Source organism: Peromyscus maniculatus, chromosome 22 (genome assembly GCF_049852395.1).
Source record: "Peromyscus maniculatus bairdii isolate BWxNUB_F1_BW_parent chromosome 22, HU_Pman_BW_mat_3.1, whole genome shotgun sequence".
In the NCBI taxonomy this organism is placed as follows: domain Eukaryota; kingdom Metazoa; phylum Chordata; class Mammalia; order Rodentia; family Cricetidae; genus Peromyscus; species Peromyscus maniculatus.
This window is the reverse complement of record NC_134873.1, coordinates 55,852,325-55,996,503: the sequence shown is the minus strand read 5'-3', so window position 1 is coordinate 55,996,503 and position 144,179 is coordinate 55,852,325. Positions and strand designations below refer to the sequence as shown.

At 45.7% G+C, this 144,179-nt stretch overlaps 1 protein-coding gene and 2 long non-coding RNA genes across 4 annotated transcripts; 2 read left to right on the top strand and 1 right to left on the bottom strand.

Annotated features, from left to right (window-relative positions):
- Positions 1-76,811: 76,811 nt before the first annotated feature.
- Positions 76,812-116,073, bottom strand: Socs5 (suppressor of cytokine signaling 5). 2 transcript variants are annotated; one of them, XM_016005042.3, is made up of 2 exons: positions 115,956-116,073; positions 76,812-80,894 (listed from the first exon to the last, which is right to left on the bottom strand). In XM_016005042.3, exon 2 carries the CDS (start codon positions 80,880-80,882, stop codon positions 79,272-79,274), a length of 1,611 nt encoding a protein of 536 aa, XP_015860528.2. In that variant the 5' UTR covers positions 80,883-80,894; positions 115,956-116,073; the 3' UTR covers positions 76,812-79,271. The 2 variants fall into 2 exon arrangements, with proteins under 2 accessions (XP_015860528.2, XP_006986552.2); XM_006986490.4 differs by lacking the exon at positions 115,956-116,073 and adding an exon at positions 115,378-115,735.
- On the top strand, positions 116,050-137,762 carry LOC121825145 (uncharacterized). The gene is made up of 3 exons (XR_013047162.1): positions 116,050-116,181; positions 132,806-136,615; positions 137,142-137,762. It is a non-coding gene; the product is annotated as an uncharacterized LOC121825145 (long non-coding RNA).
- LOC143270173 (uncharacterized) lies at positions 116,310-121,003 on the top strand. Its single transcript, XR_013047163.1, has 2 exons — positions 116,310-116,897; positions 119,201-121,003. It is a non-coding gene; the product is annotated as an uncharacterized LOC143270173 (long non-coding RNA).
- Positions 137,763-144,179: the final 6,417 nt, after the last annotated feature.

Genomic DNA, 144,179 nt, shown 5'->3' with positions numbered 1-144,179 from the left:
ACAGGCCCGGCGGCGGCGGCGGCGGCGGCGGCAGCGGTGGCGGCCGACAGGGACATACAAGCCCGGTGGCAGCTGGTAGAGACATACAGGTCCTATGGTGGCCCGCAGAGGTAGACAGGCCCAGCAGCAGTGACAAGCAGAGGTAGGCAGGCCCGCGGCGGCAGCTGGCAGAGACATACAGTCCTGGCGGTGGCCCTCAGAGGCAGACAGACCCAGCGGCAGCTGACAGGGACATACAGGCCCGGCGGCGGACCGCAGAGGTAGACAGGCCCAGGGACGGAGACAAGCAGACGCAGCTTGGAACAGGGACACCTCTAACCCTAACACCTGGGGAAGAAGCTATCTCCGTGGGTCGGAACCAGAACGAATCTGAACACTCCGTCTGAGGACAACCCAGGGCCCAGCTGCTGATCCTGCGAAACCCAACAACTTGGAGGTGTTGGTGAGACTACCCCGCTCAGCTGAAACCCATCTGGGAGAGGATTCAGATGCCTACAGTTTGAAGTCTGAATAAACAAGATCAGCTGAGGAGTTGACAAATGAACAAAACGTGACCTGGGAACACAGAAGAAGGCGCTACCCAGCCACCAAACCAGATCACCAGAATCATAAGTATATACTTCACCGACTGAAATCAGCTGCCCCTGAAGAAATAGACCAATAGCACCAATTTAACCAAGAACCCCTACTAAACCAAGACTAAAAATTAGAACAAGAGAGGCACTCTCAGACACAGACACCACCTGCACCGCACAGAGGAAAAGATGAGTAGACGCCAGTGCAAAAATACAGGCAACAACATCAAGACCTATATGGCAACATCAGAACCTAGTGATTCTACACCTGCAAGACCTAAACATGCCAAGACAGAAGAAACAGAAAAAATCAATCCTAAAAATGACTTTAAGAAGATGATAGAGGCCCTTAAAGAGGAAATGAAAAACTCCCTTAAAGAGGAAATAAAAACTTCCCTTAAAGAGGAAATGAAAAACTCCATTAAAGAGGAAATAAAAAACTCCCTTAAAGAAATGGAGGAAAAAACGAACAAAAAATGGGAAGAAATCAAATCAAGCCAAGAAAAAGCAATTAAACAGATGAAAGAAACATTCCAAGATCTGAAAAATGAATTTGAGACAATAAAGAAAACACATGCTGAGGGAATGCTGGAAATAGAAATCCTGACTAAACGAACAGGAACTATAGAAACAAGCATAACCAACCGATTGCAAGAGATGGAACAGAGAATCTCTGACACTGAAGACACGATAGAGAAAATAGATTCGTCAGTCAAAGAAAACACTAAAGACAAAAAAGTCGTAACACAAAACGTCCAGGAAATTTGGGACACCATGAAAAGACCAAACCTAAGAATAATAGGGATAGAAGAAGGAGAAGAATAACAACTCAAAGGCACAGAAAATATATTCAACAAAATCATAGAAGAAAACTTTCCTAACTAAAGAAAGAAATACCTATGAAGATACAAGAAGCTTACAGAACACCGAATAGGCTGGATCCAAAAAAAAAGGCCCCTTGCCACATAATAATCAAAACACTAAACACACAGAACAAAGAAAAAATATTAAGAGCCGCAAAGGAAAAAGACCAAGTAACATATAAAGGCAAACCCATCAGAATAATAACTTAATAGAGACTATGAAAGCTAGAAGATCATGGACAAATCTCATGCAGACACTAAGAGACCACGGATGCCAACCCAGACTATTATACCCAGCAAAACTCTCAATCACCATAGGCAGAGTAAACAAAATATTCCAGGATAAAACCAGATTTAATCAATACCCGTCCACAAACCCAGCCCTACAGAAAGCACTAGAAGGGAAAATCCAACCCAAAGAAGCTAAACACATCCATGAAAAATCAAGCAATAGATAATCCCACACCAACATACACCACAGAAGGACAACACAACACAACCACAAAAAATAACAGGAATTAACAATCACTGGTCATTAATATCCATCAATATCAATGGTCTCAACTCACCTATAAAAAGACACAGGCTAACAGAATGGATAAGAAAACAGGACCCTTCTATCTGCTGCATACAAGAAACACACCTTAACTTCAAAGACAGACACTACCTCCGAGTAAAGGGCTGGGAAAAGGCTTTCCAAGCAAATGGACCTAAGAAACAAGCTGGTGTAGCTATCCTAATATCTAATAAAATAGACTTCAAACTAAAATCAATCAAAAGAGATCAGGATGGACATTAAATATTTATCACAGGAAAAATCCACCAAGATGAAGTCTCGATTCTAAACATTTATGCTCCAAATACAAAAGCACCCACATTCATAAAAGAAACACTACTAAAGTTTAAAACGCACATCAAACCCCACACATTAGTAGTGGGAGATTTTAACACACCACTCTCACCAAAAGATAGATCTACCAGACTGAAACTTAACAAAGAAATAAAGGACCTAACAGATGTTATGACTCAAATGGACCTAATAGATAGCTACAGAATATTCCATCCTAACACAAAAGAATATACCTTCTTCTCAGCACCCCATGGAACCTTCTCAAAAATTGACCACATGCTTGGACACAAAACAAATCTCAACAGATACAAAAAAATTGGAATAACCTCCTGTATCTTATCAGACCACCATACCTTAAAGTTAGACCTCAATAACAACAAACATTATAGAAAACCCACAAACTCATGGAAACTGAATAATGCCCACCTGAAACATCAATGGGTCAAGGAAGAAATAAAGACAGAAATTAAAGAGTTCCTAGAATTCAATGAAAATGAAAGTACAACATACCCAAACTTATGGGACACTATGAAAGCAGTGCTAAGAGGAAAACTCATAGCTCTAATGCACACATAAAGAAGATGGAGCAATCCCATACCAATGAATTAACAGCACAACTGAAAGCTCTAGAACAAAAAGAAACAAACTCACCCAGGAGAAATAGACGCCAGGAAATAATTAAATTGAGGGCTGAAATCAACGAAATAGAAAACAAGAGAACAATACAAAAAAATCAATGAAACTAAGAGTTGGTTCTTTGAAAAAATCAACAAGATAGACAAACCCCTAGCCAAATTAACCAAAAGGCAAAGAGAGAGCACCCAAATTCACAAAATCAGAAATGAAAAGGGAGACATAACAACAGACAAGGAGGAAATCCAGAGAATCATCAGATCATACTTCAAAAACCTGTACTCCACAAAAATGGAAAACCAGGAAGAAATGGACAATTTTCTGGATAAATACCACATACCAAAATTAAATCAAGACCAGATAAACCATTTAAATAGACCAATAACCCCTAAAGAAATAGAAACAGTCATCAAAAGTCTCCCAACCAAAAAAAGCCCAGGACCAGATGGTTTCAGTGCAGAATTCTACCAGACTTTCAAAGAAGAACTAATACCAATACTCTTCAAAGTGTTCCACACAATAGAAACAGAAGGAACACTACCAAACTCTTTTTATGAGGCTGCAATTACCCTGATACCCAAACCACACAAAGATGCAACAAAGAAAGAGAACTACAGACCGATCTCCCTCATGAACATTGATGCAAAAATACTCAACAAAATATTGGCAAACCGAATCCAAGAACACATCAAAACAATCATCCATCACGACCAAGTAGGATTCATCCCAGGGATGCAAGGATGGTTCAACATACGAAAATCAGTCAATGTAATACACCATATAAACAAACTGAAAGAAAAAAACCTCATGATCATCTCCTTAGATGCTGAAAAAGCCTTTGACAAAATCCAACACCCGTCATGATAAAGGTCTTAGAAAGATCAGGAATACAAGGAACATTTCTAAACATAATAAAAGCAATTTATAGCAAGCCAACAGCAAACATCAAATTAAATGGAGAGAAACTCAAAGCGATACCACTAAATTCAGGAACAAGACAAGGCTGTCCACTCTCCCCATATTTATTCAATATAGTACTAGAAGTTCTAGCTAGAGCAATAAGACAACAAAAGGAGATCAAAGGGATACAAATTGGCAAGGAAGAAGTCAAACTTTCACTATTTGCAGATGATATGATAGTATACATAAGTGACCCCAAAAACTCTACCAGGGAACTCCTACAGCTGATAAACTCTTTCAGTAAAGTGGCAGGATACAAGATCAACTCAAAAAAAATAGTAGCCCTCCTATACACAAATGATAAAAGGGCTGAGAAAGAAGTCAGAGAAACATCACCCTTTACAATAGCCACAAATAATATAAAATACCTTGGGATAACACTAACTAAACAAGTGAAGGACCTTTTTGATAAGAACTTTAAATCTCTAAAGAAAGAAATTGAAGAAGATATCAGAAAATGGAAGGATCTCCCATGCTCATGGATAGGTAGGATTAACATAGTAAAAATGGCAATCTTACCAAAAGCAATCTACGGATTCAATGCAATCCCCATCAAAATCCCAACACAATTCTTCACAGACTTGGAAAGAAAAATACTCAACTTTATATGGAAAAACAAAAGACCCAGGATAGCTAAAAGAATCCTATATGATAAAGCAACCCTTGGAGGCATCACCATCCCTGACCTCAAACTCTACTATAGAGCTATAGTAATAAAAACAGCTTGGTACTGGTATAAAAACCGACATACGGACCAATGGAATCGAATTGAAGACCCTGACATTAATCCATGCACATATGAACACCTGGTTTTTGACAAAGGAGCCAAAACTATACAATGGAACAAAGAAAGTATCTTCAACAAATGGTGCTGGCATAACTGGATGTCAATATGTAAAAGATTACAAATAGATCCATATCTGTCACCATGCACAAAACTCAAGTCCAAGTGGATCAAAGACCTAAACATAAATCCAGTTACACTAAACTTAATAGAAAAGAAAATAGGAAGCACTCTTGAACGCATTGGCACTGGAGACCATTTCCTAAATAAAACACCAACAGCACAGACCCTGAGCACAACCATTAATAAATGGGACCTCTCGAAACTGAGAAGCTTTTGCAGGGCAAAAGACACAGTCAATAAGACAAAAAGACAGCCAACAGAATGGGAAAAGATCTTCACCAACCCCACATCTGACAGAGGATTGATCTCCACAATATATAAAGAACTCAAGAAACTAGACATCAAAGTACTGAACAGTCCAATTAAAAAATGGGCTAAAGAGCTAAACAGAGAATTCACAAAACAAGAACTACAAATGGCTGAAAGACATTTAAAGAAATGCTCAACATCCTTAATCATCAGAGAAATGCAAATCAAAATGACTTTGAGATACCACCTTACACCTGTTAGAATGGTTAAGATCAAAAACACAAATGACAACCAATGTTGGAGAGGATGTGGAGCAAAGGGAACACTCCTCCACTGTTGGTGGGAATGTAAACTTGTACAACCACTGTGGAAATCAGTATGGCGGTTTCTCAGAAAATTAGGAATCGAACTACCTCAAGACCCAGCCATCCCACTCTTGGGCATATACTCAAGGAATGCTGATTCATACCATAAAGATACATGCTCAGCTATGTTCATAGCAGCACTATTTGTAATAGCCAGAACCTGGAAACAACCTAGATGCCCATCAACGGAAGAATGGATGAAAAAAAATGTGGTACATATACACAATGGTGTACTACTCAGCAGAGAAAAACAATGAAAGCATGAAATTTGCAGGCAAATGGATGGAACTAGAAAAAAATCATCATGAGTGAGGTAACCCAAACCCAGAAAGACAGTAATGGTATGTACTCACTCATAGGTGGATTCTAGATATAAAATAAAGAACAATCAGACCACAACCCATAGAACCATAGAGGCTATATATATAGCATGGAGGTCCCTAGGACGACTGTGGCTTATAATAAATTTCAGTTTTACTCAATTATTGAAAAAAAAATAGCCAAATGAATGGAAACACATGAACTATGAACCAAAGGCTGAGGGGCCCCCAGCTGGATCAGGCCCTCTGAATCGGTGTGACAGTTGATTGGCTTGATCAGTTTGGGAGGCAACTAGGCAGTGGGACCAAGTCCTGTGCTCATTGCATGAGTTGGCTGTTTGAAACCTGGAGCTTATGCAGGGACACTTGGCTCAGTCTGGGAGGAAGGGACTGGACCTGCCTGGACTGAGTCTACCAGGTTGATCGCAGTCCTCAGGGGAGGACTTGTCCTGGAGGAGGTGGGAATGGGGGGTAGCCTGGGGGTAAAGGGAGGGGGTGGGAGGGGGAGAATAGGGGAACCCATGGCTGATATGTAGAACTGAATGGTATTGTAAAATAAAATATATATATAGAAAAAGAAAATAAAGGGTAGCCTCGAGAGGGCCTGGAACCTATTCCAACGGGCCCCGATTGTCTCTGGCCCAGGGTTTTTATAGAGACGCCAAGGGGTGGAGCAAAAGACCTCCTCCCCCAGCACAGCCAAGTGCAGACCATCTCAGACACCTGCACTCAGGCCCATGGTCCTGATCATCCTCTATTCGGACCTGCTGGGTAAAGCCACGAGGAACCCGAGAACGGGCTCCCACATGCACTTGGACACCAAACTCTGCTCCTCTGAAGGGACAGTCAGAGCTCTTAATCCCCGAGGCCTTTCCCAGCCCCACACCCTGACACCCCGCTTCTTCAAGTTACATTTTGTCATGAGCCTTTCTCTCTCTTCTCCTCTTCCTCCTCCTCATCGTCCTCCTCCTCCGTCAACTTCTGCTTTAAAAGTTGCTGTGTGTTCCATTCAGTGGCGAGGGCAAATACAGCTAACCATTTCTCGACTTTAGAGCATGTGTGTCCATCCAACTTCCATCTCCTGTTTTAAAGTAACCCTGCAAAGGATTTGTGTGTGTGCATAAAAGTCTGTCCACAGTTTTGAATTCTTGCCATAATTTCCTGGGGGTAGAATTACTGTGGATGAGAACAAACATCTTTATAGTCTCCAGTCTCTGTCACTGTATTATTTTCCTTGAGTATTGCAAGCACTGATGCAGGTCCTGGCAATGCACGGGGATGGCTATTTCCTCACGCTTTCCTGAGTCCTTGAGAGTCAGTTAAAACACTTCTTTCTGTTTGCATTTTGTTGGTCATTAGCAAGCTGGGGCGTTTTTCTGTGAACCTGTCTACAGATTATAATTTGTTTTATGAAATTCCTTCATCATCCCTGCCCCCATTTAGAAGTAAGCTTTTTGGTTTGGGATTGTCAGTTTGCATAAACTCCTGATATAATACTCCCACCTGAAAACTTTTTAGGGAAGAAATGGAACACAAATGAACAAAGGCAGAGTGTATGTGTGTGCGTGTGTGCACGTCCGTGTGTATGCACACATGTATACACACACACGTATATGTTCTACTTTAAATGTTCTCAATATTTTGCCCTTTTCCATTCTTTGCTTGTTTCGTTTTGACAGGATCTCATGTTGGCCTCAAACTCTCTAGGTAGCTGAGGAAGACCTTGAACTCTTCGGCTTCTGCTGCCTCCATGTCCTGAGTGCTGAGTTATAGGTGTGCACCACCCTGCTCAGTTTGCACAGTCCTGGCTCTCAAACCCAGGGCTTTGCGCATGCTAGGCAAACGCTCCACTCACTGGGCCACATTTCCAGCTCCAGTCATTTGCACACAGAAACTTTGCCTTACTTTGTAGTTACACCTGCTAATCTTCCCTTGTGACTCAATCATCCATTTCTAAGTATAATAAAAGAAATGTACCCTTCCGCTGAATGTCCAAGCCACATTCTCAGTTTGCCTTGACTCTTAAAAGTATGTAACTCTAGCTCATGCAGGATGTCTCTGTAAAAACTGCCCAAGGAAGAGATGGTCCCCAAACCCTTTTCTCTGAGACAGGTTCTCACTGTGTAGCTCAGCTCAAGGTTGCAATCTTCATGTCTCAGGCATGCCTATTATAGGCACGCACCACCACACCTGGGTAAGGAACGGATGATTTCAAGGTGTAAGACTGTCAAAGTCTCAGGTTTCCTTGACCTGGACTCCTTGTTTGCTGTGAGGACTGGACCTAAGCCTGATCACGTTCTTTGGCTCGGAAAGATGCAGCACAGAATTAGAATCTGCATCCTAACCCTCTAGGGCTAGACTTGCTCCCAAGGATGGAAACAGTGGTGGTAAAGGTGGGACTCAGGGTGGGGTTTGAACTCTGGCCGTGTGTGGACTCTCAGCCTCTAGCCGACCTCTGTAAGTGTGTCAAACCATGCCTGACCATTGGTACTGTGAGGATGGTATGAAGTGATGTGAGGGATGTCCTCCATTCGTACCTGCTGTTATGGGTCCCTTGGGGGGCCCTGGGTCAAGCCTGGTGAACAAAGGTAGCTCTGACCCCCCTTCCCTAGAGAGTGGGCAGGCTTCCAAAGCAGTCAACAGTGTAGTGTCTGCTTTACTGAGTGAGAAGGCCGAGGATCAGCAAGGCTGGACACAGGGAGTGGAGCCTGTAAACCATCTCTCTGAACTGAGAGAGATGTTCTCACCCTTCTTAATGCTTCAATCCTTTAATACAATTCCTCACGTTGTGGCGACCCCCACCCATAAAATTATCTCCTTGATAGTTCATAACTGTCACTTCACTACTATTATGAATCATAATGTAAGTATCTGGTATGCCGGATATCTAATATGTGACCCCTGAGAAGGGTTGTTCAACTCCCAAAGGGGTGGCAACCCACAGGTTGAGAACCACTGCCCTAAATTGTCTCTGCATTTGCCCATCACCTCAGCTCTTTAGACTCCTGTGCGTAAAACGCGGCTAGCTCTACTGCTGAAGGGTTATTTGATGATTAAGTGAAAGTCTCTGAAAAGGTCATGGAAAAATCCAGAAGCAAGGTAGAAGGTCTTGGACTGGCCGGCCTGCTCCTCCCTCAGCCAGGGACACAGATGAAGCCTCTGTGCGAGTTCAGAGAGACTCCCACCCCCCATAGTCTGCTCCCCAGGAAAACCACACGGAGACTCTGTAAAGGTCCCTTGTGCCCATGGCTCGCCCATCAGGAAGCCTGGGGCTTGGCTGAGACCTCAGGAAGCAGGGCCTGGGAGGTGGGCCATACCTCAAATGCAGCTGTCCCAGCTTGGAGCGGCTTCTGATGTCTGTGAGAGCTTGGGTGATGAGGAGTCTCAGGTCATTCGGGTCGTGTCCCCCCGTCCCCCCATGGCACAGATGTGGAAGCCCAGGCAGGCAGCCAGTTAGCAGAGAGGCAGCATTTCGGTTGGGGATCCAGGCTCCCAGTCCAGAGCCACCACAGGAGCACCACCCTCTTGGGAAGGATTCTTCTGATCCTTCTGGAAAATTCTTCGCTACCGCTCAGTGTCGGGAGGATTAGAGCATTTGACAAGCGTGGCGCTAAAAGGTGTCTCCACAGTCGGGAGGGCGTTTCCTGGGGCTGCAAAAAGGGAAACGTGTGTGGAGAAGGAGGCTTGGCTGTTTTGGAGCAGCTGGGAGACTATGTGGGCAGCAGCCTCCGGCTGACCCAGGTGGGGGTGGGGGGGCGCGGAGGGGTGGTGGTGGGGGAAGCCATGGGACGCCACCAAGCCCTCCTGACAACTTGGCATTTAAAATAAAGTTACTTTCTCTTCCAGCTTTTCTTTTCTTTTCTCTTTTTCTTTAAACAGAAGCCATCCAGCCCCTGCCAAGGTCTTGAGGAGCCGGTCCTCAATCCTGGCTTCACAGGAGAAGGCCTGAGGTTGCTTCTGCAAACCCCAAAGCAATGACCCGAGAACTTGGCAGAGCGAGGACGGGACAGATGCATGCGTGCATGCATGCATGGGTGCATATGTGTGAGTATGAGCGCGTGCATGTAATGGGTGTGTGTGAGCATCAGTGTTTCTGAACACTTCTCAGTCTTACCGAGAAGCCCTGACAACCTCCATGGTGGAGTAGGTATGCAACTGTGCCCACCACTCTGGTTGTCCAGGCCTCCCTCCCAGGAAGGCTAAAGGGAGGGCATTCACCCTCAGCTCCTCCATATCTCTTCATTAATCTTACTTGCTGTCTTCAGGGCCCTGCCTGGGTCCTCTAAGGAGTCGTTCTGAATATGGAGTGTCTGCTTTCTTCAAAGCCAACCAGTTGGAGGCTTTACTAGGGACCTATGACCCACCTGTGAATTGCTTGTGACTGTGATTATTTCTGTTTTGAGTCTTGTGTGCATCACCTCCCACCCAAGGGGGAAGAACCCTGAGGGCAAGACCTTCCCCTTCCCTTCCCCTGGCCTGCCTGGAGACTTTAGAGACACTTGTAAAGAAGAATTCATTTGCCTCCACCCAGTCACACTCAACACATTTAATTCTGACCCAGCTTTGGAAGATGAGACTGGATTTAAAAAAATACCCATTTTTATGGTGACCATGAAGTCAACGTCTCCTATAAAGTCACAGATGAGTGCAGAAATGGCCTGGGCTTCCTTCCCCAACACACAGTATATGGTGACAGTAGGGATGTCCCCAGAGCAGGCAGGACAAGGCTCAAAGGCTTTGATTTCTCAAAGGATAGGCCATGTCTGAAGGTCCATTTGGTTCTGAGTTCTTGAGGCAAGAGTGTGGTAGACTCGGCTGAGATGTTAAGATAACAGCCGTCAGCTCCCAGAGGCACCGGGACAAAACGTGTGATTAACAGGGAAGTAACGAACACTGTTCTATCTCTTGCAGCCCTTCTAGAGGAAGAAGACACGTTGTTGAGGTGAAGAGGGAAAGTCTGGGAAGAGAGCACACGCACTGTATAGCACGTTCCTCTCACAGGCGTGCAAAGGGCCACGTCTCACACAGGAGCCGGACAGTCTAAGTATCTGCACTGGCTAGAGATGAATAGGAAGGCCACGGGCAGGAGAAAGGCAAGGAGAAAGTTGCTTGTAATTTCACCAAGAGTTAGGTTTGCTCAGAGCCTCAATTCCATCCCGGGCATCAAGGAGAAGGGGTGTGGGGCCAGCAAAGAAACGTTTCCCAAGGGTTGTAGGTGGTCTAGTTTACCTCATTAGACCCGAAAGGATACGAGGATCCGGGGGTAGCATCCTCCATTTACACGTGTGGATGGAGGGGCAAAAATATTAACTTGCCTAGGGTCATAAAACAAGGGGCAAAGCAGAGGTGTGAGCCTAGGCCTGTCTGATCCTCCCTGACACTGTAGGGACATCCCTATGTGTCCCAAAGAGCTAGGCTGGGCTGGCCCTCAGCTGCTGCCACCCAATAGCTCCTGCGTGATTTGGATCACAGAAGGTTCAAGCCAGAAGAGATCAAAGCCTTCATTAACCTCTGCTCCCTAGCAGCTTACCCTGCTCTCAGGAATGGCAGAGGAAGGCGATATGGGCCATGTAGTTGTTTTTGCTCTTCTGGGGGGGCCCACCATCCAGCTCCAAAATAAATTACATACAGAAGCTTATTCTTAATTATAAATGCCCGGCCTTAGCTTGGCTTGTTTCTTGTCATCTTTTCTTAACTTTAAAATATCCCATCTACTTTTTGCCTCTGTGCTTTTTTTCTTGCTTCTATATATCTTACTTTCATTCTTAATCTATGGCTGGCTGTGTGGCTGTGTGGCTGGCTATGTGGCTGTGTGGCTGACTGCCTGACTGTGTGGCTGGCTGACTGGCCCCTAGCATCCTCCTATCCTTGTTCTCTTGCTCTTTCTTCTCTCCTCCCAGAGTTCTCCTTCTATTTATTCTCTCTGCCTACCAGCTCCACCTATCCTTTCTCCTGCCTTGCTCTTGACCACTCAGCTCTTTATTAGACCATGAGGTGTTTTAGACAGGCAAAGTAACACTGCTTCACAGAGTTAAACAAATGCAACATAAAAGAATGCAACATTAAAAAAAATGTTCCACATCATAAACAAATGTAACACATCTTAAAATAATATTCTACATCAGGGCCACTTATTCTGTGGAAGCCAGACCTTGGCTAGAGATTCTGGGCAACCAGAAGACATTGGGATAGTCTCCCTCTGCAAACCTGTAGGGTTCCTTGGACAGCTAATAGGGAAAGATCTTTGAGCAGACTCCACGTGAGGCTCAGCTAGGGGAGAGAAGGCAGGGGCCTGGGCCAATCAGGACCCAGAGGTGGCAGTACACCCCTGAATTATGAGTAGGGCCACAGGCGATTGCTGTGAGCTAGACAGGACAGAGAAGTCTCTGCAGGATTGTCCTGCTCTGGGCTGCTGTACTGCCTGCCACCCACGTGTCTATCTCAACCTGGTTTTGTGCCTCTGGAAAGCCCGCTCCCTCCTCTTGGTCCTCTGTGTAATCACAGGGCTACATGTCCCCAGCCTAGAACTTGTCACCCTGCACGGTAACCCCGCTTGGTGCCCACCTTCCCACTCGAGTGCAAGTTCAGTGCATACCAATTCTCTCTGTCTCCATTTCCCCAGCGGTGGGACTACAGCCTGGCATGGGATGGGCAAGTCTTGAGCTGGACAAGAAGACTGCGTTGTACACAAACAAGAATAGTGTCCAGCGAATGGCACTTCCTCCTCCTCCTCAGGGTCAACAGAGAAGGCAGGTGAGTCAGATGGGTGGAGAGTCAAAGGCCACCTTTGCTACTGCTGAAGACCGGGCTGGGTTGTTAGGTGAGGGGTCCTGTTCTGTAGCCCTAAGGTTCACTCCCCCTGTCAGTTTTTCAGAACTCTTAGGGTGCTGGAGAGAAGGCTCACAAGTTCAGAGCACTTGCTGCATTTGAAGAGGACTGAGGAACAGCCCTCAGCACCCACATCAGGCAGCTCACGATGGCTTTAACTACAGTTCCTGGGATCTGGTGCTCTCTTCTGGCCTCCTTAGGCACTTGCATGTACACACACACACACACACACACACACACACACACACACCAAACACACACACCAAACACACACACACACACCATACCACACATACACACACACACACACACACACCACATACACACACACACACACACACACACTCAGGCCTCTACACATACACATAAAATAGAAAAAGTAAATGAAATCTTTAACTTAAAGTTTTTTTATTTATTTATTTTAGGAGGTAAGATCTTCCTGTGTTGATCAGGCTAGCCTGGTAGGCCTGGGCTAAAGCAACCCTACTGCCTCAGCCTTCCAAGTGGCTGGGACTACAGGCTCACACTAGCATGCACGACCTTCCCTTGTTGTGGATGGCGAGGGGCCTAAGAGGAGTCAGTTGTGGGTGCGGCTGCCTAACCACACAGAGAGAAAAGCGAGGAGGAGCCGCCTTCGCAGTGGCTGTGTGGCTGGGTCTAAGCTCAGAAGGCAAGTGGGACACTCTGGAGGAGTCAGCCAGGGGTGGGGAGGCTGGGATTTGTCTACGGGGCGCTTTTCCTACAGAGCAAAGAGAAGATGGTGTCTTCGAATTTCATTGCCTGTTTGTATTTACCACCCGCCCCACGGGGAAGTCTGGGACCACCCTTCTTTCTCCCTTTTAAGGCCGAGTTTTACTATTTAAAGATAAATGGAGATAAGTGGGTGGAAATGTGGCATCTGGCTCAGAGCCTGGCCTCTCACTGACCCTTGGGCCAGCTGCTTACTTTCAACGTGACTCAGTTTCTTCTCCATGAACTTGGATGTGTTCCCACTGACTGCAGGGGATTCTGCTGTCTTGTGACGTGTGCATGCCTCAAAGTCAGCATGCCATGCGAAACTGCACACCCAAACCCACAGGGCTTACTATGTTCAACAATCTAAGAACACAAAGAAATCACATCAACATTACCAGAGCCATTTCCAGAAAGCTCACAGCTAACGACATGGCCAGGGGAGGAAGATGGAAACCGTTCTCCTAAGATCACAGCAAGGCAAGGATGCTCACTCTCACTTCTCTCCAATTAAATTATAAAACGTAGAGCAAGCTGATTTAAAAACGTGCAAATCATTTGAACACACACTTCTCCAAAGATGATATACAAATAGCCAACACACATATGAAAAGATGATTGCCATCCTTCATCTTTAGAGAAATGCACAGCAGACCATAAGGAGACATCATCTCACACCCCTCTGGATTCCACCATACAAAAAAGAAACAAGAAAATAACCAGTGTGGTGAGGAAGCGGGGGAATTGGAACCCTTGTGTGGTGGGATTGAAAAATGGTGCAATCACTCTGGAAAACAGTTTGGCGGTTCCTTAAGATGTTCAACATACAATTACCATATAACCCAGTAATTCCACTTCTGAGTATATATGCCAAAGAATTTAAGCAGGATTTTTTTTTTTTTAATTTATGTGTTCGTGGTCAGAGCAGCCAGGTTCCTGGCAGCCAGGAGGTGGAAGCCACCCAAGGGTTCGTCAGTGGGAGAACAGAGAAGTGGAATGCAGTGTATACACGGCTCTGTTTGTTTGTGCTGTCATGAAATACCCGAGGCTTGGTATTTACAAAGAACAGGAACTCGGGCTGGATGTGGTGACACAGGCCTCTAAACCCCAGCACCTGGGAGGTGGCGGTGAGAGGATTATGGATTTGAGGCTAGCCTGGGCTACATAGTAAGACCCACACCCATTCACACACCTCAAGCAAATCAAACCAAACAGCAAAAGCACCACCCACAAAGAAAGCATTTCAGAAATTAATTTTTCTCTATTCTGGAACCTGGAAGTCCAAAGTAAGGTCCCCGACAGAGTCTGTTTCTGGTGACGGCTATTCTCTACTTCAGAAATGGCTGTATCGATGTGTTGACAGGACAAAATGAGATAAAAGCATGTTAAAAATAATTCATCGTGACATGTAGAAAAAAAGAGATCAGACCATAATAAAAAGGCAGGTTTTTTTTTTAACATATTTAGTGATGAGAATGCATAAATACTACAATAAATACACTTTTCCTTGAAAAGGCTCTGGAGCTGGTCTGTACGGTGGGAGGGTTGTGCAAAGTCGAGGAAAGGCACCTGCAATCTCAGAGAATAGACCCCCCGTGACTGGCTGGTCTTGCAGTGATCAGAGAAGCCACCACACACGGTGGTTGGCTGATGATCAGTTTCTGGAAATGCCCTTGAAGACTCACCCAGAGGGATGCTTTACTCGGAACCTAAGAATCACTCAGCTCAGTTGCGTCGACAACCCAGACCAACCGTCACAACATACAGGCCAGGTTCCCACAAACTCCTTCAAAAGCCTGATAGACTCTCAGCTCTGCGGAGCCATCTGTTCACAGTTCTGTGGTCTTGTAAAAGCAGCCTTAGGTCAGTCGTGAGTGAACCAGTGCTGTGTGTCCCAGTGAATCTTTATTCACGAAAACTGCCCATCAGCCAGAGGGTTGTAATTTTTCGATCGCTGGCCGAGTGTTTCTCATGTGGAAAGTCACCGGGGAGCTAAGTGAGACTTACTTTATACTCAGATTATTCCCTAATGTATGGATGGGTGGGAACAGAGTCACATTGTCAAAACACGTTGTAAGAGCACAACTGATTGAAGCCCGTTGGCTGTTATGGGGCTGGGGAAGTGAGCTACAGTATGAGTTCTCGAGTCATTGGTACTTCCACAGAAACAGACATTAGAAATCCCTGGCTCTCTTTCACGTTGCTACTGGGAACACTTTAGATCAGTTTGGTAAAGTACTTAGAACACAGTCTGAAATGGTAAGTTTAAAGTCTTCATTCTTTTACAACAGTTTTAGGTTTGCAACAAAATTCGAGGGGCAGGGTGCAGTTCAGAGATGTCCCCAACCCATGCTGTGTACAAACCCTGCTCCAACACCCTCACACATTTGCACACGACCATTAACGAGCCCACACGGCACATCACGGTTGCTCAAAGTCCACAGCCTACCATATGGCTCACTCTTCATGTTGGGTGTCCTATTGTTTTGGACAAAATGTAATGGCAGATGTCAATCTTTATAACATCACACAGAATAGTTTTACCGCCCTAAAAATACTTTGTACCCCTTCCCGGACTCCTGGCCACCACTGATCTTTCCACTATCTCCATAATCTGGCTTTTTTCATATCATACTCTTGCAATCACATGGCATATAGCCTTTGCAAAATGGCGTCTGTCACTTAAGACTCAACACTTTCTGAATTAAAGCAGCCACCATTGCCAAATATAAAAACTATATTTAAAAAAATAGGGGCTGGTGAGAAGGCTCAGTGGGTAAAGGCGATTGCTGTGCAAACCTGGCAACCTGGGTTCGATTCCTGGAACTTATGTAATGTTGGAAAGAGAGCTGACTCCACAAGGTTGTCCTCTGACCTCTACACTGTGTGTACCCACCTCCAACAAACAGCGCACACGTGCACAAACCCCCATAACGAATACAACTTTTTAAAAATGGGATAAAATACACATAATATGAAACATACTATTTCAACTAAAGCACACAGCACAGCATGAGCTTTTGGTATATTTGTAGCATGGTGCTGTCTTCATGACTGTCTAGCTCGGGAATGTTTTCATCACCTGGAGAGGAAGCTCATTCCTTTAAGCAGTCAATCCCCATCCCACCATCCTCCAGCATCTGAAAGATCCTTAGAAAACACACACACACACACACACACACACACACACACACACACACACACACACCACAACACACATACACCATATCACACATACCACACACCACACACACACACACACACACACACACACACACACACACACCACACACATTTAAATGCACAAATACACATGCACACATGCTTTCACATGTCTGAGGTGGAGCTGTGCTTACAGTCAAGAGTATACTGTATTCGCTGTGTGAGTAAGCACAATCTTGGTCATATTTTTAAGGGATTTTTGTGCAGGCTTGGGTGTTACATATGTTTGGTAATGGCCATCTATCAAAAGTGCCTCCCAGAATGCTGTGCTTCAGCAGAGAAATGAATGGTTGAGCCTGTAGAAAGATGGGCAGAGTGGGAAGGCATACATTTGTTATTAATGAGGCGAATAGTCATCATTGGAGGAGGAGTAGCTGCAGCTGGCGTCTTCCAAAGCGACAAGCAAGGGTCCCGTGGGACAGGAAAGGAGGACACAAATAGACGAAGCTGTGTTAGGCTTGGTTCCTGAGACATATTTAAAAAGATGGCCTGTCACACTGAGAGCAAGGCAACCAGAGGCGGGGGAGATTGTGAAATCCCGTGGAATAAACAGTGAGAAATTTCAAACTAATGAAAAGTTGGTGTGACTGGTTTGCACGTCACGTGGGACTGTTTTTTTTTTTTTTTTTTTTTTTGGTTTTTCGAGACAGGGTTTCTCTGTGTAGCTTTGCGCCTTTCCTGGAACTCACTTGGTAGCCCAGGCTGGCCTCGAACTCACAGAGATCCGCCTGCCTCTGCCTCCCGAGTGCTGGGATTAAAGGCGTGCGCCACCACCGCCCGGCTTGGGACTGTTTTTAAAGCATTCTGACTCAGTTTAACAGTGGTATCATCTCTCTCCATGGTGTAAATAACAGTGCATCTGACTGGCGACGGCCCTTAAAATGGTACTACAGTGGAATTATCCAGTTGGGCCATTCCCATTTACTTGTCTGTTTTCCCTCTGGACTATCAATGTTTATTCGTTGTTTTTACCTGGTGATGGTAGCTCTGGCTTATGTAACAAAATACTCAAAATAATAATTGTTGCACCAAGACAGACGTTGATTAGGACTCAGCGTGTGAGAGCAGACACCCCAGAGGGTAGGACAGCTGGGTCACCAGCGTCTTGAGTTTTAGTTCCCTGCCATCACAAACACGGCGTTCACCTTCTGGCCCCAAAAGGCTGCTGGCTGTCGTCATCATGCTAATATGGAGGGAAGCAAAAGAGGGACTCTTTGATGAATCCTTCTTAGAAGTCATAAACGGCACTGTTGATACCCTGCTGGCAAGCACTTATTACAAAGATTCTAGATAGAAAGTACAGGCTTCTGTCTAGACATCAAGTAGCTAACTAAGACCCAAGGGCCCTATTCCTGGGGAAGGCGGGGAGAAAGGATGTTGAGGGAGAAGTGCCATGATTATTAAACTTCATGGCGCCCATTCAAGTGCATTGTGGGACCTAAGAGGGTCTGTTCCTTAAGTGCAATGGAGCTCTCTTGTGGAGAAGAGGTGTGAGCTGTGCTTTGTGAGATAAGCAGGGTTTAAAGTGAGAAGAAAACAAATAGACAAGGGAGGAGGACTGGTGGCATCCACCTGTAACCCCAGAACTGAGGAGACAGAGGCAAAGAATCATGAGTTCAAGGCCAGCCTGGGCCACATAGTGAGACTGAGTCCCAACAACCAAATAGGCAAGGGTATCTGAGGCAGAGGATGACCAAGCCAAGGCCTTGCTGCAGGAGAGTTTTAAGGTAGGCTTGAGACCTGATTAAGTTGTCCAGAGGAAGGGGCCACACAGACAGCTGGCTAGCAGCACTCAGGCTGGGAGGGCCCCCTGTGGTGCTGTGTGGATTTTGGACTTCCTGTTGTGCACACCATGCTTGTCATGAGTATGCGGCGAGGATCCCACGAAATGAAGCAAGAGGAAGTCCTTGTAAACTACGGCACCCCACGTGGTATGTCTGAAAGATGGTTGAGCATCTGCCATCAGAACACAGGCCGAGGGTTGCCATGGGAGGGCATGAAGGGTGTGCTCCTCCAGTCCTCCTGCGGGTGAGCCACCACTTACCTGTCCCCTCGGGTGGGAGGGGGACTTTGGAGAGAACAGGCAAAGCACATTCAAACAAAGGGACAGGAATTTTCAGTGGGACACAACCACATGGAAGACAAGGACAGGTAGAACGGAGGAGGGACGGTTCTGGGTTGTCCTGAGGCCCATTTTTCTCTCCCTTCTCTAGGAAGCACAGAGGCCTGTGCTAGCCTGAGGCCAGTTCAAGGGCCCTGGGCTCACGGGAGTCAACCTGCAAGGTTCCTTGACGCCTGGGTTCGAGCAGAGGGTGTGGGGGAAGTGAAACACACAGCTCACTTGTGGAGCTCTGGGAGAGTGCAGGCCTCCCCCTCCTCCCTCCTCCCTCCATCCCTCTTCCCTCCCTCCATCCCTCCTCCCTCCCTTCCTTCATCCCTCCTCCCTCCATTCCTCCTCCCTTCCTTCCTCCCTCCCTCCCTCCTCCCTCCATTCCTCCTCCCTCCCTCCTCTCTTCCTCCTCCCTCCATCCCTCTATTCCTCCTCCCTCCATCCCTCTATTCCTCCTCCCTTCCTCCCTCTATTCCTCCTTCCTTCCTTCCTCCATCCCTCCTCCCTTCCTCCTCCCTCCCTCCCTCCTCCCTTCCTTCCTCCCTCCATTCCTCCTCTCTCCCTCCCTCTGCTTGGCTGCCTCAGTCTCCCGCAAGTCACTGTTCGGAGTGAAGCCCTGGGCACAGGCTCTGAGCTGTCCTGGGGAACACGGCCGGCCGGGGCCACTTGGCATCAAGTCGGAATTGGTTCCTTCCGCAGAGTGGATAACAGCATTATTCTTTGTAAATAAGGACGGCAAAGACCGAAGCTAGAGCTGAAAAGAAAGGTCACCCGAGGTCAGGTTGTCCAACATGCACAGAATACAGAGAGGAGCAAGCCCTTAACGCCAAGCTACACAGGCAGGCTTGACTTTTGAAGACCTGCTTGTCAGTTGCTGTCTTGAGTCTGACTTGCCTGAGTTTCTCAAGTGTTTCCTCAGTGACACTCCCAACAACCCTGGGGTGGAGGTAAGAGAACTCCTATTTATAAGGTAAGCTGAGGCTGGCGAGTGTCTTGCCCAAGGTCACAGGGCCACTTGAGGTAGAGCTGGAGCTGAGAAAGATCTAGGCTCCCCTTCTCTCTTGTGTAACTTGGCAGCTGGCCTCCACAGCAGGAATGGCATTAACTATGTTAGGCCAAGATGGCTGCTGGCCTTCCCTCCTCCCAGCCCCAGACAACTATTGCTGGATAAGGGGTCACCTCAGGAGCCCTGGTGTGTCTTCCTGGCCCGGCTGGTTCATCCCTGACTAAGACATTCTTTTTCCTGGCAGGAGTTTGGTTTTCCATGGGTCACTCTTTTTAATTTATGTCCTCTTCCCTCACCCTCTGCCCCCAAGCCACCCTCAGTTCCTGACACCTTAGTTTAGCTGGGTGTCGCAGCCACCCGGTCCCCTTCCCAGCAGAGGCTGCAGGCAGCTGCTACACAATGCCATGTGGTCTGGTGTGGGATATGCATAGTTTAGACATGTGAGTTGTCCTTTAGAGACTGCAACATGTGGCTGGCAGAGAGATGGGGGACTCTGGTTCCCCCATGACAGGGAGGTAAGAAAGATGTGTTGACGAGTGGGAAAGACAATGGGCTGGGAGTAAGGACACCGGCAGATTCCCAGCTCCTTCGGGGCTGGTGTTGGGAGATTGTTGCTGGCCCTCAGACGTAAGCCAGCCCCCCTCGTTGACCCAACTCAGGCCCCTGCTCCCAGTACGTCTCTTTAGTAGCAGCAGCAGTAGTAACTAGTCTCTGTCTGTGTCCTCATGTTAGCCCCAGTGAGCACACTCTACCCTTAGAGCACCCTCGTGTTCCCGATGCTTCTCTCTCAGTCGGGAGGCATCGCTGTAAGAGAGAGGGGCAGTCATGAAGTTGTCAATACCACTGAGGCAGGAGGACCCCAAGACAGCAGGGTGTTGAATCATCAACCAGCTGCAAACATGTCAGTCTGGCGTGGTGCCCTGGGAGTGAGTGCACGTGACCAACTGGCTGGACCTCAGTCCTGGGAGGGACACTCTAAGGAGTGGCCAAAGGTAAGAGTCCAGAGACAGGTGACTGCCCTCAGCTACTATACTGATGGCCCCTCAGTTTGCCCAGAAGAGATACAAGTGGAGGGGCCTTCAGTGCCAAGGTGTCAAAGGTTAAAGGGGCTCTGCTTCCCAGAGTCTAAATGCAACTCGGTGTCCTTTAGGGCAAGGCATCCCCCCATGTCCTTCTCTCCAAGAAGCTACTGAACTAGCCAGTCAGTCACCACATGGTATAGGGTATTCGAACGTCATCAGAGAGGAGGCCATGCTCACTCCTGCCCGCTCCATGCTGGGCCCCATTGTAGCTAGAGTTTTCCGCCTTGCCCACAGTCAGGACAAATCTCTGTCACCCGCCAGTCCCACAGCCGCTCAGACCCAACCAAGTAAACACAGAGACTTATATTGCTTACAAACTGTATGGCAGTGGCAGGCTTCTTGCTAACTGTTCTTATAGCTTAAATTAATCCATTTCTATAAATCTATACCTTGCCACGTGGCTCGTGGCTTACCGGTGTCTTCACATGCAGCTTGTCATGGTGGCGGCTGGCAGTGACTCCTTCTGCCTTCCTGTTCTTTCTTTTCTCCTCTCTGTTAGTCCCACCTATACTTCCTGCCTAGCCACTGGCCAATCAGTGTTTTATTTATTGACCAATCAGAGCAACAGATCTGACATACAGACCATCCCACAGCACCCCAACCCCAAGGAGAAGATTCTAGGGGTACAGTGCCACAGGCATCATCATGTACCACCACACTCAGCTCTCCACCCTCCCTCTCCCCTGACTCTCTGTGTATATTTTATTTTTGTTACATAGTTGAGGTAACACGTACATGGCTTTCTTACTTCCCTTACGCCCTTAACATAAGCTGTTCCCATGATACTACAATGCTTCTGGTTTTACAGGCTGCACACATTCCATCAAAACACTCTATCTTTCTGGGTCACTTTCACATGGTGGCTTTTTCTGGGGTTCCCCTAGGCTCCTCTGCTGCCTATGAGATCCCAGGCCGTGATAGCCCTGGTGCCCAAAGCATCCAGAATCACTTTGGGAGACCAAAGGAGATTCCGTCCGGCGTCTGAAGCCAGAATGTAGGAAGCAGGATGGCGTGGGGGATTGTGTATTTTAAAAGCCACCCCACATCTTTAGAAGTCACGTATTTTAAAGCCTCCCTGGCTGTACAGATCCTTCCAGGAACTTAAAACAAGATGCCTCATCTTAAACTAGACAGCGCAATATCTACCTTGCAGAGCCATCGGGGGAGAGACTTTGTGGAGCTCAGGAGAAAGCTAGGGGCAGTGTTTATAACTGAACGGAGTCTTGGCCCTACGGCTTAGGTTGTAGTGTTCTCTTCCCTCCAGGGAGAGCGTCAGAGTCCAGGTCTCCTTGTCCTCCTCGGCTTCAACGCAGAAGGCATGCTCGGCTTTTCAGGCATACATCTGCCGAATGGCACAAAAGGAAAGTCAAGAATGCGTCGAGCGTGACATGCGCAATGTGTACTCAGGACTCTCCGGCAGGGCAAATGACCTAACTGACCACGGAGCCCTGGAGACGGGAGCTTCCAACAGATGTGGAGGACCAACCAATAGGAACCGTCTCCCTAGCCAACCAGGGATGGGGTTAGACTCAGGAAGGGAAAGAGGAAGTTAGACTGTTCTGTAGTTAGCCTGCGGTCGTGGTCCGGTAAAAACTGTTTCTGCTTGCTCATGAGATAAGCACAGAATTTCCGAGTAAATACCTAGAAATTGTGACCACAGTTTTCCACCAGGCCCAAGGCACGATCATTTTTCTAGAGGTTCGTTTTGATTAACATTTCACAAAGCAGTGACCCACGACGGATGGGGTCTTTCAAAGCGGTCCTTCACCATCAAGAGCTTGAGATGCACACCCCGCAGCTGCTCAGTGTGGCATCTTGTGGCACATCTGTGGTGTCGGAGAGACACCCCCCCCCCCTTTTCATCGTTTGGGACTATGACTCTGCAGGAAGAGTCTCGGAAGAATGGGGGGGGGGGATCCAGATGTCCCCAGGAAGACAGGGCTGGGAAAGGCTGAGGAGAAAACGATGGGATGGCATGCTCCTGGAACGTCTCTCTCCCTGCAGACAACCTCTGCATCCCACATGGCATCTGCCTTCAGCCCCCTGCTGTGCTGATGTCCTGTACATTGAGCTCCTGCGGTAGACTGAGTCTGCCCCTAGCTGCTCGGAGGCAAACCAAACGGAGACCTTTTTGTTACGTGCTTCCTCAGATGAACTCATTTGCTTTTCCCTGTGGCCTTGTGAGATGCGCTCTGTTTTTAATCTTCAATCTTAAGACAAGACGGCGTTTCAAAATCAGCCTGTAAGTGGCGGAAGTGGAAGCTGCCTTCCAGACGGCCCATTCCAGGCCTGGGATCCAAACCAGCTTTTGACATCATGGCCCTGCCTTCCAGGGGCTTAAAACCTGGTTGGGTTGGTGAGACCCTGAGTCTTAGCAGTCTGGGAGTCCCGACTGTACACCCAGGAGCTTGGAGAAAGGAAGACGTCTTGGGGCTAGGAAGGCAGCCATCTTGGGCCTGTCCCTCACAGGCCTACTCATTCAGTGTTCTTATTCCTTCCCTCTATGATCCTGGCTCCACTCCCTCCTCCCTGGAGCCCCAGAGGGGTGTCTCTGGCTTCATCCTCATGGTGAGCTTAGAGATATGTATGAGGCCCCTGTCTCCTGGTGCAATAATGACAGGGATAAGTGGCTGTCAGTACCCTGAGCTCCTCAGGCCCTGGTTCCCCTCATCACCTCATAGCCTCTCAGCCTCAAGCTGTCTCCTTAGCCTGGGCTTTTTCTTCCAGAGGACTGTAGAGATCCATTGAAAAATGGCTCTGAGGGGCTCTGCCCGGCCTGGCTTCTTATTGACTCTAGGTCTGTTCAAGTTTTGCTCGGCCTTCGAGGCTGAGCTGAGGCCGACTGCCTCCAGACAGAAGTCCCTGCGCTGGTGTGGACCTGCCACGTGGTGATGGGTCCTAGAGAGCCGTGGCCATGCCAGGCAGCCCTACCATCACGCCACCCCGTCCTAGGCCCAGCCCTATTCCTGACTTTTCTTTAGCCCTTGAAGACTCCCCAAGTCTTTCTACTGGGATCAACAGACTTGCGGGGTGGGGTGGGGTGGGGTGGGTGGGTGTCCCCTTAACTACCCAGAAGATGGCCTGAGGAGAAAGTTCTTGTGATTCTTATTACCCTAGCGAGAAAAAGACATTGAAAAAGGCCAAAAGACCAGGCCAACACCACAGAAGTAGTTAGTGGATTTTAGCGGCATAGTTCACCCTCAAGTTCCAATGTCTGGGTGTTCCCCAGCCTGCCATGCTCTCCCACAGCACCCCAAAGCCAAACAAAGCCCAAACATATGTATCACCCTCATTTCATCTCTTATTTTATTCTTTCATTAATTCCAGAAATTTCATACTAGGATATATTGTTCATGGGTCCTATCCCTGTGTGGACTTCACTTTTTTTTATTTTTCCTGTCTCCAGGTCCCTGTTCTCCTGGCATCTGAGTCCTCCCAGGGTCTTTTCAGAGCTGTCTGTCCCCAGCAGCCTCTCAAAGCCCCCTCCGTGAGCTCGGTGGAGAGAGCTCCAGCCAGGGCTGCCGGAGCAGACCCTACACCCTGCATATGTCCTTGGGATCCTGGATCAGGAGGGCAGGGCTGTGTTCTTGGCAGGACAAACAGTCCCGGTTCTGAAGGCCCCAGAGGCCAGGACAGAGTTTTAAATAGTCAGCGACAGGCCGATTGTGTTGTCAGCGTTGACTGAATCAGGTTTAATTGTTGGTTGGTGCTGAAATGATGAATGAATGAGAGGAGGCTTTAAATAGGAACCCGACGTGTTTCAGCCTCACCCCGGGTGGGAACTCAGAGTGCCTGTGTCTCCTGTTCAAAGAGGCCCCCGGAGGCAGAGGCCGTGGAGGGCTGCCAGGCCCAGCTCCACCTGCTTCGGAGGGGCGGGTCTGGAGTTCCCGGACAGAGATCCAAGGAGGGCCTGATGAGGGTTAGGGAAGACGAGAGCTCGATGATATAATAATCCATGGACCAATCCATCTATCCATCTGTCATTTTTCTCACTGAGCCTGCCTGTCACAGGCCCCATGGTGGCCCACCTGCTGCTCTCCTGGCTCCACGTGGTCCCCTGTTCATCACAAGAAAGCACGTTTATATAATCGGAGTCCAAACTCAAATGTCTTGGCTCTGTTCCCAAACTAGCTGTCACCAGGCTCCCAGGCTCCCTTTGCCGGCCAACCTGAGGGATGGCCTATCTGACCCAGGGAAGGCCGGGGGAGGAGAGGAGATGGCCAGGAGAACACACGCACTGCGCCAAAGAAGAGCCTGGGTTGCTAACGGCTTCTTGAGCTCCTCCTCAGCCTCACAGCCTGCTGGGATTGTTCAAGGGAAGGTCCTAGAGGGAAAGACAGGAAGCTTTGAAGGGCAGGCAGCGGCCTTCACTGGGTGCTCCTGGCTGAAGCAGGGGCCACCTTCTCAGCCGGTTCCTCACTTCACTCCCAGCCCTCGTCAGCCACAGCTCTTGTGGGTGAGTGGTGCCTTCCACACCCACCCTTGCTCTATACATCTTTGAGATGTGTGCCTGTCCTCGGCCATCTCTTGACTTTTGCCACAAACCCGCATGTTGGCGGGGGAGGCCTACGTCACTCTTTTTAGATGATTGATGACGTGAAGCTTGCAGCAGACCCTAGGGACCCGCCATGGCACAAAGATGAAAGGTTTTTCTGTCTGATGTAGGGGTGCCTTCCGAAATGGTGCTGGTTGAGTCCGCTAAGATAAACCGGCCCTAGAGTGAGAGGAGAAAAGGCCCAGGACTCAAGACGTGAGATGTCCAGAAGGCCAGGGGGAGGTTGGAGCGGTGGACCCCGGGTTCAGAGCACTTGCTGTTCTTGCAGATGACCGGGGTTCGGTTCCCAGCACCCACACCGCGACTCACAACCCATCCAACGCCCTCTTCTGACCTTTGTGAGAACTGCATGTGTGTGGTGCACAGATACAAACGGGCAAAATACTCCCACATACAAAATATAAATAAATAAACCTTCTTAAAAAACAAAAACAGGCCAGGGGTGGGCGGGCGGCTAAGTTTAACTGGCACTCTGGATGACGGAGGAGGATAGACCAGGGCCGTGGGGTTCTCGGGAGCAGAGGAGGAAGGATGCTACCCGGTGAACAAAGGATGTCTTCAGGACAGAGGGGAACTGCAGCAGGCCTTTGTGGGCAAGCTGTCCGCTCCGTGGTCCCTTTTCCTTTGAGTTTAGTGGGGGACCAGGGAAGAGACCACGACAGCTCCAACTCCCCGGGAGCAACTCTCCCTCACAGTTGAGGGGGAGTCTCTCTCAATGCTCTAGAAGGGAAAAAAAAGGGACAAAGAGGCAGAAGTCAAAGAGGCCCCAGCTCTTTAGTTAAAAGTCCTTGGTGTGTTGCGCCGGGCGGTGGTAGCACACGCCTTTAATCCCAGCACTCGGGAGGCAGAGGCAGGCGGATCTCTGTGAGTTCGAGGCCAGCCTGGGCTACCAAGTGAGTTCCAGGAAAGGCGCAAAGCTACACAGAGAAACCCTGTCTCGAAAAACCAAAAAAAAAAAAAAAGTCCTTGGTGTGTCAAAATTCTGTGCTTTGGAGTGTTTTCTGAGCCTCGACATTATCTTTAGTATTTTGGGGTTTTTTTGTTTTGTTTTGTTTTGCTTTGCTTTTTAATTGTTTTCGTATGTTTGTTTGCTTGTGTTTTTGTTGTTTGCTTGTTTGGTTTTTATTTTTATTTTTTTGTTTTTTGTACCCAGGAGCTGAGGTACAGAATTGAGGCTTTTGAAGAGAGAAAAAGACAATCATGCCAACCCTGGTGAACGGGTGGGAGGATTAGGAGACAGGATCCTGTCCAGCTAACTAGGGTAGAGGCGCTGCGCTGTGGGGTACGGCGCCTTCCCCAGTCTGTCATCACCTGCTCCCCCAAACCCAGGAAGCTGGTATTGCCGGAACACCCACTTTTGATGAAGGAAGCAGCTGTAGTAATGCCCAAGAGAAGAGAAGCCAAGGCTTGGAGAGACTCACAGAGATATAACAGAGGACGAGACTATGAAAGTCGCCACTGACTGGCAGTGGGTAAATGGTTCTAGACATCCTTTTTTTCTGATCCTTAACCACCCAACACAATAGAAGTAATCCTTCCCCTTTGATGGAAGCCCAAAAGGACTAAGAAATGTGCTCACACATCCCACGGCTAGGAAGTGAGAGGCAAGGCTGGTCTCCCACACCCCACTGGTCCTGGGCTTGGAATAGGGATGCCTGAGGGTCACCTGGGGCCATTTTCTCATCTCTAAAGGATAGTCATGTCCAAGAGTGGACATAGGGATTTCTTCTCTCTGCCTGAAGCTAGGTTTAGGACTTGGGTGATTCATGGGTAAAAATGACAAGAGGGTAAATATTAGCTCAACCCCCCAGAAGCATTGCACACAAGCTTTCCTTAGATTTCAGGACCAGAGACAGGCTCAGACAAAGTCTGGATGAACTTCCAGCCTAAGTGCCTCGGAAGAAAGTCCTGTGACTGGGGACAGGCAGGGCCTCCACTCAGACCACGGGTTCTACCAGTGACCCGCCCCCTTTGTGACTTTGATTGACTGCTTATCCTCTCGGGGTCATCACGTCCATGTTTGTCAACATGGGAGAGCCAGACTTTTGGGTGAGATGGCTGTGAGGACCCTGAGCTATGAAGTGGGGTGCAAAAGTACTCCTGCAGTGGTATTCCGTGATGTGGACAGACTCCAAGTCCCAGCCAGTGGGGGCATGGACCAGGGGACACTGGCTACCCCTTGCAGCTCAGTGTGACTTGACTCGCCACACAGGCTTCAGCCACACAGGCTTCAGGCCCCGGCTTGCTGCGGCGTTTGCCAGATACACAGGTGGGAATCTGCCAGCGTCAGGGAGGAGATGGGCGGAGAGCTATCCTGTGGGGTTGACTACAGCTCCTGGTATCACTTGGACTTCTTTTTGGAGGTGAGCCCCGAGAGAGGAGAGGTGACTCTCATGATCTGTCTGACGGCAAGCTCTTATCTCTTTTCCTTCTCAGGGCTCCGCACACAGCTGTGAGGGTGCCGTGTATGTGCTTGGGAGAGTAACGGGAACCGACAGTGGCGGGGGCCACATTCTCCAGCCCTCTTCCCACAGAGGCATCCAGAGCCTCTCTGCGGTGCCAAAATAAACTTGCATCGTTTCCAAATGTACAAGAGGCCTCAAGTGAAGTGGTGTTTGCCAAACTCTAAAAGGAAGGAAGACTGAGGGAGGGGAAGGGGGAGTGTGGACCAAGAGAACTCCAGAGAAGCTGTTGGAGTCCATAGAGGTTTCCTAGTGAGCTCTGAGCTTGCTTTACACAGCAGGGCTGCATAAGGGTATGGATTGACCATGTGTGTGGTTACCAGGTGTCTGGAATGGTCTGCACTTGGCTGTGCTGGGGGCAGTCTTTCGCTCCACCCCTTGGCATTTCTATAAAAGTCCTTTAGTAGAGACAGAAGGGGCTGGTGGGTTTTGACCCAGGCCCTCCCGAGGCTCCCTGTGTTTCTATCTAAATATTTTTCACTTCTCCCTGCTCAAGAGTACCCTGGGGGGAAAAGTGGGGGCAGGTCCCCCACAATAAGCAAATCCTAGAGGACACTGGGAAAACCCAGGCCTTGAGGGGACAAAGAAGGGACCATCACCCCCTTTCATTGAGCAACAGTTACCTTCTTAGTACTTTGTTGCATGGAGCACATATATGATGACTTTGATTCAAAGTCTGAATCTGCTATTCATTTGCTGTGTGGCCTGGGCAGACCAGGAACCTCTCTGAGTTTCTGAAGTGGAATCCTAACTGCCGTGTGTAGAATGGTTGTCTTGAAGGCTAAGTCAGGTGATGCGGTAAAGGACTTAGCATAGTGTAGGCACAGGAATGCACTCAGCATGTTTTATTTATTATGTGGTTGGTAATAATTATAACATTAAAAGAAACCTTCTGAACAATACTGAGAGGCAGTTATTGTCATATATAAACATTACAGTAAAGCTTTGGAAAGTGAGGGTCAAGAGAGATGAAGGAAGGACCCATTCTAAGTGCAGGTTCTGAGACCTATCCCTACAGAACCTCCTCTGAGACAGGGGTCTGAGAGGGCTTCCTGGTTCAGATGCCAAATGGCCCTAAGACTGGGAAATGAGAACGCATCAGAGGCCACGGGCCTCTCCCTAGAGCCTGTAGGTTTGGACATGATCTATTTGGACCTGGCTGACCACCAAAGCCTTAGGCTCCTATTGCCAGCTCCAGGCTCCCTTGTCTCCAGATCATCTGTCTGAGTAAGCATCTGCAGCTTGGGCCCCACTGCGACATCTGCAAAGTTGGACCCCAGGCCCTGCACAGCTGGCCTCCCTTCCCCCGTACAGATGGCTGATGGAGCTGAGTCAGAGAGGCCGGGCATAGACTCCTGGCTCAGTCACTCACTAGCTGGGTGACTTGTGATGAGCTCCCCGTCTTCCCTGAGCCTCGGTTTTCTTGTGTGCACCACAGGAGCCTTGCATCCAGCGTCCTGAACTCCTGCAGGACTTCGTGCAGACAACACACACAGCAGCCAGTGTCTGGAGGCGTCGGCTCCCCTCCTTCCCTTCCCCATCTGGAGATGGGCGCCGCTGGCTCTCCCACATGGTCTCAACCACGGGACCGTGCATCCTGGGCAGGAGCCTATTTTTCATTCTGATATGTATTTTCTGCATGTCATCCCTAATGAAAGACGAATAACTCATGTGTTTGTTTCATTAAATGCTGCCCCCACGAAAGTGTGGGCTTGCGCGAGCTCCAGAGACTGTCAACTGGAAGACATCTCAGAATTCCTCGTAAATCACACAGTTTCATCCCACTGCCAAGCCTTGTCAGCTTTCTCTGCCTTGAACAAAGGGGGAGGAGGTGATGCTGGCCTTAGGTGGAGTCTGACCTGCTGGCTAGCCTAGGTTCTGCTAACTAACTCCGGACAAGAGCAAACTCCAAGCTTTGGGGTCCACTGCTAAGACTGGGTGGCATGTGGGTCCTGCAGGATTTCTTTCCTTCTCCGGTTTTAAAATTCTGAATCTTCATCTTTCCTTCCCCTGTGCCTCCCTCTCCCTCATCCCAGCCTCCCCATCCTGTAGACAGTCTTCTTCCCAGTCTCTCCCCCCTGCCCTCCCACAGTGCTATCTCTTCCGTCAATCAGGTCAAATCAGCCCCGACTGTGGAGAAAACAAAACAAAGCACATCTTTGCATTCCTGGTAGGCAACAGTCTTCCAGTGCCCCTGATTGCAAAAACAGCCCTTCTTTGAGGGTGGAAGGAAGGGCAGCCAAAGATCTGTGGTTCTGTCTTGGGGTTCAGGAAGGGTCAGGGCAAGCTTTGTTGGTGGAGCTGTGGAGAGATACATTTAGAAGTCGGAGGACAGTCTCTTCCCTGGCTGTGACTTTCGAAAGGGCTCCAGGACAGCTTGAGAGCGTCTGGGTCAGCCAGAGGAACAGAGAGGTCTGTGGGTGGTGGGAGACGTATGAGTGCCGAGCACACGGAGGAGGATCTCTGAGGGTGAAGGTCTAGGAGGGAACTCGGCCTCCTGGAAACCAGTTAGAGCTGGTTTCTAGTGGTGGGAAGGGCTGGAGAGCTAAAATGTCTCAGTTCCTTTACCATCAGGTCATCTAGCTGACTGAGGCTGAGAGCCAGAGACAGAGGAGCAGAAAGGTTGTTGAGAACAAGGATTGAAACGGAGAGGGATTAAGAGCAATTGGTAAGGACAAGGATGGAGGGACTGAGGAGACAGGAAAGAAGAAAGGGGGAAAGATGGGGCAAGACAAAGGAGAGGGAGGAGGAGAGGGGGAGGAGAGGGGGAGGAGAGGGGGGAGGAGAGGGGGGAGGAGAGGGGAAGGAGAGGAGGGAAGGAGGGGGGAAGGAATCAGGAAGGAGAGACAGGAAGTATGGGGAGTGGGGAGGAGAAGGGTAAGTAGAGGGGAAGGAGAGGGGGGAGAGGGGAGAAGGGGAAGGGAGAGAAGGAGGTGGGGGAAGGAAAGGGAGAAGAAAAAAGAAAGAGGGAGCCTAGTAACGCCTTTAATCCCAGCACTGGACAGGACAAGTCAATCCTGGTCTACAGAATTCATTCCAAGGCAGCCAGGGTTACACAGACAAACCTTGTCTTGGGGTGGGGTCGGGGGAGAAGAGTAAGGGTCTAATGCTGCCCTAGTTCTGCTTACCAAAAGCGGCCCACTAGGCACTCGCATTCCTCACCCGACTCCACGCCAGCGAGTCAGGCTTCTTACCCATTTAAAGTTTGAAAATAGGTTGAGATCGTTTCAGCCCCAAGACCTCTAATCATTCGCTTTACCGGATAAAACTGCGAACATGGGCATCGGCACTGGGCGCCTTAACCTGGCGTTTGGTTCATCCTCAATGGCAGTGGTCCAGCGCACCATCCTCGGGCTGCAGAGACTTCCCAGCATCCACACTACTGGGCCCTTGGGGTGCATGATGCTCATTGCTCTATGGGCTCCCCAGAGAATGTGGATTCAGAATTTGCCATCACACACTACTCAAAGAACGAAAGGAAAATCAGAACTCTGGAACTTTTCAAAGATGTGTCAGGCCCCAGGTGGTTGGCAGGTCCCTGTAGCATGATTAGATGTGGACATGACAGGACTTAAAATACAGAATGGGTTACTTTTCCCATGACGTCATTCAATATGCTGTAGTCTTGGGATGTGCTGAATCTATACAGAGACTTGGAGAAGCTCTCCTCTTTACAATACCATCAGAATACAGGTAGGTGTACTATGTTCGTGGATACATACTACATGGAATACACTACACCCCAATATTTCTAAGAGTATCTTTTAATGGCCACTCTTGAAATCTAATCATTTTATAGACATGCAAGATAAGTTTGGGCACATACTTAACTTTTGTTACAAATATAAATGATCACTTTATAAAATTTTCTTTTTCTCAATGCTTATTGGCAAATATACATATTGATTATATATCAATGGAAATGTATTTTTTTACATGTTACTTTTATACCCAACAATCTTGCTAAACTCGAGCTAATAATATTTGTACATGTTTAGATTTTTCTATCCATAGAACGATATTATCTATATATACTTACAGTTTATTTTCTGAACTCTTAAGATGTATTTTCTTTCTTTAATGGAATGAGTTGGACAATACAGACAAGAGTGGTGAGATTAACTGCCCTTGTTTGCTCTCTAAGCCAAAGGCAGGGATTTGACAAGATGATCCCTGGAGTCCTTCCTGGTACCAAGTCCTTGTTTTGCCTCACGTCCATCTTTCTGTCTAAGGCAGCTGCTCTTAGCTTTATAGATTTTTGTCCTGGTCCAGGATAAGGATCGTAGTTTATATGCAGTCTTTTGATAGTTTCTTGTTTGCAGCCTAGATGTGGAAGACGCTGAGGTCTGATTGATTGATTATTTTGTAACATTTTATACTGGCTGAGTCATTTCCTTCCCAAACTCTCAGACCATTTCTAGCTCACACTTTGGCGCATGACTAAGCTTCCCGAGAACTGTGATACCCGAAAGTGGCTCTGATGCCCCCCTTTTACTACACCGCTCTTTGGACTCCCTCAGGGTGGGAGAGATGAACAGCAGCTCTTCCTCTGTATCCTAACCTGCCCGAAAGACATAGTGCCAAGGGTGTCCAGGCTACATTCAGGTTTCAGAACACCAGCTCTGGCACCACCAGGCTTGCCAACATTTGCCTTCCTTCGGCAGAGAAATGCTGTTCTAACAGAGTTTTCTTGAGAGCTGATGTGACAGCCAGCCAGCGGAAGGATGTCTGGAGCGTTGAAGACAGTACTCATATTGTTTAGCGTTCCCTCCAAGAGGACCATAGAAGAGGTTTATCCTGGAATTCACAATCAGCACAACTGGACACTCTTATTGAACCTCTCTGCATGGAGTTACACTTCCTGGGGGGATTATTAGATAATCCATTGCCTTTAAATATTACTATTCTGGGTTTTGTTGTTCATGGAAGCAATGTTTGGGTCACAGAGTTTTGGAAAGCAAGCCATTGTCAAGAAAAAAAATAAGGACTTATTTTATAAATGAATCTCATTTAACACATGGAGTGTGAGGCCTGGCTGAGGAGATCTTGAGATAACTATGGGGAAGCCTGAGCTTTCTGTTATTGTGATCTGTGGGAAGAGGAAAGGGAGAGACCAGCCAGATCAGGCCTGGGTTCTTTTCTCTCACTTCCCTGGTCAACTCCACCACACTCTCCCAGTATGCCAGGGCACAGGCTGGCAAGTTGGGAGTTTGTGAAGAACACAGAAGTATGAATGTGACAGTGGGTATCTCAGTTAGACCCATAGGTGTGCGGGGTCCACTGGCAGCCAATGACTTCAGGGAGCCAGCTTCACCTGTCACTCAGAAGACAGTAAGGATTCAGGATGCACAGGAGAACCCACACTGCTTCCCCCAGCTGCTGGGAAAACTTAACACCGAATCATTTGCCATGCTGGGATTTGCCAAGGGATATTCAAAGGGCTGAGATTTACCTGCGTCATCCAAGCCACTCAGGAACCATGATCTTAATTGCCAAAGCAGACCGGAAGTTAGGCAAGTTGGGTAGCAGGAGTTCTCCCCACGCCTCTACCCCAGAAAGAATAGATAAGCTGCAAGGAAAAAAATCTGAAAGCACAGTCCCCCATAATCATGTGGTACAGAATGTGAGTGCCCCCCACCCTGCATACTCCATGAACCCTGATCTCACTGTGGCATCTCTTTAGCCGGAGATCTAGTGATAAGTCTCCCAGAGAGGGTGTGATAGGCCTGAGTTTGCGGCCCAGGCTTCACTGCAAGGTTGGGGACCCCAGGTACTTTGACATTTGTGAGCCTCTTTTCTCCCCCCAAATTAAATACCATTTTGTTGGCATAAAGACTGGTCCATTTGGCCGGCCAGTGGTAGCGCATGCCTTTAATCCCAGCACTCGGGAGGCAGAGGCAAGCGGATCTCTGTGAGTTCGAGGCCAGCCTGGTCTACAAATCAAGTTCCAGGACGGGCTCCAAAGCTACACAGAGAAACCTTGTCTCAAAAAAACAAAAAAAGACTGGTCCATTAATATATGATATTGATGCATCTGTCTTAAACCTAACTGTTCTCGTTAACTTCTAGTTCTAAAGGAAATTTGTAGATATTTTCATGCTCTCTAAGATAAGATAGTACCTAGGGACCCGAGTGACCTGCCCTTTCCTCAGCTCCGTCCACACCTCCTCGCTCCTATTGCCCTCTTCTGTAAACTGGAATTACTGGACAGAAGGCCTTTGGCATGTGATGATAACTAATACAGGTTTCCTTTCTTCATTCCCATGGCTTGGCTTTTCAATTTTTAACTCAGTGATCTTGCTTCATATGTGGTTTTCATTGTGAGTCACCTTTAAAATTCTCTTTGGAAGTAGGTGGGGTATAAATTATAAAGAAGAATTCCTTTTTACTTCCTCAGCATTTAGCACAATGCCTGGCTTTGTGTTCTCAACCCTTGTTTGTTGACTGTGCCGGTAAATGGCTGCCTCCCCTTCCAACCTCCACCCACCACCGTGTCCCACCAGGCCAGGCAGAGTCTGGGAGTATGACCCTTCCTTTCTTCCTCCTCTCTCTTCTCCCCCCGGAGAATTCTCAGTTCCTGGGGCCCGGGCTCTTCTGGCTGTCAGTGTGAGGAGGACTCACTGTCAGACAGGCTGGATGCGCAACCTGTGACTCTGGGCCACCAGGGAGGGAGTCGGGGCTCAGTGTGAGCGAGATCTACTCAGTAAGCAGGGGGACAGAACGTGGGTCCCCTGACTCACCATGGCCAAGCGAAGGGTGCTAAGCCCCTGTGAGTTCAGCCTCCAGAGGCCAGACTGGATTTCTTGCCACAGCTTAAGTCAAGGCCTATCTCCATCCCTGGAGGTGTGTGCTCAGCTTTGCCTGTGCCAGTCAGGCCCCGCCATTCACTGCGCTGGAAGCTTGTGTTGGAGGGGGGGTCTCAGAAGCAAGGGTGGGGAGCAGAGGCACAGAGAGGGAACTGGGAGTTTCCTTCATTATCCAGCCCTTTGAACGTTTGTTACCCACCAGGCCCTGGGATCTTAAGATTGCACCAGAGCCTTCGAGTTAGAGCGGGTGGGGGTCGGGGGGCTGGCATTGGCTGCTGGTCAGCGCGTGTGTAAAACCGCAGATTTGCACGGAGGTGTTCACGAATTTCACCCTCCAGGGCTGCCTGCTGGGAAGCAGCAGTGTGGAAAAAAAAAACATCTTCCCACTTACTCAAGAGAAGGCAAAACAAAAGTGGCCCCATGGTGGGGCAGAATCTGCAATTTAAAAAGGGAAGCGTGTGCAAGCCTATTTAAGTCCTATTACACCACCGCCTCCGTTCTCCACCCCTAGCCCACCCCCTCAATCTGTCGCATTCAGGGATCGGGAGCTCTGAGTCTTGGAATGAATTAAGCAGATTCAATGACATGTCAGGGTTGGGAGGAGGAGGAGGAGGAGAGAAGGTGGGCGAAGAAGATGGAGGGATAAATTAAAAACACAAGCAGGTGTTGGAAGTCGATTCACGAATCTCCCGGAGAGGAGATGAGGTCAGCCAGAGGCCTGGAACGGTCCAGTTGGAACAATCATGTTAATAATGGGGCACGTTTATTGAAAGCCTCTGGGGCCAGACACTGTTCTAAGCCTTTTACGTAGATTAACATATTTAATCTCCCAGCTGCCCACTGGGGCAGCTTCTGTTGTGAACTCCAGATTATTGGTGAGAGAACCTCTCTCTGGGCTCAGAGAAGGGAAGTGATTTCACCAGAGGTACCACTGCCAAGGTCCAGCCCCTCACCGGGAGCCTCTGCTCATCCCGTGGCCTCTGTATCTGGACCTGGCACCCCGTGGGACATTCGAGGAAAGGTGGACTGTGAGCTATCGCTGTGGTTGGGAGGGGGGGTGGTTAAGGGAAAGGGTAGGGAGCAGGAGTGGGGGAGTTTGAACCCTGGCTCACTATTCCTAATTCTGTGACCTCGGACAACCTCTTTGGCTTTCCTGTGTCTCCGTGCTCTTAAAACTGAGGCCTGAGGGTGGTGACAATGACCTGGCTGGAAGGATTTGTGTAATTCTTTGTCTTGTCAGACCCACGGACAACACCAACCTTCGAAGTCACAACGGGCTTCATAGGTGAGGTTTCGCTTCCCCCACCACCTAGGTTTTCTAGATACCCTGGGTACTCACCCTAGCTCTCCCTGGGGCTTCCACTCTTAGTACCCTCCACTGAGGGAGGTTGCCTATGCCACACAATAGGAACCATAGAGAGATGGCATTGCTAAGAACAGGTGACCCTGTCTTCAAACCAAAGAGCATATTAGAGCTAGGTGTGGTGCACACCTTTAATTCTGGCACTCAGGAGGCAGAGGCAGGCAGATCTCTGTGAGTTTGAGGCCAGCCTGGTCTATAGAACAAGTTTCAGACCAGCATGGCTACATAGTGAGATGCTGTCACAAAACAAATTAAAAAAAATTAAAAAGAGCATATTGGGAAATTAGACCAAGTATGGAACACTCTGGGTGTGGACTGTTTGCAACAGGCCATAGAATGCTAGAGGACATGAGCTAGCCTCTGCCTCCAAGTGGAAACATCTGGCTGGGGGCAGTAGATTCCTTTGTATATAAACCAAGAGGGTTCTTCCCAAGGGATGTTGCAATGTGTACTCTGTTATGGACTATTAGTTTAAGATGTGTTATATTTAATATCTGGAATATTTGCTTAATGATGCAAAGATGTGTTGTATTCTTTTATGTTGCATTTGTTCAACTCTGTGAAGCTGTGTTACTTTGCCTGTCTAAAACACCTGATGGTCTGATAAAGGGTTTAACAGCCAATAGCTAGGTAGGAGAGAGAAATAGGTGGGGCTAGAGGGCAGAGAATAAATAGGAGGAGAAATCTAGGGAAGAGAGGCAAGAGTGAGAAAAGGAGGAGAGGAGAACACCAGGGACCAGCCACCCAGCCACACAGCCAGTCACAGAGTAAGAAGGAAAGAAAGGCATATAGAATAAAGAAAGGTAAAAGCCCAGAGGCAAAAGATAGTTAAAGAGAAACAGGATAACTTAAGTTAGAAAAGCTGGCTAGAAACAAGCCAAGCTAAGGCCTGGCATTTATAAGAACAAGTCTCAGTGTGTTTATTTGGAAGCTGGGTGGCAGGCCCCCAAAGAGTAAAACAAACAAAACCAACAAACAGCAGAGTGGCAGGTGAGCTGGGACTGAGAGCAGGCAGAGGCAGAGAAAATGGTGAGGGGGCCAAAGAGTGTTGAGGATACCAAACCAAAGGGATGCCACTCAGCCACCTCGGGGACTTTAGGTATCACCCTTCACCTTCAGTGGGCCCTCCAGGTCTTAGCCTAGCATGAATGGTCTTTACCCCCTTTTCTCCTTTTAGTGGAGGGTGACTTGTGGCCACAAGTGAGGTCCAGGCAGACCCCAGAGCTGTTCTGGGCTGAGCTAACTGAAGCCTGTGTGTGCAGGGCTCATTCTGTGGGCTGCCACCAAAGGTGCCCATGCCAAAAGCTCTTTAGAGATGTGTTTGTGTGCCTGGTTTTGTCCCACCTGTCACAGAAGAGGCACGGTGACCATCTGTTAGACTCCTACTCCCACCCCTCTGTTCATTTTTAGCCACAGATTTTCACAGTTTGCCTTACTTATTTAAATCTGCTATTGGGGAGGACACGTGGACTGCTAAGTAAAGCTCTCGCCCATTGAAACCTGTTCTATCCATACTCTGTAGCTGGCTGTGGTCCCACAAGACACTCTCAAGCCTGGGCGTCCCTTAAGCAGGCTAGAGTTAGGAATGGGTCCTACCTGGACTGCTTGGAGCTTATAGCAATTTTCTTTCCCCAAGAGTAACAATGTGACCAGTTTCTGGACCTGTATTGTGGGGAATGGGACTTCTGCTGTGACCCAGGGACAGTACCACATGTTGTTGACATTTGATACTCTTGATTTATGGTGTGCAGCAGGCCACTGGTTCATTCATTTAGCACCTACTATATGCCTGGTACCTATGATACCTCAGGGTGAACACTTCTGTAGAGAAAGACAGATCAGAAAGCCAAGGACCAACTGTGTTAGCTGTTATGGAAAGCATACACTACAACAGAAAGGAGACGGTAAGGATGAGAGCCCCTGGAGGGTGACACAAAACTGGGACCTGGGAGAGGAAAGATGGAGGGAAGATTATGGAGAGGAGTCTTACATATCTGGTGAGTGAGAGAAACCTGGCCCTGGGCCTCATTCTCCTCTCTGCCTAGAGGACTTCCCAAACTTCCTTCTCTGCTTTTGTGACTCCTTGGGAAAGGCCAAGCTCTGGGCACTGCCTATCACCAGCATCATCTGGAGTGCTTGGCCTGCCTGCCTACCCAGTCATTTATCTGGCCAAAGTCTCAGAGGCATTCCAGACCCTCCTGAGATACACTTGTGCTGTGGAATATTAGCTGAAGACGTGTTACATTTGTTTATGCTGTGGAACATTTGTTTAATGATGCAAAGATGTGTTGCAGTCTTTCATGTTGCATTTGTTTAACTCTGTGAAGCTGGGTTACTGTGCTGACTAAAACACCTGACTGGTCTAATAAAGAGCTGAACGGCCAAAAGCGAGGTAGGAGAAAGGACAGGCGGGGCTGGCAGGCAGAGAATAAATAGGAGGAGAAATCTGGAAAGAGAGATGAGGAGTGAGGAAAGGAGAGGAGGACATCAGGGGCCAGCCACCCAGCTACACAGCGAGCTGCAGAGTAAGAAGTAAGGAAGGTACACAGAAATAGAGAAAGATAAAAGCCCAGAGGCAAGCTGGGTGGGGGTGTTGGCGGCAGTGGCAGTGGCGTACGCCTTTGATCCCAGCACTTGGGAGGCAGAGCCAGGTGGATCTCTGTGAGTTCGAGACCAGCCTGGTCTATAGAGCGAGATCCAGGACAGGCACTAAAGCAACACAGAGAAACCCTGTCTCGAAAACAAAACAAAACGAAGCCCAGAGGCAAAAGGTAGACAGGAAAATTTAAGTTAAGAAAAGCTGGCTAGAAATAAGTCAAGCTAAGGCCAAGCATTAATAAGAAAGAATAAGCCTCTGTGAGATTATTTGGGACCTGGGTGTTGGGTCCCCCCCAAAAAAAACAAAGAATAAAGAGAAACAAAACAAAACAAAACAAAAACAAGCCAGGTGGTGGTGGTGGTGGCGGCGGCGGCGGCGGCGGCGGCGGCGGCGGCGGCGGCGGCGGCGGCGGCGGCAGCAGCAGCAGCAGCAGCAGCAGCAGCAGCAGCAGCAGCAGCGGCGCACGCCTTTAATCCCAGCACTCTGGAGGCAGAGGCAGGTGGATCTCTGTGAGTTCGAGGCCAGCCTGGTCTACAGAGAGAGTTCCAGGAACGGCACAAAGCTACACAGAGAAACCCTGTCTTGAAAAACCAAAACAAACAAACAAACAAAAAACCCTCACAAAAACAAAAATAAAACAACTACTTGCTTCTACCTTGCCCCACAAACCCCACCCCAGTATCAGAGCTCATGGCTTACTTCCATCTCTGGCCTTCTTGCTGGAGCCTGGTCACTTTGTCTCTGTCAAAGCCAAAGAGCCACTCACTGCCTGCCACACCTCAGCCTCCATCCCACAGTAAGGGATGCCCCGCCCATCCTTCCTCTTTGCTTCCTGGTAACAAGTGGCAACCATTTTCAGGACTTCCCTCTCCCATCCCTCCCCTCCTTCCTCTCCCGCTCTGTTGGTGATGTTCCACTATATGATCATTGCTGTGGTTTGAATGTGAAATGTCCCCCACAGGCTCATGTGTCTGAACACTAGGTCACCAGCTGGTGGCGCTGTTTTGAAAGCTTGGTTAGGAGACAGAGCCCTCGCTGGAGAAAGCAGGTCACTGGGGTGGGTCTTGAGATTTTATGACCCAGCCCCACTTTTTTGTCAGCTCTGCATCCTCCACAGAGATGTGAGGATCCCAACTCTACACAGTTGCACTTATGGGGCCAGGCACCATGTTTTCTGCTCCACAATGGACTATATCTCCTCAACTTCTAAGGCAAAATAAAGCTTTTCTCACCAGAGTCGCTTCACATCAGATATTTGTTCACAACAAAAAAAGAAAGGAAACTGGTATACTATTTGTTAATGTGTGTGTGTGTGTGTGTGTGTGTGTGTGTGTGTGTGTGTGTGAAAAATGGGTTTCACCACGTTGCCCTGAAACTTATGACCCTCCTGCCCATCCTTCTCAGTAATGTGTGGCTATTTGCTAACCTGTTACTTTAAGCAAAGTCTCCCAGGAGCTAAAGAAGAGTGCATTGCCAAAGCATTGTTGATTGAATTCCTCATGAGCCCCAGGAATAAAGAACAGCATTTAGTCAGGATCTCTTTAAAAGCTCTGTCCCATTTCATGTTTATGCCACTCTTTAAGATTAAGTGGTGATCTCTAGCATGGGTAGGAATGCAGAAAAAGGTTATCTTCTATCACACACAGATTAGTGGCAGTTTTCAGATGCAATCTTTCCTCATAGCCCAGAGTTCTCTGTCAACATGGGGTCAGAAAGACCACATTTCTCAAGCACTATGTTTTATGATGCCAGCTGAGTATACATTCCTGTATTTACATCCCCTGTAAATGTTCATCTTAAGATATGAGATAGCATCTAGGCATGGTGTCTCAGTGCCTGTCATCACAGCCCTTGGGAAGCTGAGGCAGGAGGATTGCTGTGAGATGAGGCCAAAAATAGTTTCAGGCTACTCTGGGACATAGGAGTGAAAGTGTTTGTAGTGGGTGGGGGAGGTAGAGGTTGGGAGAGGAGGAAGGAAATGGAAGGGAGAGGAGGAAGAGGAGGTCCTCTAGCCTCTAGCCACTTATTTGAGAAGCATTTATTAAACCCCTACTAGATACTGAACTTAGCACCTCAGGAAACACCCAAGATTCAAAGTCATTGCTTCATTGTACTCCTAAATATTGAGGGGAAAGGACCCAGAGTAGCAGTGAGTGGAGAATGGAGCTCAGTATGGGACCACATGCAGCTAGGTGAGGGCAGATGCCCTGGGTAGGGCAGGCTTAGTGCAGAAAGGCCCTTAGAGAAAAGGCTGCTGAAGCCACTCCCGCAGGGGAGGATGGGTGAGGACTGAGGGCAGCAAGGGGAAGGTGCAGAGGAAGCAGGCAGCCTGGAGCGGGGAGCTGCCTCTGAGGACAGGTGACAGCTAGAGGTGATCTTCCTGGAAGCCATGCCCACAAGCCAAGTGTTTCTCGTCCTCATTTGTCAGCAGCAGTTTCAAGGGGCTCAAACTCCATCTCTCCAAATGGCGGGTGCCTCATCCCAGAGGGCCCTACATGGGGCTGGCCTTGTTTTTCCGACTTAGTTAAGTTCAGGTCAGTTCAACTCAGCTCAGTCTCACTCTTCATATGACCCCTCTGAAGGGAGCAGCCCTGTGTGACTCCAGCTGCAGTAGATAAAGCTAGGACAATGGGTAAGGCACACAGAGCTTTCTATTTCCTTTCGATCACAAGCGTCACCATTGTGTCCATATACCTCATCCCAGATGCTCAGAAAGAGAACCAAAACAGGTCACTAAGAGAGAAACCCATCACACAGGGCAGGCCACAGAGAGAGAGAAACCCATCACACAGGGCAGGCCACTGAGTGAGAAACCCATCACACAGGGCAGGCCACAGAGAGAGAAACCCATCACACAGGGCAGGCCACTGAGTGAGAAACCCATCACACAGGGCAGGCCACAGAGAGAGAGAAACCCATCACACAGGGCAGTCTGCTGAGTGAGAAACCCATCACACAGGGCAGACCACTGAGTGAGAAACCCATCACACAGGGCAGGCCACTGAGTGAGAAACCCATCACACAGGGCAGGCCACTGAGTGAGAAACCCATCACACAGGGCAGGCCACTGAGAGAGAAACCCATCACACAGGGCAGGCCACTGAGAGAGAAACCCATCACACAGGGCATCTGTGTGTGAGAAGACAAAAGAATGGGGACAGTTCTTACAGCCTGTGAGAAACCAACAAGTACAATGCGGTAGATGGAACAGTAACCACAGAGTGAGCTCCAGCTGGGTGAGCCCTGCCTGGGTGAGCATCCACTTGGCATTAAATGGCCTTTCTGGACTTAATATCTCATCTCATTGCAGGTACCTCCATATCTCTGTTCTAGAGACAAGAATACTGGATCTCAGGGATAAGGATAGCTACCCAATGTCACAGTGGTCAAACACAATGCGCATAGCTAAACAACTCTCCAATATTCATCTATTTGAAAACCATTTGCAGAGTGTCTCCTACGTGCCAGGAGCTGTTCTAGGCACTGAGAACATGCACAGCTACAAACACATGGACAAAGAGCTCTGCCTTGTTCACAGAATCCCAGCTGCCACGGATGCTGGTGTGATTATGCCCAGATGGAAAAGAGAGGCCCAAAGACCCTGAGTGACATGCTCTTGGTCACTGAGAAAATCAACAGAACCAGGTGTCCTGACCCTTGACCTCCTTGTTATTCCTCACAGCTTTGGAAGCAAACCTTTCCTAGGCAGTCAAAAGACCCTTTCATTTTCTGGGTTCCCTACACAGCCCTCCCCATCTCTTTGGAGGACTTTTTTCTTGCTTGGTAGGACCCTAGTTCATGAACTCCTGGATGCAGAGCTTCTAGAGAGGTGTGCTCTGAGCCATGGATCTTCATTTTGGGGAAACATGTAAATGCCCAGCACTGATTTTTTTTTTTTTTAATGCATGGTATTTATGAGGGCTTTTCCCCTGGGGCTGCCCCATGTTCTGAAATGTGAACATGGCAAGCAGGATGGATACATTTTTAGCACAGTAAGTATAACCAGATGTGGGGGTGGGGCTGAAGAAACACAGCATGCTTTTGTAAGGGCTACAGAGCCGGAGAGCTGGCCTGTTTCTCTCCTCTCTAGGGAAATGAATTTATGACGGGCAAAATCCTCCAGACTAAGGTCTGCCTTGGATAAGGATGCCAGCTCCGTGATCCTCTGCCAAACCTGGGGGCCTGGTCCTACCATCCACCCAGCCCTCAGTAACAGCAGTAATCAGGTGTTTGACACAATCCTCTCATCTCACTCCAATCGAACCCATGGAACTCGCCCATGAGGAGGGAGCAGAGCCTGGGTTTGGCCCGAGCCTCACAGGTGAATAGTGGGTATGGCTGAGATGAAGCAGCAGGGTTGGGCTGAAAGCCTATTTCCCTTCTGCTCCACATCTCTCTAGATTAGGCTCCATGTCCCAGGGGTCCAACAAGGCTGAGAAGCTCCACCCTAGGCAACTATGTGAAATCCCTCCTGATATTTCTATAGCAGTTAGCGAGAAGAGTTCAAAATAGTGCTCATCCCTGAGTTTAAAACCAATGGAGAAGGAAGATGCAGCTGTATCCAGGGAAGCTGGGAAAGACACATGTCAACAGTCAAGCTTGATGGATTCCAAATAAATAAGAGGCAAATACTTCCAGGGCTCCAGATGGTGGCCTAGAAAGCTTTCAGGCTGGAAGATTTTAAGAGATACCCAAAAGATGGTGGGATTTGGAGAGACAGAGGCACAAGAGAAACACACTAGGCTAGGAGTGTGAAGTGGCAGGATTGCAGAGGGAAAGCAAAGTGGTAGGCTTTGGGGCAGATGAGCAAGAACATTTACTTGGCACCTATTTTTTCTTTTCCAAGACAGAGGTTCTCTGTGTAGCTTTGGAGCCTGTCCTGGAACTCACTCTGTAGACCAGGCTGGCCTCGAACTCAAAGAGATCTGCCTGCCTCTGCCTCCCTGGTGCTAAGATTAAAAGCATGTGCCACCACTGCCCCACCATTTTGTGTATTGTGAATGGTACCAAGGGACTTGAACATACATTTATTTAAATCAACTACATTTTATTTTTAGTTTACTTATAAGAAATACATAGACATTTTAGTGCACAGGTTAATGAGTTTTGATCAATGTACATATCTTTGATGAATGTAAACACTTCCATTACCACAATCACTGTATACATTTACACCATCCCCAAGAGCACCCTCAATATTCTGTCTGTGGTCAGCAGCTTCACCCATTCAACCAATCGCTAATTTCTATCACTAAAGATTAGGTTTGCTTTTTCTAGATTTCACATCAACAGAACTGATGACCTTGGCTCAGCCTGTGTTACTCCAGGCATCAGTAGCTGGTTCTTATATTACCAGGTACATTTCATGGTCAGGTCGTATGGCATTTGCTTAGCCTCTCACCTACCGATGAGCGTCTGAATTGCTTCCACCTTGAGCTGATGGTGGATAAATTTCCATGCTCATTTGTGTACATGCTACAGTGTAGTCATGTTTTCATTTCTCCTGGATGAACACATAGAAGTAGAATTTCTGAGCAGATGAGTGTAGGCTAACCTTTATAATAAATGAATTGTTTTCCAAAGTCGATTCATCATGTTGCATTTCTACCAGCAGTAATTCAAACGGTCCCACCTACGTGTCAACACTTGGTATTGTCAGTCTTTTAAATGTCAGCAGTTCTGGTGAGTCTGCAGTAATAGCTCACCATGGCTTGAATCTGCATTTTCCTGGTGGTTGCTGGTGTTATGTATCATCTCGTGCTTATTTGCCATTTGTATGTCTTTTATGAAATGTCTGAATTAATTTAGCATATTTGTCCTTTTTTGGGGGTGCTGGAACACCTTGCTTTTCACCCCTCAACTGTGCCATTTTAAGAGCAGAAAAAGTTGCTTTTTATGAAACCCAATGTTTTACTTAAAGTTGTAAAGATTTTCTCCTATATTTTAGTTGAGCTTTTTTAAGATTTTAGCATTTATATTCAGGTCTATAAATATTCCAGTTTCCCGGAACTGGAGTTATAGGTGACTGTAAGGTGCCAGACATGGGTGCTGGGTCCTCTGAAGGAACACTGAGTATACACTGAGCGTACACTCAACTCCTGAGCCTTCTCCAGATCTTTGTATTGTGATGCTTTAAATACGTCTTCCTGTTTTCAAGATGTTCGATTATATTGTATTTAGTAACAGGTATTTGGGATCATGACATTTCCGAGGCGGCACCACCATTTTAGTGTTGTTATCTCATTTCTCTTATCTTTCAGGAACTTTAATTTTGTAGGCATTGGACACTTTGGTATTGTTCCGGATGGCACCGTGACTCTGATAGATGCCCCGCCCCCACTGAGGTTGGGTCTCACCATATAGCCTTGGCTTTCCTGGAGCTTGTTTTACAGACAAGGCTGTCCTGGCACTCACTGAGAGCCCCATGCCACACCCTCCTGCGTGCTGAAATTAAAGGCCTGCGCCATCAATGTCCAGCTCCATTTTCTATTTCTGCCCTTCAATGCTTTCTACTGCCATATCTTCAAGTCAACCCTTCTCCCATAGCGTCACATCTGCTACTAACCATCCACAGTATCCAGTCGATTTTTCTTCTTGTATTTCCCATTTCTCGAGGTTCCTTTGGTTCTTTTTTCTATCTTCCTTTTCCTCCTCATTATGTTCATGCTTTTCTTTAACTCCTTGAATTTATTTATAATAGCTATGTTAAAGCTCTGTGTGCTGATTTTATTTTCATGACTATTTATTATTTATTATTACCGGCTGACGTTTCTCCTTGTCACTCAGTTTCTGAGTCCTTATAAGTCTAGTTATTGTATTGGGCGCTGTGCATTGTGGGTTTTCTTTTATGCCGTGCCTTTTTTCTTTTTCTCTTTCTTTCTTTTTTGAGACAGTGTCTTGGCTGTCCTGGAAGTTGCTATGTAGACCAGGCTGGCCTCGAACTCAGAGATCCACCTGCCTCTTCCTCCTGAGCACTGATATTAATGTTGTGTGCCACCATCGCCTGGCCCAGGCCATGCTTATGTTCCTTTAAAGAGCCTTCATTCTATTGTATCTGCTGGAAATCAAATGTCTTAGTCCTTTGTGACCAGGAGGAACTGTTCAGCTTATATCTCCCTGATAAATCCTTCTTATTCTCATGGAATTTTATCTGTTCATGTTCTGTTGACTGTTCAAAAACAAACTCAAGAGGAATGTCTAGGAAGATGATGGAAGCTTTCTCAGTATAGCTTTCTCCTCGATACAAACTCAGTTGCTTCAGATTGCCTGAGTTCATGGCTGAGTTCAGATTTCTGTCTCTTCAACTCAGAGAGACCACTGTGCAGTTTACAATTCTCTCCCCCTGCAATGTAGTCCCAGAAATTGCCTTAAATTAGAACATTTGAGGTAACTATATGACTTTGTCTTATAGTTTTGATTTTAATTACCCTAAGTAATCACATGGTTAAAAAACTTTGTTCCCTACTGGGTGCTGGTGGCACATACCTTTAATCCCAGCACTCAGGAGGCAGAGCCAGGCAGATTTCTGTGAGGCTAGCCTGGTCTACAGAATGAGATCCAGGACAGGCACCAAAACTACACAGAGAAACCCTGTCTTGAAAACAAAACAAACAAACAAACAAAACTTTGGTCCCAGAGCTGGAGAGATGGCTCATTGATTAAGCTCACTAATTACACTTCCAGAGGACCCAGGTTTGATTCCCAGCACCTCTGTGGCAGCTCACAACTGTCTGTGATTCCCGTACTAGGGGACCCAACAACCTCACAAAGACATATGTGAAAGCAAAAACATCAATTCATATAAAATAAAAAATAAAACCTTGGTTTTGGTTGGTGGATGCTCTAGGAGGCGGGGTGGAGTCTGAGGTGGAGCCTAGTTGGCGCAAACAGGTCACGGGGCCATGCTTTTGAAAAATGTATTTTGTCCCGGCCTCCTCTGTCTTGTTCTTTCCATTTCCCTCTTCGTTTCCTTCTCTCTCTAGTTGGAGAGAAGGTGAAATATTCCAGAGAGGTGTGCAAAATTCTGAGCAGGGTACAGAATGTGTCATCTGGGGCCCTGATTGAGGAAACAGTAATACTGTGGTTTGGGTGTGGATTGTCCCCACCCAAATTCATGTTGAAATGTTACTGCAATAGGAAGATGCTGGGAACTGGGGCCTTTAAGAAATATATTGTGCCAGAGGCTCTACCCTTATGAATGAATTAATGTCTTCCTTGAGACATAGTGTTAGCTCACAGTGTCTCAGTCAGGGTTTCTATTGCTACAGTGAAACACCAAGACCAAAAAGCAAGCCAGGGAGGGAAGGGTTTATTTGGCTTACACTTCCACACGGCTGTCATCACCAATGGAATTCAGGACAGGAACTCACACAGGGCAGGAACCTGATGCAGAGGCCATGGAGAGGTGCTGCTTACTGACTTGCTTCCCTTGCTAGCTCAGCCTGCTTTCTTATAGAACCCAGGACCAGAGATACCACCACCCACCATGTTCTAGGCCCTCCCCACTGATCACTAATTAAGAAAATGCCTTACAGCTGGATCTCATGGGGGCATTCTCTCAACTGAGGCCCCTTCCTCCCTGATGACTCTAGCCTCTGTCAAGTTGACACAGACCAGCTGGTGACACACAGGAATGAGTTCGTTGAGTGTGGGTCATCCCAATACAAGCCTGATGTCTCCTCTCTCTGTCTGTATACCTGCTCTTTCTTCTGTGTGTGCCCACTCACACCCATGTACAAGTTCCTGCTGTCTGGTGGGCATGTGCCTATCAGTGCATCCATAAGGATTTGCTAGAGGAGGCTGCCCAGCCTGAACATTTCTGCCTCCATACTGCTCTTCTTCATAAATTATCCAGCCTCAGGGATTTTGTTAAGATAATGGAAAATGAACTAAGAAAGTAACTACAACTATTAAGGGAATGCATTATAAAAGAACCTGTATTCTCTGGAAATGGCATCCTCTTCTAAGATGCACGTTCCAGGATGGGCACTCAGCTTCTCACCTGGTGTGGCCCCTGGAGGTAGGAACACTGGTTGTTTTTGGTTGGGTTGTGACTTCCACGCCAGGATCTTCCGATATGGACCTGAAGCGTGATTGGCAGCTCATTGGAAAAGGAGCTGCAGGCTGCCAGTCCTGTGGCTTTAGTTCACCTCTTTCCCTTCCTGGTGAAGCAGAGGTGACTGGTCAGCAGAGACTAAGCCAGCACAGGTGACTGAGGAGGTACAAACTCAAAAGATGGAAAGAGTTTCACGCCATGGCTGAGAACCTGGCTTCCCTGCTCCAGAAATGCATCCAAATGCCCACCCTTGGGACCTATGACACATTCCATTTGGGGTTTTTAAAAAGTCCTCATTTTATATGTTAGCTCATTATGAGGGTACATTCTCAATACCCACACTTCTGCGTCCCCAGACTCCATCAACCATAGATGGAATACATGGGGTTGGGCACCATATCCATTTCTTTCTCTAATTGTTATTTCTCTAAACAATATAATGGCTTACACAGCCTTGTTATTTCTTAAAGTATTTAGGAAAGCTAGAGATGATTTAAAGTATATGGGGAGGATGTATGTAAGTTTTATGTAAACATGCCATGCTGTGTAAGAGATGAGCATCTATGGATTTCAGTATGCAAAGGTGTGAGGTCCTGCAACCATTTTACCATGGATGTCCAAGGGTGACTGTATTTAATAGAAATGAAATCTGTATCTGTTCTTCCTTATGACCCAGGTTAGACATGGGATACTTAAGCCTACAGACCTCCACCGGGGCAGTGGCAAGGTCTCTTAGGCCAGGAGCCGAGGTGTAAACAAAACTAAGGATGTATTAAAAAAAAGCTGTTTGGAAACCTGCTATTTTATTTATTAAACATATCACACAAAAGAGATTTTGAATGGAAGTACCCTCCATGGGTGGATACTACTGTTAGAATTCCTAGCCACTCCCCAGCTACATGACTATACATGGCTGTCCAGTAGCCAGGCAAGATGCTTAGTCATCCTAGGGCCTTACATCCTACGTAATCCATGCACCGTGTGATCATGTAATCTGCAAGCAGTGTGGTCATGTAATCTATGCACATGCGTGGCGTAGCTACATAAGCCCATATGCGCATGTGCAGGGGTGGGGTGGGGGTGGGCTATAAAAGCACTATCATTCCACAGGCCTATGCACACCCCTTCTGTTCCCTTCCCTTTATAAGCTCTTATAGTGGGCTTTGTTGTGCCTCATGGCAAACAGTGCCACTTAATAAACAACAAACATTGGGCCGCTTAGTAAACAACAACTACTTTTCCAAGAACTCATAGATTTTAAAATGGAAATCCCATTGCCAGTTGTGGGATACCTCCCTATGACTGTTGGTTAGGGAGGTCCCAGAAGTCACCCCTCCCGTAACCCCCCCTCCCTACCCCCTGGCGTGAACCGCATGGCGACCATTGCTGCTTGACCAAGTTCCAGTATTTCAACACTGCAGACCACACTTCTCCAGTACCCTTTTACTTTCATTTTTAATGATTCTCGATATTAATGCCTCTCCCTTTGGGAAATTTTGTGTGGGCTTTGGTGAAGGATGAAGATGTGTACAATGGTGGCCTCTTTAACAAAATAATTCTTTGGAAAAAAATCCCCACCACCACGGAACCAGGAATTCCACTGTGTCCTCCTAATTACACCAAGAACTGCAAAGTTAGAGATATTTACTTGATCCCAAGGATGATATGCCTACAATTCAGATCCAGAGCCTGAGGCCAGTAAGGGCAAGAATTCAGTTAATAAATATAGAGAAATCAGAATGGTATGGTATAATGGGAAAACAGTAAGGTATCAGGACCTTCCCTTTTAGGAGCATTATGAGGAAACAGGCCCACATAGTAAGACTAAGAAACTGTGTCTGCTCCCTAGAAGTCCTTTTCCCAAAGTCAGGCATTTGGATAAGGGTCTCCATTCCCTTAGGAGCTTGAGGAAAGTTCCTGCTTGATAAAGCAGTTATTCTTATCCCTTCTTATCCCTAGCAAGTGGGGCTTATGGCCCTTCCATTAACATATAACTGATACATATTGTCAAGGTCAAGGCTAGCTTCCTCAGTCCTGATCTCAAGCCTCATTTCCAGCTCACATGCCCCTTGTCTCCCATTTAATCCTATGTGCAACTATACAGTATAAAAGGTGTAATCTTTTCTCAGTTCAAAGGTGCTGGCAGCCATCCCAATTCACCCTCAGATCTTGTCCTATTCCCCCTCCACACACACACAGTCCACACATCCTCTTTGGGACCCAAACCCCCATTGAAGCAGGGGACACACACACACACACACACACACACACACACACACACACACACACACACACACACACACAGACTATTGTCATTACTTCTGGTTGCCTCCCAGAATTTTGTTTTGTTCTTTCAAGACAGAGAGTTCTCTGCATAGCCCTGGTTGTTCTGGAGTTCACTTTGTAGACCAGGTTGGCCTGGAACTCAGAGCTCTACCTTCCTCTGCCTCCTGAATGTTGGGATTAAAGGAGTGTACCACAACTCCTGGCTTTGCCTACTAGAATTTTATGGTAAGACCTAAAATCACCGCACATTTTGGTCACAGGGCATGAAGAGATCAAGCTGGAACTGATCTGGAAGGCTCCTCCATCCTGGCTGGCTTTCATAGTGCCAGAAGATGATGAGCAGGCTGCTAGAAGAAAGAAATTATCAATGGTTTTACCCAGCTCTGACTTCTGTGAACTATAATAGCAATGCCAGGTAAGACACGTCCTCTGGTGTAATAGTGGTCTGCCTGTTATGGGAATAACTAACGGCATTCTGATTGGACTTGAAGCCTGCTACACAGGAGGGAATGCATGCCTGCTTATGCAGACCTGTTTGCTGGCATTCTGGCCCACTCCTTGGGTACCTACCCTGAGTGTTATTTATTAATTGGTGCAATGTGATTCATTAAGCGGTGCCGTTTACCGTGCAAGAAAAGCCACAAGGTACAACAAAACCCACTATAAGAGTTTATTAAGGGAAGGGAACAGAAGGGGGTGCTTAGGCATACAGGAAGATCAATCAGGAAGAGAGAGGGGGGATAGATGGAACCCACTTTTTATAGGTTCCCCCTGCACATGCGCATATGGGCTTACATAGCTATGCCATGCATGCATATAGATTGCGTGATCACGCTGCATGCAAATGATGTGATCATGCAGCACGCGGATTACGTAGGACATTAGACTTTGGGATGACTAAGCCTCTTGTTTGGCTACTGGACAGCGCATGTACCTGGGGGATTGGCTAGGAATTCTAACACTGCATCCTGATATAAATTCTCCTTTAAGGAAAAATCCCTCCCTTCTTCTTCCTCTTCCTCACCATGAGGCATGTACACCTCTGCTTTCCCTCTTTCTCCCCCTCTCTCCCTCTCCCTCTCTTTCCCTCTCTCTCTCTCTATTATAATAAACTCTCCCTGTGGATGCAGTGTCTGCATGGTATGAGTGACTTTCCACACGCTGCAGCCCCCTGCCACGTCTGCATGGCATGTCTCCCTCACCCACCAGGGCACCTTGGCCCAACCTGCCAAGGCTTCCTGTGCACTGTAGCATTACACTGTTCAAGAGCCCTCGGCTGAGGAGGAATAATAGGCCCCAGTATGGAACATACTATGATTATTTCGCTAAGTAGTCATGTCATCAAACTGCCTTCTAAATACTCAAGCTTATATATCCATAGGTTAGTGCTGCCTTCATACTTCATCAAGGAAGCTTCTTATTATGGTAGGCAATGGTTAATGCAGAAACCCATAGCTGACCAAAATGCCTAGACTAAATGATGGTGGAGTGCTCACTACTCAATAGGACATCCACATCGTTCTATCAGAAGCTTTGCCTCAGCCCCGTCTCCCTCTCCAAACCCTGCCCCTCAGAAAGCCTGCCAAGTGACGGCTCCTCCCCTAGCTGCTCAAGACAGCACCTACAGGGTATTTAAGCTCCAGTCCATAGACCTACCAAATGATTTCTCCTCTTCCCCAGAGATCACCTGGGAATGCTTTGCTCAGATTAAACCTGGTTTTATTAATTCAGCTTGATTTGGCTTATTGCATCAAAGGAGAAACCCATTACCAGGATTCAAAATCCTTCTCCACCTATCACCCCCTCCAGAGCTCAGAGAACATGGAGGAAGAGGGGGAGAAAGAAGATAAGAGCCAAAGAATGGAGAGATGTGCAACCAAAAGTGTCTTGTGGGCATGACATAACCATTGCATTTCTGAACTTATGGCAGCAGTGGCTACCTGAACAAGACCTGCGTAAGATTGGATCCACCAAGAGTTTGCCATAGATGGGAGAAGGACCATAAGGCCCACCCATCCCTAAGGGAGTAGTGGCAGTTAATGGTTACTGGGGGCTGGGTATCCTTTTCTTCAGTGGTGTAGACATTGGTCAGTTGCGGATGCTTCAGTAAATAACCTCCCATTCACAGGTGTGCCAGAAGCTAATTATAAATTCAGTGGGTCACAAACAAACAAGAGGACATGAAAGTGGAGGAGAGGGGCTTGTGGGGGAGAAGGTTTCAGCGGGAGAGAGGAAAGAGGGGGATGGGGTGGAAATGGGGGGCTGGGGTAGATAGATTCCCTTGATAGCATAAAGGTTTCCTACAGGCAAGAAGTGAGCTGTGTGGATGCAACGTGACCTGCTGCCCAAGGTCCTGCCGTAGGGACTTCTCTGCCGCGATGGACTGCAACCTGAACAGCAAGCCAGAGTAAACTTAAACTGCTTTTACCAGGGTACTTTACCACGGCTATAGGGAAGGGAGGCACACCAGGGACCAATGCACTTTTCTCTTCAGTGAGAGGCCTTGGGCCCCCTTTGAGGTTCGGAGACTCCCCACGTGTGAGGCAGGCTCCATCCTGCCAGGGGCTGAGCACCAGGAACTGCCTGGGAAAAGGGTTGGGAGTTTGAAGAGTCGCTGCTTCCAGCGTACAGCCAATCTTGCCAGGAAAGCATGGAGCAGTTCCCTGGTGGGTAACCACCCCTAGGAAGTACGGTTTGCAAAAGGCTCAGATCCAGGCCACCAGACTGCCGGAGGGCATCTGAATGCCGCCAGACCCACACCTGATATAGACAAGGAGCAGGCCACCTCACCCATGGTCACAGAGTCATGAGGAGACCACACTTTATTACTGCTTCCGTCATAGGAACACAAAGTGACACATGCTTTCCACATTCTCAGTCACATCTGGAGGCCTTGGGAGGCAAAAGAAAAAAAAAAAAGAGCAAGCACAAAATTGGTCACTAGTCTAACCTTTTAGAGATTTGGAGGGGTTGGGGATTTAGCTCCAGTGGTAGAGTGCTTGCCTAGCAAGCACAAGGCCCTGGGTTCGATCCTTAGCTCTGGAAAAAAGAGGGAGAGAGAGAGATATTCAGGTAGACTATGATTCTGTATTTCTTAATATTACAATTTTAAATGAGTTGAATAAGCATAATACCTTAAATATATACAGTATAACAAAATTGACCTTAAATTTGTTATTAACAAATCAAAATCCATGCCAATGTAAAGTATTTTGAGATTAACAGTTGTTTTTTAGATTAAAGTAGATTCAATAATCTACACTTTTATTCTATCATTTATATATCCCCTTTTCTTTTTAGAATGAGATTCCTGAATCTAATCTCTTTTGTTCAGATTTTTTTCTGACCATTATTCATAACAACTTGTAACCACCTCCCTAAAAAAAAATCACAAATATCCATAATTTATTTTGGGGAATGTGGGCATAATTCTCTAGACTACTTCCTGCTGATTAGGGCACTGGAAATCTTTTGGGGATCCAAAGAAAATTTAGGATTATGGTCAAGTCCTGATTGAAGTAGTCTGTGAGGCTGGATCATCTCAGCCAGCAGCCTTGAAGACTTTCTGGATGCAGAACTAAGAGGAAAATGCAATAGAGGTACTCTGAAACACTGGATCAACTGGGCCATATGTTCCCAGTGGAGATTTTTCAGGGGGTCTTGTTTGATCAAACCCTATTGGCCTGGAAACAATCCAAAGGTTCTCATCTTCTGTGGAAACAAAAGCAGAACCTCTTTTCCAAAGCAACATATCCTTAGACCCAAATTTTGAAGTCAAGATACCTTTAAATATATATATGTTGGTTTAACTTAGCAGCCCCACAATCAAATGCCTCTCTGCAGTTAAAAAAAAAACAAAAACAAAAACAAAATCCCAAAGACAACATAGTAATATATAGTATCCAGACTCTCTGTGTATTTTCCATCTTTATGTGGCTTTTTAAAAAATTACTCTTTTTCTTTTTAAGGACTTTCTCTACCTTTTTTTCTTCTCTCTCTCAAGTCTATGTATATTTTTAAACACACTGTAACCTGTTTAGAGGTTGTCCCCACTGCATCTGAATCTGTTTTATTATGTATCTGTAATCATTTTCTGACCATTGCTTTAAGCTGCTAAGACCCAAGCAGCAAGATGCCAGCTCACCACCCAAGGAACAACATGCCAGCAGACTGGTAACACCACAGCCATGTGACAAAACATAGATTAATAGAAATGGGTTAATTTATTATGAAAGAGCTAGCTAGCAAGTAGCCTGAGCCATAGACCAAATAGTTTGTAATTAACAGAAGCCTCTGTGTGTTTACTTGGGACAGAGCAGCTAAGGGACACAGGAGAACCTCCACCTACATGGTACACATACACACACACACACACACACACACACACACACACACACACGTATTTGGGCAAAATACTTACACACATAAAGTAAAAACAAATCTTAAAAAAAAAAATCCTACAAGCCAATCTTATTTTTACTTTATACAGTCAAATCATAAAGCTGAGGGAAAAATGCCTAGATTAATACTGTTTCTGGAACTCTATTCCTTTCTAATGATTTGGATTTAATTTTGCTATCTTCCTTCTTTCTGAAAAAGAAGTCTTTGGATTTTATGACACTAGGGATTGAACTGAGGGCTTTGCACATGTTAGGCAAACCTTCTAGCCTCTAGTCTCTCCCCAGCTTTTAGCGCTTCCTTCTGCAGGCCTGCTAGTGACAGACTTTCCTAGTTTTCTTTCATTTGAAAACGTCTTTATTTTGCATCCATCCTTAAAAGTTTTTTTTTTTTTACAGACTTAGAATTCTGTATTGACATATTTATTATTTTTAGCAATATATTTAAAAGTTCTATCCCATGCTCTCCAGGCCATGTATATCTGAGGAGGCAGCCATGAGAAGACATTGTACGTTTCCCTGCATGTTATGTGCTGGGTTTTTTTCCCCTGCTACTTTTGCCAGGTCTGTCCTAACATTTGTCATTTTGTGATCTGTATGCTATATACTCTAAGACATCCCACTTATTAATTCAAAGTTAATACTCTGAATCTGTATATTTATACTGTATAGATTATTTCTGAATCTCACAAATCTATAGATTTGAAGGGTTATGATAGGTCTCCTTTGAGAAATTCCCAGCTACAGTTTCCTCAGCTTTTTTTCTTTCTCGTTTCCTTCTGGAACTTCAGTCATACTTATCTTAGATTGCTTAATATACCTCAGAGGCTCTGCTCTTCTTTCAGTTAAAACAAAGTCTCTGTTCATTGTATTGGTTTATTTCTATGGATCTGTCTTCAAGGCTCCTTATTTTTTCTTCTGTCATTTCCATTCTGATGTTAGACTTAACCGGTATAATTTTTTAAACTCTCAATACTTTACAGTATCTTTTGTTGTTGTTGTTTCTATTGATTAGCTGAAATTTCCTGTCTTCATTCACTGCAAGCACATGTAGCTTGATTTTTTCGCCTTTGCCCACAGTCAAGACAAACCTCTGTCACCCGCCAGTCCCACAGCCGCTCAGACCCAACCAAGTAAACACAGACACTTATATTGCTTTCAAACCGCATGGCCGTGGCAGGCCTCCTGCCAACTGTCCTTATCTTAAATTAACCATTTCCTTTTATCTTAAATTAGTCCATTTCCATACATCTATACCTTGCCATGTGGCTAGTGGCTTACTGGCGTCTTCACATGCTGCTGGTCATGGCGGGGGCTGCAGCCTCTCTGGTCATTGCGGCTGCTGCAGCGTCTCCTTCTGCCTTTCTGTCCTTTTATCCTGCCTAGCCACGGCCGATCAGGTTTTATTTATTAACCAATCAGAGCAACTTGACATACAGACCATCCCCCAGCACAGCCAAGTGCAGACCATCTCAAACACCTGCACTCAGGCCCATGGTCCTAATCATCCTCTATACGGACCTGCTGGGTAATGCCACAAAGAACCTGAGAATGGGCTCCCACAGGACCTACAGAACATCCCACAGCACTTCCCCTTTCTTTTTTTTTTTAAAGGAAGGTTTTAACTTTTACACATCTCCAAAGTCAGCTTGGTATATTTGGGAATTTGGGCGTAGCTTCTCTTAACTACTTCCTGCTGGAGGGGGGCGCTGTATCTTATGGGGATGCAAAGAAAATTTTAGGATCATGGAGTAGTCCGTGAGACTGTATCGTCTGAGCCAGTTGCCTTGAAACGATTCTGGATGTTGGATCATCTGGGCCATGGTGTCATCGGAGACCTTTCAGGTGGTCTTGGCTGGTCAAACCTGATGTGTCTTAATCTGGAACAAATCCATAGCCTCTGGCTTTCTGTAGAGACAAAAGCAGAGTCTCCTTTCCAAAGTAACACATCCTTATATTCAAATTTTAAAGTCAAGATATCTTTAATATATACATATTGGTTTAACTCAACATCTTTTACGATCAAATGTTTTTCTGCAGTTAAAAATCCCAAAGACAATATAATCCAAACTCTCTGTGTGATATCCATCTTTACATGGCTTATTTTTTATATTTTATTGCAAACTTATTGCTTTAAACTGTAGCCTTCTAAGCCTGAAACGGCTCTGTGGCTGCTGGCTCCGCCCCCTTCAATTTCCCAACTTGGCGGTGGTACGTTTTCCACCAGCTCTGGGAGCCATCAAGTCTCAGAAATAGTGGGTCTACACTTTTATCCAAGCAGCGTGTAGCCCAGAAACCTCTTTTTTTTTTTTTTTTTTGTACTAGCAAAGGCTAAATCCACCACGCAGCTTAATGTTCCATTTGCAGAGGCCTCATTTCCGCCTTACTGCAGGTTAAGCACACACACCAGGAACCCGCCAGTAACTCAAACCGGCGGCTGCCGCTCATTTGAGAGAGAGAATTTAGGAACTGTGGGGCGTTTACCGACGTCACCGTTCCTGGAGAACTTACCGACGTCACCGCTCCGTGTGTTGAGTTCTGAATCCTCTTTACCACCACGCGAGGATTCTTCTCAGATCACACTTTATTGGAGCGCCTCTTGGTTAAGGGACTTTGTCTTTAGTATTTTTTTTTTTTTCATAACACCGGCCTTTATCCCTGTTCATTTGTCCTTTTTCTTTAGTCCCTTTTTTTTTTTTTTTTCTTCCCTTTTTTTCTTTAACCCTTTTTTTCTTTAGCCCCAAGTTCGGGCGCCAAATGTAGCTTGATTTTTTCGCCTTTGCCCACAGTCAAGACAAACCTCTGTCACCCGCCAGTCCCACAGCCGCTCAGACCCAACCAAGTAAACACAGACACTTATATTGCTTTCAAACCGCATGGCCGTGGCAGGCCTCCTGCCAACTGTCCTTATCTTAAATTAACCATTTCCTTTTATCTTAAATTAGTCCATTTCCATACATCTATACCTTGCCATGTGGCTAGTGGCTTACTAATGTAGCTTGATTTTTTCGCCTTTGCCCACAGTCAAGACAAACCTCTGTCACCCGCCAGTCCCACAGCCGCTCAGACCCAACCAAGTAAACACAGACACTTATATTGCTTTCAAACCGCATGGCCGTGGCAGGCCTCCTGCCAACTGTCCTTATCTTAAATTAACCATTTCCTTTTATCTTAAATTAGTCCATTTCCATACATCTATACCTTGCCATGTGGCTAGTGGCTTACTGGCGTCTTCACATGCTGCTGGTCATGGCGGGGGCTGCAGCCTCTCTGGTCATTGCGGCTGCTGCAGCGTCTCCTTCTGCCTTTCTGTCCTTTTATCCTGCCTAGCCACGGCCGATCAGGTTTTATTTATTAACCAATCAGAGCAACTTGACATACAGACCATCCCCCAGCACAGCCAAGTGCAGACCATCTCAAACACCTGCACTCAGGCCCATGGTCCTAATCATCCTCTATACGGACCTGCTGGGTAACGCCACAAAGAACCTGAGAATGGGCTCCCACAGGACCTACAGAACATCCCACAGCAAGCACATTTTAAAATTTTCAATGAAGGTATTTTGCATAATCACTATTTAAAAATCTTCTGCTAATTCTCCATGTGGCTCCCAGCTTCGATCTCAGTTGACACACTTCTCTTTTGGAGTGCGTTCCATGTTCTTAGTTGTGTCATATCCTAGACACCTGAATGTTAAATGACAGAGATTTGGGATTCTGATGAATTGCATCACTTCCCCCTGAAGGGTATTGTGTTCTCTCTCCCCCTTCTTTTCTTTTTTTTCCCTCCCAGAACTGGGAGTTGAACCCAAGGTTTTGTGCATGCCACATAAGTACTCTACTAACTCACCCAGATCCTGAGCTCTTCTCTTTCATTAAAAATAACCCACCTTTCTCCTTTGCCTTTCTTTAGTGCAGGCAAATATTTTGTAGAATTCACTTCAGACCATTTGTCCTTAGCTGGGCTACTTTGAGTTTGTTTTGCAATGTGGAATTTAGGAACCAGGAGAGAGAGGAAGGTTGAATTTGAGCTTCTTCTTCTTCTTCTTCTTCTTCTTCTTCTTCTTCTTCTTCTTCTTCTTCTTCTTCTTCTTCTTCTTCTTCTTCTTCTTCTTCTTCTCCTCCTCCTCCTCCTCCTCCTCCTCCTCCTCCTCCTCCTCCTCCTTCTTCTTCTTCTTCTTTCCTCCTCCTCCTCCTCTTTCTCTTCCCCTCTTCTTTTTCAAGACAAGGTTTCTCTGTGTAACAGCCATAGTTGTTCTGGAACTCACTCTGTAGACCAGGCTGGCCTCGAACTCAAAGAGATCCACCTGCCTCTGCCTCTGCCTCTTGAGTGCTGGGATAAAAGGCGTGCACCAGGCGACCATTCTCTTCTAACCCCATGTCATCTGTATTTCTAGTCCATGTGAAAGGCTGCAGATGGGTCTTACCTTTGATAACAGAGGGGAAGGAAACTCCACCAACAGCCTCGCACTGGCACTAACACCCCGGCACTGCTGCCCTTTCCAGCACCGAGCTCAGAACACAGCTGATCTCCAGAAAAGAGCCAAAGTGCCCTCTCTCTCTCTCTCTCTCTCTCTCTCTCTCTCTCTCTCTCTCTCTCTCTCTCTCTCTCTTGGTTTTTCGAGACAGGGTTTCTCTGCATAGCTTTGCACCTTTCCTGGAGCTCACTTGGTAGCCCAGGCTGGCCTCAAACTCACAGAGATCCGCCTGGCTCTGCCTCCCGAGTGCTGGGATTAAAGGTGTGCGCCACCACCGCCAAGGAATCAGATTCAATCAAGGCAGGCTGTGAGCAGCTGGTCCCCACACACCATGACAGGAAGGCTTCTGGACCTGCCTCTCCCTCCAATACATTTCTTCCTCCTCTCCTGAAATGGACCAGAGTAGGTGGAAAACAAGGGTTTAGCCGCACCTGGTCAAGGGCTCTGTTCATTAACATGGCAGCTTTAGTGTTTCCCTATTGGGTGCCGGGAAATGATTGGCATATGGTTTGTTTGGCCATTACTCATTGTTGGGGATGACGTGACTAAAGCGAGGAGGGTTGGGGAGAGGACGGGGAAGCCCATTACTCAATTTTCTACATTCAACACCGATTGAGCCCTACTGTGTGCTAGGCACAGTGAGGACACAGGTGATTCCCAGGGACATAAAAGACCGCTCTTGCTTTTTAGGCATTCACAGGGAAGGGTCTGCTATGAAAACATGAATTGATTATAAGGGAAAGCTACAATGGAGATGTGTACAGAGTACTGAGAAACTCAAAGTTGGTGCGGAGCTGGCAGGGAAAAGAACAGGAAGGGGAAAAACCGGCCCGGAGGAGGGCACAGATGTGGTGAGCGCAAAGCAGGGTGAGCAGCCCGTGGAGGTGGATGGCAGCCAGCACACAGGCTGGAGCTGAGGGACTGGGCACGGAAGGCAGGCACTGTGGGATCTCGGAGTGGTTGGAGTGCCGTGTCTGGGTGGAGGGTGGCTACCAGAAAGATGGTTGGACCACAGCGGCCTCTACGGCCTGAGGTGTCTGGGCTGTGTGGGAGCCTGTGGATCAGGCGCCGATAGAGGAGGTGAGAGGGGAGGGTCGGCCTAGGTAGCCTGGGCAGGGCATAGAAAAGGGAGGAGGTATGGAGAAAGCTGGAGGCAGCCTCCAAGTGGAGACTTCTAGCCGGGGCCAGCCATCCACCCGGGCATAGACTGAACTCGTGTTTCTTCTCCCGATGGGTTGTTTGAAGATGTTGTTTTACATTGAAAAAAAACCTCATTAAAAAAAATTAAATAACCATTTAGTCAGCTGTTCAGAACTCCCAATTACCGCAGGCAGACATGGTGCTGGAGAGGTAGCTGTGAGTTCAACATCTGGATGCACAGCAGCAGGGAGGGAGGGATGGAGGGAGAGGGAGAGGGAGAGAGGGAGAGGGAGAGAGGGAGAGAGGGAGAGAGGGAGAGAGAGAGAGAGACTAGGCCTGACTGGAGCATTTGAAACCCCCAAGTCCACCCCCAGTGACACAATTCCTCCAAGAAGCCACACCCACTCCAACAAGGCCACACCTCCTAATCCTTGTCAAGCCGCACCTCTCCCCAAAGACAAAGAATTAGGAGCCTGTGGGGGCCACTCTTATTCAAACCACCACATTGGGAGCAATTCCTACTCAAACCCCCACAGCTGGATTCTCTAGAAGGGATGGCTGCTTATGCAGAATTTGGGATGCAAACTATTGTTAGTGCTGGACGCTAGGAAAAGGAAGAGAGAAAAGGAGAAGGCTGAAGAGCCGAATCTCAACAAAACTACAGGTTACCCTGGTCCTGCAGCCAACATCTGGGCATCCCGTCTCCTGCCTCTGTTACAGAATGTGCCCTGGTACAAACATGGCCTGGAGCAAGGCAGCCCGCCGCATGAGGGGAGGGGGGACGTTACGATGGGAGGATGTTCGGAATACTGAGAGAGCCCACAGCAAGTGGGGAGGTGTCAGAGAGAACCGGAAGTGAGTGACAGGGCCTGGAAGGCAGATGGGTGGGCATGCCCAGCAAGGAGGCTCTTTGCAAAGAGGCCACCCTTTGAAGGAGCTCACAGCTGGAGGCTGGTTGCCGACTGGGCTTCCGGTAGGCCAGGCGGGAGGCAAGCAGATTCTGGGAAGGGGACCTGGATGGTGCAGTCCATATTTACCACAGACAACTGTACCCCAGTGTTCTTGGTCATCTTTATTTTGACAACCTCTTTGGCCAAGCCTCTGTTTCTCTTGGCTCATGTTCCGGCCTCCTTGTTAAATAAACAAAGGGCAGTTTGAAGGTGCGGCATTGAAGAAGAAAGGGACCATTCAGGTCCTTTCCCTTCACCTCTCCAGCAGGCGACCTCCAGTCCTGCGTGGCCTGTGGAAACCGCTGATCCCTGTTGTAGCGCCCCCCACCCCCACTCTGCCTCCGCACATCTTTCAAGTGTTTTTAAAGTCTCGTCACAGCCAAGCGAAAATCGGAAGAACAAAACCCAAACCCCTTCATGTATTCTATTTGCTCTCCCTGGAGTCCATGCACAAGCGTTTGATTTCATCTGAGGCAATGTTTAAACTTTTAAAAACTCTTTTGTTTCATGCAATGGAGTCTTCAGCGGCAGTTTTAGGAACACGCTCTTTCTGTATTCTCTGAGGGGTCTGGATAGTATTGGGCATGTAACATGTACTCATGGATTTTGGTACTCAATCAAATGCAGCTTCTTTGAGAAGGAATGTTCCACATGCAATAAAATTACAACCATATATAAACACTTCTCGCTGCTGCGGTTTCCTCTTTGAAGGAAAAACGAGCGACCATGAGGTGATCTGGGGGAGCCGCATATGGGAATCCAACTTCATTCATCTGTAAGACAGGCGGAAGGGCTTTATTTGTAGCTTGTCAGTGAGAACTGAAGGGGCTTCCAGAGTCACACTGAAAAGGTGCAAGGACTTAATGGACCCGAGTTAGGATCTATGGCTCTCAAACTATTAACCCTCAGAGCCACCAAGTCTCTTACGTCATTCAAAGCATTAGCAAGCCCTGCAATCTAATTTTAGGTTTGACAAGGTGCATCAAATAAAGCAAAGGTGCTATCCCTCCCCGGTGGCATGCTTCATATAAGTGAAACTCACTGGAAATGGAGCGCTCCATAGACGAGTGATTTATCAAGTGCGGCCCGGGGACTCTGGGGGCGCCAGGAGCCTCTCGGGAGGTCTGGGAGGTTGACGCTCTTTTATAATAACTCGGAGGCTTTTGTCACCCTCCCTCTCTCACGAGTGGAGTTTTCCAGAGGCTATGCGGACTGGGCTGACATCATTACAGTGGCAGGAAATGGAACGTGGCCCATTGGGTTTCCTACAATTTTAAAACAATTATTATTTTTACCCGGGCAGTGGTGGCACACGCCTTTAATCCCAGCACTCAGGAGGCAGAGGCAGGTGGGTCTCAGTGAGTTCAAGGCCAGCCTGGTCTACAGAGCAAGTTCCAGGACAGGCTTCAAAGCTACACAGAGAAACCCTGTCTCAATATATATATATATAATTTTTAAATTGTGCATATATGTGTGATTGTGTGGGTATGGGCAGTATGTGTGGGGGTGCCTGTGGAGGTCGGAAGAGGGCAGTGGATCCCTTGCAGCTAGAGTAAGACGCTGGTGTGAGCCACCCCACATGGGTGCTGAGAATTGAGCTACAGAAGAGCAGTACAAACTCAATCAGTGAACCATGTCTCCAGCCCTAATCCTATTATTTTTTAAGGTGGTGCACTGAGAGGTCACTCAGTTTGGCTTTAGTATTTTGAGTTTTTTCTTGGTACCTTTCCCTTTGCCCCTCTATAATTTCTGTACTTCTGACACTGTTCCAAAGTTGTTTGGCATTTATTTGGAAGCCTAACAACAACAACAAAACATACTTTTTTTTATTTTAAAAAATGTTTTGAAGTTTTTTTTCCAAAATTAAACAAAGTGTAAAATTATCTAAACTTACTACCCTAAGAGTCTATTCATATGAAGCAGTAAGAAAAATTATTGCATATTTAACCACAGGAGATAAGACTAATTTTCTCAAGTCACACCTGGAGCATCTAAGTTTGAGTCGATGGAGACAAAGAACTAAAATAGAACCCTTGACTCATGGAAGAGGGCGTCATCGTTGTGGAGAAAGCAATCTTGCACTCCTCTTCAAGGACACTACCACCACATCGAGTCAACACAACAATTCCAATGTCATTTTGGAACTGATCAGAGTTTGAAGGAAAAGGAATATATCAAATGTAGATAGGGTGAGCTCTTTAAAAGCCAAAGCTAGCTCCCTGTTTTCAAACTGGAAGTGGAAAGGATCTGACATGGCGTTATCATACAGTGCTGGCTAGTAAGGCACATGCATGGTAAGGCACATGCATGGTAAGGCACATGCATGGTAAGGAGAACCCGTGTCTTGCCTAGCTGACATTGGTGCATGCTGGCTTCATGAAAAGCTAGGTGAAAGACACCATTGCCAATTCCCTCAAGTGTGATAACATGGAATCTCAGATTTCCATTAAACACAAAGACTAAGTTTGTATGTCAGTCCCAGATTTGCTCCTGTACCTTAAAAATAACTAACTGGGGCTGGAGAGGTGGCTCAGCAGTTAGGTCGAGCAGTTAAGAACAGTGTATTCTGCCAGAGGACCAAGTTCAGATCCCAGCACCCATGGCAGGCCACTCACAACCTCGTGTAATTCCAGTTCCAGGGTATTCAGTGCCTGCACACACACACACACACACACACACACACACACACACACACACACTTAAAAAAGATTAAAAAAATAAACTAATTGGCTGGATGTGGTGCCACAGGCTTTTAATTCTAGCATTTGGAAGGCAGAGACAGGTAGATCTCTGAGTCTGAGGCCAGCCTAGTCTACAGAGTGAATGCCAGGACAGCCAGGGATAGAGTTTGGTTTCCAGCATCCAAGTCAGGTGGTTCACAAACACCTGTAACTCCAGCTTCTGGGGATCTGCTGCCCTCTTATGGCCTCTGAGGGCACTTACACACATATGTGAACATTTATACACACACGTACACACACACAATGTCTTTTTAAAAGTGTCATTGATAATACAATAAAAATTACTTCATTAAATTTCAACTCTTGAGTACACCTCATTTTATTATTTTAGAACAATGTAGATTCTTATATATTTATCAAATCTTCTTAGTTGTTATTCAGTGTCTTTATTTTTTTAGGTTATTTGTTTGCAAAAGGATCTTACTATGTAGCCTGAGACTACCTGTGTATACAGGCTGGCCTCAAACTCATAGAGCTCCACCTGCCTCCTGAGTGCTTGGATCAAATGTGTGATACCACAGCTGGCCTCATTTTAACATGTGCAGAGCTCACATAAAGCACCCATTGATCCTGAACTACTATGGATGACTCCAAGAAACACTTATGGGGGCGTGCAGGTTGCAAGCTAAATTAACCACTTTTTATTGGAGCATCATTTTTATCTGGAAGAATTGGTGTAGAACTATGGCCAATTACTGAGTATATGGCTTTTTTTTCTTAATAATGACACATAAGGAGAACAACTGGTAATATTGGTGGATAATGACAAAAATTTCATGTTTTTAAGCAAAAAAAAAAAAAGAATTTTTGGAAACTGTCCTCCAAAATTATAAGTGTCTCAATATTTAAAATCAGTGGTGCTGTTATCAAATGGGACTTTTTACATTGTCTACTGAAAAGGAGCATGAATTAGGAAGTACCACTTCGCTCAGAGAACCAGTAGCTTTCAAGGGAGAGATGTATGCAAGGCGGATCCCAAGACAAATCACTGGCTTCTACCGTCATGCACTCTAATAGTTCCTTGACAGGGCTTCAGATCTGACTTGCAACCAACCCTTAAGAAACAACCCGTAGCCAAATTTTGTTCTAGCATCAACAGAGCATTTCCATAACTATTTGAGAAGTCTATTAAAATACTCCTCTCCTTTTCCAACTGCATATCTGCAGGGAGCCAAGTTTTCTTCATATTTTTTAAGCAAGGCAAAACATTGGAGCAGATTGAACCCAGAGACAGATAAGAATTTCCAGCTGTCCTCCATTAAGGCAGATGCTCGGGAGACGGGAAGACAGCGCTGCTCTTCTCACAGCGGTTTGCCTTAAAGACGTCTTCCCTCCCTCAGAGGTGATCTGGGGCGCGTTGTTTTGGAAAAGAATTAGCACATGTATTTTCAGTTTTACGTTTTCATTTCTAATACAGTAAATATTGGTAGATAAATCTTCAAGCTTGGGGGGAGCAATCAGTTATATTATAGACTACCCTGGGGTTTTTGGACGGAAGTATTTAAGAAGTGATGTCCTGGATGGCTGGGAACCTGTGAATGTTGGGAAATGGGTTCAAGTGACCTGACGTAGGGGCATCCCCTAGAGGAGAAAAGGAATTCTACCTAATTTCATGAAGAGACAAGAAGAAAGACACAGGAGAAAAGGCCACACGGCTGTCAGCCCTGACTCCTCTTGGTTCAATGGGAGGGGACCAGGCTGAGGTTTGGCTGGGATTTGGACCACGTCCTTCCTTAGAGAAATCACTTAATTGGACACAGCAACTGTCCAGTAAGCATGGAGAGGTGCTTTCCTAAGAAGTAAGGTTAGGAGGTCCCAAGTGAGTATTAAAAACAACAACATTTAATACATCTAACCAAAAATTTCAAACTGTGTGTTTGGAGCCATTAGATTTTATTCTTTCATCCCAAAGCAGAATAAAATAACCATAGGATTAAAAAACCACCTGAGGTTTTACATCATAAAGATCTAAAGCCGCCCAGAGGACAGATCAATGACAAGACGAAGGAGTTGCTGTCTGTCACCCATTCCTTCCCTTAAGGCAGTAGTTCTCAATCTGTGGGTCGCAACCCCTTTGGGGGTTGAATGACCCTTTCACAGGGGTCACCTAACACCATCAGAAAACACAGATATTTACATTACGATTCATAATAGTAGCAAAGTCACAGTTGTGAAGTAGCAATGAAAATCACTATGTGGTTGGGGGTCACCATGACCTGAGGAACTGTATTAAAGGGTCACAGCATTAGGAAGGCTGAGGACCGCTGCCTTAAGGTTTCTGGTTTATACACGTGAACTCAGCATTAGCTAGTGCCTCTTCTCTCTCCTCTTCTTCCCCTCTTCTCCCCCTTTCTTACCTCTTTTGTCCCAGTCTGGTTTTGAACACACTGTGCAGCTGAAGATGGCCTTGAATTTCTGGACCTCCTGCCTCCATTTCCCTAGTTCTGGGATTAATGCTGTGTGCCATCGTGCCCAGCTTATTCAAGGCTGGGAATCAAATCCAGGGCTTTATGCACGCTGGGTCAGCACTCTACCAATCCGCTTATGCCCCAAGCCCGGCATCAGCTTTCTTGAATTGGGAGAAGGATGGTGTGGTTTACGGTGGGATTGAATTTGGTCTCTAAGGAGGCCGAGTGGAGTGGGTTGGAGTTCCTTATTCACCTTGACTGGAGCTGAAAGAAGTGTGTGCCTTGCACTGATCTGGAGAAGTGTGTGCCTCAGAGCTCAGAGAGGACAGAACCGGAAGGACTACAAGCATTGCCACACCTCTACTAGGATGTGCAAATGTGAATTTCCAACCCTGGTTCTATTGATCTCCAAACAAATTCTTTTACTTGGTGGAAAATGAAAACATTTTATGAGCATTAAATAAATTGATGAGTGGGATTATGGTGTACTTTATCTGTTTCCTACTAATTTTCTAAGCGAAAACTTTGATAAATTTTCCCAGTGAAGATCGGAGATAATGTTTCAACATTCTGACTATGTCCTTCTGTGAAACTCCATATTAAACAAACAGTCCATAGAACTACAGGCTCAATTTACCTTTTAGTGAAGCTTGGTTAGGCGCTCTGGATTCCAGTATTGTCTTTCCACCAATGGACTGATATGTGTAGATGGGCAGAAGAACACAGAAAACGGTACCATGGGCCAGGTACCGTGCTATGCACATCTCCAAGACTACCTGGTCTATTAGGTCCACACCCCACTGTTGAGCAGGCATGAGAAATCAAGCCCATTAGAAGTAGGAAACTGACAGGTGAACAGTGGCTGAGCTGGGTCACATCTCATTCAATCTGATGATAATCACACAGCTGCGGAATAATGTTGAGACCTCTGGGAGAAAACGGTTCTTTCCTACCACAATAATTAAGGATTACGGTGGGTAGCTCATGGGTAGAGCCCTAGCCTCAGAGGCACAAGGCCTGGCTTTGATCCCCAGCACCACAAATTTCCAAAAGTAAATTGCTCCGACAGACTAGCTGCCATTTAATTATACAGTGTCCTCTTTGGCCGTGTCAGAGAATTCTAAAACCCAGTGATAGCGCTTTGTCTCTCCCCAGCTGAGATAACTTCCAAATACGGATCTGTGGGGTGAGCATCACTTGATTAACGACAGGAAGAAACAAAGGTCAAGAAAGTTGTAAGACCATGTCAGTGGCAAGCCCCAACCTAAATCCCAGTCCCTAACCACCACCCTATCCCACCTCCCTAGGATCTCATAAACACAGGGATCATTGCTGGTTCAAGGGCGCTGTTTTTCATTAACAATTAAAGGACACTCAGTACCATATGACTTAGGATCTGAGGTTTCAGTTAGAGCTACCCTACCTACATAAGGCCATTGCTTTAGGGCTCTCCAGTATCGTTTGCATGAGCCTTATCCTTGGATTTCTTCATTCTCCATAAAGCCACCAAGTTCCTTGTTTCCTGTGTCTTTTTCAAAGCTACCAGGATGGGCAACTTCCTGCTCACACTGCAAGAGAGCACAGTGCCCTTTCCCACATTCCAGTCACTGAATCACATCACTCCGTAATGAAGGGTAATTTGCACTTGTCCAGCAGAGGCCAAATTCAATGAATTATTGAGACTGTAATCACAAACCACTTAAAACCACACTGTTCTCTAAGTATTTCTCCATTTCCAAAATACCACTCATGTTTCACTGAAGTCCTATGTTGTTTTAAGGTGTTAGTATGGAAGAAATTATTTCCATATTTTGTGTGTTAAATACACAGGCACACATATGCAGAGTCTGTTTTTTATTATTATTATTATTTTAATCTATGTATATGTGTGTGAGTGTGTACAAGTGCTTGTGTAGGTCAACAGTGTCAGAGCCTCTTGGAGCTGAGCTACAGACGGGTGTCAGCTACCTGATGTGGGTGCTGGGAATTGAACTCAGGTCCTCTGGAAGAGCAGTACATGCTCTTAACCACTGAGCCATCTCTCCAGCCCACAGATGCTTGTTTTTGTGTATTGGAATTCATAAGTTATCTGCAGAATTTTGAAAAAAGAATAACATGCATGCTTAAAAATAATCTCTTAACTTATGAAAGAGGAATATTATTTGGATACAGATGTACAAAAATTAGACTGAGGAAGCCACAGGCAGAGAAAGGAAACAGCAGGGATTGGTCCATTTGCTTGCAGAGTCCACAAGACCCCACACTCTGGACATTCGGGCAGAAAACACAACTGTGTTCTTCACATGAAACCAACGTCCAAGTGACTTCCAAAATTCCCATACAGCAACTGTGATGGTTGTGGTTGGTATTAGCTGTCACCTTAAGAGGATCTGGAGCCATCTGGAAGGTGGGCCCCTGCGCTTACCTTTGAGGGATTACCTTGATTACTGTAGGGACTATCCGATCTGTGGGCAGGAACATGCCCTGGGTAGGAACCCTGGACCGTAGGAAATCAGAAAGTGAGCTGAGCAATGGAGTGCGTCCACTGTGTTCTTCCGGCTGCAGGTGCGATGACCCCGCTTCCTCCATTTCCCTGCCACAGCAGAGTGTGTACATTCAACTGTGAATTCAAACCCCTCCTTCTGCCGGGTGGTGATGGCGCACGCCTTTAATCCCAGCACTCGGGAGGCAGAGGCAGGTGGATCTCTGTGAGTTCGAGGCCAGCCTGGTCTCCAAAGCGAGTTCCAGGAAAGGGCAAAGCTACACAGAGAAACCCTGTCTTGAAAAACCAAAAAAACCAAACCAAAAAAAAAAAAAAAACAAAACCCCTTCCTTCCTAAGCGGCTTCTGCCAGGTCATTTTATCACAGACACAGGAAAAGAAATTAAGGATCATCTGATTTCAAGGGAAAAATCTTACTCTGGCTTAAAAAAAAAAAATCTAGTTGTAATTTTCCTACCTCCAGCGGTCGATTTCATCTCTCAGTGCAGGCTTTCCTGCAGGAATCATTTGAGAGTTCTGTGTTTGCTTAACAGCTGTCGTAAGTTCAGAGTGGATGACTCAAATATACTGACACAGGTAACAATTTCACCCAACACGTGCACACACGAAGGTGGGTGCGATGGCCTGTAATCCCAGCACTCTGGAAGACCCGGAGTTCTGGGTCAGTCTGGATACCTCGCCTCTAAATAAATAAGCAAACAAACACATAGTTGCAGTCATGGTTGAGATGAATAGACAACAACAAATCAATAGTACATGATGTGAATGGATGAGGGGGAAGCAAATTTTTTGGAAGTTGCTTGCATGCACTTCCTGTTTTTATTTTTGTTAGCTAATATTATTCCCTTCTTGGGTCTCTGAGGGAGTTGAAGATTAGTTAGTTATGGTTGAAGATTAGTTAGTTATAGTTGAAAATTAATTAGGATAGAAAGTGCATTAGATAGATACATCTTGGATTTACCAAAATAGGATAGATAATGGAATTATTTTCTCTGATTTGTCAAATACCTATTTAGGTATTTATTACTTGTATATATTGTATATAGTTATTGTACTTTTGTATATAGTTTTTCTTTTGTTAGTTATAACCTTTTGCTTTTTTTTCTTTTTATTAAAATAGAAAAGGGGAAATGTGGTGGTATTCTAATTGTACTGAAATGTGGTTTTGATTGTATGTTAATAAATAAAGTTGCCCGGGGGTCAGAGCTATTAGAGCCATAGACAGAGTGTGGCGGTGGTGGCACACGCCTTTAATCCCATAGATCTCTGTGTGTTCAGGGATACAGCCAGCATTGGAGACATATGCCTTTAAGACCTAGGGGGCTGTACATTCAGACAGTGATGAGGCAGTCACGTGTTTGGGTTTACAACCAATGAGAAGGCAGAATGACTGGAATAATAATCTGGTTCCTCTTCTGCTTCTAAACCTTTTCTGTGAAAGGCAGAACAGCAAATACAGGGAAAACATGACTGATCGAAACGGGTGAAGCATGACGAGGCCACTGTATGTTGGATCCAGATTCTTTCCCCAGAGAACTAACTCTCCAAATAAAGTATCCGATGACTAAATCATCAGGACAGCTGAAGAAGATAAAGAGTATACCTGTGGCCAGAGAAGCCACTGTCATCCAAAGGGGGATGGGCTGCTCAAGCGGTAGACCAATGAACTTGACATGGTCCTGGGCAACAATCTGGGTCGGCTCACCAACGGTAGAGGGCATGGAAGAAAGTGGGAGTCTTTAGGACCCATCCTGGGGTCACTAGGAACAATTTATGCTAGATTAACCTGACCTTGTTTCACAGATAAAAAACAAAAAACGCTAAGTGGGAAAATTATGGAAACATAGGGGGCAATTTAGATTTTAAAAAGGATACATAATAAGATTTCCATGACTTTTTTCAAGGTAGGATGGCAAAATCAATACCAGTGGATTTTAATTCATTTGTTTAGAATATTAAATATCTGTTCTGTAATGGGCACCCTTCTAGGCACTGAGGATAAAAAAAAATAGCAAACGAGATAGACATGGTCTTGCTTCTCAGGAGAGAAAGTCACTACTCCAAAGCCCAAATAAGGCACTGGCGAGCTTTTTGTCATGAATACTACGAAGAAAACAAAGACAGAGCAGAGATAACAATGGAGGAATATCTCCTTCAGTGGGCGTGTCCAGACCTCTGAAGAATTCTGAGGGATGACAAGACTCTACTTCTGAGAAAGAGCGGGGAGATGAGTTTCAGGAGGGGACAGGAGGGGCAGGTCCTTGGGGTAGGAAGGTCCTGGAGTGCTGTCACTTGGAAGACCGAGGTAACAGGGCAGCAGTAACAGGGAGAGCAGGCCCAGATAAACGGGGAGAAGTTGGAAGGGGCACTCCAAACCACAACATGGAGAGTGTGAGTGAAGACTGTCATGGCTTGCCCTTTTGACATGTTTCTTGATGGTTTAGAATCTTTTATCTGTTATTTAAAAAAAAAAAATCTATTGTTGGGCTGGAGAGACGGCTTGGAGGTTAAGAGCACTGGCTGCTCTTCCCGAGGTCCTGAGTTCAGTTCCCAGCACCTGCACGGTGGCTCTCAACCATCTGTAATGAGATCTGGTGCCCTCTTCTGGCCTGCAGGCAAAACACTGGTATACGTAATAAATAAATACATCTTTTGAAAAATCTATTGTCATCTTGGGATACAATAGAAGAGGACAAAGGGGAGAAATACTAAATTTGAATTTAAAAATTAAAAAAACCTCCAAAGTTTGTAACAAAGAAGAGTTTGGCCTCTGGCCTAGACTCACGTTTGAAGCCTGTCTCTGGCATTCCTGCAGGGACCTTGGACAAGGTACTTAGCTCCTCTAAACGAGGTATGAAAGACAAGGAGAGGATTAGACACAGGTAACTCAGATAAACCTTGTGTGTCCCACGAGGATCTGCCTCTCTGTCAGGTTATAGATGGTTCACTGGGCCTGAAACTCAGTAGCTTCCCTGCTTGGTCTTTCCTGGAACACTGCCAGCTTCCAAGAGAATTGGTTCTAGATCAAACCTAGGTTCTCCTTCTTATTTTGATCATATTACTAATAAGTGATACTCTCAGATTATCTGATAACCCAAAAGATCGATAAGTTTAGGACAGCCAAATTCTAGAAAGTAATTTGAGACTTGTAGCTTTCTTATCAGGAAAGAAATTGCTAGAAGCTGAGACGGTATTTCGATGGCATGATTTATGAATTCCCAATGTTAGAATTAGTAAGCCAAATGTTTCTTTACTCTTCGGGTGTTACTAAAAATTCAATGGTCTCAATTATACTTAAGGGCACAAAATGTTTGTAAGATAATAAAACTAAAAGTATTACAGTTCAACTGTCTCAAAAACAACTTAGTTTTAAGACAAGTACAAGCAAAATAATTTATCCTGTAGAGAGAGTCAGGATAAAGGTTCCGTTTAAGTGCATAATTGCACCCATTCCACAAAGATGGAGAAATTCAACATAATGACAAATTTACATTGTTAAATGACAAAAACAGACTGCCTGGTAACCATGCACCAGCCACCAAGCAGCTTCCTGGACCAGGTCTACTACAGCTCCCGGGAATTCTGCTCCAGGGCCCAACCTTACACAGGCTCCTGAAGCAAGTGGGACCTTGGCATCCCTATGCCACCCGGGAAGTTCCTACATCAGCCCCAGGGGGAAAGGGACATCTCTACCCCACCAAGACTTAGTCCTTCCCTGGCACTGGAAACACCTCTACTGAAAGAAGAGGAATTTGAACAAAAAGATAAAAAGTCCTTTCCTAACACTGGAAACACCTCTACTGAAAGAAGAGGAATTTGAACAAAAAGACAAACGGTCAACCAACAAACTACTCTAGATCGGAAAATCCATGTCCAGAAACAAGGACAACATGAAAAAAAGCAAGACTTAGTGCCTCCAAAAGTGACTAATCCCATAATAATGGCATCATCTTGACTCCACTCAGGGCAATTTGTTTTTCCTTGTCACAAGTCTTCAGTTTGTAACTACTTTTTAGCTCATGCATTCCCTCAGTTTTCATCATACTTAGCCATATCCTACTCTCTGTGAGGTGACATTCCTCATCTTTTCACATCTTATTTCCAAAGGCCCCTCCATAACTAGACAGTAGAATCATTGAATGACTTGCCCATGACCTAACAATGACATAAAACCTAAGACTTAGGGCTGGAGAGATGGCCCAGTGGTTATGAGCACTGGCTGCTCTTCCAGAGGACCTGAGTTCAATTCCCAGCACCCACATGGTGGCTCATAGCTAATCTGTAACTCCAGTCCTGGGGAATCCAGTGCTCTTCTCGTTTCCAAAGACATACATGCAGGCAAGACACCCTGCATACAATACACATACAATAAAACAAAACCAAAAACCAATCCTAACCCCCACAGAAGATGCTGATGTGCAGCGTGCTCTGGAGAGCGGCTCGGGGTCTAATTGTTCATCTTCTATTTGTCATGTCACATGTACTTTATTAACTTCGCCTTTTGGTCATTAAAAACACCAGGAAGCCATGGATGGGAGTCTAACACGTGGATGTTGTGGTTATCTCTGAAAGATTATAAAAATAGGAAGGGTACAGCTGTTCGTAACCTTTCAGATTTGTTGTTGTTTTACTTTCTTTGAGACAAGATCACACTATGTAGTCCTGGCTGGTCTGAAACTCTCTATGCAGACCAGGCTAGCCTCAAACTCACAGAGATCAATCACAGGCTTGCCCCTGCCTCCCAAGTGCTGGGACTAAAGGTAAGCGCCATGCCCGGCTTGTTCAGACTTACATAAGCTTGTATTTATACTGTAAAAATTTGTGGCAGATACATAAGCAAACCTGACATGGGGTTAAAACCAATGCAAGTCTTGACTGTACTTTTTTTTTTTTTTTTTTTGGTTTTTCGAGATAGGGTTTCTCTGTGTAGCTTTGCGCCTTTCCTGGGACTCACTTGGTAGCCCAGGCTGGCCTCGAACTCACCGAGATCTGCCTGCCTCTGCCTCCTGAGTGCTGGGATTAAAGGCATGCGTCACCACCGCCCGGCTTGACTGTACTTTTTGAAAACAGACTCTATTGAAGGTATATGGTTTTAAAGGGGGGGAAAAAAACCCAAAACCCAATAAACTGATACCTTTTATCAAGAAACGAAGATGTTTCTGTAATTACTTCCCACAGAGAAACGCTTCATCCCATGGAAAATCCCTGTTGCACCTTGCCCTATGTCCTAGATAACTATCTCCCCGGTGTTTTTATGGTTTTCCCTAAACTACATTCAAGTAACCAACTGTGCATGCAGTCTCCACTGGGATCATAGGAATCTCAAGACTGTATACGGCCAAGGCAAGATGTGATCCCTGCCCAATTTGTTCCGGCTTTCCTCAAGTCTCAGCCAATGGTGTCTTCATCCTTGTCCCTATCAAAATCTGAGTCACTTCCTTTTTCAGATTGTCTGCTGACTTGCCATGGAGCACTGGCAAGCCTTGAACTCATCAAAATCCTCCTGCCTCCACCTCTCAAGAGCTGGGATGACAGGAATGTGCCACCACGGCCTGCTTCTCTTCTGCACATTCAACCATCACCAAATTTGGTCAGTTTTGCCACCAAAAATACACCCAGACCCTGACTTGTAGCCACGATCACCAACCCTCCCAGGCTCCCAGTCAAACCTAGTAATAACGGTCTCATCTTGCTCCAGGGCCTGTTCTCCATCCACCAAAGCAATGGAATGCAGACCATGGTGCTCCCCTACCCAGGATCCATCACATCCGGAGAAAACCTAAATTCCTCATTCTAAGTATATAGTCCTAAACAGGCATCTTGCCAACTTCATGTCTTACATTTTCCCAGCCACTTTGTGGGTACCTTCTGTGCATATAAACTCACTCCGGCTTTGGGGATATGGGCTTTGTCTTCTAGGTGCTTTTTTAGTCTTGGTTTTTTGTTTTTCCCCCATCAGTCAACGTTACTAATCCTATAAACGCCAGCACTCTGCTCTCACCGTCCGCCTTATCTTGCTCGGTTTCTGAGATCACCTCTTCACTGCCTTCCCTGCTAACAAGTAGTAAGCCCGAAGGCAGGAGTTTTATCGTGTATTCTGATGCTTACCCATTACGATGACTGGTACATGAGCCTTTGGTGAACACTGATGGATGCAAGGCTCAAGTATGTAGTCAATATTCTCAGGCATGAATACAACTGCCTCAGCTGGTGCAAACCTTTGTCATGGTAGACACCCCCACGCGGCCTGCCACCTATCAACCGCCTCCCACAAAAATCTCCCTCAAGACTCCTTGGGACATACCTCTTGAATTCTATCATCCACGGCAGCTGCTGTAATATGATAGGAGAAAACCCAGGTCTCTTATATATATTGGTGATATCCCCATCCCTCTCCCCATTCCCAGTTCTCTGGTACTGAACGGTTTCCCTTCTCCTGCTCGTCAGCCCTGTGTGCACATTTTTACTGTTTTTGATGGAGTAAGTGGATGAGCCTGTGTGACTGGTCTTAGGTGAACACACTCTTGGGAGATGGATCTGCTCTGGGTCTTAGGCTTCTGATTCACTCCTAGGCTTAGCCTATCAAAAAGCCAATTTTTGCTATTTGCTATGAAAGATTTAGGGCCAGCCTTAATTAAAACAAAAACAAAAAACATATTACTAGGCTAGTTACAGTGCCAGGAAGCAGAGCGGCCTTGAGATGAGAATGAACAGCAATCAGATCAAAACGTTGAAGAAGTTTCAACTTTGGATTCTGTCAAGCTGAAGCTTGAAGTTTAAGTATCAGTTTTTACCCAGCCACCATCAGCCTTATAAAAATGTCTAAGCAAATTAGGAATCGAACTACCTCAAGACCCAGCCATCCCACTCTTGGGCATCTACCCAAGGAATGCTGATTTATACCATAAAGATACATGCTCAGCTATGTTCATAGCAGCACTATTTGTAATAGTCAGAACCTGGAAACAACCTAGATGCCCATCAACGGAAGAATGGATGAAAAAAATGTGGTACATATACACAATGGAGTACTACTCAGCAGAGAAAAACAATGAAAGCATGAAATTTGCAGGCAAATGGATGGAACTAGAAAAAAATCATCCTGAGTGAGGTAACCCAAACCCAGAAAGACAGTTATGGTATGTACTCACTCATTGGTGGATTCTAGATATAAAATAAAGAACAATCAGACCACAACCCATAGAACCATAGAGGCTATATATATATCATGGAGGTCCCTAGGACGACTGTGGCATATAATAAATTTCAGTTTTACTCAATTATTGAAAAAAAAAATAGCCAAATGAATGGAAACACATGAACTATGAACCAAAGGCTGAGGGGCTCCCAGCTGGATCAGGCCCTCTGAATAGGTCAGACAGTTGATTGGCTTGATCAGTTTGGGAGGCATCTAGGCAGTGGGACCAAGTCCTGTGCTCATTCCATGAGTTGGCTGTTTGAAACCAGGAACTTATGCAGGGACACTTGGCTCAGTCTGGGAGGAAGGGACTGGACCTCCCTGGACTGAGTCTACCAAGTTGATCACAGTCCTCGGGGGAGGACTTGTCCTGGAGGAGGTGGGAATGGAGGGTGGGCTGGGGGTAAGGGGAGGACGTGGGAGGGGGGAGAATAGGGGAACCCATGGCTGATATGTAGAACTGAATGATATTGTAAAATAAAAAATATATATAAAAAAAAATGTCTAAGCATGTAGGAACAGACTGGTTTGTGGAGGATGATGTCTTGGACTCGATATTTTATCTAAGAATATAAACGTAATTTGACTTATAGTTGTATTTAAAGCAACTATTTCTTGAAAAAAGTTGTGTGTGTTTTTTTTTAACTGCTTCAAGCCAGAAAATAAAATACTGGTAAGTTCTCTCTCTCTGTAAAGCCATTGTATTATAGATAAGACAACAGAGCCAGAGTCAACCTTTAGGGGCCGATAACAGAATCTGAATGGTACCACCCTCCTCAGTATCTACAGAATAAAAGATCTTAAACGGGACAGCAGTATCATTGTTTAAAAAATCACCACCCGTCAGTGAATAAACATGCATATGTGTAATGCATATTATAGTGTATGTAAGTATGTATAATGCATATACGAACAAAATGAGGAACGGAGAGAGGAGGGTGGGAGGGAGGGAAAAGTGAATGAAAGAATGAGGCCACGAACCAAGCATCCCCCTCAACGTAATTATGTCACCGCAATGGAATTATGTCCACCCCCTTGATGTAAAAATGAGCTGCAACTTCTGAAGCATTTCTTGGTTTGGAATAAAATGCACCACCCCAAAATTATAAAACACAAATTTAGTCAAAAGGCTATGACAGGACTCAGAAAAACACACAAGGAAGAAAGACTTCGGTGCACTTTCATGCTGGTGATTTTTCTTTTTTTAAATGTAAGCTGCTAATATTTTAACAAAAAAAAAAAGAACCCCAAAGTTGCATATTTATATTGTACACAAACTGAAACATTAAGTGCCTTTTAGCACAGTGTACACATGCTCACAAAACTCAAGTTACACACTTAAAACAATCTGCATAATAACACAGGAAAAGTTCTGAAATACATAAAAGCATTAATATTTTCTATAAAACTATAGTGAGAACATCAATTTGCTACAAGCATATAAAAACATCAAGTGCTTTCTGGGAGTTTCAAGTTCTCTTCACAGCATCACTTGCTCACCAACGTCCTCCTCCAGTACTCAGTATGGACTTTTGCCTTAAGAGGTTGGTTTACTTTGCAGGTACATTAGAAGCTCAAGAAAACAGACCCAACAATTATGCAATAGAATTACGTCATAACAACTTAATTGCACATTATGCTTTGAAAGTAGGTTTGGATGAAGTTCTCAACCACTTTGGTATATGTTCCTCAGGGACTTCTACTACAAATAACAGAAAATCTAAGTTCCTTCAATCCCCGTTCTGCATTAAAATGGACAAGTCTTTGGTTAAAGGTCCACATTTTGGGCATTTATCATCAATTAAAATGGTCCCCAAACCGCTAAGTGGTGCTGTGTCCTGGTTCACAGACGTCACATAACCTGTTTCTGATGCAGCTGGATGCTTTGATGTTCATCTGCTAGGTTACGGCCTGCGTCAGTCTTTTGCTACCAACAGAGAAATCACCAGCGTTTCACTTCTGAGTTTTCTGTCGTAAACTGTACACCAATTTGCAGTTAACTACAGACACTCCCACAGAAGGTGATTAAGATTAGAGAGCTAGAGAGCATTCAATTTAGATTTAGCTTATCCTGACAGGTCAGTATTAGGTTGTAGGTGAATCTGCATTAACTACAGTAAGTTGCCAGATAATGCTTATTTAAAAACCCCAAACCATTCCACGTACAAGAGAAACTGTGGCAAATGTATAAAACAGCAGATATACAAGGCGAACACCAAACATACTTTATTAGCACGAAAAAGCAGCCAGAACAAGGCACAGCAAGCAGAAGCAGACGTTAGCAGTCAACGGGTTAGTGTTGCATACAAATATAGCGTTTCTTTTCAGTAGCCTGGCAATAGCCAGGGGGTTGTAAAATAACCTCTGCAGCAGCTGGCGTGGACCCAGGAGCGCTCACCAGCGGGCACAGAGCACAGTGACAGACAACAAGAATGGACTTGGCTACTGTAGTGCAAATGTCTAGGACGGAGCCGAGAACTCAGTCCGACACTGAGGAGGCAACACTAGACTCTGACGGTACTTCCCGAAGCGGTCACTCAAGTTGTATTACGTACTAGTCTAAGTGACAAGAAGGTGCCAAGGAACGTTATTTACAGACATCATGGTTGTACAGTACCTTTAAATCTGCAATGTAGGTTTTCTGTGAAGAATTAACTGCACTAAAATGCTATAAACTGTACTTAAGTAATTCGGCTATGAGCTTACAACAAAGAGATAAATACTGCTGTCCAAATGACTAATTAGAGTTTAACATAACTCAACATCAGCAACCAGTGTAGTCACTATTATCTGATGTGTCTGGGCATCTTCTGGTCTCATTTCCCTCTGGGTTCACAAACTCAAGGGCACAGGAGAAGATCCAATTCTGATGAAACAATGTGTGGACTGCACATGTCAACTTAGGAAAACAATCCCACTTGAACTCCAACTGCGCCTGTCTGCAGTCACAGCGCTCATCCCAGATGAGTACTGAGGACTTTGAAACACACTCTATTACTAACTCTAAGTCTGAAGTTTTAAGAACTATCCTAGAGACCTTGGCTTACTTCCGAGTCTCCTTCTCTGGGGAGAAAAGGAGACTGACCATAGACCACATCGACAATGCACAATGCCCCGTGGCCAGAAAAGTTGCGTTTTTGTTTTGTTTTGTTTTTTTTTCTCGAAAAGGAAGGCAGTCTTTTCTTATTTGTTTTGGACTTTCAAAGCTTGATTTATAGTTAACTACAAACATTACTACTTTTGGAAGGTTATAGAAAAATTCTTAGAAAAAATAATTTCAAACATTAGTCACACTGTTGAAATACCCATCCAATATTAATAATTTGTTCTTCAGTAAGAAATAGAATTCTTCATAGCAAACGCCCCAGAGCTGCCTCACTCCGGCGTCACTGCCGTCTCAAAGCACACTGCTCACTAACTAGCTGTGTCCCCCGACCCTGGACACCCGCAAACCCTCTGTTGTTTCTCGGCACCTGCCTGTGCACCGGAAGAGCCCACTGGAGAGAGGCTAAAGACTAGGCTCACATTCCGGGTGGAAAACCCTAGCAGCCGACTCTGTGCCTCCCATGGGTGTATACTGTCGGACGCACAGGAGAGCAGCCCCTGGGAATGCCCCTCGGGGACAGGGGTTACTTGGCCTTGACTGGTTCTCGCTCTAACCAGCGGACCCTGACCTTCTGTTTATAGTGATACTCTTTGAGAAAGTCCTGTAACACTGACGGCAGAGGGAGCCCACCGATCCCGTCATACGTGGTGCACCTGCAGATCACCGCCCGGCAGATGTACTGCAGGCTGAAAGGAAAAGTCCTGTTCAGTGAGATCGTAAGCAACGGTTCAAAAAACATGCAGGAGCTGGGGTCTTTGTAATGCTCCAGGAGGCCCGTGACGGTGGAGGAGTGGAACACACAGGGGTCATGGGCATCGAAGCTGAAGTTGTGGTTCCACTGCTCGATCCGGGCGTGCAGCGATCTGTTGTAGCGGCGGAAGCTCACAGAGAAGAGGTAGTCCTCCTGCGCAGAGTCCCTGAGCAAAAACGTGCCTTCCGGTTTCCCTTCCAGAAGGGCTTCTGCTTCGTAGCGGTCCATCACGCCCCAGTAGCAGGGATTGCCTGTGATCTGAAGCAAGTCCGGCACGAGGCAGTGTATGTAATCGATCTGCGTGTGAACCTTCCAAGCCCCCTGTCTGCTCACGTGCGAGTGGCTGTCCCCGGACACCTGGCGCTGCTTCTGCCTCCGCGACTGCAGACACAGGGTGGTGGAGTCCTCCTCCGGGTCACACGTCGGCGGTGGGGCTGCAGCCCCATCCCCGCTCAGTTCCGTCATCCCCGGGGCTAGCTTTGGTCCCAGTTTACACAGGGGGTTAACCTGCGCGGTGGCTTCGAAGGTGTGTATTTGTGCATTGGGAGGGGGGTCCACGCCCTCCTCGATACTGAGCCGCCTCCTCTCTCGGAGCCTATCCTCTTCGTCTTCTGTAGACACCAGTGAGGGATCAAACGTGTCGAAGAACGCCGAATGTGGGCTCACGGGAGCTGTGTGCTGCTTAATCAAATGCCACTTCTGGGCTAGATCCGAGCCAGCAGGAAAAGGGCATTTCTCCAGCATTAATTCAGAAAGATGAATTTTTCTCTTATTGGAAAAGAGAGGCTTTGACTGCTTGCTGTAAGTTCTCATGGGGAAACACAAACCCACAGTGTCCTGGAGCCTCTGCCTCAGAGAGCGGCTGCCGACCGCCCTGCTGGAAACGCTGTCCATGTCGTGCACCGAGCTGACCCCATAGCGCCGCTCTCGCCTCTGCAGGCCGCTTCGAGTTCTACCAAACTTCTTCTCAGTATCCAGTGAACTCTGGGTCTTCGTGGAACAGGAATGTTTCTTCTTCCCTCCCCACGGGGCATGTCGCGAATAGGAGTCTCTTCGAGCAAGCCTGGCTCCCGGGGTGGCGCACAAGTCGCTGTCCTTCTCAATGCTTATTTCAACCACCTGAGGGATCTCGGCGGCGCAGTTTTGGTTTCGTCTTGCAAAGCTCTTTGAAGGGCTTAGTCCCAGCTGTAAGGCAACGTTTTCTCTCAAGGGACTGCTCTGCTGCTGGGGAGCGGCCTCGCCCAGGCTGATGCTTTTCTCTTGGACAGACAGACACCTGCTGGAGCTCATGTCCACATTCTCACCGCGGCTTCCTCCTTCATGGTTGAACAGAGCCTGGCACCTGTGTTTCAAGTTGTTCCACATCTTCCCCACTTTATCCATTGATTAGAAGAGCTAAGGAAACAAAGGGAAAGAGAAAAACAAGTTAGTCTGCGAGGCCTGTGCAGCTGGAAACTGCAGAAACTCAGGCAAGAACTGGCCTTACACGGCCCAGAGGCTCCACAGCCACTCTGGGCAGCCGAGTCCACACTTTCATTTCCTTTCAGAGAGAAGTCCAGTTAACTGAAAGGAAGTAAGCTATCTCAAACTACGCCTGCTTTTTCCCAGGCAACAGCTGAATTCCGTTATGACTCTGGATTGCATCTCTTCACCTGAAGTAACTAGACATCTCAGGTATTTAAAGGGAAAATAGGTACTTAATTTCAAAAGTTGTAATAACCAGGTTTTGGTTATTAAGGTTATTAACTAGGTTTATTAAGGTGCTCGCTGCCAACCTTGCTGGTATGAGGTCAGTTCTCTGGCCCTACACGGTGGAAAGGACAGAGTCCTGCAAGTTGTTTTCTGACGTTACACACTCACTTATGAACACACATCCAATGTAATCTAAAGGTTACTTTTTAAAATTAAGTTTTAATAATCAAGATCGCATTTGTGTAAACCCTTAAAATTAGTTCAAAACATTTCAACAGTAATTTCCCCAATATTTCTTGCTAACCCTCCCTTGGTTTCTACAAGTAACAGGCTCATCTCTTGGTAAAGCCCCATCTTGTGTCCCCACTCCACAACGTATCCATTTTATCCAGGCTTCCAAGGAAGCAGTTTGAGCAGGAAGGAGAAGGTGAAGGAGGAGAGAAGAATACTTTCCGCTTGAAGGCAAGGGCGTCTTTAACCCCCTAGTGCTCGTGGTGGACGAGGAAAATCAACAGGAATGGAAAAGGCTGCGACACGGTAGCCCCAGCAAGACAGAGGCGCGAGCCAGACATCTGCCAGCTGTTTTCACCCACCCCCAAATAAAAACCACTTAAAAAGACAGTTTATGGTACTCCCCAAAACCAGCGAAGACTCCGACAGACAGCCCTCACTGCAGGGTCAGAGCTGCTAGAGGACACGGAAAACCCACTTAAACCACCTTAAATCACATCAGAGAACTTCCATCACACGCTGTCCGTTCTGTCATTTAATAAACAGTCTTTTAACCTTCCCGCACTCATCAACTTGGTAAGCACTATTCCTCACAATCATCATGAATACTGGGGACCAGCTTTAGGTGTGTTCTGTGATTGTGCCGAGTCAGCAATGCTGACACGCTCATGTGAATTCTTTTGATCATCAACACTTGTTTTTAAAAAGGAAACATGTTACTATTGCATGCACATGTTGGTGTGCACAGTTGCAAGCATGCCATGTCGGGCAGGGGGAGGTGAGGGAACTCTGGGGAGCTGGTTCCCTGCTGGTATGGGTTCTGACAACCCTTGTAAGCAAGCACCCTGATGGGCAGCCGAGCCATCTCATCAGCTTGTGTTTCCTAGAGTTCAGGGACAATGGTCATTTCTTAAGTTCCTTAGGCATCTCCCTGGTCACTTCTTACAGACCAGGCTTCTGGATCAACAATGTTCTTCACCCAACAGCAACACCAGCATGGGAATGTGCATCTACCCAAAAGGTGCTTTCTGAGGACTCCATAGTAAAGGACATGGTGAGCCCGAAGGATGCGCACGCACAGGGAAGCCAGTGTCTACTGGGTGGGGTTCGAAGCCCTCAACACTAACACAGCTGTGCTTGGCTGTCTCCTCGCTGTTCATCTTCTGTTAAATTAACACTTCAGCTCTTTTCTCCCAAGGCCTGTTCCACACAGACTAACTCCTGCCCCGTTCCTGGTGACTACGGTCTTTGTAGGTGTGCTTTTCCAACATCTCAGCCCCACCCTCGTTCCTTCCTTCTTTAAGCATTTAAAAACCTCTGCTCAACTCACAGCTTCAAGTTCAAGTTCTGTTAGAAGGCTCTTTGGTTTGAGATTCATTATGTAGCCTAGGCTAGCTCTGAACCTGTGGCAATCCTGCCAAAACCTTCCAAGCAGTAGGGTTACGGGAGTGGGCCACCTCGCCCTGCTCTAAAAGGTTTTAAAGCAAGAAACATCACCATTAGCCACATTCTTCTAGTCATGCCCATCCCCAGAAATTCAAGAAAATTACTAAGTTCTTAATGAGCCGTTTCTGTAGGTATTTTTCTGTTTCTGGATAACATGTTTGTAGTGTTACTAATTCGTCTCTCAGTACTGGAGATTATCTGATGACTGTAAATTGAAGATGGTGGGTTTTGATCTTCAGATCACGGTATCAATGTACATTTTCCCTTAACCTTCTTTCCACGAAAGAGCTAAAGCCCATTTTCTGGTTAAATTAACATTGACTGTTTTCACTCTGACCACACGAATGTTGTCCAGAGGCCAGCCATTTCCCTTCTTACACCACTGCTTCTCTTCCCTGTCTTCTTGGTATCTGAGTGTTCAACAGATCGTCAGCAACCCTCGGTGAAGACCGACAACGGCCGGCAGTGCCATCCTGTGACTCTCTTTTTTTTTTTTTTTTTTTTCTGAGACAGGGTTTCTCTGTGTAGCTTTGCGCTTTTCCTGGATCTTGCTCTGTAGACCAGGCTGACCTCGAACTCACAAAGATCCACCTGCCTCTGCCTCCCAAGTGCTGGGATTAAAGGTGTGAGCGCCACCGCCTGGCGTGACTCTCCTTTTTTATGTTATTCCGGCAATTTATTTCTCTTCTATCATAAACTATCCTATTTCATTCTTGTTTTTTTTTTCCTCTTCCAGAATAAAATCCTGGCTTAGAAATAATTTATTCTGGCAAGTGTGGGAGCATCACCCCACTATTTTCCAGTTTCAAGCGTAGCCCTTGAAAACTAACACTACCAATTTCTCGTCTTCTCTATGTGACCTGTGTTTACTTTCTGAAAATAACCTAACTGATTCTCTTCCCAGTGCAGGACCTCCACGTTCCCCGTGCTGAGTCTTCTGATGCCCACCGCCCTCTCCTTTCCTTTCAATAGAATACACTCAACTAGACTTCCTTTTCTACTCGGACAGACTTGACTTTGGTTCCCAACTTCTGTGGTAGAGGTGGAGTCATCCTGAACAAATGTGGCCTGTGACCTGTTTTTGTAGGGACGTGCTCTAAAGATGACTTAATTTTTTAAAATTTATTTTTATGTGTAGGGTTTGTGCGCGCGTGTGTGTCTCCACATGTACATCTGTGTATTATACATGTGCCTGGTGCCCATGGAGGCTAGAAGATGGCGTTACTGGGACTGACATGAGCCACCATGTGGGTATTGGGAATTAGGCCTGGGTCCTCTGGAAGAGCAGTCAGTGCTTGTAACCACTGAGCCAACTCTCAAGTTCCCAGTTTTAAATTTTTAAAGGGATTTAAAAAACAAAACAAACAAACAAAAAAAAAAAACCAGGTTGGACATAGTGGTGGATCTCTTTATTCCCAGCACTCAGGAGGCAGAGGCAGGCAGGGGGATCTCTGAGTTCAAGGCCAGTCAGGGCCTATATTGAAAGACCTTTTGGGGTTGGGGTAGACAGGCAAGACATGGACCAAAACCAAAGCCCCACAAAGAACACTTCACAGGAATTATATGTAACATACAAAACCAAAATTTTCTTTCCGGTCCTTTTCAGAAAGTTGACTGTGCCCTAGCTAGACTGTAGAGTTTTGAGATAACAAAGAGGTGCCATCTAAACACAAAAGGAGTTGTCACACTCAAGAAACTCCCAAGTCCAACTTTTTTCTGAGTTTACAGATTCTGTTGCTCTCTGAAGACGTTTTCCTATCAAACAAATTATACATGAAGAAGTGACCATCTTACAAAACAACCAAACCTAAACCCACACATCTCACGCAGCTGCTCATAAGCTCCATGAACCATTAGGACATGCAGAACACATCTACACCATCAGGGAACACAGGGGTTGTTTGACCACTGTTCCTGGGGAGACCCACAATCCACACCTACCGTCGACCCCAGAAAGGAACTGCATGACAAGAGGTAGTACAGACACCACCAAGTCCATCTTGTGAACCCTGAGCAGACTGGGGTCACTTACAGGTCAGGAATGACTCAAAGGCATGTGATGTAAATCTGCAGCTCTAAAGTGAACGGTATCCCCTGTACAAGTGTTACAGAAATGAGGAGAAAGGTATCCCAGCAGTCAGGAGCCAAGGAATACCACAGTCACACTGCACGACAAACTACACACCAGCAACCTATTGGGAAAGACACAGAGGATGGCTGCCTCTGCTTGGGCCAGATGCTGCAGAGCCAGATGCTGCAGAGAACTGAATGGGAGGCGGTCTTATATAGGGTTTCTTGGGGGCAGGGTTTTCCAGAGATTTCAAGCTCAGGGACTGGTGGATTTTCAAAGCCAGGAACTGGGCTCAGGCATTTTTACCCTACAGGCAAGGCATTACTTACAGGGGCAGGAATGACTCAAAGACAGCTGTGTCACCAAGGCCAACCCCAGCATGGGTGACAGCTCACAAAGCTGGAAACATAGCTTGACAGGCTGGAGAGTGGGGAGGATCCTTTCCAGGTACCTCTCAGTTAGTCTAAACTTCTTCCAGGCAGCTCGTCTGACCTCAGTCGTCTCTGCAGCTCGACTCCACTCATCTGAGCAGAAGTGGGAGTGTGTGGGTAGGGCCTAGAGAATCTGGTCAGTTTCAGGGACTTCCTGGAGCTATGCTTAGCTGTTTACCTTCCTGCTTAAGGAGATTGCTGCAGAGGTGGGATGTTTTAATATTGGAGGAAACCGGGGCAACATTCTACCCTTCCTTCCGTTCTTACACTCTTTCTGCTCCCTTTTCAGCAATGATCCCAGAGCCTTGGAGAGGGTGACTACAGATGTCCACCTACGGCAAAGAAATAGGTCACCATGTCACAGTGGCAGTCACCTGTTCTCAGGAGCTTCACACTGCTTATGAATTGAGCTGATCTATGGACGTAAACACGTTTGGAAGACAGTTCAGACAGTTTGATAGGCATATCACACCCATCTAAAAAGTCACAGAAGTTGCTTCCCCGTTGGGACCTCTGACTCCCTAGCTATAGGTCTGTTCGGGCTCCCAGTGCCAGGCTCGACTCCTGCTTGTGGGGCAGGCCCTAAGTCCAATCCGAAGGCTGTTGTTCTTATCCACAGAGCCAAGCCACTAGTACACACGGAGGCACATTCTGCCGGGCATTTTGGTGTTACAGCATGATGGGTCCGGAGCCACGCGGGAATGTTTGTGGCAATTCTCCACCGTTAGCCTGCATGGCCCCCTTTGGCACTCTGAAAAACAGCCAGCAGCGTGGGAGTTTCCAGTCCAGTCCCAGCTTCATTTCTCCATGTCCTACAGCCAAAGCGTGCTCACGTAGGGTCTTCAGCAATGCGGTCTTACCGTCCAGTTCTGGTATACAACCAACAGCAGTAGCTATAAAGGCTTGTGGGGTCTTGGGCTTCCTTGGCCAACATCACAGGAAGGTAGGCCACCCCTGGCATAGGGTTTCCATTCAATAAGCTTATGGCCTCCAGCAATGCTCTTCTCCACCCATGTAGTGTACCTTTTGGATGTTTTTCTCTCCCTTCGATTAACCGAGTCCCAGGAGGATGGTAAAGCGGGCAGAAGTACCAGTGCGCCTGGGTGTCTCTCTGATGGCTTTCCAAATCTCAGCACTCAGAGACCAGCATTCCGTCATCTACATAACCAAGTCTTTTCCAGAGGATAGGCAACATCCGGAACCACCATCTCATAAAAACGGTGGAGTTCCAAAGAGGAGCTTGGTGAAGCACTCTGACATTCTTTCTTGCCTGGTCTCAGCAAGGGAAACAGATACTAAAGTCCTAAACAAGCAACATGGAAACATCCATTTGGATCAACTGCTTCCTCCACAGATGAAGGCACAAAGCATGGACAGGGGGAGCTAACTTAATTAGTTCCCTGTAACCCTTGGTCAGTCTCTGGGAGCCATTGTGTTTCCGTATCCTGGAGCCCCTCCAAGGAGCCTCCTATTTCTCCATACCTAATGAACTCCCCTACTCCGGCAAAGGGGAACGTGGTCTTCTTTCCCCTGCTGGCTCCTGGGTCGGGCGGCCGGGCTCTGGTTTGGTACTGTGGATGCAGCTGTGGCGTTTGCCTCCTCATTCACCACACCTGGCCGTTGGGGGAGGAGATCCTGATTGGGCAAACCATGTCCACCCTAGCAGAAGCTCCCCGCTCAGTCTGGGGGGATAATTATCTACCTGGGACAGACTTGGTCATCTTCACCTGTACTGTTCTAGCATGGATGTCTCCTCAGGCTTCAAGGCCCTCCAGAAGCCCCCGAGCAGCACACAACTTGGCCGTCTATAACTTTTTCCTTAGGAAATCTTGTCACCTTTGTCTCCGAGGAACCCCGACAGACCTCCTCCTCTGCTTTACCGCTTTCTTCTCTGTTTCTTTCTTTCTTTTTGTTTGTTCAAGACTGTGTAGCTCTGTCTGTCCTGGAACTCACTCTGTAGACCAGGCTGGCCTCGAACTCAGAGATCCGCCTGCCTCTGCCTCCTGAGTGCTGGAATTAAAGGCGTGCGCCACCACTGTCAGGCAACCATTATTTTTTTAATCACCTCTAGGTTTTCTTAATAAACGAACACTGTCTACACACTGGTCTAAGTTACTGGCATCTGTCAAATCCGCTCCTTTTTATAAAGATCTTCCTCCGCTGAAGGGCTCAGCAAGGCCATTAAAGCTCCACACCAGCTGCTCCAACCAACTTCTCTTTAACTCCTCTGTGAACACAGTTCTATCTGGCCCAGTGAACTGGGGTTCAAACACAGCTTCCTCTATTCCCAGTTCCCTCAGAAGTGTCTGCCTCCTCCACGGTCCCTCCCCCTGCTATTTGTAGGACCTCAGAGGGAGAGAAGCAAGTGGCCCTAATGGCCTTGGTGAGCCATCCCATCAGGGGCTGACTGCCTCATACAGTCTCAGCCTTTCTTAAGAGACGGTAGTGACATTACTCAGTTTTTCTGTCTCCTGCAGTCAAGCTGGTGCCATCTGCTCCCAAGGTTCCACAGCCTCACAAGCCAGGCTGACAGGCTCTTTCTCTGCTTGTTTAAGTCTTCCCTGGCTCCAGCAGCTCAGGTGCCGAGTATTTCCTGACCACCCTAGTTTCTTGCACAGGACCATGGGTGAGGAAGGTCCCCATCTGCACGCTGGATCAGATTTTTCCCTTCTTCTACTGAAGGCTGGATTCGAGGGCTCTCTATCACTTTTACCACCTCTCATCCTCCCGTTCATCTACGTTGCTTGTCAAACCAGAGGCTACATGGAGGACGCGGCAGCATCTCCTTGTTACAATTGCTCCTCTGCACAAACAAGCTCCTGCTTGGCCGCCATCTTGGCCTCTGATGCGTTTTAACGACACACAAGAGAGGCAGGCAACCCTTTGCTGATGCTTAATGACAATCTTGACCTTCATGCTGGAATCTCAAAGACTGTGAGATTCCCTCTAAACTTTTAACTGTTTTCAGGGCAACTCCATATTCACATGGTGGCCCTGCTCACCAAGCAGGCATGCCACTCCACACCACACGATGAAGACTGCCATCCTGGGAGGGACAGTCCTAATGCTGGCGGCTCAGCCTCAGTTGCTACCCAGAGCAAGAACCGCGCGACTGCTGTGGCACAAACATGCCATCAGAAAAGGACAGCCCTATCAGAATGGCCTCCAGGGCTGCTCCCGCTCGGGCTGCTCAGTCTCGGTAGCGCGCCCTGTCACACACAGCCAGGCTATGTGCTCACCCCTCTCCAACTCATCTTTGGGCCTGCCTGGGAGGACGCCAATCATGTTGTATGACAAAATTTTTCTTGAGAAGACCCAGCACATGTCTACTCACCCCAGATACCACGACAGACCAAAGGACAGATATCACCAAAGTCCATCTTGGTGAACCATGACTGGGGTCACTTAAGGAACAGAAATGACTCAAAGACAGCTGCATCACCAAGGCCCACCCCAGCACAGACAGCTAACAAACCTGGGAACCTGGAGCCCACTGCACAGCCTACAGACAGCTCAACATGGAGAGTGTGCTTTCCAGGCGCTGACCTCGTCAGGCAACTCAGCTGGGTTCTGCCTCTTCTAGGCAGCTGGCCAGGCCTCACAGTCCTCTTGCGGCCTGGCTCCACTCATGAAGAGGATCTTCAGCTTTTATTGCTTACTACTGCTGACTCTGGCGGAGCAGGGCCTAGGGAATCTGGTCAGTTTCAGGGACTTCCGGAAGCTCTTGAGTTTTTTCCTTCCTGTTTAAGGAGCTTCCTGCAGGATGGGATGTTACAATGTCAGAGGAAACTTACACAAGAAGATGAGAGCTTCCAGCACCAAAGCCCCGGAGGTTCCACAGACGAACATGCCAAGTCAGGTCTCTTAATATGGAGACTCTCCAGACTGCACTGTGACAAAACTCTATTCCACAGACGGTCTTTGGGGAAGACAGTGGGGCCTACTTTGTTTAAGTTTAAAAATTCTGACAGTGATTGATAGTTGAGGCAAAAATTAAGAATGCATTTCAAATATCTTAATGTTACATTTGAGTTTCTGTCGCTAACTTTTTGGAAATGTACTTAGTTTAGAGCAGAAATCTTTTGAGATATACATTACAACTCTTTTACTTTGTGGTTTCATACAGTTATATAGGGTCAAAAGAAGCACTAAATGTCAAGTGTATCTACTTCTAGAATGAAAGTGCACATCTATTACAATCTTTCTTAGCTATTCAAAACAATTCTCTATATAGTTATTACGTTCCTCAAGGAGTAAAAATTTGAAATTGGTTTCATAATGCATTTGTAAGTTAAATGGCATTTGTTGAAAACTATTTAATAGAATAATAAATTAGAATTAAGGAAAATCAGGTCGAATTCCATTACTACAAGAATTCACATTGAAGAAGCTAACTAGTACAAAGGCTCTCTACACCCAGCCGTACCTATTACCCACTTTCTAGAAAACAGAGGAACTGAAGTAGTTTCCAGGAGTGCACTGCAGTGCGACCGACCACCCCAGGTGTTCTGAGAAATAGATTCAGCAAGTTGTGAGACAACGCATGGCACCATGGGAGGAAAGACTCGGCCGGAGCCGACTCAGCTCAGCAACCCCCCCCCCCCCCCCCAGCACACGTGAAGCACTTCCACGACAGGAAGGAAAGTAGGTCTAGTGGACGGATCAAAGTCTTTCTGGCAAGCCGGTACAGGAGACGGACAGTTTTTCTGCTATTCTTCAGGCATTTCAGGGTTTGGAAAATGATACTACCATGTTAATACGACCATTAGGGCTGACCCACAAGTCTAGGGATGCATGGCAGTCATATTTTTAAACATCTTGGAAGAATCTGAGAACTATATAAAAAACATGTATTTTTAATTACCTAAACACTATGTGTGACTTTGTTATCTGTTGTTATCCATTAGATGGCTATTTATCATTAGTGCTAACATTAGGCTGAAACACATGCAATAGATCTATATAAAAGTTGTTTTACGAGTTTAAATGATCATATAATTCAACCTCCCAAGTTACACTACTACAATGTACACAATGTAACAATAAAGGGATGTATGTGAACTCAAAAAAACTGTGAGTTATACTGTCAGTTATAATGGGTTCCAGACCTGCTGATGCCACTTATATTAAATGACAGGATTTAATTAATGCTGATCAACATAATGGAATGTGGGAAGATTGGAAGCCTAAGTAGAATGATTTTTGGAATACTCAATGAAAATAGTTGAATGAATTGAAAAATCATGTAGCAAAGACCTATAAAGAGCCTAAATTTAGAACGTATCAAGAGAGTTAAAAAACTTAAAAACTCAAACTGGCTTCTGGTATGTTCAGATAGAGTTCTCTAAGATGGAAGGTAGGGACCCGCCAAGAGATACTCTCATCTCAACCTAGGACCAGCTCCCTTAACCAAAAGCTGACAACCCTGTAATTACATTTGCTAAAAATCAGAGCTAGATTTTAATGTGTGAATCATCTGATTAAAATCTACAGACAGCTGGTCCGGACTGTGTCGGATAAGAGCCGCGCCTCAGCAAACATTAGGTCTCAATGATGGCAACATTAAATAATACAGTCTTAACCATCACAGCAAGACAGCCTGTCTGCAGTCAGTGACTAGGAACTCCTGGGGAGGTGGTCCTCAGAATTTTGTCCTGAAGAATGAAAAGGAATGAATTAGGACAAAGAGAATACATAAATGTTTTGATAGAGCAGAGGAGGGAGCATGAACAACGGCGGCTCAAGTCAGCACAGCCTAGGAGGTAAGGCAGGGGGTGCTGAGAGGAAGCGGCAGAGAAGCAGGCTTTGGAGTCCATGCTACAGGAGCACAGGACTAGGCTGGGGCCCACTGAAGACGAATGCAAGTACGAGCTCAATTAATAGCTGACGGGGTGGCGCACACCTTTGATCCCGGCACTTAGGAGGCAGAGGCAGGTGGATCTCTATGATTAGTTCGAGGCCAGCCTGGTCTACAGAACAAGTTCCAGGACAGCCAGGACTACACAGAGAAACCCTATCTCAAATGACAACAAAACCCCAAACCCAAACAAACAAAAAGCTCAGTTAACAACAGAGATGGAGGTGAGATGTTCAGAAGTCAAATCTATAAGGACTGAGGATGCAGAATGAGGAACTGGAAGTGGGCAAGACAACTTGGGCAGGTTTCTAGCTTGGGCAAATGGGTGATAGAGATGCTTTTTCTGAGAAAGGACATGTAAGGCAGAAGTGTGTCAGCAAGTCAGGGTTTGGAGAAAGATAATCAATTTAACTTTTGAAATGCTGTGATTAAGATTATCATACCAACATGTAAGTGAACTCATTAGTCCACACATATATCCATATAACCGAATACTATATTACAGGAGGGAAACAACTTCTATCAATATACAAAGATCTCCACAACAGACAAAGAACAGATCAATACACACATTACAAATACATTTATCTTTCAAATAGTCTCCAAAATGTATTGTTTAAACATACATATATAACAAAAAGATAAAAACCAAGAACATGTTAGTCAAGTCAGGACAGCAGCTGCCTACTGGAGGGAATATACAGAATTAAGAGAGCCACCCTGGAGGCTTCTAAAGCACTGGATAAATTTCCCTTTCTTAGTCTGGGTAATGGGATCATCGTTTTTTTTTCTTATTAACTATTCTTTGGATAGCCCTTAAAATTTATAATTTGCCTTATATATATTATGTAATAATTTAAAAATTACATAGGCCTTTTTTTTTTTTAAACACAATAAAACAACCAGATATCAAATAAGAAACTAGACCAGCCTGGGCTAAACAGAAGACCTTGTCTCAAAACAAACCATCTGTTAAACAGTACACTCTGTTTTGGTACACTTTTCTATATGACCAGCTAAGTGACAGCAAATGCTCTTTTTAACTTGGTAATCAGTCCTCCCATGGCTCCTCCAAACCCGGCAATGTGGGGTTGGAATGAGGCAGAGACACGGGATGGGGAGAAGTGCCTGCTGCCTGACGCGAGACTCAGTTCAGGCCCCCAGGACCCACATACACTCCAGTGCAGTGCTGCATGTCTACAGCCTCAGGGCAGGAGGGACGACAGAGACAAGGAGAGCTGGGGCAGGGGACCCCTGGCCAGCTAGTCAGCAACGTGTGAGCTCCAGGTCCAGGGAGAGACTCATCTCCAAGAAAAGCGTGGGTCATGAGAGGAGAACACCTGGCACGGGCTTCTGGCCCCCACACTTGTCTCCGATGATTCTACCAGCAGGAGCTCTAACATTCAAATGTGACAGAGGCGGCAATCACACACTTAACCAGAAGCCCCTGGCTCACGAGTCAATGTTCTCACAACACGAATCCAGAGCAAACAGTGTTATTCACAGCCCTACGATGGATGCGCTGGTTTCATGGTATTTTCTTCCTGGTAATGCTGGGGAGGGTTGTTAGACCCAAGCCTTTTACACAGTAGGAAAGTATTCTCAGTGAGATAATGTCCCAGCTTTGAATGTTCTGGTTTCCAGTCTCCATCGACTATGAAAGCCTGCAAGACACCTGTAGTGTTCTGTAACTAATGATTTACACTAAGCTCACTATTGCTAAGAATGTGTTCGCTATCACATGCCCAATTTAAAGAAATGATACCTAAGAAGTTCTTGTATTTCTCCATGCAGGAAAAGGGAGAGAGAAGGGGGGAGGGAGGGAGGCAGAGAGATTAAGAGTCCCAGTGTTACATAATAATACTCCTCAGCTACAGAAGGACAATTCGAGGTCTTTTTTCTGATTAAACAACTATTGTTTTACATTTTTCATTTCTGAAATCATATCCCCAATTCTAACTTGCAGTGGCACGTGGTAGGAAGCTCTAGGCCCGCCACACACCCTACTCTTAGGCCAGACCAGCACTCTGCTTCTTGATCTGGCGGCGGAATGGAAAAGGTGCAGGCTGGAAAGAGTTAAAACACTTAGGGGCTGGGAGGAGCTGCCCTCTGGCCTGACCACCTCACACTGCAGAATCGAAGTGGGCTTTTGGCATGACGTAATACTTACATCACGGGTGTGCCGTGACGATCAGAACACATACACATGAAGCCTTGTGCTCCTGAGGACACACAGCAGAGGCTTGGCCATGCTACAACACTGCCTATCTTCAGGGCTTTGCTTTTTTCCCTTTTAAAAACCCATTTCCCTTTGAGTCTTCTGGGTCACACCACAAACCTAAGTATCTTCCTATGTCTAATACCTGCCAGACTGAGATTTCTATCAATCATTCAAGCTTCTATATTTTTCCTAGGAAAGAGTGTTGAGACTTCAATGTTCCTTAGCAGTTGGAGCTACACACAGCTCATCTACAATATAAACTATGGATGGCTAATCTGTACAGTCCTGGACAAGGTCCAGCAACATAATACTTGCTCCTTTGAGTTTCAAAATTCCTTTTGAGTCTATAAAAACTGCTATAGTTTAAATTGTACTCTACGATACTGTACATTTAGAAACCATAAGATCCTAATTTCACTCTCTATGGAAAAGTGTCTTGTGTGATATATAACCAACATATCGGTCACTGAAATGTTTCTTATCTGCCAGCATCCCTGGCAGATCCTAAGCTCTAACACAAGTAACACATGCTTTAGATTCAGCCGGACCCAGTGTCGTGTTCAAGCATTCATTAGCTGGGTGAGATGTCTCAACCCTGCCATCTAAAAATAGGAACCATTACCACCTCTCTTATGAGGACAACAGGCTGCAAGGCAAGTACAGCTCCGGGCTCTACCGTGGCAGCTCCTGGGGCGCAACCAATGGAAGAGGAGCTGCCTGTGTTGGTGACAGAAGCAGAAGGCAAGGCTGAGTACACCCAGGGAGACTGCTGGCGAGGTACTCCTGCCTGCTTCCATCTGCAGGGAGGAAGCAAGGCCTGTCCCTGAGCACTGGACCCACGTGTGACTAGGAGAACCATCTGCCCACTCTGTAAGGCCGTTCGTCCCAGGGCAGAAGACACCAAGACCACTTCACATCTCTCTTCACACCAAAAGGCAGTTGAGCAAGAAGCTGGCTGAACAAAGCAAGTGACTTTCCCCCGAAGAAGTTAGGGTATCTTACTCCAGCCAAGTGTCTAATCCGGGGAACTTCCTGATAACTCACAAAGACTACTGTGGAGTAAATGTGTTCCGATTGTCTCCTTCCTTCCTAATGCCAGTGACCCAAAGTGCCCAAAGCAACACCACAAGACACATCTAAGAACTCAAGTGCTTCTAAGAACACTGTCCTTTTTATCTAAAATTGCTTAGCATACGTTTACCACTCATTTACATACTTAAGGATAACACTCTTCTAGCCCAATTTTAGTTCCAAAGAGAAATAACTAGCTTCAAATAATTTGACAGCTTGCAATAAATCAAAGGAAGAAACCAATCGGGTAGTTTCTTTTCTTACTTATTTACAGGTGATCTAGCTGCTCTCCCACCTAAGAAAAAAGAAAATGTAAATACCTTCAACTTAGTCTTTTTTTCAGAGAGCTGACTGAGAAAGGTACTGGAAAGGGTGAAAGCAAATCAGATGTTTTAGATTCACTTAGTAAGTGCAGAGAAACACACTAGCTAAAATTAAGATATAAATCCCAAGTTAAATATCTTACTTACTTTATCCATCACCTTGCAGTAATTTTACTCTGAAACAAGTGTAGATGTAACCAATCGTCTTATTAAAATAAGAAACACAGAGCCAATGTAAAAGAGAAAGCCGAGAGGTCAGAGCTCAGAGATAAAATATTACCTCCTGCAGTGCTCCTAACTTTCCCGAGAGAGAGCTACTTCCTGTTTGTCTGTGTTTAAATAGTCTTTCTGTTCTGCCTTCTCATTGGTTCTAAACCCAACCACATGACTGCCTCATCACTGCCTGTAAGTACCGCCCTCCCTCCAGGTCTTAAAGGCGTATGTCTCCAATACTGGCTGTATCCCTGAACACACAGAAATCTACCTAGCTCTTCTAACCACCACGCTCTTGCTATGGCTCTAATAGCTCTGACCCCCCGGCAACTTTATTTATTAACATAAAATTAAAATCGCATTTCAGTACAAATAAAATATCACCATAAACAAGCCCATCAAAAACCTCCAGTGTGTTAACAGACTTGAAACAAAATCTGACCCATCAAATGCCAAGAAACAACTAAAAATCTTTTTTTTTTTTTCAAGACTATGTAGATCTTGCCATGGTGATGAGGCTGGTCTTGAAATCAAGGTCCACCAGCCTCTCCTCCAAGTGTTGGGGCTAAAACCATGCACCACCATACCAAATTTGAATCCCTTTTGATGACTAATGTTTTCTTCTAGCTCTCTAGTGTGGAAATGTGTGTGTTCACAGTTGTTCCTAAGCATCTCTGGCAAGCCCTCATCTTGTCTCTGCAAGTGTTTCTCTCTTTAGTCATGGTCTGTAGTTTCTAGACCTAGGTTCAGAAAGATTCTTCATGACATGTGCCAGAAGTCTCATGTATTTTGTAAATACGTAAAAGCATAATGAAGAAAATAGAAATGACCTATTATTCCACAACGACAAAACAGATGTTTGGGGTAAAGCAGAGAGAAGCAGCTACTGGGTTTGTGAGTTTTCCGGCAAACCCGTGCTACAGGGTACTTCTCCCTCGGTTTTAGGAAGTCCCATTCCCTTGAGAGAGCTAGCTCAGAAGACTAGCTCATCAGATGAGAGCTATTCCTGAGCAAGCAGGAGGAACTAAGAACCAGGGGGGCTGTGGTAATCACACACATGCAGGCAAAACATTCACGCACTTAATACGAATGTAAAGAGAGTCGGAATGTGTCCAGTTCCTCCTTTTCAAAAATTTCTACTACTAGCAGAAGGCCTGAGTGGAAGTCCTTAGTTTAAATTCCTCTTCCCATTGTTTCTTAAATTTCTGAAATCTTTTTATATTTAGATATTAGAACTCTGACCAATTAATTACAGTAGATATCCAAATACTGGTCTGTCAACTATCTACCATCCTTTCTGGAAGTGTATGGTAATAAAATGTCAAGGGACAAGTTTTCTCAAAACCCAAGTAGTATCAAATTGTTGTGGAGGAACAGTGAGAAGTCAAAGGATTAGAACAACATAATCTGCCATTTAAAAGAGTGGTAACAAGCTGAGCATGCCAGTACATCCCTGCACTTCCAGACTCAAGAGGCCAAGGCATCAGATCAACTGCTACATGGGAAGATTTTGCTTTAAAAAAATAAAATTAAAAATGTAAAAGTTATAGTTGTAAACATCGGAGATGGAACACATCTCAAAGTGATGGGAAAACCCACTGAACCAAAATGCATTAGAAAGAAACCAAAGAAAATCATGAGCAGAGGCTCGGTGAAGCTGGGGTGTTGGCCAACACCTGTAATTCCAGCACTCCAGGGCTGAGGACCAACTTAGGAGGAATGTAAAGTTTGAGACAAGACTGGATAAACAATGAGACTTCACCAAACAAACAAACAAAACAAAAATCCTACCCAAAACCACCCAAAACAAAACAAAACCCTCAGTGACTGGATTAGTTCTTTTTTCCTGTTGCTGTGACAAACTGTGTGACCAAGGCAATTTGCAGAACAAAGAGTTTATTTAGGCTGACAGTTCCAGGGGGTAAGACTCCACCATGGCAGACAGTCATAGCGGCAGGTAAGACTCCACCATGGCAGACAATCATGGCAGCAGGCAGCAGCAAAAGAGTTAGGAGCTGGGATCTTGAACTGACAACAAACTCTAAAGGGCTAGAGTCTTTAAACTCTAAAAGCCTGCCTTGAGTGACACAGTCCCTCCAAAGGCCACCTTTCCTTAGCCACCCAACAGTGCCATCCGTTGGGGACCAGGTGTCCAAATGCTCACACAAACCACCAGTGACATCAACACAACACATACCCCGAGGAGAACTGTAAGGTGGAAGTAGAACAAAACACTGTCAGCATATGGCAGAGAGTTAAAATAATCAGATGTATACTCGATAAATATGAAGTAAGGTCATTATAGAGGAAATCATTACAGATGTCAATTGAAATGTGATGCAAGATCTTTACCTACCAACCCGGCAAGTTCTTGTTTCTTTGCCTTTTTAAATTAATTTTCATGTGTGTGGGGTGTGTGTGTGTGTGTGTGTGTGTGTGTGTGTGTGGTGGTGGTGGTGGTGGTGGTGGTGGTGGTGGTAGTGAGCATGTGGAGGCCAGAGGACAACTTATGGGAGTCAGTTCTCTGCTTCCACCATGTGCGTCCTGACACTTGAGCTCAGACCGTTAGACCTGGCAACAAGTGCCCTTATCCACTGGGCAACCTTGATGGTTTTTAATAGAACTATTTAGTAAGAATATAGGAATTTTGCATTTTCTCATGAGAATTTAAATCCACATAGCATTTTGTATCATATAAATATATTAGAACTTCAAAACCATGCAGAACTTTTTCACTCACAGCTTCACAAACTTAACTTTATTCTAAAAAACTAATCAGATAAGGATTTAAGATTTACACACACAGAGCATGAGCAGAGCACTGGAAGACTGTGGTGATATATTGTGTACCCTAATAAATGTGCCTGGGGATCAGAGCACAGAGCCAGCCTCTACATTAGATACAGGGGTCAGGCAGTGGTGGCACACACCCTTAATGCCAGCACTTGAGATCTCAGGCCTTTGCTTGGGAAGAACACACACCTTTAATCCCAGGAAGTTATATGGCAGTGCAGAGAAAGGTATATAAGGCGTGAGGAGACAGGAACTCTCTCTTTAGTCTGAGGATTTCGTAGACCTAGAACTAGTGGCTGCTGTTCTGCTTCTCTGGTCTTTCAGCTTTCACCTTGGTATCTGGCTCTGGGTATTTTTTATTAAAAGACCATCTGTTGGGTGGCAGTGGCACACACCTTTAATGCCAGCACTCTGGAGGCAGAGCCAGGCAGATCTCTGTGAGTTTGAGGCCAGCCTGGTCTACAGAGCAAGATCCAGGACAGGCACTAAAACTACACAGAGAAACCCTGTCTTGAAAAACCAAAATAAACAAACAAACAAACAAATAATGTTTTTTTTTTTTTTTTTTTTTTTTTTTTAAAAAGAAGACCATCTAAGATTCGAACAACGGAGTGTGTAATTGGTTCTGTTGTGAGGTACTTTCTTGGACTAGAATGCCTGTTTCAGAATCATTGATTATCCCGGAAATGTTCATGATATTAAAAGAAAATTAAAAATAGTTCATCTAAGTTGATTTCAGTACCGAAAGCACCTATATACAAACATTTAAAAATCATTCCTGTGCATGTGAGCACATGTATGATGTGTGCGTGTGCAGGTGCATGTGGTGGTCATAGGGCAACTTGTGGCAACTTTTCTCTTTTTCCCCAAACGTGGATTCCCGGCTTGTGCAACAAGCACTTTTCCTGGCTGAACCCCTTTGCTGGCCCACAGATCTACTCAACTAAACCGAACTTACTGAGAGCGCCTGGAGGGACCACTCAGCAGCTGAGAGCACTTGCTGTCCACGCAGGACCCAGATTCCTTCCCAGCACCTATCTGGGAGCTCACAAGTGTCTCTAACTCCAGTTCTGGGGGATCCAATGCCTTCCGACCTCCAGGCACCAGGAATACATGTGGCATACACACAAATATGCAGGCAAAACATTTATGTACATGAAATAAAAATAAATTTAAAATATTTTTAAACTTATAGACAAGGAATACCACTGTGAAGATCTCTGCATTGTTATTGATTATTGTAATTTCATTTTTTCTTTCAAAAATTTCTAAACATTTGATTCAATGTGTATTAATTTTCAAGTTGGAAAAAAGTGTATTTAAAACAGAAGTAGATCTTGGTAAATACCAACCTTACTTCATATTATCAACCCACAGTTATATGTAAAATGAAAAATAACTAAAAGAAGCATTAAAAAAACTTCCCAGAAAAGGGGGGACAAGTGAGTTAAGGAGAGAGACCTCCCTGAGTAAGCTGGATGGATATGGGAAATGCACTTGTAGGTCACACTTACAATTATTCTTCAAGCCGGGCGGTGGTGGCACACCCCTTTAATCCCAGCACTCGGGAGGCAGAGGCAGGCGGATCTCTGTGAGTTCGAGGCCAGCCTGGGCTACCAAGTGAATCCAGGAAAGGCGCAAAGCTACACAGGGAAACCCTGTCTCGGAAAAACAAAACAATTATTTTTCAGTCTGCCAGCAACTGAAAATCCATTCAGTTCCAATATGGCTGCTCTTCAACACACATCAAGCTCACATTATCTAAACTAACAATTCCCCAAAGTGGGATGCCACCGCCTCGTTTTTACTGAGTTTTGTAAAAACATTCCTTAGGAGAATTTTATTTTCCCTCCACTCAGCACCATTTATATGACCTGCTGGTCTCCCCAGCCTCTCATGACGCAGACCCCTCCTCTGAGAACAGTCAACAGATGCAGCACCTAAGCCCAATATTCACATACTGCCATCTACGATGTCAGTTCACAAAACCTAACTTCTTATTCTGGAGCTCCTCCCTCCACCACTCAATTTTATTTTCACACCCACATCATGTTCTGCTGTCTCTGTTGATTTTTCAAAAAGAATTTACAATTAATACCACAATTCATTCTTGTCTTTTCAGAGAATTTCAGGGACATCAAAATCATCTCCACAGGAAAAATATTCCAAAGAGGAAGGACACTCATATTCTTTTTAGTAACCTCAAACACCTAGGTGAGGTGTAGAAATTTATACCCAAGTTTTAAACGGAAAACACAAAAGGGCTTCCGTGCCAAGGGCTTCGGCTCTGGCCGTGGCTCAGGCTTCTGAACTGTAACTCATATCTGTGGGGTGGCTGCTGAGCTGTGACGCAATTCTGTCAAACTGACCGACGGGAAGCCTCTACCGTATGCATCTGAGCTCACCAGCCCAGTGCTGGAAGCTGGACCAGACTGGTTCGTAAGGGAAAATGATTGCTCTTCTGCACTACATACCTACCAGAAAGAGGCCCTGAACCAGAATTTTCTAGGCATAAGGCAAACCACTGACAATCAAATTTCCAATAATTACTGTCAATAATCTTCCATCTGAAAGCAAAGGAATGAAGTTAATTTAATTTTCTTACCTGCCAGAAAAAAATTATTCTCTTTAATGCCAGAGAAATTTCTATAAACGCAAACCCGTGAAGCTACAGCTGCCGTTTCCCTTCTCAGTGTCTACTCAAGGCAAACACTGTACTTCCAGTGAACAGGAATGCACAGACTGCATCCTGTACGGTCAGACCTAACCCGCCAAGCCCTTAGATGAACTTGTCTTCCTGTGAAATGCCCTGCTGGACTCCCCCATTCCACCCTGTATTCACCATTCAGACGGGACCCTGGGTAACCGTCATCACAATTTCAACTTGACCTTCCTGTGTACTTCAGAAATTGTTACTGGGAGACACAGTAGAAACTTCTGGCAAAGGAAGTTCTTAATGCACATGATGGTTTTCTCTCCACTGCCCTTACCTTCACTGTGCATTAAATGTTTCCTTTTGAAAAAGTATCCTAAGGAGATGGTTGGAGGTAATCAAGATTCTTGACAAATACTAACAGAGCGATCTCTCAGAGAAAAACCACCTGTGCAAAGTAGTGTCACGGGCCTTCACTCTAGGAGATGTTCACCAAAATCCAGCACTATTAGCATCCTATAACACAGGTGCCAGCAATATCTGTAGTTAAAGCGAGAACAGCTTTAAGCCTCAGGCGGAACCTTCTAAGTGGAAGAAAACAACCTTCTTTTAAAAGTTAACAATTTCATGTATGTAAACAGTGTGTCCTGATCATACCCATCTCCCAACTCCCCACCTCCACTTGCCCTGGACACCTGACACATCCTTCAGAAACCAAATCCTCTCAACAATTCCTGACTAGCAGCCAATGCAAAGCAGGACAGCATCACTTTAACTACTTTATTTAGCTCTCACAACAATCAGAGGAGATGAGAGGCCTAATGATGCAGACCTATAGTCCTAGCTACTTGGGAAGCTGAGGCAGGAGGATCACAAGTTCAAGATCTATTGCCTGGGCAATAGAATGAGTTCAAGGCCAGCCTAGGCAATTAAGTGAGAGCCTGTCTCAAAGTAAAATAAGGGCTGGGAATAGCCCATGGTAATGCATTTCCACATTGGCCCAAGGAGACAAGTTTAATCTCAGGACCATAAAACCAAATGAAAATCTACACAGCAGCTGGTTATTATCAGGGTTTTGATGAGGAAATTGAGGCTCAAGATACTAAACGGTGTGCCTACAATACAGCCCTTTACAAAGTCTACCAATAAATACAGGCAAATGAGCCACTGTCTCCAACCTTGAGGACAAGAACAAGCTGTGATGGCTGGCGGACCCAGATCATAATAGAGGTGTAGGCTACTAGACCATTTCCCCAGGCACAGTGAGTTTCTGGATCTGCAACTGCTAAAGAGACTACATTCGAGAGCACTCACACTCAAGTCGTTTCCGAACGAGTGGATAAATGGTGCCACCCTAGAGTCTACTGTTCAACTACATTCTTGTCTCTCTCAACATTGTCTCCATCTAAGAGGTTCTATGCATAGCAAATATATGAATCGGAGCCACTAAAGGGACTTTGTGAAGAATTTCCAGGTCCAGATGCCCAAGATGCTGGGGACAGTCTCAGTATCACCTACTCAGGACTAAAAAGCAAATGCAGCTCAGTGAGAAGGGCTTGCCTGGCCCAGTGTGAAGGGTCCTAGACAAAATCTCCAGCACCAGAAACAAAATAGAGAAACCAAAAGGAAAATTAGGGAGGCCCACGCAGGATGAAACCAAGTCCAAGATCGGCCTGGGCTTTGCTAATCACCCAAGGAAAAGATGAGATGAACTACACTCCGTTCCCAGGTACTGGGGTTAAAGGGACTGGCTAGACCTCCTGTATGACAAGCCTAAGTCAGGCCCTACAGATGGCCCCAGTTGACGGCGGCTCAATTTAGGGTTTTCTGACTTTACAAAGTCAAATGATGGTTTCCCATTCAGCAGAATCTCTACTTGAAGTCTTGTCTTTTCTCGGGTTTAGCTACACACAGGGATATTCTTCCCATGTCAAAAGTGAAGACAGAAGATCTGGCCTGCTCATTATGAGTTCTAGAAGTGTCTTCCTGCTAGAAACACTAACAAAAGAACACTTTTGAGACTAGGAAACAGGTGATAGGAAACAATCCCTGAGAGGAGGAAAATGAGTCAGGTTCTTAGGAAAATGCTTAGGACTACATCAGCTGACTCCTGGAATCTCAATACAGGAGGGAACCCAACGGCCAGTCTGCCTGACCTGAGGCGCCAAGGCTCAAGGGTTTGTGGTACCCGGGCAGAGCACACAGGGCAGAGAACAAAAGAAGACTGTGAGGAGAGTGGAGAAACAGGGACTTGAAAGTAAAAATACTACAAATTTCTTGAAAATACTTCCGCAAAAAAGTACACAGTACTGCTCAAGAACTCAAGGAACCAAATAAACAGAGATAGACAGCATGGCTGCAGAGGACCCGGAAAACTAACATAAAAGAAAATACCAATAAAATGAAAGACACCATCAGGAACAAGCAAGCCACAGACTGCGAGAAAAAGCTAAAATTTAGTAAACAGACAATGGGCTGTCTTGAACAAAGGGAAATATGTTCACGACAGAGTACTCAGTTACCAATAATTGCTACAAAAGAGAAGTTCACAGCACAATGAGCTACCCCCCATCACTGGATCACAGTGAGGAGGGACGATGCACAGACTCTCCGTCTGCGGGTGAGAGGGTGTGTCAGCCAGTTTTATGTCCCTGTAACCTAGGAGAAGAAACACCTTAAGGCAGTGGTTCTCAACTTGTGGACTGCAACCCCTTAAGAACACCGGAAAACACAGATACTTACATTACAATTTATAATGGTAGCAAAATTACAGTTAGGAAGTAGGAACCAAATAGTTTTATGGTTGGGGGTCACCACAATGAGGAACTGTATTCAAGTTCGCAGTGTTAGGAAGGCTGAGAAGCACTGCCTTTAAGGAGACACATTTATTTTAGATCACAGTCTCATCCCACCATGGCCAGGAGGACGTGGCTAACGTCATCAGAAGCCACCTGGCCGAGAAGAATGCCTGCACCTGGTAGTGACCCCTACATTCAGGGTGGGGCAACCTTACACAGTTCCCAGGAGATGAGTCTTCTAATCTAATGTGTGTGTGGGGGGGGTCTTTCTTGATGCAATCAGGCTGACGGGAAGCCAACCATCACAGACTGTCAAGTGGGAACTCCACCTCAGAAACTATCTCCAGCAATTCCACTTGTAGGTATTCCCTGAGAGAAAGGAGAACTCGGCGCTTTACTCACAACAGTCCAAAGCTGGGAACCACCCTGTCCACAACAAATCATATGTAATCCGAGCTTGCAGCTGAAAAGAAACACACACAAAAAACGACCCTCCCTGTAACGCAGGAAAACCTCCAAACATCGCCCTGATCAAAAGTACAAGAGGATGCGCTCTGCACTGCGTCTCTCTCACGTCTACGACCAACGACGACGACAGAAGTAGTCTTCTTCTTTCTCGATGTACACGTGGTGTGCACGTATGAGCACCTGGGCATGGTGTCACGTGTGAAGTCAGGTATTGACCAGGCATCACCCTCTACGGTGCTTCACCTTTTTTTGAGTCAGGGTCTGTGGCTGGACCTGAAGCTTGCCCTTCCATCCAGACTGGCTGGTCATCAAGCCCCTGGGACCTACTGTGGGGTTACAGACACATGCAGTCACACCTGGCTTTCACATAGATGCTAGGGACCCAAATTCAGGTCCTCATACTTATTCAGCAAGATCTTTATACTGAGCTACCCTACACAGCTTTCAAAATCATCTTACGGTGGGATAAAAAAATCAGAACATTGATTGCAGGTATGGAGAAAAGAGAACACAAGATTGAAAAGCACAGGGATCCTTTTGGACTGGTGGAAATTGTGAATTATATGATGTATCAATTGTCAAAAGTACAGAACTGGAGGTTATGCCATGGGAGGTAGAGGCAGGGGACCAAAGCCAGGCCGGTACATGAGACAGGTAAGAAGTAAAGAAGGAGGGGTACTTAGCATGTTTGTATCTACTGCATGTATATTTGTCTCTGGTTCTTAGTTGTTTAAAGGAACACAACGACCCAAAGCTGTGATTCTTACTGCCTGTCCACCCTTTAGAGCGGTCCTCTGGGAACTCTGGACTGAAGGCCATGCGTACCAGAGTCACTTAACTTACCACACCAGAGTTTTGAAACCCATAACACTCTCAAGTCCAGGAACTTTTAAGAATCGCTGTTACAGCGGTCCATAATAACAAAATGAAGGCGATACACGGCATTTAGATTGTACATAGAGAACTGGTGCTGTCTAGACTACAAACAGGCATCACAAACAGAATAAACATCACTGCTATTTTAGTGCTAAATTGTTCTTTATACGTTATCATCTCTGTTCGTGTTCAGTTTTCTACTAAATTGCTCCTGGAAGTTCCAACTGCAAAGTTTAGTTTTCAGTCACTGACCTAGTCTAGTTTCTCACTAACCCCAATTCAAACTGCTTTAGTTTGGAACAGAATGCTCTCCAGTCAGGAGCATCACAGGAAAACCCACAGAAACCACTAGCCTGGCTCATGGGGACCAACTCCCAGGGAGCCTGCAAGGGATCGACCTAGGCCCTCGGCATACATGGGACAGCTGTGGAGCTTGGTCCATGTGTGGGACTCGGGTACTTCAACTGGCTCTTGGGAACCTAATCCCCATGCTGGAGTGCCTTGCCCAGCCTGAACCCAGGGGCAGGGGCTTGTTTTTATGGCAGCTTGATATATCATGCTTTGCTGAAGCCATGGGAGGCCTGCCCCTTTCTGAGTGATTATGGAGGAAGGGTGGGCTGGGGGGAGGGCGGGAAAGAGGAGAGGGCGGGAGTGGGAGGCTGTAGTCTTGGGATGTGTTAGAAACAATGTCCCCCAAAGGCCCAGTGTTAAAGGGCTGATCTCCAGATGGCATTATTAGGAGAGGTGACTCTAGGGGAAGGTTCTTAGCTCACCAAGGGCATGCTCTCAAAGGGGATTATGAGATTCTGGTCTCTTTCTCTTTTTTGCTTTCTGGTCAAAAGATAGGCAGGTTCACTCGGCCACTCACTTCCACCACGATGCGTCCCATCACTACAAGCTCTAGGCAATGGGCCGCCCAATCACACACTGGACTTCCCAGCACTGAGACAGAAAAGCCTTTCGTCTTCCTAACCAAGTAATTTAGGTGCTGTGTCACAGTGACAGAAGACCGTCTGCAATCACCGACTCCTCCGGCTCCTTCGCTTTCCTCCTTAGCGCTCTTTCTAGGCCCGTGTCCCCTCTTTCCCAGCGTCTTTCCTTCCGCTCCACAGTCTCATCTACTTCCTTCCAAGCCAAACCCAAGTTCCTCTTTTCCACCAAACTCAATCACCACCGGATTCTTCGCACATTCCTCTCAGGGCTTGAAGACCTTGCTTCGAACAGATGTACTTACTTTACTGAAAGCGGGCATCTCAACCTTACTGTTCCCTAGCTGGGAGGACCATCCCCTGAGGGAGAGCTGCGAACTGCCAGCACTCTTCCAGCCTTCCTCTCAGGGCCTTACGCACTGACGGCTGGAGGGCCAGGGAGAAAGAGAAAATCACGGTGGCTCAGGGATGCTCTGTACTAGACTTGAAAAAAGCCTTCCCGCCTCCATGTCTGTTCAGAGGACCCGACAGCCCAAGGCAACAAAGATTCTGAAAGGGAGCGGATTCTTGGCCAGTGGCACACACCTTTAATCCCAGCACTTGGGAGACAGAAGCAGGCGGATCCCTGTGATTTTGAGGCCAGGCTGGTCTGCAGTGAGTTCCAGGAAGCCAAGGCTACAGCGAGTAAGGGTTTGGGTGGCAGTATAGGCAAGAATTTTTTTAATGTTTATACTTTTGTTTTCATGACTTTCTACTCTGAATGTATTATCATTTAGAAACTATGCTCATCTGCATACTTCATGATTTTCAACAATGAACTCTATGCCGCCTCCCAGCTGTGTATGTCCCATGGTCAGGCTCTTGATCTAGACCTGTATTTGAACTGACATCTTTAACTGTGTACATGCAAACTCAACATTCCCCTCTCTGGACTTCATATCTGAACTCTACTGCCAGGCCTGCCTATCCTCAACTTTTACCACCTGCAGGACCAACCCAAGGCCCGAGACTGAACCCAGCTGTCCTTTCCAGTCTACCACAAATTCCTTGATTCCCACTATCAGTCTCGGCCTTATTTAAATGGCATCCTGGATTGTGATCTCCCAGTGAGAAGTCACACGGGAATGCCTCATTCGCTCGTTCATCTTGTCATATGAAATAATTACTTAGAGTAAGGTCTCCAGGCTTCTTCCCTCCAGAATATTCTATTCATTAGCTCTATGGCCATTTTTCTAAAATGCCAACCAGTGCTACTCTCCTATGTATACAGCCTATGTATAAAAATTCAAACCACTCTAACCTGGCACCTGGGGCTCCTCTTCATTTGTTCTCACTCTACCTTGGATCTAGTCTATTCTTCATTTTTCTTTTATACTCAAACTTTACCCTCCCCTTAAGCACACTCTGCCCTTTCATTTTTAATAATACAGATTAGACAACAACCCAGCCCAGCTTATTTTATGAGCTCCCTTATACTATTAAAGCCATTAGCTACCCTTGTGCAGAAACGAGTGAAGAACAATCAGACAATATAGCCAATTCTCAATTAGTTATTTTCACATCCGTATTAACACTATCTGCATAAACTAAAAAGAAAGACACTTCAACTATAGGCTGAGTTCTTCCTTATATAAGAGCAAATTCTGTTACAATTGGTAACTTCTTGATTTGTGACTTTCAATGAGCACTTAATTTAACTCTGTTCACATCTGTCTCCTGCTGGACTGGGGTTTTGTCTGTTTGTTTGTTTGTTTGTTTTTGTTTTTTCCAAGACAGGGTTTCTCTGTGTAGCTCTGGCTGTGTCCTGGAACTCACTCTGTAGACCAGACTGGCCTCGAACTCAAGAGCTCTACCTGCTGAGTGCTGGGACTGTGGTCTTTGCCCGCCCCCACCCCACCTCCAGTGTGTCTTCTACGCTGGTTTCTCCTGCCTGTCTTCCTTCACAAGAGTGTTTCTTTATCCACCACTCTCACGTGCACGACACTTCAAAGTGACACAAGACTTTCCCAGACACTTACTTGCTCACTGTAAAGTCACTTCCACATTCCACACGTAACAGTACAAATGTGCGCATATAAAATTTAATGTAATGAGCCGGGCGGTGGTGGCGCACGCCTTTAATCCCAGCACTCGGGAGGCAGAGCCAGGCGGATCTCTGTGAGTTCGAGGCCAGCCTGGGCTACCAAGTGAGCTCCAGGAAAGGCGCAAAGCTACGCAGAGAAACCCTGTCTCGAAAAACCAAAAAAAAAAAAAAAAAAAAAAATTTAATGTAATGTAACCCATGTACAGGGGCTGGAGAGATGGCTCAGGCGGTAAGAGCATTGACTGCTCTTCCAGAGGACCTGGGTTCAATTCCCAGCACCTACGTGACAGCTCATAACTCTTTAACTCCAAGATCTGATACCTTCATACAGACATTCATGCAGGCAAAACATCAATGCAAATGAAATAAAAATGAATAAATTATATTAAAAACTATGTATAGTGAGAGCTGTCCTGGTACTTTCTTGTGTTCTATCTCAGCGTTGAGACCATTCTGAGGCTCAATGATTCATCTAACTTGCTGCAACCCCCCACCACCCCGGCAATGATCCACCTGCTCTGCTCAAGCCTTCCTTTAGTCCAGGCCAACTTCAGCCCACCCCAATTCGACCCTAACGTTTGCCCCTCACTACTCCCTACTCCAGTGAGCCACATCATGGACACTACCTTGGTGCCTTTCCTAGTAAACATTTTCCTTGCTAAGGACCATTCATGATTCAGAATTAAAGTCAACCAAAGAACTAGTTTATGGGTAGCCAAAACCAACCTACCAATTTCAAAGGGCAAACTACACAGCAAAACATCCCTAGTTTTTCTTGAAAAGGTGTTTTCTTTTTTAAAAAAAATTTAAATTTAATTTTATTTTATGTGCATTTTTTATTTATGTGTTTTGCCTGCATGTCTGTCTGTCTGTGCACTATGTGTGTCCCTGGTGCTCATGGAATACAGAAGAGGGCATCAGATTCCCTATGACTGGAGTTATAAATGGTTTATGATCTGTCATATGTGTTCTGGAAATCAAACCCATGTCCTCTGGAAGAGCAGTCAGTGAGCTTAACCACTGGGTCATCTCTCCACCCCACTTTTCCTTCTGTTCAAAGTTTTACTAAAGCTATGTAGCAGTCAGGCTGGAGTCAAATTTGTGATGCTCTTGTCTCAGCCTCTGAATGTTAGGATTATAGGCCTGTCCTACCAAGCTCCTAAAAATACAAAAGAAGGGAGTCTGAGGCAAAAAGATCTCTTAAGTTCAAGGCAACACTAGGCTACATAGAGTCAGGACAACCTGAAGCTAGAGTCACACACACACACACAAACACAGAGAGAGAGAGAGAGAGGGAGGGAGGGAGGGAGGGAGGGAGGGAGGGAGGGAGGAGGGGGAGAGGGAGAGAGAGGGAGGGAATATAATTTAAACACGGTCTACAAATCCTTTCAAAGTATTTATATACACTCCTTAGGCAAGGAGTTAAAAGTACTTCATAAGAGATGTTTTTAATATTCTGAGATATGTGCAGGATTAACGATCAAAAGGCTAGAGCCCTGGTCCCAAATCCACCACATAATAGCTGTCTTGGGAAAGTCACTCCGTGTCCTTGAGTCAGTTCATCTGGATAAACTGGATAATGCCACCTACCTTTCGGACTTGTTGGCAAATGAAACGAAAGAACGGCTGTAAAACACCAGGTAAAAACGGGAACCTTTTGATAATTACTGTTTATTATTATTAATTATGCACAATACCACTTTTGTTTGCAGAACCATGCCCAACAACTCTCAATATATTCTTGGACTTTCTGGCCCAACAGCAGCTATAATAAATGCCTTCAAGGAAGCCATCGATGCAACTTCTGGATCCCCTTCCTGGGTCACAGGTCAGGTCCTAAAAGTAGAATTTGGAGTATCTTCCTGCAAATGTATTATCTCTATGCTACCTGAAAACGCATCCAGGGATGTTCCTGAAACTTCTCCTGCTGGCTTGTCCTAACTACCTGGAACAGCACATGGCATCAGCTACAAATCTGGCAACTTTCACTACAGTCTTTTAAATTACTTTAAAAAATATAAAATCAAACTGGTCCTTGTACTGATCAAAATGAAGGGTAAGAGTTAGACTGCAGTCTCATGTAAACATGAGATGTCCTATTTAATGTTTAGATAGCCTTTAGATCTAAAACAATCAAAGATCAGTTTCCCTGGGGATCAGTTCCCAGGCTCTCCCATACAGAATGCAAAATAGCATAATATTTGCATATAATCTATATACATCCTCCCATTCCCTCCCCCTTTTTTTAAAGGCAGGGTTTCATATGGCTTGGGCTGGCTTTGACCTCCATATAGCTGAGGATGACCTTGAACTTGCTATCCTCCTACTTCTGCCAGGTTTATAGATATACTACTGCACCCTGTTTATGCAGTGCTGGGGATCCAGCACTTTGTGTGCATGCTAAGCAAGCACGTAACAAACTGAGCTCCATTCCCAGCTGCTCTATAATACTAATAAAGGTAAAAGTAATGTGACTAGTTGTTACACTATTGTTAGAGAGGAGATGACAGGAAGAACAGCCCATACATAGTCATTACAGATACACTTTCTCCCGCTCCGTCACATTTTCAACTCAAGCTTGACGTACAGATGAAGAACCTGGGGCTTAGCAGGGCAAACTACAGGCACAAGACAGTGGCAGAGGAGGGCCATGTGATTGATGTTTACATAGTGCCCTATAGAACAGCAACAGAGGGCTTGGGGAGGTGGTGGCAAGAAGCCCTGGGAGGCTGCCCTGCCGCAGAGCAAGGCACTTAATAACAGGTTGTGTTGTTAGGAAGGTGCTGAATTGGTGATACCCTGTGGCAATCTGTCTGAGTGAGGTGTAGTCCTCTAATCTCTCTTCCTGATAAGATCTTTCCTAGATCCTCCTCTAAGGAGATAAGGGAGGCTCGGAGAAGACTCGCTTGCATCACTGTTTACTAGTGTAGATTTCTTTTAGAGACAGAAATTTCTTCTACAAAAAGACAGCTCCTTAAAACTATTCCAGTGTCAACAGTTTTTCTAAATATGCCAAAGAATTATATTTTAGGGTGGCATATTTTGGTTCTCCACAGTGTTAAAACACATATATGAACGTGTGGAAATGGAACAGTGTCATTATGGTCTCTTTCAAATCAATTATTTCAATTGTTCACCTACACATCAAGGCAGGCAACTAATTTTCCTTTAAACTACCCAAGTAAAATTTACCCAATATTAACACAGCCAACAATTCGGCCTAATTACCCTTCCAGTTCTTCTGCTCTAACCAGATGCAAAAGCCCCTTTCTCTTCAAAAAATAAGATAGTTGGCCAATGCAGATCAGGAATTTATTATGTTGTATACTATCTCTTGCATTCTCTAACATCTACACTGTGGCTAAGAAGGCATTATGTCTACTCAGCCCATGTACCCTGAATAATGGACCATTCTCAATGTCACACAATTTTTAATATTTGCTAACACACATATTCTCTCCAATACCTTAATGACAGTGTATGTGAATATGTAATAGACCCAAAGAAAACCTGTTTTGTTTCTACAGATTCCCAAAAGATGTCATGAATCCAACAAGTGTTCTTTTAGACTGTGATAACATCATATGTCTATAATAATCAAAAGATCAGAAGTTGGTCAATTTTCAAACATTAAAATCCTATCAAAGTGAAAGACAACTATAACCCTAGAAACATTTGATGGTTCCAGGTGACTCTGAGGTGACTTCAGTGATTCTGGGCCTGCTGATGATAGATAATAAATGTCACCATCTAGAACATGTTAAACCACATGGCCATATAGTAGTGGGGCCTGAGACACAGCAAAGTAAAAGAACTCTACATCTTAAAGCTGGAATTACACAAACTTATCACTAAAACCTAGCGGTGTGATGAGTAAAGCTCTAAAACCAATTCAGTTGATAAGGCCAGAGAGATGGCTCAGCAGTTACCGGCCCTTGTGGTGCCAAGCCTGGAGGCTGGGGTTCGCTTCGCAGGACCTACACAGTAGGAGAGAAGTGACTCCTACAATTGTCCTCTGATCCCATGCCGGCCACGGCAAGCACATGCTCACACACATAAGCACAGTAAATAAGGAAAATGTTGATGAGGAATTAACTTACAGACAACAGAATTCAATGATTTTATCATGGTGCCATTAGCACAAAATAGTTGCAATCAATAATGGACCTTATAAACTTGATTTCCTTATCTAAACTCACTTAGAAAGCTCTAGAACTCAGTATTTTCTTCAGAATACCTGCAAAGCAGCATCAACACCTTTTTGTTCCAGAATAATGAACTGGAATGAGGGTTTCTTGGAGACACTGGAGAACGGGAATTTTCTTTCCCAGACCCAATGTTTGGTATTGGAGTCTAATTAATTAAAAAAAAATAGCAATAGATAAGCAAGAGGAATGACATACAAATTTATAACTTGCATGTGTGGGGGCCACACAAAAGATGAGGCTCAAAAGAGGGCCAGAACTGCATGTGTAACTAACTCACTAGTGGAGTGTTGGCTTGGCTTGCCTGGGACTCTTGATTACCAGTCAGCTCCGAGTTTATAATTTTGAATGACATAAAAGGACAGGGGCTTGAGAAACAAGGGATGAAGATAATAGGTTATGGGAGGATGAAATGCACTTCAGAACAAAGACTGTCTCCTACAGATAAAAGTATCTCAAATAAGAGCCTCAAAAGACCATGTGACATCCTCCGAGTACGTGACACCATGTGGTAATTTGGAAGGAGGTGAGGGGATCATCCATTCTCCCCTAGATCCAGCCATGGCAGATAAAGAAGTCTTAAGGAAGCCTTAGAACTTCATTTCACTAATAGGCTTTCTTTACAGATAGATACATTTCTCCCACATACAAGGACAGCTTTTCAGAGCCACTCTCTATGTGCCCTGCCAGTCAGAAGAGCCATCTGGAAACGTGCCAAAAGAGCACACTTTGGGATAGCACTTTTTAAATGTCCCCCACCATTCAGAGAAACGTACACATTAACTTGATATGCAGATCCAATTAACGTCCAAGGTAAGCCAAGACAGAACAAAAACCATAAGCTTGCCATTTCCACTCAATGTCCATTAAGGCAAATAATTATTTGTGTATTTATCTAGGATTTTTTTTTTAAGCCTAGAAGAATGTACTAACAGCAAGGGGGAAAAAAAGAGCATACATCCTCATTAAACCTAATGAAACACAGAAAATAATGTGTAATATTTATTGTGCCCTTTCTATGTGCTAGGCACAGTTAATCTTCACCAATATGTCATAAGGTAGGTACTCCTTTTTCCTCCCCCCACCCCCAGCTAGGATTTTACCATGTAGCTCTGGCTGGCCTCGAACTGTGCATCCGTAGCCCTGGCTGGCCCTTCCTCGTGCCTACCCTGCCCCAACCTCCCAACGCTCCGATTATTGATTACTAGCGCACCACACCCAACCAGGGCCGCTTCTTCATGGTAAGTGGCTGGAATACAACTCCTGTCTCTGTTACAACTAGAGCATAAACTGTACTTTCACAATTATGTGATTCTACTTCCTTTTAAAGGAATTAAAATCCACTTTAACATAAGAAAAGCCCCACACTTAGAAAATAATTTTCACACAGTTCACTTAAAAATACAAAAACCCTTTTGAATTCTAAGTCTAAATTAATTTTAGCACAAAAACAGAACGCTAGCTTAACCTAAGCTGCTCATTTAATATTTTAATCTAGATGACAGTTTTGTCTCTTTGCAATGAGGAGATGATTAGCATTTTCACTAATAATGCAGCACACTGTTTTTAACTTTTAATAAAAGCTTGTGCAGTTTTGCATCATTTCATGTATAAAATAGTCAAAAGTTCTCTATCAAAGGACCAATATCACAAATAAGCCAAAATTATTTACAGTTGGCACTAAAAGGCTTTAGAAATAAACAATATGGATGTGATAAAGTGGGGAAATAACCCAAGACCACTCCAGAGTCAGGCCCACCAATCCTGGCGCCGTTCAAACGCTCTCGGCCTTGGTTTCCTAATCTACAACATAATCATCTCCACCTTCTACTCTTCCAGCTCTAGAAGAAATGACTCATCGGCCTCTCCTCTCCAAGCCTCTCATTCTCATCTTGTGTAAGTTATTACCATTACTTCACAGCCAGTGAATTGTTTCGCTTTAGGCCCACAACAGGAGGAAACAGCCCACTCCAGACAAGGTGAAAAAGGAAAGCGTTCCCCACTACTGGTCTGCCATACATGATTCTCAAGGTGAACGATGCAGAAGCCATTATAATGTCAAAAGGTGTTAGGTTTCAATATTTTAAGCTGCTGTTTTGTATGCCAGTACATTCTCCCTCAGGACAAATAGTAAAATTCAAGGACAATAAGGAGAAAAATATGTAATTATTCAAGCACTTAGAAGGCCAATTAAAAACATTAGCACCCTTTTGCAGAAATGTTTGAATCACCTGGCAAGGTATGCTCCAGAATTTTCCCCCCTGAATTTTAAGTACTCCCTAATCAAATGAGTTTTCATTTTGTAAACCATAGAGGACTCAACAAATGTATGAAAAGGGTAATATAGATGTGACTTATAAAAAAAGACTGAAGAGCAGCCATGCAGTTCTCAGCTCCACTCCTTTCAATGGAAATGAAAAAGGCAACATCCCTGCAGGACGGCCACAAAGGTGAACTCTGGACAACAGCCATTGCCTCACGCTTGTGCGTCTCGCTTCCGTCTCTAAGCCTGTCTTAAAAACGGACTATGAATACGAGACAATACATTAAGACTAAAGTACGCATCTGACCAAGATTCCCAACTGTGAGAACACTCCGATTTTAGCACTGCTTTCTAATACCAGCATCCTTCTTATTTCAATACTTAAAGAAAAGCCATTTTAAACTTCTCTAGAACATGTAGTTCAATTTTACACGGTCCTGTAAAGAAGCAGTAAAAAGCAAGTATGACTTAATGACTCTTCTAGCATAAACGTCAGAAAATCACAACTGTACGGTCCAGCCTAACGTTAACTTTGAAAGAAGCAAGGCTCCAGTGCAGACGCAGAAGCTGCTACAAGCGTTTTAAAGGTGCAGTTTTAGGAATGTCCAGGGAAACTGCTAACTGCCAAAAACCCGTCAAATAGACACATATAATTTAAAATAAAGGATCACCGACAAAGTCCAGCAGCAAGCCGCCTTTTGCTTGGAACGCCAAAATGTCAAAACCTCGTGACTGACTTCCCAAGCCTTCAAAGTTGAGAAGGAAACCAAGATGTACTTACGCCCGTTTCTTAGCATCCTTCTGTCAATGCAACTCCCTCTCCACAAAGTCACTCCGCTTCAGCCACTCGGATGCCCAAACCCCAGCACCAAAGAGCCATTTATTAAGAGCCCAAGAAATGTGAAGCGGGGTCTTCTTCGCGGCCACCTCCGCATCCTGTACTAACCACCCCAGGTTAAGCCCGGGGAGATGCTCCAGTCTTTTCCCGCATCCTCGCTCCCCGGCTCCTTCTTTCATCTCGCGGTAGACCTTTTTACCGTCGACCTTGAGGACCCTCAGGTCGGAGCTCCGGAGCCCTAGGTGAACCGGCTGGTACCCTCTTCTCTTGCAGTGGGGTGCCCGACGACCTCCCCCACCCAGTCCCGACCCACCAAGACCCCCGATGACGAATGCCCTCCAACCAGCCCCAGACGACCCCTTCTACCCTTTAGGTGCCCTGACTCCAACCGAAAAGCAATGCCTCCGAAAACGTACCGAGAGCCTCCTGCGCGCAAGCTCCCACTACGCGCGGTACCGTGCGCAGGGGCTCAATGCCCCGGCTTGTCTTCCTCTTCCCGGTCGATCCATCCCGGCCCAAGGGCCGTGCCGCCTGCGCCGAGGTGCGGAGGCGCCCGCCCGGGGAGGACTGCGCCGGGCGCGGGGACCCGGGCAAGGAGAGGCGGCCGCTGGCGGGCGCTGGGCGACCGCGGGGGGACACTCAGCGGCCGGGGCGCACGGGGCGGCCTCATCCAGGGCACCTGCGGCCGGGCAGGACGAGCCGGGGCAGCGCAGTCCGCGACAGGGCGAGCCCGACGCCCGACCGCTCGCTCGCCCGGTCCCCGTCCTCCACGGCTCCTGCCCAGCCGGCGCAGCCTCGCTTCCTCCGGACGGAGCCCGGGGACCCCCAGCTCGGCCGGATGCCCCCGCCAGCCCCCACCCCTTCCCGGCCGCCTCCCCCTCGTCACCCTCTCCCCTCCCCCCGCCCCCCAACCCCCCACCGGAATGGAAAATACCTCCCGGGGCGGAGGGGGGGGGGCGCGGGCGGGGCCACGCCTCTCTGAAGGGCAGCCTACCGTGACCAATGGCAGGCGGGGCTCTGGAGGGGCGGGATTCCCGGCGGCCAATCCAGAGGCGGGTAGGTGAAGGCCCGGGGAGGGAGGTTGGGAACGGGCGGCGAGGGGAGGCCGGCGAGTCAAGGAGGTCCGGCCGCGCGGGTGCGCGCCGTGCGCGGCTGCCATTTTGGAGTCGGGCAGCTGCGACAGCGGCCGGGTTCGGCCGAAAAAGGGAGGAGCCAGTCAGGTGGGAGAGAGGCTGTCACGTGGGCGCGGTGGGCGGGGCCGAGCCGGCTAGGGCTGGAGGGGAGGAGGGGGCGAGGCCGGCGAGTCTCGGAGGCTGGGGGGGGGGGGGGGAGGGTCACGTGGCCGCGCCCGGGGCTCGCGGTGGGCGCCAGGGTGGAAGGTCGACCCGGAGGTTCGCGGGTAGGGAGGGAGCTTTTGTTGGTTTGGGCTCCGCCGGGGGGAGACCGAGGAGGCAGATGCTGAATGGAGGTTCCGGAGTGAGTGCCGGGTAGGAAAAATGTGAATGAGTCTCCCCGGCGCCCCTGCAGCATGGAGCCATCCGAGTCACTGAATTCCAATATTCACGGGAACCGGGCACCTCATTGAAGTCAGCTCTTCCCAGGCAGGCTCTCAGCTGCCACGGAGATGACTCATACGCGCGGGGGAGGGGCCTTGTAGCTCCCTCCTCTTGCCGGTACCTTATGTGGATCGCCCCCGCTATGGGAAGGGCTGCAAGGACAGACGAGTGTATCTGGGAGATGGTGATGCCCGCGAAGACGCCTCAGCTGGCCCTTTTAGAAACTCGGTCACCATTCATAAACGAACCGACCACTTAACTCTTAAACATACCTAGGATCGCTTTCCGGTGCGCTTCCCGTGGACCTCATTGATTCAAACGCAGTCTGTTCTCCCTGCGAATCTACTGGAAGTGGTCCTTACGTTAGTGACAAACGCAAGGTCAGGTTCAAGGGTCACTTTTTAGTCCTGTTGGTTTGAAACTGTCTCCCTATAGCCTAGGCTGCCTTGGAACTCACTGTGTTGCTCAGGCTGGCCACTCTTGAGTGGTGTTCGTACCAGCCTGCTCTATATTGGGATTAGTGACCACTTTTAGTCTTCCATGTCTTGCCGAGGAGACTGAAGACTACATCTTTCTTGAAGGCTTTTCTTAGATTCTTTCAAACCCCCCCCCCCACCTTTCTTCACATTGTACACCTCAGATAGTCCTTTTCAGTTATTTTTAATGTCTGTCTGTCCTTTATTGACTCCTTGAAAGCCCCAGGGCCTGACCCTCGGCCCTCTTCCCTGGAAGGCACACTTTCCTACTGCATACCAGTTGTAACCATTCAGATAGAATCAACAGTTGAATGGATGGCCTTGGGGGTCCAGATCTGCATACGTAAGGGGCTTTTAGACACTTGTCTATTGGAGTAATATACCCACATTGGAGCTCATACCTCCTGAAGTTCACAAAGCCTGCTCCTCTTTTCCTCGTATTGTTTTATAGTACCACATTAACTCCTCCCCTGAGCTCCTGTTCAGCCTCCCTCTATCTGCTATAGTCTGGATCTGCAATGTTCTCCACCGGCCTATGAGTTATTCTTGGTCCCTGGCTTACAAAGATGATGGACATCTTTAAAAGACAGAGAGGCTAGTGGGAAGCTTTAGGTCATTGGGAGGTGTGCCCCCACAGTGCATTGTGAGACACCCCCCCCCATCTCTGTTTCACTTCCTGTCCATGATGTGAGGAGCTTTATTTTGCAGTGCATCCCCCCTCATTGTCAAGTTTAGCTTCAGCTGTCAGCCTGACACGCAGCAAAGTTACCTGAGGGGGATCTCAAATGGAGGACTGCCTTGGTCGGATTGGCTCATGGCCATTTTCTTGATTGATCATGACGTAGGAAGGCCCAGCCAATGTCTGTGGTGAATTCCCTGGGCGGTGAGCCTAGGCTGTATAAGAAAGGCAGCTAACTGAATGTGAGCCTCAGAGCAAGCCAGTAAGCAGCTTTCCTTTGCCGTTCCTGCTTCGATTCCTCCTCAGATCCCTGCCCCAGCTTCCCTTGATGATGAGCTGTAAGAACCAATAAACCCTTTCCTCCCTGAGCTGCTTCGGCTCATGCTGTTTTTCACAGCAGCAGCAACAACAACAAAAGGAGAGCATGCCCAGAGGTGCTTGCCCTTCACCCCACAAAAGGTCTGTAAAGAATAAGCCTACCAGATCAGGACTGGAACTTCCAAACTGAACCAGCCAGAATGCACTTGTTCCCTTCAGGAGTTGTGCTGTGGGATGTTCTGTATGGCAAATGCGTTGCTCTGATTGGTTAATAAATAAAACACTAATTGGCCAGTAGCCAGGCAGGAAGTATAGACTGGACAAGGAGAGAGGAGAATTCTGGGAAGAGAGACGCTACCAGCCACCATCATGACAAGTGAGACGTAAGGTACCGGTAAGCCACGAGCCATGTGGCAACTTATAGATGAATAGAAATGGGTTAATTTAAGATAGAAGAACTAGATAACAAGAGGTCTGCTGCGGCCATACAGTTTGTAAGCAATATAAATCTCTGTGTGTTTACTCGGTTGGGTCTGAGCGGCTGCAGGACTGGCAGGTGAGAGAGATTTGTCCTGACCGTGGGCCAGGCAGGACTGGAGAAAACTCCAGCTACAGAGTTGATGCTGTAGTGACACACAGCTGCCCGACTCACGGATGCTTCTCATGGTGTTACTTTGACTGTTCACTAAATGCCCTCTCTCCAGTCACTTCCTCGCTTGCGCCATTTAATAGTTAGGCCAGTATTTAGTGAGCATTTTAGTATTAGCTCAAGATTTAGTGGTCAACAAGACTGACAAGCTTGCTGAATGAGGCAAGGCAAACAGTATAGAGTAAATTGATGATAACTCGGGAAGCTGGGGGAGATACGCATTACAAAAACTCCAAGAAGGGAGGCCTAGCAGAACCTCCTGGGGTTGCTGACCAGCTCTTCAGGGCAGTTGCCCGGCCTGTCTCTTGCTTCCCTTCTTCTCTTCAGAGGGGACTGCCGTGGTCCTTTCACCTGGTCTTGCTTTCATTCATCTTTCATTTTCATTCATGAGAGTTTGTCCTATTTTCTATTACTGCTGCCTAAATGAAAGTCCTCTGCATAGACCAGTCAGATGGGGCACTTGAGGGTTTTTGTTTGTTTGTTTTGGAGGCTGGTGGTTTTGTTTTTGTTGTTGTAGTTTGTTGTTTTTGTTTTTTTTTGAAATGGGGTCTTACTCCGTAGCCCTGAAACTCATGGTCATCCTCTCGTGTCACCCCGAGTGCTGAGATTACAGGTGTGTCCAGCAGGAATAATGTTATACGCCTTTGTGCCTTGGCTCAGAATAGGTGCTCACAAGAAGAGTGTTAAGTGATCTGATGAGTCCCCTGATGCTTGAATCAGGCCACCACAGAAGCAACCCTAGCCCAAATCAGAAGGCAAGGTCAGCGACCTCACCTAATTGAGGGTGGTAGAAGTGATGAGCTAAGAGACAGGCTTATGAAAGGTATCACCTGGTTTGGTACCTTCTGGGCCTGGGACTCTATGATGTGGTACCCCACATGGGACAGCATTTGCTTCATAAATACTGCTTTCCTTGGCAGTGCTAAGTACATGTGGAGGATGTTAAAGTACTCTTTGTTTCACATGATGAGCCTCCAACCCAAAGAACTCTGGGTGAGTTGCCAGGATAGGGCCTGCAGGAGGCTGCAGCTACCACTTCACTTGGTATTTCCAGGCCCTTGGGTATTGCACCCCAACAGGGAACAAGCTGTTGCCAGTTCCGTCATAGTCTTTGTAATTAAATCCAAGTCTGGCAGAGGGCAGTGCATAATTATGAAGTATTATTATGGTTTTTATCATTATTAGGCACCCAGCTGCCCATCCCAGGAAACCACAGTAGTAAAACACTGAGAACCAAGCTCCTCTCCCAGCTGGCATGAATAAATACCAGGTGTATTGGCACCGAGTTTTGCAGCTCCACATCCATCAAGATGAGACCTTCTGTCCCCTCCTTTTGGCAAGATACAATTTCAAATGAATGGGAAAAGGAAATGCAAAGACCTTTGCCACCACCTCTGAATCAAATTCATTTTTTTCCCATCTCCTGAGAACAGTTTCTCCTCATCTACATATTTATTGCATAAATCTTTTCCAACTTCATCCTTGACCTGCACACTTCCTAAACATCATTCTACAATGTCTCCGGAATTTGTGAGGGTGCGTGCAACGAACACAAAGAAGGAATGCTCAGAAGGCATGGCCTCGTGTTTATTGAGCTCCTACTCAGTGCTGGGCTTGGCATTTCCACTTAGGTTAGCTGACTCCATCTACAGCACCCTCCAAGGTAGGTTTCGTTTCCCCTACTTTCTTCAAGGTCACAAAGACTTAGTAAAGGACAGAACCGAGATCCCCAAACAAACGCAAGAAGTTGGTGATTATCCAAAGTGACTTGTCCATACTGGTAGCTGAATGGAAGTATCGTATTTCACCTCTTTCTATCAACTTAAAAATGGTTTCCTGTACAAAGTGGGTTTTAAGTCGAGCACGGAAAGGACAGTTCGGAAGTGATGTTGAGGGAACAGTGCCAAATGAAGACACTGTATTGGCCATCAGCCTAAAATCAATCAATAAGAAAAGATTTTTGTGTTACTCAGAGATGAGTCATGTTCTGTTCTTCAAGTCCCTTCCCTGTCTCAGCTGCTCCAAAGTGGGAAAGTCAACGGGATGACACTGGGCTGGGAGAGTGTGAGCAGGGATGAGTAGGGATTGAATTCTGCCAGTGTCGAGTTCCCCACATGGCTAGTGAACCAGCACATCCAGCCGTGGCTTCGGAAGCAGCTAGAACTAGGGCAGACTACTGCACATTTTCGTGACTGATATGTGCACAGCAGTTTCCTGGGTTGTTTTTCTCTAAGTCAATTGTTGAACAGTTTTTAAAGAATTTATTCAGTGCTCACTATATTTTGTAAGGAATTATACTTCTGCTATCTTTAGCGCTTTTTGTGGGGATTTAAAGTTCAATAAAATACACTCATTTTAAATATACTAGTTTGTTCTGTTTTGAAATACATACATTCCTTTGGAACCACCACCATTATCAAGAAATGGAGCATTTTCATCACCCTCTGAAAAGGCTCCCAGGCCTGTTTGCAGCCGGAATTTTAACTCAACATCATCTATACGTATAGGTTCTGGGGCTCAAACCCAGGGCCCTGCCCATACTAGGCATGTGCTGGGGATGCCCCTCGCCTCCTTCCCTCCAACTGTATTCAAATGGCTTCTAGCTTGCTTTCAAAGTCTAGATTTCCATTTCCACACTGGCTTCATCTACCTTCCCGGATGTTACAAACAGGTCCTCAAAGCAAACCAAAAAAATGGCAAAAGCTTTAGCTTAAATACAACAAAACTCCCTCTCCTGCTGCTGTTTCCCTTCCAGATTAGTTTGATTGTTGAGGTAATTGTCATCTTTCAAGTCATATTCTCCGTGTGTGTGTGTGTGTGTGTGTGTGTGTGTGTGTGTGTGTGTGTGTAGAATCTTTCTCCTCCCTGTCTTCCACCACCCAGAGTCAGTAGGAGAATCTCGCGTACACAGACGTTCTGACTAGCCCCCCCCCCTTCCTACGGTCCTCACTGTTGTCTCATTTGCACAATCGCACAGAGCCCTTAACTTCTTTCTTCATGCTCCAATTCGTCCAGCAATCTGCCATTGTCGCTTTCTTTCGAAAACCCAGATCTGTCTATTTCAATCCCCTTTCCCAGGCTGCCCAACAGCCTGTAAAATAGCACTGAATATTTTTTGCCATGTTGCCCCTTCTGGACTTTCCTGCTTCTCTCTCTATATATTTACATTTTTTTTTCTGTTTGTCACTGCATTTTTACCCCGAATTATGCCTCCTTGACTTGAAAACTTTTTTACAGCCCCATTTAAAGGACCTTCCCTGGGTGAAGCCTTTGTGGACGGACCTCTGCCCCTCTAGGGGAGACGTCCCCTCTAGCATGTGCTCTTTCCCAGAATGCTGCACCCACCTTTATGCTGCTGGTGCAAGAGAACCGGAAAGCTTCAGCAGAAAGCCTTGGTGGGAAATCTTGATGCTCATTGGCTGGGCTCTCCTGCAAGTTAGAAAACATCTCCCAATCTTGCTCCTTTCTCTTAGAGAATGGCCGTGACAACAACTGTAGCTCGAAGCTGTCTCCTGATGGATTTTGAGCAGTGCACCAACATCTAGACGTTTTTCTGTCCTTTTCCCCTAGTTGTTCTGTGCCTGCCTGTTCTGTAGACTGACGTATGGCAGAATTTAGTTTTTAGAGGAGTGTTTTTCCATTTGTTACCTCAGTTAACTCTCTCCCCCAGTTTTCTGTACTGTTTCTTCACAAGCCAAGCATGATGGTCTCTTCCCTTTTTATAATTATTTATTGGTTTTATAATTAAGTAGTCACATAAAAAGTTCTCAGAACAAACACAATAAATATTTGTGATATTTGTTTTAGAAAGCTTTATTTACTCAACAGCTTTTTAAAGCCATTATCTGCCAGACCTGTTCTAGGCACTTGAACATACAAAGACGAACAAGAAAATCTGTAACATTTACATCAGAGGTGTGCTAGGGGGCCGGGGCGGGGCAACAAATACAAACCGTGAAAGATTCTAATCTGTGTAGTTAAAAGGTGCTACAAATAGCTCAGGACACTGATGAAACTGGAGTGGTCTGGATAAGCCTCCCTGAGGAAACAGCATTCCGTCAGAAGAAAGCACACAAAATCTAGGTGGGAGAACATTTCAATCCAAGGCAAAGACACTGACCCCCTCCACGGCAGGAGCAGAAACCTAAAGAGAACAAGGGAGAAGCCTGCGTGTTGGGATTACAGAGAAGCAGATGAGGCCAGATCCTGTGAGGCTTGGAGGGCCACAGTGAAGCGTTTACATCTCGCTCTAAATGTCACCGTAATCCTTGGAAGGATTTTGAGCAGGGATATGATATGATAAGACTTATTTGCTTGTTTGTTTTCTAGATCACTTTTAAGTGATTATAGGGAATATATTCTCAGGACAGTGGGGCAAAGGATCAGAAGGCAGACCAGTTGCTTTGGTCCAGGCTACAGGTGATGACCATCTGGATTAGGCTGGCAGTGATGGAGATGACATGGAAGAGAATATTTCAAGATATTTTTCCAGGTAGAACTGAACAGTTTCACTGATGGATTTAGGGATGGCAAGGGGAACCTGTCAGGTCTAAGTAATTTGGTGTGTGAAAATGAAGTCTATTGAGTACCAACCAATTCTGTGGCAGGCTCTGAGATTATAAAACATGAATAAGACACAGCCCTTGCCCAAAAAAAAAAAAATTCACCATGGGAAAGAAAACATTGTAGTCTAGTCACATCCGTGGAGTGTTCAGGCATGAGTTGTCCGCAGATTTTTGTGATGCCATCAGGAAGGGTCCCTGGCACAGTCCAGTGAAGTGGCCAAGAGTCCTGTCTTCTGGAGAAGATAGAGATCAAAGTCTCAGCATTTACAATTATAGGCAGCAAGTCACATTTTAAGGAGAATGTTGCCTTCACTTATTTCTGCGTTTTTGCTTTTTTTTGAAATTGCTTTCACTGTGTCGCCCGAGCTGCCCTGAACTCCCAATCCTTCATCAGCTTCCTGAGTGTAGTGCTTACGAGTCGGTACGTAATCATTGAAAACGGCATGGTCCACACGGATATAAAACCCATCCAGGAAACTGGAGGTATTGGAAAGAGCAGAATGTACAGCTATGGGGAAGGAGAACCAGTATGGTATAGATGTCTCCTGCAGCTGCCTGCTTGAGCCCCACCAACAATATACCTTGGATCATTGATTTGGGATTTTTTTTATTAATAGCGACTATAACTTTTATGAAATTACCTTATACCTCCTGAATGATTTCTCTTAAACTTTATTTTTTATTTCTTTTTAGTGTAGATTTATGATTGATCAACCAATATTCTCATGTGTCATGAATCAAAACAAAATAAAGAGGTATAGAGTGGTCTCGTTCCTAGCCATCCCTGTTTACTCAGTTCTCATTCACCATTATGAGTAAAGATAATGATTTAGGTTGGTCCTCTGTGTATTTCCCGTGTTTCTTCAAATACAAGCACTTCTTGTATATATTTTCTCTTCTCCTCCATGAAAAGAGACAGGTTGCCTTCCTTATCTACACACTGCTTTTCCCTCCAGCATTATAACTTGGTGGTTTTGCCGCCCAGTTCGACCAGAGCTTCCTCATTCTTTGAAACAAGTGTATAGTACAGGATATGCCACAGTTTATTGAACCCTTTCCTTACCCATGAACACTTGCGTTGTTTCCAGTCTTTGATGTTTATTACAAACAATTCTGCAGTAAATAATCTGGCATGAATATTGGCAGGAATGGCCTTCAGATCAATTCTCAGAAGTTTCTCAGACTGTAATAAACTTTAATAAAAAAATTCTGAAGGAACATTCTAAAATGGTATGACTGGACTGCCAAATTAGAACCTCAGCTTTCCAAGGAAAACTTTGACGTTCCATTGAGAGTGCTTCCTCATTCTTGGCCTGTAAATGTCATGTTCGTATTTTTTCTAATAAGGAAAATTTAAAATATTTCAACTGCCTTTCCTGCAGCAAACAATAGTTAGAATGATGCTTTCAAAAAAGAAGAAGAATCTGAAGAGAATACGATGTTCTGAAGTGACTGAATTGTAAGCTCTAGAGCATCTACTTTTTTTTTAATTCATCATGCACTGCATTTCTGAAATGCAGTGTCAGATAGGGATGCTGGCTTTGGAACTGAAGACTTGTGAAATGGATCCTGATCCAAACAGTGTTAGTGCCTCCCTCGCCCGGGGTCAAATAGCCTTTGACGGTTTTTATTGACAATGCTTCTTATTTCCTCATAGCTGAGACTCTCTTCTCCCGAGAAAATGTCTACTTAAACATTCTCTTCACCTTTGGCTAGTACATGGCCCCCACCACCTGCCAAGACTTGGGTGCTAGCCTCAGGATATATTCAGAATCCCTTCTTAAGTGAAAATGATATTGGATGAAAGTCTTTGTCTTCCTGGTGTCTGAATGTCTGTAGAGAACACCACTCTACTGACTACTCTTATTTTATTTGGGGGGACTATGGTACTTTATTCTCAGCCTTGAGAACAGTGATGTCCCAACCCTAGCCCCCATCTCCTTTCAGCAGGAGTGAAGAATATGGTGTGAACCATAGAATATTTACTATTCCCTTGGGTACAGTGAGCAATTCTAGACATTCTAAACTGAGTCCCCATTGAAACTGGAGTAACTTGGACACATGCAGGAAAAGCTAGCCTAAGAATGGAACTAATATCAAAGACGCTTGATTGAAAAATGCTTAAAAATTCAACTAAAGCTGTTGAATCTCAGAGTACATAGAGAGAATCAGGTAGGTCCTGGGAGCCGTATATAAAGCCTGTACAAGCTTCATCCGAACTAGATGCTCTAAATTATTCATATTGGGTTGTGTTACTTACTTTTCTGTTGCTGGAGTAGAACACCATGTCCAAGGCAGCTTATAGAAGGAAGAGTTTATTTGGGATTATAGTTCAGGAGGGTTAGAGTCCACCGTGGTGGGACAGCATGGCAGCCGGGAGCAGGAATGGCGGCAGGAACGGTACCCAGAGCTCACATCCTTTACTGCGAGCAGGAAGCAGGAAGGGCAAACCGGAAATGGAGTGAAGCTTGTAATCTTAAAGGCCACCCCCAGTGACGTAACTCAGTGGGCCGACAAACTCACCCTTTGATTTTACTTTATTGTGTGTGTACAGTGTATGTGCGTTTGACTATGTGTATGTCTATGCACATGTATGTGTATGTATGTAGAGGACAGATGTCTAACTTTCCTTGATAGCTCTCTCTCCTCACCTCTGCCTCCCCAGCACTGGGGTTCCAGATGCGTGCCACCATGCCCCGCTTTCATGTGGGCACCGGAGACCCAAATGCACCCTCACATTCATGTGTCAGGTGCTTCCCTGACTGAGCCATCGCCTCAGCCCCAAATTTACCTTTTTGATTAGGCCAGTTTGGCTAACACGTTTTTCTCTTTGGCAACCAAATCATTTTTAGCTAATGCAATGTTTTCAAACAGGATGAGATGAACTAAACTCATGTTGTTGCCAGAGTTTGACTAATGATTTCCCCCCAATGAATTCCCAGAGTCCTCTGTTCTTGGTAAGAGTGATGCTAACCATTGGGCCATACCCAAGGGCTGGCAACACGCCAGCATCCTCTTCTTCTTCCTTGAAGTCTCTCCATAAGCCTAGCTCACTGGTAAGGCTAAAAAGATGAAGGGAACAAATAACAGCCTGCAGGAATCACGCCTGTTTATTTGAGGGAATCGGTTCACCTGCAGGAGTGAATGAAATTGTTGGACCTCATTTCTCGTTCTAGCCTGTGATCATCTGGACTGACTGAGAGCTCACAGGGAACAACTCCTCAGAGGGTTACCGTCTAGTTTCCGTTGTTGAGAACTTCAACATGGACTCGACTGGAGCCTGGCGGCTCATTAGGCCTTTGGTACTAAAAAAAAAAATTTATTTCTAACTATAGTGTTATTCTGTCAATGTCTTGAAGCATTAAGCTATAAATGGCCATTCTTAGGGTAAAATTATTCTCTAGAAAATGGCCTTTAAAATGTAGGCTCAGAACATTAATTAGATCATTTCAAACCTATTGTGACTAATAGAATGGGTAGGCTCTGATAGGAAATATCCTTTGTTTCCTTATTTCCATTTCAAAAATTCAACACATAAAATGCTTCACTTGTCCTAGGTTATATTTTTTGAGTAGGTGGCATGCAAACAAAAGATAGAGCAACAGATGCCACCTATATTTTGCCCAACATCTCTTGCTTAGGTTTGTGTGCAGCCAGAGGAGTGAATGGACCTAGAAAAGGGACGTCTCACACTGGTGGAAGACCTAAGCAGGACAGAGCTGCCAACATGGACGGGCCATAAAAGCGGCTCTCATGAGCGCATCCACATCAGTCACTGGTCTCCTGCAAAGAAATTCACTTAACTCAGTTTAGGTCTCCCTAAATTCAGGACAGCCTATGGCCACCCAGATGGATCGCATATTTCCCTGGGTTCTTCTGCTTTATCGTGTGTCTCCTGACTGGCATTCAAAGTTAAAGGCTGAAATCCATTTACTTAGGTCTGCAAAACACCATAACTATAATTAATTTTATAGCATTAAATTCATTGGCCATGTGCTTTGCAAGGAATAAACATGTGTTCTGCAAAAGGGCTTGGCTATACAGAATTTCAATGCTTCAAATGATATAATTTTCTATAATATTTAGCCTGCCATTTTTAGTTCAGCATTCAGATAATAGGAGACTTCGAAGAAAAAGCTAAAGAGGGACTGATTTGCCTGGTAGTACTTCTGTTCTTTTGTTCTTTTCGAATCTAAAATTAGCCAACATCTGCAGTGTCAACAAGGACTCCATATGGCATTCAAGTTCGTACTTTTCCTAAAGAATGCATCGGAGGCGATGTAATCGGAGAGGAGCTCTGAGGTAATGGTGGATGGAATATTGTATATTGTATATTGTGTAGCGCTTCAGAGCTGAGAAATGATTTAACAGATAGGACCTTAGTGAATCCTCACCACAGTGTTAAGAGTTGAGAGATCAGGTATCTGTTATTGTTCTCGCTTTATGCCCACTGACCAAATGAGATACCAGAAGCCCCTCATGCCAATGAAGCTTGAACAATGTCACCAATCTGGGAAGATACAGTGTCAGAATAAAGCCAAGGCCACCTGATTCCTAAGACGTGCCCTCTCTACTGTTTTACCAGGGTCAAGTTCTTGGCAGCCCATGTTAAGATGGAACATTTTCACCTGAATAGACTCCACAAATAACTTGCAGGCAAAAAAAAATTGAGAAGGAAATCTCAGTACCAGAAACTAAATAACTAACAAGCATGTCTGATCAGTTTAATTAGTCAATTTCTATAGAAGTTGGTTTAATTACTCCTCTGATTGTCTCCTTTACCATCAAAACAAAAGTTTTCACCAAGACTCTTGTTTTCCTGGATGGAAAACTTACATCTTACATCTATTCGAAGTCCTAGCTAGATAGTTCTAAAGCTTTTCTGTCAGAACTGCTGGAATGGAGTCTTTCCTTTCCCTAGTGAGTATGACCTGTGTCTACCTGAGGTCTGAAACAGTTTGTTTCCATTCAGACATCTGTAAATTGTTGCATCATAGCAATCATGAAGATTGCCTGTGAAGTTCAAGGGTGTATCATAAATATAGCTTGAGGTTGGAACATAGGCAAAGAGTTAAAAGGACCTTTGTGGCCAGGGAGTGGTGGCACACACCTTTAATCTAGCCTAGGGAGGCAGAGGCAGGCAGATCTCTGAGTTCGAGACCAGCCCGGTCTATGGAGGAGTTCAAGGATGGCCAGGGGCACACAGAGAAACCTTGTCTTGAAAAATAAACAAACAAACAAGACTATTGTGTTTAAAGCATAAATAATGCCATTGACAGTCTTACTTTATAGAAATTTCTTCCTATGTCATATAAATGCTTCTACATTAAAATGCAGCAAGATCCAGTAGCTTCCATTTCTTGGACATTGGAGGTTTTTGAATGTGGGACACTGTGTTTGCAACATCTGAAAGGTGCTGACTGACATTCTTCAGCATTGAAGATTAGGCAGATAGATTTCCAACAGGTGGAAACACGGGACAACATTGGCAAAGGAGCCACCAGCAAGAATTTGAATCAGGGTTTGGCCCAGCCGCTGCTGGTTCTGTGGCTGCTTCACAAGGCGCATCTTTAGGAAACATCTTCCACCAAGTGGAAAGTTGGCAAGAAGCAGCATTCGATATTATTGACAGCAGAGCCACTCCAGCTTACTTTGAAAGCTTTGAGAGAACCGTTTCCATTAGTTGTGTGGATGTACTCAAGGAGCCACACACAGAAAAGCAGTATTTAATTCTGACGGTGTCCGAAGATTCTTGAGACTCTAAGAGGCTACCCAGTCTCTGTCAGAGATTGGTGGAAAGAAACTAACCAGCTTCAAAAATGTTGCCTGACCTGAACAGAAAGTTCTCTCCATACTGGGCCACGGGCGCTATAAAAAGGGAGACTGGTATGGGCTATTACACATAGGAGGTAGGAGATGAGGGGGGCTGAGAGCCTTGAGAAGGCAATGGGATATGTGAGGAAGGGGCCATGGGAGACAATGGCAGCGGCCATGCCAGCAACAGTCAGTGGTGGATGGATTGTAGGGAGGCCAGGGCACTGCCAGGACCCCCCCTACGGCAGCCTTCGCTTCATCAGCCTGATCGCAGCTGGTGGTTTGTGTTTACTTTTTGGTTCGGGTCGTGGTCCCTCTCCCCCCCCCCCCATTGCAACAAGAAAAACCTATGTCTGCAGGCTCAAGTGTGGTTCATTTAGGCTTTATTCACTCACTGAGTCATGTAGTGACCTCAGCACTAATCAATCAGAGTTGGAATGATAGGAATTTGTTCCCATTCATGACCTCAGGTCTCTGTGTGTAATGTGGTCCCTTGGCTAGTCTGCTGCTAATAATGGGATAGATGAGAAAGTGTTGGAAGGACTCCCACAGCTCCCACAATAGTCCAACGCTTTTCTGCCTCAATTTGTGTGTGTGGAGGGGGTATCACGTCAAGCCAAGTCAGCCAACATCTGTACTGATGTTTTTGTCTGTCCAAGTAGCCAAGCGCAATGGAGAACAGCCTGTTCTCCAAGATCAGCATTAGACAAATGAGAAGGAATATGTAAGGGACCATGCCTAAAACATACCGAAGAGTTAGAACTTTATTCTAATTATCCCTGCCCTGGCCAGTGAGACCTATCATTTGCACATTGATACAGTAACGATTCTCAGTACTTCTTAGTACTTCTGTGTCTTCCTCTCCTCACTTAGATGCAGCTGAGCAGTTACTCTTGGAGACTAGGGGAGAAAGACATGGCCTTGCCAGCCAGATGAGGCTGAGAAAGACCAAAGATTCACCCACACACCAACAGTTCACTAACCCGCCTTTCCCCAAATAGCCCGTCCATATACATCATTGCCACAGGAAGAATTGGGTCCCCCCAAAGGCCATCCTTGGGGGTGTCTGTGGAAGGTGATTGTGTCTCTGAGATTTTGCCTTGTACCTAAAGGTGACCTTTTATATCCTGGGGACCCTCGGGATCTCCCTTCTCCTGTGTGAGAATATGGAGAGCCAGGAGAAACAAAACACAGCCTAATTTTTCCCTGAATCCCTGTAAGGCCTGCTGTACAGTGCCGTGGAATGAAGAGATTTTGACAAACACAAGTAAGTCAGCCTTGAGTAGGTCCATGGTGTTTCAGTGAGACTTTCTGGCTGTCAAGATGGTTCAGTAAGGTTGAGGCACTTGCTGCCAAGCCTGGCAATGTGAATTAGACCCACTGGAGCTGTATGGTAGAAGCAAAGAATGGATTCCTGAAAGTTGCCCTTTAATTTACACATGCATGCCAGGGTGCATGCACATGCTCATGTGTGCGCGTGTACACACACACACACACACACACACACACACACACACGCACGCACGCACGCACGCACGCACGCACGCACACCCATGCATACATACACATATGACACACACTAAATAAAAATGTAATGATATATTTTTTCTTTTTGAGTCAAGATCTCACTATGTAGCTCTGGCTGGCCTGGAATTCCTCATATAGACCAGGGTAGACTTGAACTCATAGAGATCTGCCTGTCTCTGCCTCTCAAGTTCTGGGATTAAAGGCGTGCATCCCCATGCCTGCTAAAGAAAAAAATACATAAAAACCTTCCACATGTTTGTTTCCAGGGCACTATGTGGGGTCTCTGTGGGACATATGACTCAATTAAGGAGGCCGGTGGAAACTGAGGCAGAGATTAGGATTGGGGAGGAGGCTAACATTACGATGCAGCAGGGATAGATAGCCAGCGCCATAGTAACCAGCTGGGGCCTTTGGCTTTTATGCCCCTGTCTCAGTTACCTCAACTCTAAAATGGGAATGGGAATGCAAGGAGTTTCAGTCTAGAAATGACTCTAAAGAAAAACTTTCCTCCTTCCTTTTTCTGTCCTAGCTGGCTCTGTGTGTCGTTGCCCCAGGAGTGGCCTGTGGCTAGACTTCCGGGCTTTAGTCCTGAATGAGTCTATGGGGGAGAGCTTTATTCTTTACCCAGACTAGAAAAATCTATCATTCCAAATGCAGCACGGGCATCCTCTTACCTCTTGTCAGAACCCGTCTTCTCGGGCCATCAGCTGAGGGGTGACCCTAAGGGACCGCACAGACTGGGACCTGCCCTTGTGATGGGAAGGACCACCCAATGGGCCCTGTACTTCTTGAGACACCTGATCCCAGGGCTGAGGATGTAGCTCAGGGACAAGACATTTGCCTAGCTTGCACAAAACCCTGAGTTCAAGCTCCTCCACACCCAGTCACACGTGCTGGACCCCTAGTCCTTCCCAGAGCATCAGCTGATGTCAGAGAAGCCGCTTAAGGCCACACCACACGATAAGAGGCCTGGGTCTCAGGTCCCCTCGTGCTCTGGGGCCATGTATCTTTTAAGGCTGCCGATCAAATAAAACAAAATATCCTCATGTGAATCTCCCGTGTGATCATATTTTACTGCTGCTGGTGGTGGGGAGGGGGGTTTTGGAGCCTCAGGACTGTGCTGCAGCCGAGAAGGGACAAGTGCTTTGTGAAATCCCCAGTCTAGCACAGGGGTGGCCGGCTTCCTCATCTCAGAGAGTGTTCATTTAACATCAGCTCTTCTTTAGTTTCTTGTAGAAGACATAAATAATTACCGTGTTCTTCCGAGGCCATTTTCCTGATGTAGCTTGCTTGCTTCGCCCCTTAAATATTTTAGGAGGAAATGGAATGTGCTGTTTGTTGTCCTGTCTTCTTTTTTTTTTCTTTGTGGTTCAGAAAGCCGGTACTCTTGATTCAGTCAGAATAATCTTTGGATCATTTTGTGTTTCATGCCAAACACAGAAATGCCGAACCTGGATCACAAACTAAACTGATGCACAAAATCTTTCCTTGTCATCTTTTCCTTCTGCATCACACTGGGTTTTTTTGTGGGGAGGAGGCCTCCTCTAATTCAAGGCCTCCAACATATGGATTACCTATAGCTTTCCATCTAATCTGAAATGTCTACAAAAATTAGTGCAAAAATTATTTTCCAAATAGAAACTACTAGCCAGGTGGTAGTGGCACTTGCCTTTAATCCTAGCACTTGGGAGGCAGAGGCAAGGGGATTGCTGTGAGTTTGAGGCTATCCTGGTCTACAGAACTAGTTCTAGGACAGCCAAGGCTACACAAAGAAACAGAAACCATGTCTCAAAAAAGAAAACAAATAAAAACTACTAAAAATAGTTACATGATTTATTTCTTAAAACAGAATTTATTCATTTTTCTCCATTCAATAAGAAATAAAAAGGATGCCATGCAAAGCTTTCAGAGCAATAACTGGAATATAAAAATATGTATTTTTAGCCAGATACATACAACTGACAGACAGGCAGGGAGGGTGGGGGAAGGGAGCTGAAGATGTAGCAATATGAGGTCTTACTCTAATGGCATCTTATCCTGCAGTCAAAGCTGAAGAGTGAGGAAAAATTCCAAAGAAAGGTAAAGGAATGCAGACAATAGAGAAAAGCAAATGACTCCAGAAAACAATTATCTGTGCAGAATAACATCGATGTCTAGAATGATTCTTAATGAAATTACTTTCAAATTAAAGCTTTTTCAAGTCGAGTGAGTCTGAAAAAACTCATTGCCAGAAAAAAAGTAACAAGATTTTTTTTTTTAGGTCCCTTTCAGCTAAGCTTTCTGAAGCAAAGTTAGATCACTGGAACGGTGAAACAAGACTGAGTGACACAGTACATTCCATCATGGCTTTGCCACATTTGCCCATGTGAGAAATGACGCTCCCAAAGGCATTACCAGGCCTGTGTGATCTACTTCCAAAGGGGAATGATTGCCTAGTCAACTATATTGATTGCCTGTTGCCGGGTAACAAGCACCCCCAAACTGGAATCTCAAAACAGCATTCATCATCATTCTTTCTCCAGGTGCAGCTCGGCCGGCTTCGCTGCATCACACTGAGGCTCTCTCAAGACTGCAATTCTGGGATTTGCTGGAATGCTGCAGTTATCCAAAGGCTCCGCTGGCTCAGGATCAGTGTTCCAGTGCCCTTTTGCTCCAGTCCTCCACAGGCTATTGGACCCAGGACCCCAGTTCCTTGCTGATTGCTGGCCAGAGGTTGCCTCAGTTCCATGCCATATGCCAGGAAGACCTCTCTCCAGCTCCTACGATATTGCAACCGGCTTCTCTCCACGACAAAGTAGAAGGGAAAGCCAAGACAGTGTGAAATGAAGATGGGAAGTCACATTGGTTTGTAACCTAATCTGGGAATTGTTGTCCCATCACCTTTTAAGGGTTTTTATCTCTTAGAATCAAGGCACTAGGACCCGCTCACACTCCGAAAGACAGTCTTCCAAGGGTGTGAACACCAGGGAGTAGAATCATGGGAACCATCTGCAGGGCTCCTACCACATCAACCTTAATTTTATAATGTAGTCATAATAAGCTTCTGCTTTAAGATTAAAAACAAAATCTTTGGAGAAAAAAATGCTCCAAAAAATCTATGTGGCTCATAATCCCTTATATCCATCAGTAAATTGTTTTTGTTTTGCTTTGTTTTACTTTGTATGATCCATATGCCACTGAGAAGTCCAAATCATCTTGCCTGCAATGCAAACTATTCCAGTCAGTGAAGAAAATTCTCAGCTATGTGGTCAATGGGTGGGTGAGCTCTCTGAGGACAGGACTTTATCTGTCCTGTTCTCTGTTGTACCCCCAGCACTACCTCGGGGTTTGATACAACTTTACACTCAACAGAGAGCTGACGAACAAGTGACTTCAGCTATATTTATTATAGTTCTACATCATGTGTTGTGTACTTGACTAAACTCCTTTACAAAGTGAGCAGCAGAAATATTTGCTTTTGCATCATGAGCAGGAGGAAGACGTTGTTAGAACGTGGGGTTTTCAAATGCAGCCTTAGCCTTGATGTTAGCTTTATAACGACCAGGGGTTTCTAGTAAAAGAAGTGCTAACTCCATGTGATGGCTGTTCTTGGTTGTCAATTTGACTGTATCTGAAATTAACTAAAACCCAGGAGGCTGGGTACATCGGTGACGGGGTTTTTCTTAATTCTATTATTTGAAGTGGGAAGAGTCACCTTTAATAACCTGGATCCTTTGAGCTAAGAACATCCACCTTTCATCTGGACCACACCTCTGCTGGCAGCCTGTTTAAAGGACACGGAAGAAGGAAGCTTTTGCTCTGGGCCTGCTTGTTCTTGCTAGGGAGCCCATTCCTTCACTAGTATTAGAGCCTACTTCTTCAGGATTCTGGTGTATACTGTAGACCAGACCAGCCCTCCAGCTTTCATATTCATTCTTATCAGCTCTCTTCTGTTAGAGAACCCTGGCTAATACACTCCATTTTCTCATGAAGGCAGAAAGATCATTTCTCCTGTAATAAATGTCACTTCCTGGATCCTATCCCCCATTCACTGAGATGCTGGCAAATGACCACACATTTGAAAAAAGAAAACAAAACAGAAAACAGAAAACAAAGCAACACCACCACCAACAAAGCAGTTGGCTTTTAAAACACACAAAGAAAACACAGGTATACTTTTAAAAATATAAAAGCATAGAAAATCCTCACATTTGAGCCCATCCCCAGTCCTATTCTATCTTCAGAGGTAGAGTGTAGCGGTTTCTTAGGTAGCCTTCCAAATATTTCCACATGCAGATGTTGTCTTCCCCTTCACATTTGGTATATAATAACGTTATATACTTTGCTCCTTTTATATCTAACAATATGTTTGGAGGGCTGGCAATGTAACTTAGTGGTAAAGAATGCTTACCTAGCATACTCAAAGCCCAGGGTTCATCTCCATCACCACACATGTAAATGGTATGTTTGGGTAGCCATATAGACCTGCTTCAATTCCCATGGTGCCAAAATATTCCATTGTATGGATGTAGCATGAGTTATTATTCAGAGTCCTTATCTAGTAGGAATTTGCTTCTACACCCTCTCAATTCCTTAGCCATTATAGTGGACACACTCACCTTTGTGCATTTGAATAGGTTTATCTTATTTTTAAATCTTTTATTATTTTATGTTTGTGGGTGTTTTCACTGCATTTGTGTGTGTACCACATGTGTCTCTGGTGTCCATGGCCAGAAGAGGACACAAGATCCTAGAAATAGAGTTACAGATGGCTGTGAGCCTCCATGCAGGTACTGGGAATCAAACCCTGGCCCTCTAGAAGAGTAGCCAGTACTCTTAACTGCTAATCCATTCTCCAGCCCCTGGGTTTATTTTATAGGCAGATCCTTAGTCACAGACATGCTGGCTAAGGGTTGTGTGAATTTAAAGCCCCTTTGTGAATGAAATGAAATATAAATGTCTAAACAAAACAAATATGGAGTTTACTGGGTTGTTCTAAAGCCTCCCCAGCTCAAGAACCAGAACTGCTGTTGAGTGCATCCAAAGCTTTCTTTGTGGTCTGTGGTGATCCAAACTGTTTCCCTCGGCCCCAAACTCACCATTTACTGGCTTTGGGAATCACTTCCTTCCATTGATTTTGTGGCTTTTTGGTCCAACTAACATTTCTAAAAAGGTTAGTTTCTCTTTGCCAGTTTTTAAAAAACTTTGATGTCTTTGGAGTCTTTTTGTGCCCACGGTTCCTTTACACACTTTCCCAAACAGTTGATCCGTGGAAGCCCCTAGAAGCTGGAGTTTGAGCTACAGCTTCCTGCCTTCAGTATTAGCCTGTCCACTTGTCCCTGGTATGGTTTAACATGCTTCACTGTCCTCTGTATTTCCTGCAAATACAGGGCATTTATTTATTTTTTATAATAATATTTAAATAAGTAATATTAATTATTATTCCTGCAAATACAGGGCAGAGGGCTTGAAAGCTTGCTGAGACTCAGGTGTGATCCCCTGGCATGGCCGCAATGGTGGTCCACTGAGAAGCACATGGCGACTGGTTGTCTCTTTGTAACTTAAGTAGAGGTTGATGCTAACTGCCTAGGTCTATTAATTCACTGAGGGCTATAAACTATTCTAACCTGTTACTTCTTAATTTATTTGCTACAAGGATTCTGTAAAACGATGCATCTCTCCCTCTATTGTTTCTTTAACCAGGGGTGCATTTTTAAATGCCTGCTTCATTCCCCATGTTTACATGTTAACAGTTAATGAACGTTTTCTTTCACTGCTCAAACCTAACTTGGTTTATTTGTCTTGAACTTTACATATGTGCACGTGTTCACACATGCATTTGACATGTTTTATGGCTTCCAAACCACCTGCAGATTGGCATGTCTCATGTCTGGCTTAGTCTCTTCCACTGGCCCTTGAATCCTTTTGAGATGACCCAGCATTCTTGATGGCCTCCTCACTATCTGATATGACTCCGTTTTAGGATCACCTTCAACCTCTCACACTACAGACCTGGAATCTGTCATTTTCCCGACACTCCCTGGTTTCTTATGTGGGAAATAGTATTTCAAAACCGAATTTCAGACACAAGGTATGTAAATACCTATTTTTAAAGACCAAATAACTCCTCCAGGAGTGGTGGCGCTCACCTTTAATCTAAGCACTTGGGAGGCAGAGATAGGTGGAGCTCTAAGTTTGACACCAGCCTGGTCTACAAAGAGTTCCAGGACAGCCAGGGCTACTCAGAGAAACCTGGTCTTGAAAAACCAAAAATAAATAAATAAATAAAATAGTTCATTCTGATATTCCAATTCAAATTAAAAACTACTAGGTTTTCACAAACGGCTCAGAATAACAATGCTATCATTTCTGCAATCAAGTGGATGGGTAGATGTCACACTTTTCCGCTTGCTGTCTGTATTTACCTTTATTTTTCCAAAGTAGTATTTTCCTATATCTACATTGTCTGAGTATACAGCCAGTGTACCCAAAACATGCTCCCTATCATCCTTCACTTAATCTTAATTCTACAAGTGGTCATGTATTAAATATTCCCTCTTAGCCTTGGAGTTGCTATATCTGGTTGTTTTGACTTTGTGTTTCTGACATGTCCACAGGAAGACTCATGGGAACTCAACTCCCTGAATCTTACATATTGATAAGTGTCATTGTCCTTTGTGTCTGGCAGGTTTTCTGCATACAAAACTCTCAGCTTTTGTTCTCTTAAGACCCTGGAAACTGTTGCTCCACTTATCTCAAACATTCTGAAGCACCTGAAACTAAGCTAATTAATTTTCTTTCCCTGGCTCCGAGGTTCAGTCTTCACAAGCCCGCCTAAAAGTTCCCAGCCGTGTGAGCATGTCGTGGTTCATCATTCTAAGTCAATATCCTAGTCTGTGTTCTTCCTAAACACAGGTGTCCCGTTGCTCACTGAATTTTGATGCCGACGACTGAATTCAATAAGCATGTGCTCTACCACGGAGCACATCCCCAGCTCCTAAATATGTCGTTTTTTGTTTTAAAATTTTATGGAGTGGGGTGTTTCCCCCAGCATGTTCTGTGCTCCATGTGCATGCCTGGTGCCTTTGGAGGCCAGAAGAGAGAGTCGGTTACCATGGGACTGGAGCTATAGACAGTTGTGAGCTGCCACATAGGAGCTGGGAATGAAACCAATGTCCTCTGGAAGAACAGCCACTGAGCCATCTCTCTGCCCCACCCCCCACCTTTTTTTTTTTTTTTTTTTTGATTCAGTATAAAGGTTCTTGGATATTTTTAAAGAAATGCCCTGAACCCAGGTATAAAAGTTCATACCTATAATCTCAGCATGCTTGAGGCTGAAGCAGGAATACTGCAGCAGCCTGGGCTACATAGTGAATTTCAGGCTAGAGTGAGAGACCCTTGGCTCAAAACAAGTACGCGTGAAGCATGGGGGGTGGCAAAGAATGTTTATACTGCGCGCTTTCTGTGGTTTTATACTTTCGGGACTCCCATAGTTATATGTTAGATTTATTCCTCTCACCAGTAGTTGCTAATTTCTTTTACATCTTTTAAAACAGAGTTTTTAAACTCATTTGTTGTTTATGTGTATGTGTGAGTGGCTGCGTGGGGCTATGCCACGTGTGTGCAGAGGACAGTAGAGCGTGGGAGAGCCCCCTGGAGCTGAAGTTACAGCCGGATGTGAGCTGCCTGATGTGGCTGCTGGGAAGGGAACTCGGGTCCTCTGGAAGAGCAGCCAGTGCTCTGAACCTCGGAGTTACCTTTCCAGCCCTCTTTTGAATCTCTATTTTCATTTTTAAAATTTTCCTTTTCTTTTACCTTTGTGTACCTAATGTGTGAGTTGTGTTTATTTGCTCTTGTGTTCCTTTTCAGTTTTATTTCTGAACTAAAAAATTTCCTTTAATTCTTGAGTTCTTTCCCAAGGTCTATCCCATCCTTTGTAAGTTTTCAGATTGTGTTTATATTCGCCTTTCATGTGTGTATAACTTTCCTAATGCTTTTCACTTCCGTTTTGAAATGGTAGGTTACGGTTTTGATCTTGTGTGAGGACTTAACCTTATTTAGCTCCCTATTCTCTCTATGAATAAGCTTTTATGCAACTTGACCCTGATCCTTTTCTGCTATTTATTTCTATGTAAAACTCGTCTTGACCCTTTAGCAGAAGACATGCTTTAGTTGAAAGGTGTGGCTCTGAAGTCAGAAAAGCTGACTTCACAGGGTCCTGCCCTGTAGTGTGTGTGGTGTTTGCAGGCCTGAGGTTTCCCGACTCTGTTCTTTGCCCTGGCTTCTCTTCCTTCATCTCTGCTGCCACAATCCAGTTCGGATTTAGTTCTGCTTCCCTAATGGGGAGTGCTGGCCTCTCAGTTTCAAGAGTCCTTAGGGACTAGAGACCGCTTCACCCCTCCATTATCACTGTGGGCTCCATGCTCTCACCCACCAGAAAAACATCAAAATCCCTCCGCATCCAGCTGCTGTTACCATGTTGGCCCATGTTCCCCAGCAACTGTCTTGGCCACTTGGGGGCTTTCCTGTTCCTCTTCCGCTAGACCCATCCTTCTTCCATGTGGCTTCTTCCTGTACAGCTCTGTGCCTCTCCCCTTCTGCTAATGTTTTGAAGTCTATGCTAATGTTATAAAATATATATGTATATACAGATGATTTATTTTATCATTTATTTGTGTACCTCTCTCTCTCTCTCTCTCTCTCTCTCTCTCTCTCTCTCTCTCTCTCTCTCTGTATGTACATGTGCATGGGTGCCTGTGGAGGCCAGAAGGTATCAGATCTCCCTGAGCTGGAGTCAAAGGTGGCTGTGATCCCTCCTCCCCAATGTGGGTGCTGGGAACTGAACAATGATCCTCTGCAAGAGCAGCAAGTGTTTTCAAACACTAAACCATCTCTCCAGTCCCATGATCTGTTGTAAGACGATTGCTAAACAGTCTTATTAATAAAAAACCTGGAGCCAGATATTGGGGTGAAAGCTGAAAGATCAGAGGACAAGCCAGCCACGTCTTACCTCTAGGAACTCCTCAGCCCAAGAGAGCGCTACTTCTTGTATACTTATGCATGCCTATATACCTTTCTGTGCCCTGCCATCTTACTTCCTCTCTCCGCCCAGCTACATCACTTCCTCTTTCCGCCTGTCCAGACCTCCAGACCTCTATGGGATTAAAGGCATGTGCTACCACACCTGGCTCTGTTCCCAGTGTGGCCTTAAACTCACAGAGATCCGGATGGATCTCTACCTTCCCAATGCTGGGATTAAAGGTGTGTGCTACCACTGCCTGCCGTCTATGTTTAATATAGTGGCTGGCTTTTTCTTCTGATCCCCAGGTAACCTTTGTTGGGGTATACAAATAAAATATCACCACAATCTATATTTTATCATAAATTTTACCAAGAATTTTGGTCTTTCTTATCTAATTACTCTTTGTGTGAAGGCAAATTTCAAGTAATGCTTCCTTCTCTGCTGTCTTTCCAGAACCTTCTTTGACTTTAAGAAGTTGATAGATGTTGCTGAATTTCTTGGAGGATGATATTTGGAGGATGATATTGCTATGAAGAGAAATCATGACCAAAGCAAATGATCAAAAAGAGCATTTAATTGGGGGCTTGCTTACAGTTCAGAGAGTCAATCCATTATCATCACAGCAAGGAACATGGCTACATGCAGGCAGGCATGGTGCTGGAGAGGTAGAGACTGGGCCTGGCATGGACTTTGAAACCTCATAGCCCACCCTCAGTGACACACCTCTTCTAACAAGGTTACACCTCCTAATCCTTCCTAAATAGTCCTTCAACTGGAAACCAAACATTCAAGTATAGGAGCCTATAGGGGCCATTCTCAACTTAAACAATATGCTCTATGTGGGCATTTTATTTAAATTAATAGAGACTTTCTGTTTCTAAACAGCAAAGGGGAATTGCTGAGCATTCCTGGAAGAAGTTGTATAGCCTATGCATTCTCCTTCTGAAGCAAAGTCTGGAAACAGGTACCAAAGAGCTTGGTAAGTGAGGGTGTGGGCTTTGGCAGACTCTTTATAGGCTACCCTGAGCCAATGCAGCTGGAAGACAGGAAAACATGCTGACTTTTGGAAACCCAGGCAGGAGACAGATGCATATGAATCTTTTCATGATCCACGTTTGAAGCAGAAAATGCAGATTGCTGTAGGCCAAGTTTGAATCCAAACATGCTGGAGAAGTTTATTTGGGCATTTCTCAAACCACAGGTCACATGTCTGTGTTTCTTCAGATTCCTTAAGAAACCAAGTCATCTGAGAAGGACAGCTGTTTTTATTACCCCTCTATTTCAACAAGCTTCTTGTTAACGGTAAGGAACTTTTGACATTTTCAGACTTTATATTTACTTTATCTGTATACCATACAAATAAACCCAAGGCCTCTGAAACTAGCAATTGACTCAGAATCATCTTGTAGAAAAAAACAAAACAGTCTATATTTGACTTTTTCTTCCAAATTGGGGTGTGGATCAAGTCTGCTTGTTGGCTAATTACATGTTTTAGAACATTAGATTCAACAGGCTTTGTACGTTTGTGTCAACATTTGTTTTTGTGAATTTCACGTTTACTCCCAACTCACTGAACGCGGTGCATGGCCTGATCACGTTGAGGAGGGAATCCCACCTCCCTCTCCACACATCCCACTTGGCGCTGTACCTGTCACTTGGAGCCTTAAGACAAAAACTCAGAAGAAACTCTTTCTTTTAGGACTTCTAGGCTGATGATGAACCTCCAGACTAGATTAAGATTATGTGAAACTGATCAATTCAGTGTAAGATCAAAGGCCCTGCTGAGCACAATTTTCTTTCTTCGTTTAAAGTTTTTCTTAATGAAAATGTTGTATTTTACAAAGACCCATTAAAGAATAATAGAAATAGCTATTTCTAGAAGTCAATAACTTAACTAAATCTATGGCACTGTTAAATTGATATGAATTTTATAGACTACTCACCCACAGACCATCGAGATCATTAATAGTCCCCAAAGATTATTACCTCCTAAAAACCATACACTCTGTCCCATTCCTTCTAAGTCCACCATGTGGTTTCCATCCATTCATTAAAAAATCCATAAAATTATCCAAGCTTCCACCTATCAGGAATCTACATAAAGTATGACCCAGAAGATGGTGGGATATTTCTCATGGGGTTATCAGAGTAAAGACCACTGGGTATTTACTATGTCCTTCCTATTCACAAGTACCATGGTAAGTCATATACAATACTGTGAGGTCTAGTTTCAGAGAAATTAGTCCCTAAATGCAAATCTTTCAACTGGCTTTTATGACATATGAAATGTCAAAAGCTGTATATTTAAGTTCTTCACATGAAGACACCTGTAATTGCTAGAATTTATTTAGCTTAAGAGGCCTGTCTATTCCTCCATTCCGTTAGTTACACTTTAGCTGGGGGGAGGGGATGTTTCCCCTGTCCTGCATTTAGACAGACCCAGTGTGGAGGAGGGGTGGGAGGGAGCTTTAGCAGGCTATAACAAAGACTGGGATCCAGCGAAGTGGTGAACTGTTAAGGAGATGACTTGAGGGGTGGGGAGAGTTCATTGCTTACTTGTTTGCAGGAAGAAAGGGAGGGAGGACATGGTTGGGTTTGCTAGTTTTTGTTTCCGGGTGAGCAAGTGGATCGTATACAGAAAACCAAACTCAGAGAAGAGAAGGGAGCAGTGGACAGAGCTTCTCGAAGGAATGTGCCAGCTGGATGTTTGTTCCGCATTCATGGTTTGATTTTGAGATAAGAAGCATCACATGGTATGGGAATATCTGGATAAAAATGCACAGTGATGATATAAGGTTGTGTGAGATACTGAAGTCTAGAAATTTATGTCAACATTAACATGAAGACACTTAGAATCATGGCAGTCCACATCTTACATGCTTATCACCTACATTCCTAGCAACAAAACATCACTGAAATTGTAAAAATCTAGAAGTGGTCTGGAAAAGCCTCATGATGACTTGAGGCTTTGACTCAGGTCAAAATGACCTGAGAATGAAGTGTTTACTGTAGGGGAGAGCATTATGGAAGGAAGATGGACCAGGAGCCCAGTTACATTCTTTGAAAATGTGCCATCAGGAATGGCTTACCAGATTCTCCAACGGGAAAACTGAAGGAAAGAGCCCTTGAACTTCGAAAGAAGTAATTTTAGAACATACAAAGACCTTCTACTTTACTCTTAAGTTATAAATACATGCTGCAGAGTTATAAATACACCATACCCACAAGCATCAGAGGCAAACAAAATAAATGCTGCAGGGATAAAGCTTTCACAATGAGCTCTTAGGGAAATCAGAGCTGGTTAGCATGTGTCTATGCTTTGTGAAGTGATGTACTCATCGCTTTCTTCCTTCCGCCAGACATTTCCTTGTCTGTCAGAGTAGTCTTCTAAATGAACAAACCATTGAGGATCTCATACAGTGAGACCCAAGCACAGCACTTGATGGGAGGTAGGCATTGGGGCGTTGTTTTGTGGAATCCCTTTTCATACTTTAGAGAAAGACCATCTTCCAAATACTGATATTGATCTAACCTCCTAATACTTAAATCTGGATGAGTAAGGTATTTGAGGAATGCAAACAATTGTCATTAATAAATAAACACATGAGATACATTGCTATCAGCAATGTGATGTTAATGTATGGGATATGAGACTGGGTTGAAACTTCCAGGTTCTACTGTGGCTTGTGCTACTGTGCAGGGAGTGGTTCTTTTGGGGGTGGGGGGGCGTTGGGGGGAGTAGGGAGATGTAGGCAAACCGACACAGACAAACAAGGCTGGACCGACAGCTGTCTTAGGCTGGTAAGGTATTGCTTCAAACTCTTGAGGCATGTATTTATTATTTATTTAAAGTTATCTTAGTCAGTACAGGGAATGAGAATAGGCTCGGTGTGTTCTCTGTTGGTTTGAACAAACTGGGTCTATTTCTGCTGAGCTGAACAAAGTCTCTGCAGTTAACCACATACTTAGCCTTCTTTGGAAGCGGGTGATTGACATGTCCTTGCTCCTTGAGAAGCTCATTGGGCACCTCAGACTGCTGTGGCCACCTGGAGCAACCACCTGAGAGGTACCTAGCATGCTTACCTGCCTCTATCTTATTAGCTTTCATCTACAGGTTGACTTCCTATATAGTATGCAGAGTCAGTGCCTAGTGGTTTTACAGAATGATAGCATAGTACCCCGCTTCATTTAACTCTTCAGCTAAAACAAAAAGAACAGGGAGAAAAACTAGTCTGTAATTTTGAGATCATTTTTTTTACTTAAGTTATCTGCTGTGTCCATGGATGCTCAGTCACTGGACTGGTGCTTCATGAGGGTACAGAGGGTATTTCTGTAACCATGTCATCTAGCCCAGTGAGGGCAGGTAGTGCTTATAAAAAGAGCGACTAGAAGATTTAGAGACTATAATGCTAGTCCACTCTCTCATTATGTTCTTAGCGTTGTCCTTGAAGGTACTTTATGGCCATTCTATGTAACCTCACACTCTTCAAGCTCACAGTCAAGTCACGCTTAGGAAAGGAGGAAGGAGCACTGGGGGGAGAGCTACCCACATCATGGCAGCCAACAACACAGGAAGTTCAGCTGTTCAAGCCCAACAATTTGAACTACTCTTTCTTTTTCTTTCTTTTTTTTT

What these genes read in the sequence shown, in the direction of transcription:
- Socs5 (XM_016005042.3), bottom strand. Translation starts at nt 80,882, where the DNA reads ATGGATAAAGTGGGGAAGATGTGGAACAACTTGAAACACAGGTGCCAG.